This window comes from Chelonia mydas, chromosome 10 (assembly GCF_015237465.2).
Source record: "Chelonia mydas isolate rCheMyd1 chromosome 10, rCheMyd1.pri.v2, whole genome shotgun sequence".
Lineage (NCBI taxonomy): Eukaryota > Metazoa > Chordata > Testudines > Cheloniidae > Chelonia > Chelonia mydas.
The window spans coordinates 39563810-39701433 of NC_051250.2; the positions used below are offsets into that span (position 1 = coordinate 39563810).

General features: G+C 47.4%; 1 protein-coding gene across 1 annotated transcript; it reads right to left on the reverse strand.

Annotated features, from left to right (window-relative positions):
* Nucleotides 1-60328: 60328 nt before the first annotated feature.
* On the reverse strand, nt 60329-97616 carry TBC1D21 (TBC1 domain family member 21). The gene is made up of 11 exons (XM_043524057.1): nt 97529-97616; nt 89089-89196; nt 85910-86013; nt 83036-83130; nt 75121-75231; nt 73625-73725; nt 72395-72491; nt 71245-71342; nt 68009-68125; nt 60460-60549; nt 60329-60373 (listed from the first exon to the last, which is right to left on the reverse strand). Exons 2-11 carry the CDS (start codon nt 89191-89193, stop codon nt 60329-60331), a joined length of 963 nt encoding a protein of 320 aa, XP_043379992.1. The 5' UTR covers nt 89194-89196; nt 97529-97616.
* Between the last annotated feature and the right edge of the window lie 40008 nt (nt 97617-137624).

Sequence of the window (137624 nt, forward strand, 5' to 3'; positions counted from 1 at the left end):
GGCGGGGTAGCAAAGCTGAGGGGGGGAGCAGGGGGAGCAGCCACTCCCCGCACTGATCACATCAAAAGTGGCACCTTTGGAACCGACTCCGTGGATGCTCCAGGGCTGAAGCACCCACAGCAGCTCCCCACCCCGCGCCCGGCCCCAGCTCACCTCCACTCCGACTCTGCCTCTGCCCCTGCCCCTGAACGCGCCGCCACGCTCTGCCTCTACACTCCCCCCCGCCAACTTCCCGCAAATCAGCTGTTCACGCGGGAAGCCAGGGAGAGCTGAGAAGCAGGCGGCGGCTTCGTGCTCAGGCCCAGGGAGTTGGAGGTGAGCTGGGGCGGGGAGCGGTTCCCCTGCGCGCCCCCCCAGGTTACCTGCTACGGTGCAGGCGGCCCTCCTCGCGCCCCCCGCCCCGCCCCAGCTCACCTCCGCTCCGCCTCCTTGGGCCTGAGTGTGAAGCTGCCGCTTGCTTCTCAGCCTTCCCAGGCTTCCCGTGCAAACAGCTGATTTGCGGGAAGGGGGGGGGCAGAGAAGCAGAGCGGGGCAGAGAGTAACTCAGGGCGGAAGCAGAGCGGAGGTGAGCTGGGGCCAGGCGTGGCGTGGGGTGGGGAGCTGCCGGTGGATGCTCTGCACCCACCAAATTTTCCCCATGGGTGCTCCAGCCCCGGAGCACCCTCGTGGGACAACCGGTTCTAAAAAGGCTTCTAAATTTAACAACTGGTTCCAGAGAACCGGTGTGAACCGGCTCCAGCTCACCACTGGGTGTGGTGCCGTGGCCTTGGTTGACTCATCTGTGTTTATCCTTGGGTGTACAAATGCCTGTTCATGTTACTAGCCTCCTCCAGGGTTTGTTATTTCAGCGCTGTTCTTCCCATGCACCAGTAGATGGCACACTTGAGGCAAAGTGGAGCTCTCCTGCTATTATTAAGATGCAAGACAGTGCTGTCTTCTTGGATGTTAAGCAAAGAAGAGTTAGGCCCCACTAAGTTTAGTGGTTGCTTCAAAACCAACATCATCTACCTGGTGGAAGGCAGGCCACGCATCCTGTCCAGCCCGCAGGACTGGATTTGCAATCATCCCCCAGAGCAAACAAACTGAGGGGCCTCCAATGCTGGTTTTCACCCAGGATCCCACCCAGTAACATAGGCATGTAAAAAGCATGAAGGCCTCCCATCCGATTCCTCATCCTGCCTCCTTCCCAGACATTTTGCTGTGTATCCTGCAGGCTGCACTTACTGCAATGAGGGAGATGAATTAATGAGCAAGGCAAAGTGGATAATTACATGTTTTAAACTTGTTGTCTGTAACATACGTTTCTGGAGTGCCTTATTTATAGGGAATGGCTACAACCTTCTAAATAAAGCTTGGAATTCCATGGAGTTATTCTGAGGAGGAGACAGATTTGCTGTCTGTGAGAGGCTGGATCATTTCCAACTGGCACAGCACTGGGCAGAAGAGAAGCATTCTTCCAATGCATTAAAGTCACACACTGGGCTAAGGTTACTGTGTGCCGTTGCTGTCTGCTGGACAGAATCAGACCTGCTCATCTGTGTGTTATAGGCCCCATCCTTTTTACACTGACTGGGGAGTCACCTTTAGCTCAACTGTTTGCTTTGGGAGCAGGAGGATTTGAGTAGCCCTTAGAGACCCTAAACAAGCCCAAACACTTCTGGTCTGGGGTCAGAAACCAGGTGCTGCTACTGTCTCTCCTGACAGAGAGACAAAGTGGAGGGAGGTAAGGTGCACTAACCACTAGGCTGCCCTTCCCTGCAGGCCCCTCTAGAAACAGAGTATATATGTGCCTACCTTAACAAACCTATGGTCTAAATCAACAAAGGGGAGGAGGGAAAACAGAAATACAGAGGAGGTAAATGACTTTGCCCAAGATCAGACAGCAAGTCAGTGGCAGAGATGGGAACAGAGCCCAGCTCTCCTGATTCCCAGTTCCATCATTATTCCTATCTCTGCATGGCCACTGTGTACAGCATCGTGACAAATGCTCCATCTTCATAGATTCCAAGGCCAGAAGGGACCACTGTGATCGTCTAGTCTGACCTCCCACACAGCACAGGCCAGAGACCTGGCCAAAACAATCCCGAGAGCCAATCTGTTAGCAAAACAGCCCATCTTGATTTAAAAATTGCCAGTGATGGAGACTCCACCACAACCCTTGTTCCTATAGTTAATCACTCCCACTAGTAAAAATGTATACCTTATCTCCAGTCTGAATGTGTCTAGCTTCAACTTCCAGCCACCAGATCATGTTACACTTTTCTCTGACAGATTGAAGAGCCCATTATTAAATATTTGTACCCCTTAAGCTTCTCTTTGTTAGACTCAAGGAGCTGACTATTTAGCATATCACGATAAGGCAGATTTCCTAATCCTTGACTCACTCTCAGGGCTCTTCTCTGATCCCTCTCCAATTTATCACCATCCTTCTTGAGTTGTGGGCACCAGAACTGGACACAGGATTCCAGCAGCAGTTGCACCAGTGCCAAATAAGATAACCTCTCTGTTCCTACTCAAGATTCCCTTGTTTATGGATCCCAGGAGTGCTTTAACTCTTTTGGCCACAGCGTCACACTAGGAGCTCATGGTCATCTGATTACCCACAATGACCGCTACATTTTTTTTCAGAGTCACTTAGGTCTTTCTAGATTTGTTCCTTCTATGGTAGCAGTGCACATATGCCCATTCTGTATGATCTAAAGTACTCTAAGATTATTGAAGCAACATGATGCATTGGGGGGAGGAGAGAGTTTTAGTCATTTGCAGTGAATGTTGAGGGCGGAGTGCTGTCATTACAAATGAGGGCAAAGTGCAACATGTGCTCGCTAAGTCTGATCATGATTGTGAGCCCTAGCCACAAAGACACAGCCCCAGAGCAGGGGCTGACAACCAGTCCTGCAGATATCTCCTGTGACGTTAGGCCCAGAGTACAGGGAGCAGCAATTAATTAATTAATTACAGGATGACCAGTGCTTTATGCACCTATGTATAATGTGTAGGAAGAAAAGCTGCGTGATCACAGGGGACTTCAATTTGAGTGACATATACTGCAGATCTTATGCTGCCAGAACTAAAACTTCCTTGGAATTTCTAGATATTATAGACAACAATTTCCTAACTTAGTAAGTGTTGCAACCAACAAGGGTGAATCCTGAATTGGACCTTGTCTTGGCAGACAAAGAGGAGCTAATCACACAACTAAAAGTTGATGGTAGCTTAGGTACAAATGATCATGACTTAATCACATTTATAATGTGCAACCAGAATGAAGTCCAAACCAAGTGATATATATGTATTTGGTGCTTTGAGAAGACCAATTTCACAACACTGAAAACAATTAGGAGCCAAATCAGCTGGGAGGAAGTACTTAATCAGAAAAATGTGAATGATAATGGGGAATTGCTTAAGAACACTATACTAGATGCACCAAAAGCCACAATCCCATAACTAAGGAAGAAGGCTGTATTGGTTAAAAAGCAACCTGGTTTAAAGGAGAAATAAAGGCAGCTATACAAATCTATTATATATATGTAACAAATGAAAGAAAGGGGAAGTTGATAGTAATGAGTATAAATCAGAAGCTAGGAACTGTACAAAATTGATCAGGGAATCCAAGGGACACAAGGATAAATGTTTGGCCAGCAGAGTTAAGGACAATATCAGTTTTTTAAAGTACATTAGGAACAAAAATAATCCTAAAAGTGGTATTGGTCCATTACTAGATGGAATTAGTAGAATTATCAATAGTAATACACAAAAGGCAGAGATGTTCAATAAATATTTCTGTTCTGTACTTCTGAAAAAACAGATGATGTATCATAGAATCATAGAATATCAGGGTTGGAAGGGACCTCAGGAGGTCATCTAGTCCGGCCCCCTGCTCAAAGCAGGACCAATCCCCAACTAAATCATCCCAGCCGGGGCTTTGTCAAGCCTGACGTTAAAAACTTCTAAGGAAGGAGATTCCACCACCTCCCTAGGTAACGCATTCCAGTGTTTCACCACCCTCCTAGTGAAAAAGTTTTTCCTAATATCCAACCTAAACCTCCCCCACTGCAACTTGAAACCATTACTCCTCGTTCTGTCATCTGCTACCACTGAGAACAGTCTAGATCCATCCTCTTGGGAACCCCCTTTCAGCTAGTTGAAAGCAGCTATCAAATCCCCCCTCATTCTTCTCTTCCGCAGACTAAACAATCCCAGTTCCCTCAGCCTGAGATGAGATGTATATGATAACAACACTCTTTCTATTCCACTAGTATCTCAGGAGGATGTTAAAACAGCAGCTACTAGAGTTAGATACATTTTTAAATCCGGAGAATTGACACCCAACAGTTTTAAAAGAGCTGGCTGAGGAGCTTGCTGGATCATTAATGTTGATTTTTAATAATTCTTTGAGTAATGGAGAAGTTCTAGAAGACTGGAAGAAGGCTAATGTTGTGCCAATATTTAAAAAGGGTAAAGGGGATGACCCAGGTAATTATAAGCCTGTCAGTCTGACATTGGTCCCAGGAAAGATAATGGGGCAGCTGATGTGGGACCAAAGTAATAAAGCATTAAAGGAGGGTAATATAATTTATGTTAATCAACATTGAATTATGGAAAATAGATCTTGTCAAACTATTTGATATCTTTTTTGATGAGTTTACAAGTGTGGTTGATAAAGCTCATAGTGTTGACTTAGATTTATGTAAGGTATTTTACTTGGTACTGCAAAACATTTTGATTAAAAACTGGAAAGATATAAAATTAACGTGGCACATATTAAGTGGATTAAAAGCTGGCTAACTGATAAGTCTCAAAATGTAATTGTAAATGGGGATTCGTCATTGAGCAGGTGTGTTTCCAGTGGGATCCCCAGGGATTGGTTCTTAACTCTATGCTATTTAACATTTTTATTAGTGACCTTGAAGAAAACCTAAAGTCATCACTGATAAAGTTTGCAGATGACACAAAAATGGAGGGAGGGGTAAATAATGAACAGGACTGGTCACTGATGCAGAGCGATCTGAAATTCTTGGTAAGTTGGGCTCAGGAAAACAACATAAGAACATAAGAACAGCCACATTGGGTATGACACTCTGTACCTTGGGGGAACACCCTACGCCCCCATGTTCATCCTTTATAATATGATTGTGCGGTATCTAATGCAAAGTTTCTCATGTCGTGTGACTTCAGAAGGCTCATGATGCACTGAGCATTGTCGTTATGGTAATGTTATATTAATTGTTGTTATAGTAATGCTATAGTAATATTATAGGTTGTAATTTCATGTATATAGTTATGAGGCTGAAAATGTGTCCTCATTGCTTAAAACAAGCCCAGGCAAAAACCCTCCAAAAGCAGAGGGCAGTTCACACCTCAACAGGGCATGTATGGGACAAACCCAGCCCAGCCTCACAGGAACAAAGGACACGGGCCTAGGCAACAACAAAGGATCTGTTGGACTCTCCAGTAAGTCAACCCCCCCCCCCCTTTGGTCAGTTTGGGACGATAATGAGGTAATGCTCACCTGATTCTGAAGGATGGGGGCAAAGCCAAGAGGGAAGAAAGAACATGATAAAAGGGAGAGACATTTGCCATGCTCTTCCTCTCTCTCTTCCACCTCCATCTACAGACACCACTACCAAGTGACTGAAGCGCTGATCAAAGGGGAGAGTCTGGCTGAAGGGCAACCACGCAACCTGTGGTGAGCAGCATCTAAGTTTGTAAGGGCACTGAAAGTGTTAAGATCAGCTTAGAATGTATTTTACTTTTATTTCATTTGACCAAATCTGACTTGTTATGCTTTGACTTATAATCACTTAAAACCTATCCTTGTAGTTAATAAATTTGTTTGTTTATTCTACCTGAAACAGCGCATTTGGTTTGAGGCATGTCAGAGACTGCCCTTGTGATAACAAGCCTGGTACATATCAATTTCTTTGTTAAATTTACAAACTCATATAAGCTTGCAGCATCCACTGGGCATAACTGGACACTGGAAGACGGAGGTTCCTAGAGTTTTGTCTGGGGCTGGAGACATTGGCTAGTGTCATTTGGTTGCACAGTCTAAGGAGCAGCTTACATGCTAGAGGCTGTGTGTGAACAGCCCAGGAGTGGGGGTTCTCACAGCAGAGCAGGGTAAGACTGGCTCCCAGAGTCAAGGATTGGAATGACATAGCAGATTACCAGTCCAGATAACACCAGATTGGAATGTCACACTGAGTCAGACCAAAGATCCATCCAGCCCAGTATCCTGTCTTCTGACAGTGGCCAATGCCAGGTGCCCCAGAAGGAATGAACAGAACAGATAATCATCAAGTGATCCATCTCTTGTCACCCATTCCCAGCTTCTTTTAACTAGTTACTGCTCCATGAGATGACCTTCCCTCTTATCCCATGAGAGCTTATTTTACTTAAGAGCCTTTGGTGAGGGACCTTGTCAAAGGCTTTCTAAAAATCTAAGTACACTATATCCACTGGATCCCCCTTGTCTACATGCTTGTTAACCCCTCAAAGAATTCTAGTAGATTGGTGAAGCATGATTTCCCTTTACAAAAACCATGTTGACCCTTCCCCAACAAATCATGTTCATCTGTGTGTCTGATAATTCTGTACTTTACTATATGCATTTTATTATAATGTATGCAGTTAGGAACAAAGAATGTTGGCCATATTTACACGATGGGGGGGGGGGGGACACTGTGCTGGAAAGCAGTGACTCTGAAAAAGATCTGGGGGTTATGCTGGATAATCAACTGAACTTGAGCTTCCAGTGCAATGCTGTGGCCAGAGGGGCTAATGTGATCCTGTGATCCTGGGCAGCATAAACAGGGGAATCTGGAATAGGAGCAAAGAGGTTATTTTACCTCTGTATTTGACGCTGATGTTGATAAATTGGAGAGGGTTCAGAAAAGAACCATTAAAATGGTTAAAGGATTAAAAACGTGCTTTATAGTAATAGACTTAAGGAGCTCAGTATATTTAGTTTAACCAAGAGAAAGTTAAGGGGTGGCAATCACAGTCTAAGGCCTGGTCCACACTACAGAGTTAGGTCAATGTAAGGCAGCTTGCATTGACTTAACTCTGTAAGTGTCTACACTACAATGGTTGGAAGAGAAGGTTCAAGGTCTGCAGAAACAAGTATCGACCCTGCGTTGCATAAGAGAAACTGAAGATTTCCTGGACAGACGTCAGGATATGCTTCTACGGACACAAATGTTCTGAAGATTCAGAGCAGGCTGCACAGCGGGGACAGAAGGATGGTAAAGAAATTTGGCAGCATATGACCTCCAGAAGAAGAAAGGGGAGCGTCCATGTACCAGCAACGCAGATACAGGTAAGCAACCATTTTCATGTTCTCTCCACAGGTACTAATGCGGAGAGTGGACCAGATGATACATCTGAGGGAAGGGAACAGAAGGAGACTCCGCCAATTGGAAGGCATGAGATGCACTGTCCTAGGGATGGGAATTCCACGACCACCGCTCCCAAGAGAAGGAGGCGGGTGGTGGTGGTCGGGGACTCTCTCCTCAGGGGGACTGAGTCATCTATCTGCCACCCCGACCGGGAAAACCGAGAAGTCTGCTTCTTGCCAGGAGCTAGGATTCACAATGTGACAGAGAGACTGCTGAGACTCATCAAGCCCTCGGATCGCTACCCCTTCCGGCTTCTCCACGTGGGCACCAATGATACTGCCAAGATGACCTTGAATGGATCACTGCAGACTACGTGGCTCTGGGAAGAAGGATAAAGGAGTTTGAGGCGCAAGTGGTGTTCTCGTCCATCCTCCCCGTGGAAGGAAAAGGCCTGGATAGAGACCGTTGAACCGTGGAAGTCAACGAATGGCTACGCAGGTGGTGTCGGAGAGAAGGCTTTGGATTCTTTGACCATGGGATGGTGTTCTGAGAAGGAGGAGTGCTAGGCAGAGACGGGCTCCACCAAATGAAGGGAGGGAAGAGCATCTTCGCAAGCAAGCTGGCTAACCTAGTGAGGAGGGCTTTAAACTAGGTTCACTGGGGGAAGGAGACCAAAGCCTGGAGGTAAGTGGGGACGTGGGATACCGGGAGGAAGCATGAGCAGGAGAGCGCAAGAGGGAAGGGCTCGTGCCTCACACTGAGAAAGAGGGATGATCAGCGAGTTATCTCAAGTGCCCATACACAAATGCAAGAAGCCTGGGAAACAAGCAGGGAGAACTGGAAGTCCTGGCACAGTCAAGGAATTATGATGTGATTGCAACAGAGACTTGGTGGGATAACTCACATGACTGGAATACTGTCATGGATGGATATAAACTGTTCCGGAAGGACAGGCAGGGCAGAAAAGGTGGGGGAGTTGCATTGTATGTAAGAGAGCTGTATGACTGCTCAGAGCTCCGGTATGAAACTGCAGAAAAACCTGAGAGTCTCTGGATTAAGTTTAGAAGTGTGAGCAACAAGGGTGATGTCGTGGTGGGAGTCTACTATAGACCACCAGACCAGGGGGATCATAGAATCATAGAATATCAGGGTTGGAAGGGACCCCAGAAGGTCATCTAGTCCAACCCCCTGCTCGAAGCAGGACCAATTCCCAGTTAAATCATCCCAGCCAGGGCTTTGTCAAGCCTGACCTTAAAAACCTCTAAGGAAGGAGATTCTACCACCTCCCTAGGTAACGCATTCCAGTGTTTCACCACCCTCTTAGTGAAAAAGTTTTTCCTAATATCCAATCTAAACCTCCCCCATTGCAACTTGAGACCATTACTCCTCGTTCTGTCATCTGCTACCATTGAGAACAGTCTAGAGCCATCCTCTTTGGAACCCCCTTTCAGGTAGTTGAAAGCAGCTATCAAATCCCCCCTCATTCTTCTCTTCTGCAGACTAAACAATCCCAGCTCCCTCAGCCTCTCCTCATAAGTCATGTGCTCTAGACCCCTAATCATTTTTGTTGCCCTTCGCTGGACTCTCTCCAATTTATCCACATCCTTCTTGTAGTGTGGGGCCCAAAACTGGACACAGTACTCCAGATGAGGCCTCACCAGTGTCGAATAGAGGGGAACGATCACGTCCCTCGATCTGCTCGCTATGCCCCTACTTATACATCCCAAAATGCCATTGGCCTTCTTGGCAACAAGGGCACACTGCTGACTCATATCCAGCTTCTCGTCCACTGTCACCCCTAGGTCCTTTTCCACAGAACTGCTGCCTAGCCATTCGGTCCCTAGTCTGTAGCGGGATGAGGTGGACGAGGCTTTCTTCTGGCAACTAATGGAAGTTACTCTATCGCAAACCCTAGTTCTCATGGGAGACTTCAATTACCCTGATATCTGCTGGGAGAGCAATACAGTGGTGCATAGACAATCCAGGAAGTTTTTGGAAAGTGTAGGGGACAATTTCCTGGTGCAAGTGCTGGAGGAACCAACTAGGGGCAGAGCTCTTCTTCACCTGCTGCTCACAAACCGGGAAGAATAAGTAGGGGAAGCAAAAGTGGATGGGAACGTGAGAGGCAGTGACCATGAGATGGTTCAGCTCAGGATCCTGACACAAGGAAGAAAGGAGAGCAGCAGAATACAGACCCTGGACTTCAGAAAAGCAGACTTTGACAACCTCAGGGAACTGATGGGCAGGATCCCCTGGGAGAATAATATGAGGGGGAAAGGAGTCCAGGAGAGCTGGCTGTATTTTAAAGAATCCTTATTGAGGTTACAGGGCAAACCATCCCGATGTGTAGAAAAAATAGTAAATATGGCAGGCGACCAGCTTGGCTTAACAGTGAAATCCTTTCTGATATTAAACACAAAAAAGAAGCATACAAGAAGTGGAAGCCTGGACAAATGACCAGGGAAGAGTACAAAAATATCGCTTAGGCATGCAGGAGTGAAATCAGGAAGGCCAAATCATACCTGGAGTTGCAGCTAGCAAGAGATGTTAAGAGTAACAAGAAGGGTTTCTTCAGGTATGTTAGCAACAAGAAGAAAGTCAAGGAAAGTGTGGGCCCCTTACTGAATAATGGAGGCAACCTAATGACAGAGGATGTGGAAAAAACTAATGTACTCAATCGCTTTTTTGCCTCTGTCTTCACGAACAAGGTCAGCTCCCAGACTACTGCACTGGGCAGCACAGCATGGGGAAGAGGTGACCAGCCCTCTGTGGAAAAAGAAGTGGTTTGGGACTATTTAGAAAAGCTGGACGAGCACAAGCCCATGGGGCCGGATGCACTGCATCCAAGAGTGCTAAAGGAGTTGGCAGATGTGATTGCAGAGCCATTGGCCATTATCTTTGAAAACTCATGGCGATCAGGGGAGGTCTCGGATGACTGGAAAAAGGCTAATGTAGTGCCCATCATTAAAAAGGGGAAGGAGGAGGATCCGGGGAACTACAGGCCAGTCAGCCTCACCTCAGTCCCTGGAAAAATCATGGAGCAGGTCCTCAAGGAATCAATTCTAAAGCACTTCAAGGAGAGGAAAGTGATCAGGAACAGTCAGCATGGATTCACCAAGGGCAAGTCATGCCTGACTAATCTAATTGCCTTCTATGATGAGATAACTGGCTCTGTGGATGAAGGGAAAGCAGTGGACGTGTTGTTCCTTGACTTTAGCAAAGCTTCTGACACGGTCTCCCACAGTATTCTTGCCAGCAAGTTAAAGAAGTATGGGCTGGATGAATCAACTATAACGAGGATAGAAAGCTGGCTAGATTGTCGGGCTCAACGGGTAGTGATCAATGGCTCCATGTCTTGTTCTCAGCCAGTATCAAGCAGAGTGCCCCAAGGGTTGGTCCTGAGGCCGGTTCTGTTCAATATATTCATTAATGATTTGGAGGATGGCGTGGATTGCACCCTCAGCAAGTTTGCAGATGACACTAAACTGGGAGGAGAGGTAGATACGCTGGAGGGTAGGGATAGGATACAGAGGACCCTACACAAATTAGAGGATTGGGCCAAAAGAAATCTGATGAGGTTCAACAAGGACAAGTGAAGAGTCCTGCACTTAGGACGGAAGAATCCCTGCACCGCTACAGACTAGGGACCGAATGGCTAGGCAGCAGTTCTGCAGAAAAGGACCTGAGGGTTACAGTGGACGAGAACCTGGATATGAGTCAACAATGTGCCCTTTTTCAGAGTAGCAGCCGTGTTAGTCTGTATCCGCAAAAAGAAAAGGAGTACTTGTGGCACCTTAGAGACTAAGAAATTTATTAGAGCATAAGCTTTCGTGAGCTACAGCTCACTTCATCTTGCCAAGAGGGGAATGGCATTTTGGGCTGTACAAGTAGGGGCATTGCCAGCAGATCGAGGGACGTGATCATTCCCCTCTATTCGACATTGATGAGGACTCATCTGGAGTACTGTGTCCAGTTTTGGGCCCCACACTACAAGAAGGATGTGAAAAAATTGGAAAGCATCCAGAGGAGGGCAACAAAAGTGATCAGGGGACTGGAATACATGACTTATGAGGAGAGGCTGAGGGAACTGGGATTGTTTAGTCTGCGGAAGAGAAGAATGAGGGGGGATTTGATAGCTGCTTTCAACTACTTGAAGGGGGGTTCCAAAGAGGATGGATCTAGACTGTTCTCAATGGTAGCAGATGACGAACGAGGAGTAATGGTCTCAGGTTGCAGTGCGGGAGGTTTAGGTTGGATATTAGGAAAACCTTTTTCACTAGGAGGGTGGTGAAGCACTGGAATGCGTTACCTAGGGAGGTGGTGGAATCTCCTTCCTTAGAGGTTTTTAAGATCAGGCTTGACAAAGTCCTGGCTGGGATGATTTAGTTGGGAATTGGTCCTACTTTGAGCAGGGGGTTGGGCTAGATGACCTCCTGAGGTCCCTTTCAACCCTGATATTCTATGATTCCCAACCAGCAAAATTGTGGGGGACAGTAATAGCGATCTGCCTCACAGTATGGAGAATGAGACTAAGTGCATTAATGATTGTAAAGTTCATCTGTGGAAGATGCTATGGCAGGGCACAGAAATTATCATTGTGAGATCCCACTTTTAACAGGGTGGGCTGGCCATGCGAAAGCCTACAGGATTCTGTCAGCAGCTCCTGTGGCTGTGTTTCTATCTCATAGGTGAGAAAGGGAATTTTAAATGTTATGGATTTTCCATTTTCCGCACTTCTCTTCTCTCCAGGGAGGGAGTGATGTCCGGGGCAGGAGGAGAAGCAAAGACACTACGTTTCTTACATTGTAGTGAAGTTTTTGTGTCTGTGGAGAAGCACAGTGCTACAGGGGTGCTGTGCAGTTGGTATGCCATTCTGCAGATAAGACCTACAGTCTTTATTACGATGATTTGCTGGGGCTTCTAGTTGCTGAGATTAGAGCCCCATTGTGTTAGGCCCTGTACAAACTCCTCATGAGAGTCAGCCCTTGCACTGAACAGTTTACAAGCCAAATGGAAAAGACAAATAAAGGCTGGAAGTGGTAAACAGAGGTACGGAAAGGTAGCGGGTATGTCTACTTGAGAAAAGCTTTTGCTACAGTGGATTAGTTGCAAGTGCGCTGCTGTACTGTAGACACTTACTTCTGCCATGAAAGGGGTTCTTCCATCCCTGAGGTCAATCCACCTCTTTGAGAGGTGGTAGCTAGGTTGACAGTTGACCTCGTGCTGTCTGCACTCGGGATTAGGTTAGCTTAACTATGTCTCTCAAGGGTGTATATGTTTCACACCCCTGGGAGATGCAGGTGGGTTGATTTAACTTTCTAGTGCAGACCAGCCCTAAGAGATGTGACTTTCCCAAAGTCACACAGCACATCAGTGGAAGAGCCAACATTAGAACCCAGGTCTTCTAATGCCCACTCCAGTGCCCTATTGACTATGATGCTGCCTTATTTTCCTGACCCCATGCCACTTAAGAACATAAGAAGGGCCACACTGGGTCAGACCAAAGATCCATCTAACCCAGTATCCTGTCTTCCAACAGTGGCCAACGCCAGGTGTCCCAGAGGGAATGAACAGGAGAAGTAATCATCAGGTGATCCATCCCCTGTTGCCCATTCCCAGCTTCTGGCAAACAGAGGCTAGGGACACCATCCCTGCCCATCCTGGCTAATAGCCATTGATAGACCTATCCTCCAAGAACTTATCTAGTTCTTTTCTGAACCCTCTTATAGTCTTACCTTTCACAACATCCTCTGGCAAAGAGTTCCACAGATTGACTGTGCGTAGTGTGAAGAAATACTTCCTTTTGTTTGTTTTAAACCTGCTGCCTATTAATTTAATTTGGTGACCCCTAGTTCTTGTGTTATGAGAAGTAAATAAGACTTCCTTATTTACTTTCTTCACCCAAGTCATGATTTTATAGACCTCTATCATATTCCGCCTTTGTCGTCTTTTTTCCAAGCTGAAAAGTCCCAGTCTTATTAATCTCTCCTCATATGACTGCTGTTCCATACTGCTAATCATTTTTGTTGCCCTTTTCTGAACCGTTTCCAATTCCAATATATCTTTTTTGAGATGGGGTGACCACATCTGCACACACTATTCAAGATGTGGGCGTACCATGGATTTATAGAGAGGCAATATGATATTTTCTGTTTTATTATCTATCCTTTTCTTAATGATTCCGAACATTCTGCTCACTTTTTGACTGCCACTGGACACTGAGTGGATGTTTTCAGAGAACTATCCACAATGACTCCAAGATCTCTTTCTTGAGTGGTAATAGCTAATTTAGACCCCATCATTTGATATGGATAGTTGGGATTATGTTTTCTAATGTGCATTACTTTGCATTTATCAACATTGAATTTCATCTGCCATTTTGTTGCCCAGTCATCCAGTTTTATGAGATCCTTTTGTAACTCTTTGCAGTCTGCCTGGGACTTAACTATCTCGAGTAGTTTTATATCATCTGAAAAAATGGCTTCGTAGTGTGGACGGGTGCAGGGCTAAACCGATCTAACGCTGCTAAATCCAACCTAAACTCATAGTGTAGACCAAGGCTAACTCTCCCAGCTCCCCGGGGCTGCTGCTGAGACCCAGCCTTCCCAGAGCCTGCTCCCTAGCTGTCCTTCCTCAGGGAACACACAAGCAGTGTTTGAAATGCAGTGACCTGTGAAAGACCTCGAGGCTGCACTCAGAAACACTGTCCTCCAAGGACTAGCAGGGACAAGACATAGACCCTGTGCAAGATTCATACAGCTGCAGCTCAGCCAGTATCTCTCATGCCTAGCCCGTTGTTCCAGTACCAGCTCCCCTGCACACTGCTCTGCCAACGCGTGAACTACTACAATGCCCAATACACCAGCCCTGGGCTACACACAGCTCTGCTGCCGGTGCCTTACAACAGCTACTAGGGTTCTGCTCATCTGCTCCCCACACACCTCAGACCTGACCTGCAGCCCTGCCCCCACCCTCTCGTCCAGTGCCAGGCTCCCCAGACTGCTCTGCTAATGCACCACAATCTTAACCCACAGCACCCTCTGCTATCCCATTTTCAGATTCATCATTATTACAGCACACATCTTCATGATAACAATTCAGGCTGCTGCCAGAGGGCAATCATTAATTTAGATGGCAAGTTTAGATGAAACTTTCTAGGACACAGTAGAACCATCTCCACCCGGACTGATAACCTCTGTGCTGTTGAGGAGGATGAAAGTCTCAGGGAAGGAGAACATCAAACTGGAGCAGAGGGAAACCATCCCATAGTTGGGACCCTCCTCCCAGACGATGTTGTGGTATCCTCTCACACTGAGGATACCTCTCCAGGGGAAGGAACTCCAGTTTTTAGGAAGAGACAGGAATTAGCAATGGGGGATTCAATCATTAGAAACATAAATAATTGGGTTTGCAATGACCGGGAGAACCACATGATGACTTGCCTGCTGGGTGCGAAGGTTGAGGATCCCTTGAGACATCTGACAGACTTATGTGTAGGCCTGGGGAGGAGTCAGAGGTTGTGGTACATGTAGATAGTACCAATAACATATAGAGGGATAGAAGAGAGGTCCTAGAGGCCAAATTTAGACTGCTAGGTAAGAGATTGAAGTCCAGGACCTCCATGGAAGCATTCTCTGAAATGCTTCCAGTTCTACACACAGGGCCAGTTAGACAGGCAGAACTGCAGGGTCTCAATGTGTGGATGAGATGATGGTGTAGGGAGGAATAGTTTAGATTTATTAGGGACTGGGGAAACTTTTGGGAAAGAAGGAGCCTATGCAGGAAGGATGTCCCTCACCTAAACCAAAATGGAACAGGATTGCTGGCACATAAAATTAAAAAGGTTGTTGAGCAGTTTTTAAACTAAGGGCTGGGGGGAAGCCGACGGCTGTGGAGGAGCACGTGGTTTAGACAGAGACATCTCTTAGGGGAGGATCTATTAATGAAGATTCTCTATGTCCTAGTAAGGAGGAGACGATGGAAATAAAATACAGGTAGGATCTGATGAGAAACAGTCAAATGAAAAAGAGTCCCATTCAATTACATCATGAGATGGTTGAGTTCAGGATCCTGAAAAAAGGAAGAAAAGAGTAGCAAAATACAGACCCTGGACATCAAAAAAGCAGACTGAGACTCCCTTTGGGAACTGATGGGTGGGATCCCCTGGGAGGCTAATATGGGGGGAGGGGGAAGGAGTCCAGGAGAGCTGGCTGTATTTTAAAGAAGACTTATTGAAGGTGCAGGAAAAAAAACATCCCAAAGTGAAGAAAGAATAGTAAATATGGCAGGTGACCAGCTTGGCTTAACAGTAAAATCTTCGGTGAACTTAAACTCAAAAAAGGAAGCTTAAAAGAAGTGGAAATTTGGACAGGTGACTAGGGAGGAGTATAAAAATATTGCAAGAGCATGCAGGGGTGTAATCAGGAAGGCCAATGCATGATTGGAGTTGCAGCCAGCAAGGGATGTGAAGGGTAACAAGAAGGGTTTCTACAGGTATGTTAGCAACAAGAAAAAGGTCAGGGAAAGTGTGGGACCCTTACTGAATGGGGGAGGCAACATAGTGACAGATGATGTGGAAAAAGCTGAAGTACTCACTTTTTTTGCCTCGATCTTCACAGACAAGGGCAGCTCCCAGACTTCTGCACTGGGCAACACAGCATGGGGAGTAGGTGAGCAGCCCTCTGAGGGAAAAGAACAGCTTAAGGACTATTTAGAAAAGCTGGACATATACAAGTTCATGAGTCCAGATCTAATGCATCCAAAGATGCTGAGGGAGTTGGCTGATGTGATTGCAGAGCCTTTGGCCAGCATCTTTGAAAATTCATGGCGACTGGGGGAGGTCCCGGATGATTGGAAAAAGGCAAATATAGTGTCCATATTTTTAAAAGGGAAGAAAGAGAACCTGGGGAACTACAGACCAGTCAGCATCACTTCAGTCCCCAGTAAAAGCATGGAGCAGGTCCTCAAGGAAATTTGAAGCACTTGGAGGAGAGGAAGGTGATCAGGAACAGTCAACATGGATTCACCAAGGGCAAGTCATGCCTGACCAACATGATTGCCTTCTATGATGAGATAACTGGCTCTGTGGATATGGGGAAAGCAGTGGATGTGATATATCTTGACTTTAGCAAAGTTTTTGATACTGTCTCCCATAGTATTCTTGCCAGCAAGTTAAAAAAGTATGGCTTGGATGAATGGACTATAAGGTTGATAGAAAGCTGGCTACATTGTTGGGCTCAAAGGGTAGTGATCAACAGCTTGATGTCTAGTTGTCAGCCAGTATCAAGCGGAGTGCCCCAGTGGTCGTTCCTGGGGCCGGTTTTGTTCAACATCTTTATTAATGATCTGGATGATGGCATTAATTGCACCCTCAGCAAGTTCGCAGATGACATTAAACTGAGGGGAGAGGTAGATACGCTGGAGGGTAGGGCTAGGGTCCAGAGTGACCTAACGAAATTGGAGGATTGGGCCAAAAGAAATCTGATGAGGTTCAACAAGGACAAGAGCAGAGTCCTGCACTTAGGAAGGAAGAATCCCATGCACCACTACAGGTTGGAGACCAACTGGCTAAGCAGCAGTTCTGCAGAAAAGGACCAGGGGATTACAGTGGACGAGAAGCTGGATATGAGTCAGCAGTGTGCCCTTGTTGCCAAGAAGGCCAACGACATATTGGGCTGTATTAGTAGGAGCACTGCCAGCAGATCGAGGGAAGTGATTATTCCCCTCTCTTCGGCACTGGTGAGGTCACACCTGGAGCATTGCATCCAGTTTTGGTCTCCCCACTACAGAAGGGATGTGGACAAATTGGAGAGAGTCCAACGGAGGGCAACGAAAATGATTAGGGGGCTGGGACACATGACTTATGAGGAGAGGCTAAGGGAACTGGGCTTAGTCAGTCTGCGGAAGAGAAGAGTGCGGGGGGGCGGGGGATTTCATGGCAGCCTTCAATTACCTGAAGGGGGATTCCAAAGAGGATGGAGCTGGGCTGTTCTCAGTGGTGGCAGATGACAGAACAAGAAGCAATGGTCTCAAGTTGCAGTGTGGGAGGTCTAGGTTGGATATTAGGAAACGGTCGAGTTCAGGATCCTAACACAAGGAAGAAAGGAGAGCAGCAGAATACAGACCCTGGACTTCAGAAAAGCAGACTTTGACTACCTCAGGGAACTGATGGGCAAGATCCCCTGGGAGAATAGCATGAGGCAGAAAGGAGTCCAGGAGAGCTGGCTGTATTTTAAAGAATCCTTATTGAGGTTACAGGGACAAACCATCCCGATGTGTAGAAAGAATAGTAAATATGGCAGGCGACCAGCTTGGCTTTACAGTGAAATCCTTGCTGCTCTTAAATACAAAAAAGAAGCTTACAAGAAGTGGAAGACTGGACAAATGACCAGGGAAGAGTATAAAAATATTGCTCGGGCTTGCAGGAGTGAAATCAGGAAGGCCAAATCACACCTGGAGGTGCAGCTAGCAAGCGATGTTAAGAGTAACAAGAAGGGTTTCTTCAGGTATGTTAGCAACAAGAAGAAAGTCAAGGAAAATGTGGGCCCCTTACTGAATGAAGGAGGCAACCTCGTGACAGAGGATGTGGAAAAAGCGAATGTACTCAATGCTTTTTTTGCCCCTGTCTTCACGAACAAGGTCAGCTCCCAGACTACTGCACTGGGCAGCACAGCATGGGGAGGAGGTGACCAGCCCTCTGTGGAGAAAGAAGTGGTTCGGGACTATTTAGAAAAGCTGGACGAGCACAAGTCCATGGGGCCGGATGCGTTGCACCGAAAGTGCTAAAGGAGTTGGCGGATGTGATTGCAGAGCCATTGAACATTATCTTTGAAAACTCGTGGCGATCGGGGGAGGTCCCAGATGACTGGAAAAAGGCTAATGTAGTGCCCATCTTTTAAAAAGGGAAGAAGGAGGATCCAGGGAACTACAGGCCAGTCAGCCTCACCTCAGTCCCCGGAAAAATCATGGAGCAGAATTGATTCCTTGAGGACCTGAAGCACTTAGAGGAGAGGAAAGTGATCAGGAACAGTCAGCATGGATTCACCAAGGGCAAGTCATGCCTGACTAATCTAATTGCCTTCTATGATGAGATAACTGGCTCTGTGGATGAAGGGAAAGCAGTGGACGTGTTGTTCCTTGACTTTAGCAAAGCTTTTGACACGGTCTCCCACAGTATTCTTGCCAGCAAGTTAAAGAAGTATGGGCTGGATGAATGCACTATAAGGTGGATAGAAAGCTGGCTAGATTGTCGGGCTCAACGGGTAGTGATCAATGGCTCCATGTCTAGTTGGCAGCCAGTATCAAGTGGAGTGCCCCAGGGGTCGGTCCTGGGGCTGGTTTTGTTCAATATCTTCATAAATGATCTGGAGGATGGTGTAGGTTGCACCTTCAGCAAGTTTGCAGATGACACTAAACTGGGAGGAGTGGTAGATACGCTGGAGGGTAGGGATAGGATGCAGAGGGACCTAGACAAATTGGAGGATTGGGCCAAAAGAAATCTGATGAGGTTCAACAAGGACAAATGCACAGAGTCCTGCACTTAGGACGGAAGAATCCAATGCACTGCTACAGACTAGGGACTGGCTCGGCAGCAGTTCTGCAGAAAAGGACCTAGGGGTTACAGTGGACGAGAAGTTGGATATGAGTCAACAGCGTGCCCTTGTTCCCAAGAAGGCCAATGGCATTTTGGGATGTATAAGTAGGGGCATTGCCAGCAGATTGAGGAATGTGATCGTTCCCCTCTATTCGACATTGGTGAGGCCTCATCTGGAGTACTGTGTCCAGTTTTGGGCCCCACACTACAAGAAGGGTGTGGAAAAATTGGAAAGAGTCCAGCGGAGGGCAACAAAAAATGGTTAGGGGACTGGAACACATGACTTATGAGGAGAGGCTGAGGGAACTGAGGATGTTTATTCTGCGGAAGAGGAGGAGGGATTTGATAGCTGCTTTCAACTACCTGAAAGGGGGTTCCAAAGAGGATGGCTCTAGACTGTTCTCAGTGGTAGCAGATGACAGAACAAGGAGTAATGGTCTCAAGTTGCAGTGAGGGAGGTTTAGGTTGGATATTAGGAAAAACTTTTTCACTAGGAGGTTGGTGAAACACTGGAATGCGTTACCTAGGGAGGTGGTGGAATCTCCTTCCCTAGAAGTTTTTAAGGTCAGCTTGACAAAGCCCTGGCTGGGATTATTTAGTCGGGGATCAGTCCTGCTTTGAGCAGGGGGTTGGACTAGATGACCTCCTGAGGTCCCTTCCAACCCTGATATTCTATGATTCTATGAAACACTATTTCACTAGGAGGGTGGTGACACACTGGAATGAGTTACCTAGGGAGATGGTGGAATCTCCATCTTTAGAGGTTTTTAAGGCCTGGCTTGACAAAGCCTTGGCTGGGATGATTTTGTGGGTGTTGGTCCTGCTTTGAGCAGGGGATTGGACTAGATGACCTCCTGAGGTCTCTTCCAACCCTAATATTCTATGATTCCATGATTCTATGTAATGGCAGACAGCTAAAAAGTGACAATTTTTTCAAGTGCTTATTTACAATTGCTAGAAATCTAAGCATTAAGATTGGTGAACATGAATGCCTGGTATTATATGATAATATTGATATAATAGGCATCACAGAAACTTGGTGGAATGAGGATAATCAATGGGACTCAGCAATACCAGGATATAAAATCTATTGGAAGGACAGAATAGGTCATGCTGATGGGGGAATGGCACTATATGTGAAAAAAAGCATAGAATCAAATGAAGTAAAAATATTGAATGAACCAAACTGTGCCATAGAATCTCTATGGATAGTAATTCCATGCTCTAATAATAACAATGTAGCAGTAGGGATACATTACTGACCACCTGACCAGGATGGTAATAGTGACTGTGAAATGCTCAGGGAGATTAGAGAGGCTATTAAAATTAAAAGATCAATAATATTGGGAGATTTCAACTATCCCCATATTGACTGTGTACATGTCACCTCAGGATGGGATGAAGAGATATAGTTTCTTGAAACTTTAAATGATTGCTTCTTGGAGCATCTAGTCCTGGAACCCACAAGAGGTGAATATAGCTGAACCGCTTGGTAATAGTGACTATAACATCATAAAATGTAGCAGCCCACCACAGTAGCATTTAATTTCAGAAAGGGGAACTACACAAAAATGAGGAAGTTAGTTAAACAGAAATTAAAAGGTACAGTGCCAAAAGTGAAATCCCTGCAAGCTGCATGGAAGCTTTTTAAAGACACCGTAATAGAATCTCAACTTAAACGTATACCTCAAATTAAAAAAAACCACAGTAAGAGAACCAAAAATGTGCCAGCGTGGCTAAACAACAAAGTAAAAGAAGCAGTGAGAGGCAAAAAGGTAAGTAGAAATTAAATCCTAGTGAGGAAAATAGAAAGGAGCATAAACTCTGGAAAGTAAACTTTGAAAATATAATTAGGACGGACAAAAAAGAATTTGCAGAACAGCTAGCCAAAGACTCAAAAAGTAACAGCAAAACAAAGTTAAGTACATCAGAAGCAGGAAGCCTGCTAAAAAACCCAGTGAGGCCACTGGACAATTGAGATGCCAGCATAGTATTCAAGGACAATAAAGTCATTCCAGAGAAATTAAATGAATTCTTTGCATTGGTCTTCATAACTGAGCGTATGAGGGAGATTGTCACCTAAAACATGGCTCAGGTTTGGGAATCTGAGGAACTGTCCCAGACTGAGTTGTCATTAGAGGAGGTCTTGGAACAAATTGATAAAGTAAACAGTATTAAGTCACCAGGACCAGATGGTATTCACCCAAGAGTTCTGAATGAACTCAAATGTGAAATTGCAGAACCACTAACTGTGGTATGTAACATTTAAACCAGCTTCTGTACCAAATAACTGGATGATAGCAAATGTGACTCTGATTTTTTAGAAAAGGCTCCAGAGGCAATCCCGGCAATTACAGGCTGGTAAGCCTGACTTCAGTACTGGACAAATTGGTTAAAACTATAGTAAAGAACAGAATTGTCAGATTCATAGATGAACATAATTTGTTGGGGGACAGTCAACATGGTTTTTGTAAAGGGAAATCATGCCTCACCAATCTACTAGAATTCTTTGAAGGGTCAACAAGCGTGTGGACAAGGGGGATCCAATGGATATAGTGTACTTAGATTTTCAGAAAGCCTTTGACAAGGTCCCTCACCAAAGCCTCTTAAACAAAGTAAGCTGTCATGGGATAAGAGGGAAGGGCCTCTCATGGAATGGTAACTGGTTAAAAGATAGGAAACAAAGGTTAGGAATAAATGGTCAGTTTTCAAAATGGAGAGAGGTAAATAGTGGTGTCCCCTAGAGGTCTGTGCTGGGACCCGTCCTATTCAACATATTCATAAATGATCTGGGAAAAGGGGTAAACAGTGAGATGGCAAAATTTGTAGATGATACAAAACTAATCAAGATAGTTAAGTCCAAACAGACTGCAAAGAGCTGCAAAGGGATGACAGAATGGCATATGAAATTCAATGTTGATAAATGCAAAGTAATGCACATTAGAAAACATAATCCCAACTATCCATATCAAATGATGGGGTCTAAATTAGCTGTTTCCACTCAAGAAAGATCTTGGAGTCACTGTGGATAGTTCTCTGAAAACAGCCACTCAATGTGCAGCAGCAGTCAAAAAGTGAGCAGAATGTTGGGACTCATTAAGAAAGGGATAGATAATAAAACAGAAAATATCCTATTGCCTCTATATAAATCCATGGTATGCCCACATCTTGAATACTGTGTGAAGATGTGGTTACCCCATCTCAAAAAAGATACATTAGAATTGGAAAAGGTACAGAAAAGGGCAACAGAAATGATTAGGGGTACGGAACAGCTTCCATATGAGGAGAGATTAATAAGACTGGGACTTTTCAGCTTGGAAAAGAGACAACTAAGAGGGGATATGATAAAGTTCTATAAAATCATGACTGGTGTGGAGAAGGCAAATAAGAAAGTGTCATTTACTCCTTCTCATAACACAAGAACTAGGGGTCACCAAACGATATTAATAGGCAGCAGGTTTAAAACAAATACAAGGAAGTATTTCTTCACACCATGCACAGTCAACCTGTGGGGCTCTTTGTCAGCGGATGTTGTGAAGGCCAAGACTATGACAGGGTTAAAAAAAAAAAAAAAAAAGAACTAGGTAAGTTCTTGGAGGATAGGTCCATCAATGGCTATTAGCCAGAATGGGCAGGGATGGTGTCCCTAGCCTCTCTTTGCCAGAAGCTGGGAATGGGCAACATTTGATGAACATGTTCTGTTCATTCCCTCTGAAGCACCTGGCATTGACCACTGTCAGAAGGCAGGATGCTGGGCTAGATGGATCTTTGGTCTGACTCACTATGGGCATTCTTATGTTCTTAAGTTCTGGTCCAAAACTTGGAGAGGTAGAAAAACTAGTTTGTGCAGGGATGAAAATTCACTCCTAAGCCCTCTCCCCACACTACACAGTCTCTCCAGCCTCCACTCCCAGAATTAAGAAGCCTCCAGAACTGCCATGGGATTCTACCTTGAACTCTTCCATTGATGATGCTTCCTGTTGGCTTGGAGAGGCCCCCTAGGCTTGGAGCTCAAAGCTACAGCCATGGGGAGAAACCCACAGTTGGTGGTGGCTCTGTGTATCACATTCCTACCTGCCTGCCTGTTGACAGCCTAGGAAGGAGCTGGGCATTTCTCATTGTCACAATCAGGGTCCAGATGAACTACAGTCAGCAAAGTCACGCCAAAATCAGGCCAGGTGTTGAAGGAGATGCTCCGACACATGACGTTAGCAAAGGTACATCTAGCATGGCTAGAACACAGGCATGCCTGAGAAGCAACACACACTGGATTCATGTGTGAACACACCCAAGAGATTAGCCCAGGAACATCCTGGCCTAACACCATAGAAGAGGGTTTGACAGAAGTGATGAATAGGGATGCTTTGCCCAAGACACCTGGAGAAAGATACAAGGGGAGGTCACAAGCAGATGTCATGAAACATCTAAGGTGGTATGTAAGTTGTCTCAGTCTAAGTGTCGGGGTACCTCGCTTTACCCCTGTCTGGGGCTGGGCGACAGAAGAGACTTCTGCTGCTGACTGAGCAGCTCCTTGCCACAGGGTACTCATGTGTCAGTTTACCTGTAACTGCAGAGCCAGGTCACTAGGACTGCAATTTGAGGGCACTAAACCTGGCTGAGTACCTGTGTCTCTGAACCCGGCCTTTGGTCTTGCTTTCTGGATGGTGCTATCCAGGCCTTATGCACCACCTATCTGTGTAGGGCTGGGACAGCATACAAAAAGAGCGCACACGCCAGCTGACAACACTGTCCTCAGTCCAAACTCTCTTTGGTTCAAAGAGAGGTTTCCCTTTAGGCAAAAATCAAGTAAACATGGCTGAGCTGGCCTGGCAATGACACTTCCACTGAGATTAGGAGAGGGAGGATGATCTTCTACTTAAGGCATTGGGGTGGATTTAAATCCAGCTCTGCCACAGACTCACCATGTAGCCTTTGGTAAGTCATCTCTCGGTGCCTTAGTTCCTCCTCCTTACCTTCTGCTAGTGTTCTGTAACCCTTTCTCCTACCCCTTGTCCCTTCAGACTGTGCCCTCTGCAGGGCAGAGACTGTCTCCCAGGCTCTGTACAGAGCCTAGCACACTGGGGCCGTGATATCGGTTGGGGTGGTCACAGTTCTCAGCAACCACACCTATATTTCCCCTCAATTGTCCACAAGGGCACCTACTCTCAGACTCCCAGCTCTCTGGCTGTTGCCTCTCTTGGGTGGAGACCCACGTTTCTCTGCCTTCTGACCGGGGTGTGGCCAGGCTGAACAGTGCCCTGCCTTCCCTGTGTACTTCCCATCAAAGATAGGCTCTCTACACAGACCTGCTTGCTTCTCTTCCAAGACCATTAAAGAGGAACTGCTTCAGATAGAAGTTACCTACTTTCTTCTACATTGCAGAGAACACATAAACCTAGTGAAAGACCCTACACACCTGCTAGTAAGCTTTACCAAGTACATCCCAACTCTCACAAGAGCTCTGGCAGAAGCAGTTGTTCCCTAGGGGATTCTTTGCGGTTTCCAGTTCAACAACACTTCAGCCCTGAACAAGCACCCAGTCTTCTGGAGCTTTAGTAGGCCAAGTCCTTCCAACCCTTCACTAAGGACTGGGGCCCTCTGGGACCAGGAAACAGGCCGAGTCAGTCTAAACGCAGGCCTTTTTATCCAAAAGTCATTTCTTTGCCTGTAGATCTGTGGAGACCCCCGTTTGAACCAGTCTATGTATATCTTCCACGGTAGTTAAAGGCGGATAACTGAAGATGTTCATTAGCATCCCCCCACCCTACTAGAGAAGATGCAGACAATGCCATACCACCACAACCACAGTTGCCTTTTCAGTACAGTGGCCCCCAGAGGGGTTACCCTAATCCAATATGGACTAACTTAACTCAGTAAATCTTATCTGAATTCCCTAAGGTTGGTTCAGACTATTCCAAGATACTGTCAGTCTGCCACAGGGCTCTCTAAAAGCTGTGCAATAATATAGCACTTTTCATAGAATATCAGGGTTGGAAGGGACCTCAGGAGGTCATCTAGTCCAACCCCCTGCTCAAAGCAGGACTGATCCCCAATTAAATCATCCCAGCCAGGGCTTTGTCAAGCCTGACCTTAAAAACTTCTAAGGAAAGAGATTCCACCACCTATCTAGATAACGCATTCCAGTGTTTCACCACCCTCCAAGTGAAAGTTTTTCCTAATATCCAACCTAAATCTCCCCCACTGCAACTTGAGACCATTACTCCTTGTCCTGTCATCCGCTACCACTGAGAATAGTCTAGATCCATCCAAGGGTAGGTCATGCCTGACTAATCTAATCGCCTTCTATGATGAGATTACTGGTTCTGTGGATGAAGGGAAAGCAGTGGATGTATTGTTTCTTGACTTTAGCAAAGCTTTTGACACGGTCTCCCACAGTATTCTTGTCAGCAAGTTAAAGAAGTATGGGCTGGATGAATGCACTATAAGGTGGGTAGAAAGTTGGCTAGATTGTCGGGCTCAACGGGTAGTGATCAATGGCTCCATGTCTGGTTGGCAGCCGGTGTCAAGTGAAGTGCCCCAGAGGTCGGTCCTGGGGCCGGTTTTGTTCAATATCTTCATAAATGATCTGGAGGATGGTGTGGATTGCACCCTCAGCAAATTTGCGGATGATACTAAACGGGGATAGATACGCTGGAGGGCAGGGATAGGATACTGAGGGACCTAGACAAATTGGAGGATTGGGCCAAAAAAAATCTGATGAGGTTCAATAAGGATAAGTGCAGGGTCCTGCACTTAGAATGGAAGAACCCAATGCACAGCTACAGACTAGGGACCGAATGGCTAGGCAGCAGTTCTGCAGAAAAGGACCTAGGGGTGACAGTGGGCGAGAAGCTGGATATGAGTCAGCAGTGTGCCCTTGTTGCCAAGAAGGACAATGGCATTTTGGGATGTATAAGTAGGGGCATAGCGAGCAGATCGAGGGATGTGATCGTTCCCCTCTGTTCGACATTGGTGAGGCCTCATCTGGAGTACTGTGTCCAGTTTTGGGCCCCACACTACAAGAAGGATGTGGATAAATTGGAGAGAGTCCAGCGAAGGGCAACAAAAATGATTAGGGGTCTGGAACACATGACTTATGAGGAGAGGCTGAGGGAACTGGGATTGTTTAGTCTACAGAAGAGAAGAATGAGGAGGGATTTGATAGCTGCTTTCAACTACCTGAGAGGTGGTTCCAGAGAGGATGGTTCTAGACTATTCTCAGGTGGTAGAAGAGGACAGGACAAGGAGTAATGGTCTCAAGTTGCAGTGGGGGAGGTTTAGGTTGGATATTAGGAAAAACTTTTTCACTAGGAGGGTGGTGAAACACTGGAATGCGTTACCTAGGGAGATGGTAGAATCTCCTTCCTTAGAAGTTTTTAAGGTCAGGCTTGACAAAGCCCTGGCTGGGATGATTTAATTGAGGATTGGTCCTGCTTTGAGCAGGGGGTTGGACTAGATGACCTCCTGAGGTCCCTTCCAACCCTGATATTCTATGATTCTGTGATTCTTTGGAACCCCCTTTCAGCTATCAAATCTCCCCTCATTCTTCTCTTCTGTAGACTAAACAATCCCAGTTCCCTCAGCCTCTCCTCGTAAGTCATGTGTTCCAGTCCCCTAATCATTTTTGTTGCCCTCCGCTGGACTCTCTCCAATTTTTCCACATCCTTCTTGTAGTGTGGGGCCCAAAACTGGACACAGTACTCCAGATGAGGCCTCACCAATGTCGAATAGAGGGGAACGATCACATCCCTCGATCTGCTCGCTATGCCCCTACTTATACATCCCAAAATGCCATTGGCCTTCTTGGCAATAAGGGCACACTGTTGACTCATATCTAGCTTCTAGTCCACTGTAACCCCTAGGTCCTTTTCTGCAAACATGCAGCCTAGCCATTCGGTCCCTAGTCTGTAGCGGTGCATGGGATTCTTCTGTCCTAAGTGCAGGACTCTGCACTTGTCCTTGTTGAACCTCATCAGATTTCTTTTGGCCCAATCCTCCAATTTGTCTAGGTCCCTCTGTATCCTATCCCTACCCTCCAGTGTATCTACCACTCCTCCTAGTTTAGTGTCGTCTGCAAACTTGCTGAGGGTGCAATCCACACCATCCTCCAGATCATTAATGAAGATATTGAACAAAACGAGCCCCAGGACCGACCCTTGGGGCACTCCGCTTGATACCGGCTGCGAACTAGATATGGAGCCATTGATCACTACCCGTTGAGCCCGACAATCTAGCTAATTTTCTACCCACCTTATAGTGCATTCATCCAGCCCATACTTCTTAAACTTGCTGGCAAGAATACTGTGGGAGACCGTGTCAAAAGCTTTGCTAAAGTCAAGGAACACCACGTCCACTGCTTTCCCTTCATCCACAGAACCAGTTATCTTGTCATAGAAGGCAATTAGATTAGTCAGGCATGATTTGCCCTTGGTGAATCCATGCTGACTGTTCCTGATCACTTTCCTCTCCTCTAAGTGCTTCAGAATTGATTCCTTGAGGACCTGCTCCATGATTTTTCCGGGGACTGAGGTGAGGCTGACTGGCCTGTAGTTCCCCGGATCCTCCTTCCTCCCTTTTTTAAAGATGGGCACTACATTAGCCTTTTTCCAGTCGTCCGGGACTTCCCCGGATCACCATTTCATCCAAGATCTCCACCATCAGAGCCCCCCAGCAAGCCTGGCCAAAAATAAGCATTGTCCCCATTTTATGGGGCAGGAAATGGAGGCCGAGCAGTGACTGGTGCAAGATAAGCCAGTGACTCAGTAATGGGAACAGAACCCATCCGACTCTCAGCCCCATTCCTCAGCCAAAAGGTTGGTCTTCGAACACCTTATCCCCCAGCCATCATAAGGAAAGGCAAGGCTCCCAAAAAACTAAGAGCCACTGCAAGTGGCCTCAAGGCTGAGCTGACATAGTGGCACCTGGCTGATGGGGGCAGAGGAAGGCCAGCAGGGAATCAGAGTACATCTCCTGGCTGACAGCAGGGAAGGAAATGCCCTTTGCTAACAAATGATCAGCACTAAAACCTAAAGTCATAGTTTCATAAGATTCCAGTGGATTTTCATAGCAAATGACTTTTTATGGGAGACGCACACTGAAAAGAAAACACCTTGTGAAAGAAATATCAGCCAATTGGCGTGTTCTGCTGGCAACCAGCCAATAGCGAGAGGGCGCCTAGGTGGAGGGGAAGCACTTTGGGGGGAAGCACATGGGAAAGTGTCTCAAGGACAACTGAATAGGTGACACTGAGAAGTTGGCACCCAGAGAAGGGAAAGAGCCATGCTTCTGGATTCATGTTTGCAGGCATCCTGCAGTTCCTGGAGAATGGCCCCCAGGAGGCTCAAGCCTATCAAATAAGAGGCCAAAAATAATCTATTACTCTCTGATCGGCTGTTACATGGCTAGTTGGGAAGAGGAGGGGCACTAACTGATCCTCCTTCCTGGCTGTGCCAGAAGAGACCAAGGAGCTAGCTGATGCCATCCAGAAAAGGGGCAGGGCCATCCAGGGAGGGGAACAGGGCAAAGGCACTGGGAATCCTCTACAGCAAGGACCCTACACACTTGTTAGAAGGTAATGCAGCTTCCCAGTGCAGGACTCTGTAGAGGTGAATAAATGCCATTCTGGGATGTAATTTGCCATCTCCGCCTCACCATGATTGCCCAGCAGGGAAGAGATTGGAACACAGAAGCAGCTGTCCATTTGCAGCTCTGGAGCCCTATGAAGAGACCTTTCAGAAAGCAAAAACCCAGCCCTATAACATCAGGGTTAGCTCCCAGCTGGTACATGGCTGATTACCAATGTGCTTTAATTTATCTTGTGCAAGCTGCATCAGATTTTGTACCCCTCCACCCCCCAATCTAAATCCAACAGAGAACAACATCAGAACCAAGCAGGCTCACAATTTATGATGTTGCATTCCTGATGGAAGTGCAAATCCAACTTAATTTTGAAATGGTTTTTTATATCTTCAGCTCTCCCAGCTCCAGTTATTAAGAGACGAGATGGGAGGGAGAAGAGAAGACGAGTAACAGCCCAGTTGTCTCAGGTGGCAATGAGAGACCCAGGCAGAGCATAAGTGTTTGACTGCAACAAACACACAGCAGTGAAACTGTCAGGACTCACCTGTCCTTGCTTACAGGGAAGCGTTCCCCAGCTGTTGAGCAGGAACTGCAGGAGCCCTGGGTGTGCTGTTACTCTGAGGTCATTTGGAACAGATAATCCTTAAGCAGCTGATAGGTCCCCAACTGCTAGCAAAATTCAAGTCACAGGCTGATGCGATCAGTGAGTATTTTGGCTGCAGTGCTTTCCCCATCACTCTGGATTACTGGGATATTTGTGCACAGCAAGATCTCTTCCTTCCATAGCTTAGCCTGCTTCTCCTGGCACTAGACAGCATAGTGGGTAAATGTGGTGGGCAGAGAACACAGGGCAAGTGGGCCCTTCATGACCGGGGAGCTGTTATACAGCTGTCAAGTTACACCTGCCTGACAAAGGAGTCAGGCCTGAGAAGTGACTGCCTCGTTAGCACAATAAGCTGAAGGACAGCACTGGCATAAGAACAAATAGCATAACTGGCTGTTACACTTCCCAGGGTACCCAGCATTAAGAGGCACCTCACCATCATTGCTCTTAGCATGAGAAAGGCTTATCTGTGCCTGTGGTGGCCCAGCTCCCTGGCACCACAAGCCCTGCCTCCCAGGCCTTGTTCTTTGTACAGGTAATGGCAGGCGCACACCAACCACCAAGTCCTCTGCATGTTCTGTGCAGCATCCAGCCCCTTCTCCACTGAACATGCACTGAATGAACAGGCCTGCTGTTCCTAAAGGAACACTACATTGCAGCGGCCCAGCTGTACCTTAGACCACAGCTCCTCTGAACACACAGCACTTAGATATATTTATAGTGTAACAAGAGTAAGTTTACTATAAAAGAACATCAAGTAATAGTGAGTAAGAATATTGGAAACAAATGGTTACATCTGAAACAAAATCATAACATGCTTTCTAGAGACTAAACCTAATGTTCTCCTCTGGTCTGAAGCAGAATTTCACTCTAAGTTCTCCCCAGCATGAAGCAAACTCGATGCCGTTTAATTCCTATCTGAAGGCTGCCAGGTGCTGTCATTGCCCTCCAAATGTGTCAGAACAATCCTTTGATGTTCATTTCAAGGTAGGATACCCTTTCCCCCAACAGTTTACCTCTTCCTGTTATTTTTCTGACTTTGAAGATTTCACAATCCTTCATTAGCATGTGGTTCAGACTGGTCAGTGGAGGCCCACTGACACATACAATGCATGATTTAGATGTAAACAAACAGAGATAAATATGCCTTGCCTCAAAGAAAATGTGTTTTCCACCTTTGCTGGCAACTGTCCCTTGACACAGACCTTGAGAACACAGTGTTCGGTGTATACACAACACCTATACAGGCGTTCTGAAATGATATTGCTGGCCAGTGTGACAGGCTTTTATTAGAGACCTCTCATGACCCCTTTTGGTGAATGAGAAGGTAAAAGCCAGACCCTGTGGATTCCTGTAACCCTCATGCACCCCAATGCCTGCTGCTAGTTAGCATCAGGAGGTGCCTGGGTCACTGCCCACCAATAAATGTAGACTGGAGGTTAGAAGCAGGTTTCTAACCATCAGAGGAGTGAGCAGCCCCCCAACAGGAACAGGAGAGAGACAAACAACCTACCTGGTTTAAAGATGGAGCTTGCTAAGTTTATGAATAGGACTGAATGGCAGGGTTGCCTCCAATACGCAGGGACTGGACTAGATGACCCAGGAGGTCCCCTCCAGTTATACATAGGAGAGCGCTGATGCCAATGCATCAGACACATCTATTCTCTGGTCTACACCCTACCCAGGTTTACCCTGAGCATTTGTGAGGAATGAAGTGTGGTGGGGGGAGCCCGAGTGTCACCCTTGCTCTGTGCTGAGGGCTAGGCCTCGTGCTTAACCTCAGTTCACACTCACATGCCACCATTAGGGTTGCCAACTTTCTAATTGCACAAAACCCTAGCTCTGCCCCTTCCCAAGGCCGTGCCCCAGCCCTTCCCCTTCCCTGAGGCCCCTCCCCCCACTCACTACATTCCCCCTCCCTCGGTAGCTTGCTCTACCCCACCCTCACTCACTTTCACTGGGCTGGGACAGGGGGTTGGAGTGCGGGAGGGGGTAAGGGCTCTGACTGGGGGTGCGTGCTGTGGTGTGGGGCTAGAAATGAGGGGTTCAGGGTGCGGGATGGGGCTCCGGGCTGGGGCAGAGAGTTGGGGTGCAGGAGGGGGTGAGGGCTCTGGCTGGGGGTGTGGGCTCTGGGGTGGGGCTAAGGATGAGGGGTTTGGTGTGCAGGAGGGGGCTCCAGGCTGGGGCTGAGGGATTCTGAGTGCGGGAGGGGGCTGTGGGTTGAGGCAGGGGGTTGGGATGTGGGAGGAGGTGATGGATCTGGGGTGGGTCCGGGGACGAGGTGTTCATGGTGTGGGAGGAGCTCTGGATTTGGGGGGGGCTCAGAGCTGGGACAGGGGTTTACCTTGAGCGGCTCCCAGTCAGTGGGGCTAAGGCAGGCTCTTTGTCTGTTCTGGCTCCACGCTGCGCCCCGGAAGTGGCCAGCAGGCCTGGCTCCTAGGCGGAGGAGGCTCCGCGTGCTGCTCTCACCCACAGGCACCACCCCCCAGCTCCCATTGGCCTCAGTTCCCAGCCAATGGGAGTGTGGAGCCAGTGCTTGGGGTGGGGGCAGTGGGTGGAGCCCCGTGGTCTCCCCACACTGCCTAGGAGCTGGACCTGCAGGCCGCTTCCGGGGCGCAGCACAGAGCCAAGACAAGCAGGGAGCCTGCCTTAGACCCGCAGCACTGCCGATCAGACTTTTAACAGCCTGGTCGGCGGTGCTGGCTGGAGTCACCAGGGTCCCTTTTCAACCGGGCATTCCGGTTGAAAACTGGACACCTGGCAACCCTAGCCACCATGCACACACCTGTCAATTCTGAACACTTGCCCATTCAGGTGTCCCCACAGAGTTCCTCTGGGCCGCATTCACTGTCTCCTTGGACTCTTTCAGGGAGCATTAGGTGCTGTCTGGGGTTCTCTGCTTGGTGTCCCTCCCGTCTGGAAACCTGATTGTAAACCTCTGGCCTTCCCTCTCACTCCAGAGATTTCATTTGTTGTCCCCTGGAATCAGCTGATCCCTGTGTTTTTTCTTGTCCTTCCCCTCTCATGGGGGATCCCTTTGGGGATCCACCACATTCATGGGGACCAAATAGGCACACACCTGGCTCCAAAGCGTTTCTGGTGTTCACCTGCCATGGAAGTGCTCATGGCTTTGATGCAAGCATCGGACACCACAGGGCCTCCTGCAAAACACACACACACACACACACACACACAATCTCTCTGCCCCTCATATTCAGGGGGTGTTGCCAACTTAGCAAGTCAACATGTGGCAGTCCTCCCATCCCACTGCTCTCCCCTACAGGTCGGCCTGCCTCATCACTTAGTACAAATGAAAAAAGTGGGAGGTCTTTGTTAGGTATGCTGAGGGACCAGTGATTAATGCTGAGGCTCTGTAGTTTTAGAGATAGCAGCTTGGCCTCTGCGTACAATCCTGAGCCTCCTGGTGCCACAAAGAAGAAGGAGGTCCCACTTTGAAGGCTCATGTTTAGTCCATCCACCTGGAAACAGTCAGGGCACACCCTGACCGTTGTGTAGGAGCAACACATTGCTCCGTCCAAGGACGAGGACCAGATATGAACCCTGGGAAGTTAACTAAGGACAGTAATCGTGGGAAGCTTCCTTGGCCTGGCCTCAAGGCCTGAGAATTAGGATTGTAGTAGATAGAGGCTGAAAAATAAGAATATTAATCAAAGTCATGCATTCCTTTGTTGTGTCTCTTTGCGGTGGAAGTAGGTAATGCGCAGGGGGGAGAAATATAATAAAAGGGAAGGTGGAAAGCTGACAGGCAGCAGCCCATTTCAGCTGACCAGCTTGCTTGCTTGAATAAATCTGTGTTCTGTCTCATCATTGAACCGCCACACCACTTGACACCCGACCCTCTATGTCTGGTCCCACTCATACGACATACATCACACCTCTAGTCTCCCACTCAATTGCTTGTGTAACCTGTAGTGGCAGAGCTCCTGAGTGAGGTAGAAGTGGCTCAGCACCACTCATGACGTGTCACAGACTAGTGCAGACTGGATTGTCATGGTATCTGAGGACCTGTGTCCATCAGCAAAGATAAGCTTGTGCTCTCTCAGCTGTCTTTCTCTGCTTGTGGTCTCAGACTGTAACTGAAAGCTCCGTGGGTCAGGGGCTGCCTTGTGTTCTGTCTGTGTCAGACACTGCAATGGGGCCCTCACCCAGAACTGTGGCTCCTAGCTGCCACCACAAGACAAATAAATAAACTCCTTAACGTTAGTACCACTGTTACTCCCAGCCTTGCCCCTGCCCCCAGGCATGTCATTGTGTATCAAGAAATACAGGGCATGACTGCATCTGTAATTTTCACTCCATGCATCTGAAGAAGTGGGTTTTCTACCCATGAAAGCTTATGCCCAAATAAATATGTTAGTCTTTAAGGTGCCACCGGACTCCTTGTTTTTATGGAAAGTCTGTGGCACAACCAGGAATAGAATTCAGATCCCTGAGCTCCATTGTCAAACCTCAACTAGCATTTCACAGGGCTGCTCCAGATGCTGTTCCTTTGCTGTTAGAGCCAGATCCTTGCCTGTTGAGGTCCCTTTGTGCCTCTAGACTGACAAAAACTTTAAACTTCAAACAACCATGACAGGGCAGCTGAGGAGTTCTCCCATGTGCGTGTTAATTAGGAGGCATGTCTGCGGTGGGGAGGAGGTGACATCCTCCACCAGAGCAGTGCCCAGGGATCAATTCCAGCAGAAGTGAGAGCAGCCCTTAGACTGCTCTAATGTGCCATGGGGCCAGGATCAATGGAGGCAGAAGGCAGATGCAGAGCCCTCTTGGATTCGGACTTGGCCCTTTGTTTATTGCTGGGATTTCCCACTGGGAAGCCATATAGCATGGAACTGAACTTTGCTAGTAGCTCTGCACAGCCACTGGCAGCATCGTGCCATCCAACCCCCACTCCCATGTTCCTCTTAGCCCAGCCTGCATGCCCACACCTCTGGAGAACTCTTTCCAAGCATGTGCACCTAACTTAAACAATGCAGGCACAGAGGCAGAACGTGCACACTTTGTTAACTGCATTTTGTACATGTTCTGCTGCTTAATTGCCTGCAATGGTCTTGATTTATGCCAATGCCAGCCTGATGAAAGGTCCTGATGGAATGTGCTTTGTTACCCATTCTGCAGAGCACTTTACGTCCTATTGGCCTGGAATGAAGCCATCCAAGCAGCAGGCAGATTTGCGGCATTTTAAGAAGGGAAATTGATAGGATTTAGAGGGAAAAAAGGACTCACAGAGCTGTTTTTTCCTCTTAACCCATTAGCTGCTTGGTAAAAGCCAACTTGTCTTTCCTAGGACACCCAGGGCATGACTACACTGCAAAAAAAAACCCCAACCAAACCCTGCAGCAGCAAGTCTCTGAGCCCGGGCCACTGAGCTCATGGGGCTCAGGCTATGAGGGTAAAAATAGCAGTGTAGATGTTTGGGCTGGAGTCTGGGCTCTGAAACCCAATGAGTGTGTGTGTGGATGGGGCGGGGCCGGGGGGGGAGACTCAGATCCCAAGATTCTGGGTTCTGTCTAGATCAGTATTTCTCACCCTTTTCAGGTTGGTGACTCCTTGTTTGAAGGCAGCAATGGTTGCGGCCCCCTCATGTCTACCATAAAAATAAGAGGGGAAAAATCTGTCCATGCTAGCAATGTTAAGTATGTATCAGAGAGAGAGAGAGAGAATTTTGGGAGATTCGCAGCCCAACATGTCTATGATTCTGTGACTATGTGACCTTGAACGGGGAGGGCATTCCGGGAGTGTGATTTTCTTTGCTTTCGATTGCAATAACATTTTCAATGCCTCATGACCCCCATGGTCTTTCATGCCCCCTCCCCTCCTCTGGGGTCACAACCCACCAGTTTAGAAATAGTGTTCCAGATCTTCTAGTGTTTGACTCTGCCCGTCTGCGGCAGATGGGCAGTTACCAAACTCCCACTGACATCAACAAGCCAGGATTTCCTCCCCAATATGGCAGATCATCCAGGACTTGCTGTGTATCCCATGCCAAAGTAAGCATCTCCCCTTTAGAATCATAAAATATCAGGGTTGGAAGGGACCTCAGGAGGTCATCTAGTCCAACCCCCTGCTCAAAGCAGGACCAATCCCCAATTTTTGCCCCAGATCCCTAAATGGCCCCCTCAAGGATTGAACTCACAACCCTGGGTTTAGCAAGCCAATGCTCAAACCACTGAGCTATCCCTCCCCCCTAATGATACAAAGTAGCTCTAGCCCAGGGGATCATGTGATTTCACCATCCTGGACCTCCAGCCAATGGCTTTGTGGGGATCAGTTCCACCTATGGAGGGAAGAAGGAAACTTTTTGCTGGAGGGTTCTTTTAAATTAGAGCAATGGCCTGAAGCTGCTCTGACGTTGAAAATGGTAGAAGAAATCATGGTGGGGCACAGTGGAGTGCAGGTGGGGAGGTCAGAGTGGAATGATAAATTCAAGTGGTGCCCCCCTGCCAGTGGATAATTGACCATTTTTTCCACCAGGGCCAATTTTGAACAGTGGTAAAATTAACAAGGGAGGCCGAAAGCATCGGAAATCCCAGGATCCCCACAGAAACGTACCACCATACATACATTATGTTGCCTGGACGAATTTGGAGGCTTTAAGCAACAAGAGCGGTCCCACCACTCCTGCTCAGGGTGTCTCTGGGCTCTCGCTAATACTGCTTGGTCCTGTTAACAAAGAAAGAGGGATAGAAGAGAAGGAGCATAAAGGCACTTATTGGGGAAACTGAGGTATGGACAAAAATTGCTAGAACTGTTGGTTATGTCCAGAGGTGAAAGTAAGTTAGAGGACTTACTGGTACACCGAAGTCCTGAGCAGGGGGCATGGCCTCAACCAGAAGAGGCGTGGCCTTAACCGGAAGAGGCAGGGCCTTAAATCCCCAGGCCCTTTAAATCAAGATTTAAAGGGCCAGGGCTCCAGCTGCGGTAGTGGTGGCTGGGAGCCCCAGACCCTTTAAATCACCCCCGAGCTACGAGCTTCAGAGGCGGCTGGGAACCCTGGGGCTCGGGGGTGATTTAAAGGGCCCAGGGCTCCAGCTGCTGCTACCACAGCGGAGCCAGGGCCCTTTAAATCACTGAGGAGCCCTGTGGGCTCCTGGCTGCCAGCACTACCCCGGGGCTCTGAGCTCTGGCAGAGCTTTAAAGGGCCTGGGGCTCCACTGTGGTCACGGCTGCTGGAGCTCTGGGGACCTTTAAATCCCCACCAGAGCCCTGCCGCCGCTACCCCAGGGCTCGGGCAGCAGGGCTCAGGTGGGGATTTAAAGGGCCCTGGGGGGGGTAGTGGGGACTGGAGCTCCAGGGCCCTTTAAATCCTCGCAAGAGCCCTGCCGCCGCTACCCCAGGGCTCAGGCAGCAGGGCTCAGGTGGGGATTTAAAGGGCCCCGGGGGGGTAGCAGCAGCTGGAGCTCCGAGGCCCTTTAATCCCTGCCAGACCCCCGCTGCCGCTACCCCAGGGCTTCGGCAGCAGGGCTCAGGTGGAGATTTAAAGGGCTCGGGTGGTAGCAGCGACTGGAGCTCCAGGGCCCTTTAAATCCCCACCGCAGCGCCGCCGCTACCCCAGGGCTTTAAATTGCCCTCTGGGAAAGCCGGTCCCGGTAAGTGCACCGGCTCTTACCGGTATGCCGTACCAGGGCATGCCAGCTTACTTTCTCCTCTGGTTATGTCGCTACAGACCCTCTGGGCCTCCAGCTTGGATGCCATTTGCCTGATTCAGGAGGTCGCAACAACAATATTGTGCCCAGGGGTCAAGGACTGTCACCTCTTGCCAAAGGGCCTCCCAATCCGCTGCAGGCCAACACATAAGAAGCATGGTGGTCTGTTCCCCTGGGATCCAAGGGAGGTCTGGGGCTGCCCACCAGGTATTTCGTTGTGGCCGCATGGTGTCTATCCGGACTATGCACCGCGGCCAATGCACCCCCCCTTGCTTTTCGCCATACTGTGGCTTGAGCCTCAGGGGTGGGTTCACGCCATGGAGAGCCTCTTGAGGTATTTCCCTGCCTCATAACTGTAATCATCCAGATAATCCCACGGGTAGTTGGAGACCCGGACAGTCCAGGCCGGTGGCTGGTCCACAATGCCTTGATCAGAAATCTAGGAAGAAACATACGTTTTGAGCTGATTGGCATGTGCCCACTTTATCGGGTAGCTGCAGCTGGTAAACCACCAGGGAGATGCGGTTCACCACGGGGTATGGGCCCATCCACTTAACATCTAGGGTATGGGCCTCTCTCCCCAGTTTCTGTAACATTACCTTACCCCCAGCTTGCCACCCCCAGACATCTGTACTGATAGTCCCTTTGCATTTGGCCTTCTCCCTGTCTTAAGCGGTGGCCTTTGCGGCCTCACAGGTTTCACAAAGTTATTCCCTCAGCTGGGCAATGTACTGACCATCTTGTGATTTGGCGGGTGAGCTCCCCTCCCATTCCCACAGATTGCCCCACATTAATGAGCGGCCAAAAAGGATGTGGTATGGGGTGTATCCGGTACCAAGGCGGTTTGAATTGCGTAGAGCTGCCAAGATGGTTGGAAGCTTTTGGGGCCAGCCTATTCCTGAAGTGGAGCACATCTTACACAGGGCATTTTTTAAATCCTGGTTCCGCCTTTCCACAGCACCACTGCTTTGAGTCCGATAACTAATGTGTATTTGTTGTTTAATATTTAGGGCAGCCAGCAAAGATTTAAGGACCTCTCCCACAAAGGTCCCCCCACCGATCAGAACCCATAATCTGGGCTGTGCTGTACCGGCAGAAAATTTCCTCATAGAGTTTTTTGCCGGCTACTGCCGCTGTATTTACCCAGGTTGGGAAAGCCTCTGTCCAAGCAGAGAACAGATCAATTATTACTAGGAGGTATTTATACTCTTCCTTTGTTGTTGGTAGTAAGTCAATACAATCCATTTGCAGATGGTGCCATACCCCTCGGGTTCTTTGCCCCTGCAAGACTGGGAGCTGAGTCCCCGCTTCACTTGGGCACACTTTAGACATCCCTCTACAATTTGCTGTACCATCTGTTTTTGTCTTGGCCATTGTGCCACCTGTTTGACTTTGAACAGGGTTCCCTCCATTCCCTCATGTGCCCACTCACCCGGACCATGTCCTTCTGCTCGGTGGTAGCTAATCCTGTGACCAAGGCTGCTACCTTGCCGGAATGAACCCGAGTCAATTTATCCACTCGTCCATTCCATTCATGGAGTAACCCTTTGTCCTTGTGAGCATGTGATTTCACCCAAGTAATGTAGACTTCCCCCTTGTATGTTCTATGCAATGCCATTATCTCCTGCCACTTCTCCTGATGTCTAATGGGCTTCCAGTCCTCAGTGTTCCAATTGTCCTTTTCCCAATAGAACTTGCATGTTGATACCCCTCATACCACATACTCATTGTCTGCTACTAGATATACTGCAAAGTCCTCCCACAGCTGACTTCATCTTTCAGAACCTGGAGCACTGCCTCTATCTCAGCATCTTGTGCTGAACCATGCGCTAGGTTCCCGGTTAGGCTCACCTCCCCCCGACTCAAGGCTGCCCATTGGACATACCGATTTCCTTGGTGGAGAAAGCAGGATCCATCTGTAAACCACAAGTGGTTAATCTGGGTTTGGTCCTGGAGGATAGAGAGGGGGTCCCATTCTTGGGCCGCTGTTTCTTCCCGCTCTGCCACCTCAAAGGAATGCTCAGCGCCTTGGTCCACCAGGGCTGCACTGAGCAGGTCCGGGGACTGCAGAGTCTCTGATGCCATCCCCCTTTGGGTGAGGACCAGGGTCCACTGCACGAGGTGGGTGTTGGAGACTGAGCTCATTTTGGACCCTGTTAGAATGTATTTTAGGGATGTATGCAGGGTTTGCAGTGTTATTGGTGCTCCTTCAGTGTATGCCTGGAAGGTCTATATCACCCACACCGCCGCCAAGCATTCTTTCTCACAAGGGCTGTATTTGATTTCTGGCTGTTGCAGTGCTCTGGAACCATAAGCAACTGGGATCAGCCGGCCCTCAGTATTTTTTTGGAGGAGGATGGCACCTAGTGCCTCCGGACCACATGACAGTCAAAGGTAGAAAGGCTTGGCAGTGTCTGGGAGGCGCTTGCACAGCAGCTTGCTTCAAGGTGTCAAAGGTGGTTTCTTGTGGTTTCCGCCAGTGCCACCAGGCTCTCTTTTTGAGTAGTGCCCACAAGGGGCGAGTAAGAGTGGCAAAATTGGGAATATGGTTCCAAATAAAGTTAAAGCCCCTGAAAATAGTGTGCAGTTGTTTTAAGTTGGTGAGTTTTTTCATCTCACACAATGTGCAGACCTTTGCCACATCCACTAGTCTGCCCCTTTCTCCCATGGTGATGCCCAAATAAATGACTGACTGCTGGACCAATTGCACCTTTTTTAAGGACACCTTGAATCCAGTTTCCTAAATCTTCTTTAGAACCATGACAGTAAGGTGTCGTACCAGATGTTCCGTTTCCCCATGCACTAACAAAGCATCCAGGTACGAAATGACATGGCAACGGACCTCCGGGGGCAATTCTTCCAGCACAGCCACCACATGTTGGTGGGCAATGGAGGGGGCGTTGTGGAAGCCCATGGGGACCCGCATGAAAGTGAACGGTTTTCCCCTAAACTGAAAGGCAAAGCAGTCCTGAGAAGCAGGGGTAAGGGGCAGAGCAAAGAAGCAGTTAGCTAGATCAATAACTGAAAACCATTTGTCTTGTGGCTGCACATGGAGTAAGACCTCAGGCACTGAGGCAACCACTGGTGCCATTACAGTGGTGTTCTGGTTTATTTTTTGGTAATCTACGGTGAGCCTGCCCTCCTGCCTTTAATACCAGAAAGACCAGACTATTAAAGGGACTGTGGGTTGTTCGGAGTGCCCTTTGTCTTTCCAAATCGGCAATTACCCCCACTATACCCTCCTCCGCTGCTTTGGAATAAGGATATTGCCGTTGTGGGGGACCCGAGGACCCCACCATCTCCACCAGTGCCGTTTTATGCCTACCACACTCAGAGGGATACATTTGCCAAATCCCACGTACTGCCTGTCTCCAATATGCCTCCCCCTCTGCTGTTCACACCGCCATGGCAGCGGTGGCAAACCTACCCCCCTCGTCCCGAGGCAGAGGCTTGCGCTTCTCCTGCCATAGCGTGCCCCCTTGGTCATACGGATTGAACCACAGCCCCTTTTCTAACATCCATGGCATTCCCAGAATCACTGTCTCCATCGAGGAGGGGCCAATGGTAAAAGAGGCAAAAAAACAGCTCCTACAATAGTAACTGGGACCTGATCCCAGGTCGGTAGCTATTGCGGCCCCGAATTAAACCCTGAGACCTGGGTGGGGATCCCTGGGTCGCTCTCAACGATGAAATGAGCTGTAGCTCACGAAAGCTTATGCTCAAATAAATTTGTTAGTCTCTAAGGTGCCACAAGTACTCCTGTTCTTCTTGCGACTACAGACTAACACGGCTGCTACTCTGAAACCTGTCATTATGCAAGGCACTGAATTTAGTCATATGGAGTGGAAATCTATAAACTTCATGAAAAATCTCAACGGGGGTGAAATTTAACACATTTATACCCGCCCCAGTGTCCAACAGGGCCAAGCATGGGCACTGCGTGACTATAATAGCGATTCTGGGGTGGTGGTTAGAGTCCCAGGTTACTTTACCCCGATACTGCCAGCGGGACCCCTGGCCAACAATGGGGCCACCCTAGGCCGAGCCCTCCCCCTGGTCCCCAGTCCATGAAGATTCAGTGTGGTACTGGCAGTGATCTTCCACCGGAGGGGCAGATGGAGTGGCAGCTGCCATGGGTGCAGGTGGGGGCAGCCACTTGCCCATCTTGTGAGCCTGGGTTTCGCGAATGCTGGCAGTTCGTTCCCCCCTGCCAGGCGGAGAGAGCCAATAGCCATTCCACCAACAGGACTGTGGGTTTTCTATCCCACCGCTGCATATCTCCCACAAAGCCCAGAGGTTATGCCAAGTTTGCTTCCGAACCTCCATCTTGGTCCTTTCCAAATCCTCTTTAGTGTCCGGTAACAACTGGTCTTCCCAGGGGCGCCGGTTCGACCGGCCCACAACTGGCTTTTTCCCGCCTTCCACCGGTACCCGGTTGGTGTATGTGGGGGTGCCTCCCGGTTTTGGGCTGACCTGGAGGGCAGCCACTTTTACCTGTTTAATTGGTTCCCCAAAATGCTTAGCAATTTGCATGATTTTACCCCTTAGTTCTTCCCAATTAGTGGGTTCATCCTCAGCCCAGAGCCCTAATTTATCGCTCCACCAATTGTTCATCCCTTCCGTCAGCTCCCGTAACTGAGCAACTGTCCATGGAAGCAGGCCCAAAAGGCACTGCCTCTCATTCTCTGGCCGAACCTGCTCCAGGACCGCTGTAATCAAACTCTGTTGATAAAAATAGTCTAACGTGGTTTGCACCGGGGCCTGATCTAAATTGGATAAATGCTTTCGTTTCTCCCTGGCAGAGAGAAGGACGTCCGCTACCACTTGAACAATAAGCAACCCCTCTCCCTGCAAGTCAGCCACCGCGGTTTTCATGGTGGTGGCCAGCTCCGAGCTGGCAGCGGTGAGCACCCACTCAATTTCCTGCTGGGACAAATTATTTATATGTATGATGTTTCAGAGGGAAAGGAGCCAGGTAGTGGCCTTTTTCATTTTAAAGGGGCCCAGCTTGTGAGCCAGCATGGAGATGTCCGCAGTGCCCAGCGGACTCTGAATTCTGGCTGTAACACACTGAGTTTGGACCGAAGCCCCCTCCTGAAGTTGTTCAGTGAACCTCTCCTCGGTCTTGATGAGGGCTGCTACGGGGGCACAGCAAGGGTCTGCCCACCCTTGGGAATCCTCACAAAGGGAAAAATCAAAGCCCTCGCAAGGGTCACCCGAATCATCCCCCATGAAGCTTGCCACCTGGACTGAATGCACGACCAATTGGTGTTTTAATTGCTCAATCTTCTTTTCATGACTAGCACACTGTTGTTGTGGTGTATCATGGGAACGGACAGTCAAATCTTTGATGAGTCCCTGAAGGACTGGTACCTGCTTAGCCAGCGCTTCCAGGCGGGTGCATTCCGCCTTCTCTGCCTGGAAGTTCAGTCTCAAGGCTGCCAACTTGTCCTGGGCATAGGCCTGGGTTGCTGCCTGGTTAGTAATTTGCACTTTCAGTTGCTCAATTTCCACCTGTCGGGTACACACCTCTTCCCTTTTTCCCAACTCCTCTTTCTGTCCCAACAACATTTGATACCACATGGCTGCTGCAGTCCAAATTAATTCCACAGCTGCCCCTAGGTTTTTACTCTTCTGCTCTTCATACTCAGTATATAGGTCCAACAAATCCTGCCAAGAATGCACACTTCTCTGAAGCTCCGTCATGGAACCCCAGGGATTGTATCCCACCTTGCCGGGAGAGGTCTTTACCCCCCTTTGAAAGAGGCAGCAGGGTCCCATCCCTCTTTGCTGCCTCTCCCGTGGCTCGGGCATCAGGTTCACCTGCCTCCCATGACACCAGCTGACTGGGCAGCCGGACTATTGTCTCCGCGCTCCCTAATGCCTCTATGTCCAGGCTTGAATCCATCGCTGATGCCATCGCCCACGACTACAGGACTCCTGAGTCCACAGCTGTACCCTTCTGTTTCCTGAACATGCTGACATAATCCATTGGGACAACTCCTAAGATCTGCTGATCACTTGAGATTTCACGTTGCTCACCTCGGCACCAGGGCTTACAATGTTCACCCTCACACTTGGGCCGGAGGGAGAGATGCTAAGTCTCCCTCCGTATTACTCGGTCCAAAATTACCGAGGATCCATATGCCAAAACTCTTCCCGGGCACAGCGAGACACCTTACGTTCTCCTCTTATACTCAGGCACACTATGGCTGAGGGCTTATGAACCGAGGATTATTTCCTTGGAGCGAGAATCTCTATATTCTCCTCCCTTCTAACATCTGGGACTTCTACAGCTGGGGGTGTACCCACTTGCACCCTTCCCCCGGTGCCCGGTTCTCAGGCATACTACAGCTGAGGGTGGACACACCTTTAATCATAAAATCCTCAGCATGAAACACCAACAGTGCTGGGCCGAGCAAACATGAAATATCAAGGGCAGAACAGTTGGTGCACTCTGCAGGGCTCCCCCCGCCGCAATTCTCCACCAAAACTGTGACAGATTTCTGCTACGAATCTGCCTGAGGTGTCAGGTGATCAGGCTGAAGCCACAGGATCATTTGGGGAGGAGATGATGAAACACATTAAGTCTTTAAATTTTAAAGCTTTATTGATAAAATAATAAAATAACAGTGGAGCGTGATGGGTGCTCCCTACATCACTCAGAGGAAGGAAGAAAGCGTTAGTGCCCCAAGCCCTAACCCACTTTCATACTCACACAGTCAGTATCCGAGGCTGGCCAGGCCTGAGTGTAACGTAAGAAGAAGAAGGGGGGATGGAGGGATGGGAGTTCTGTCCTGTGCGCACAGGTCGTCCAGGGTCTGCTGTGATCTCCAAATTGCTGCAGGTCTCAGGAGGGTTTTAAGTCCTGGGCTCCTTTGGGGTGTTCCGTTCCGTGACCTCTGTTCCTGGTGCTCTTTGTGCCAGTCCAAACTGGCTTGATGTGGTCTTCTCCACTTTCCCAAAACACAACGGCTCCAGGGACGCGATGCTCTGCTCCCCCCGTCATCGTCTTGCCAGTGTTTTCCATCTCTGCAGTCTTGGACCTTGTTTTCTTCTTTGCTGGCCTTGCTGTCTTGCAGGTCTGTGCAGTTGGATTTTTCTTTCTCACGGCTGCTCGGGCACATTAAAGCCCCTGTCTTTCTCAGCTGTTAGCCAAGTTTTGGCTTTGAGCAGTGTCCCTGGGTTGGGGCCAGCGTTTTATCTTCACACTGAGCTAGCTCCAGGGTTGAGTTAACTCGTTCTCTGCTCTTTTCTTCTTCTTCCCCCCTTCTTGGCCTCTTGTAACCTACAAAGGAAACTTTCACTCCTCACTCATACCATTACCCCTTCCCAGCATGCTTTGTGATGCTTGCAACAGTGTTAGCCACATACAATGCTGATCTGCCCACCCCAGGAACTCGCTGAAGGAGGGGCACCTTGGGGTGTGACACATGGAAGGTCTGGGGCCACCCACCAGGTATTTTGCTGTGGCCCTACGGTGTCCATCTGGACCACACATTGCCCCCATGGCTCTTCCCCTCCAGCCTTGTGCCACATTTTTGCTTGGGCCCCATCATTAGCTCGAACCATGGAGAGCTTCTGGAGGTATTTTCCCTCCTCATAATTATAATCATTCAAATAATCCCATGGACAGATGGAGACCCAGATGGTCCAGGCAGGTGGCTGGTCCACAACTGAGGCCCACGACACCATGACCAGAAACCTAGGGTGAAACATATGTTTTGAGTTGATTGGCATGCGCCCATTTTAGTTTACTGGATAGCTGAAGCTGGTACACTACCGGGGAGATGCAATTCACAATGGAGTATGGACCCACCCACTTGGCATCCAGAGTGTGGGTCACCTTCACCAGCTTTTGCAACATTATCTTGTCTCCAATTTGCCATCCTCGGATGTCTTTAATGACGATCCCCTTACGCTTGGCCTTTTCCTTATCTAAAGCGGCCTCTACAGCTTCGCAGGTTTTTACATAGCTCCTCCCTCCACTGGGCAAAGCTGAGACTTTTCTGGTTGTGGCAAACAGTAAATGTGATTATTGGTAAACACAGTACTTACATTACATTTGTCTACTAGCGGGTTGCTAACACTTCCATTCTCCCAAAACACTTCTTTCCAGGAATTAACACATACACGTTGCCCATTATACAGGGCTCTGGAGCAACAGGCAAGGACAAGCACATCCACTTTTGAGGAGTCCACTCAGTACAACCTCTGGTGTCCAATAGCTTTCCTCTCTCTCCGGCCCACTGGCTTGAGGTCTGGGGTAGCCAGAAGGATTCTATGTGCCATATGAGGAGTGGGATAACCTTTCATATCTTTGCTTCCGGAGCTTGTTGGTGTGAGTTTTTAACAACAATTTCCCCAATTAAAAAGGCCTGGCCTTACTATGCTAGAAACCTACTGCATCCATTCGTATTGATAAGTATCAAACAGTGATCTTTTGCTTTGCTTTAGCAAGTGTATTAAAACCTTAGTGTTTCCTGATATTACCCAAAACATTTTGTGTTCCAAGGTGGACAAAGCAACTATCTGCATTTCAGTACATCCCATAGCTATAGCAGTATGGTTTTTCATTTCCATTTGTTTCTGTATTAGGCTGTCCTTTAGCTGGGACAGAGGAGCTTAATTTATTTTTAATTACCTCCAGGTTTACCGTATTTATAACCCCTGCTCCAAAACCAGTTCCCCCTAATATGGTGCCTACTACCTGAGGATGTTTCCCTGCAGTTTTTTTTTTAATCCACAACAGTGCTAGCAACAAGACAAACACCACAAGACAAAACATAGAACACAGAACACAATTTCTATTGTGACAGTAGATTCATGGAATTTTGGGTTGCTCTTCAGCTGGTATCAGCTTTTCCTGATTTTGTGAAAGACAAAAATAACATGTTTCTACCCCTTTGGGGGTGACAAATTATTTCTTAAAATATTCCTTTCTTTTACAAATACCCTGGCTGATTGCAGGCAAAACAGAGGAATTACCCCCATATTTTCCTGTGTTTGTTCTATAGGCAGGCCAGGTTTCAATGTCTTCTACCTTTATCAGTTAGGTAATTTGCATTAACACAGATGCTTTCTGGTTTGCCTTTGGATCCAAAGCCATTAGCAGCTCAGAGACTCTGTCTTAAAAGGAACACAATCAATTTTCACCAGAGTTTTGATTACTTTTCATTTTCAACTCCTGCTTTTAAAACATACAAAAATCTGAAAAAGAAAACACAACCTATTGTGGCTCCCTTTGGAGCCCTAATAGGATTTTAATTAAGTAGTATGGTATGTTTGCATTTCTTTTACCCCTTCTACAATATACACTGCACATTTCCTTTACACTGCTCTGTTTCTACATAGCTGTATATAGAGTACATTCCCTTTATACATTTGGGGGAGTTAAGTTCCAGTAGAACCCCCTTATATTCTTTTAGCAAATTTGACTAAATTGTCCGTAGTCAAATGATTTCAATTAGATAGTCTCTTTGCCTGGATTATTTACAGACATTCCTTTGGAAAAGGGCCCATTTTTCCTTCAGAATGGCTGCAAAGAAACCAAGAATTTTCTTTTTTATAACACTTTTCCTTTTTAACACTTTTACAACGTTTAACTGCTTAATTCCCTCCAGCCTCTGCAGAGTTAATTTCTCACTCTCTCCTTAAATCTCTTGCTTATCTTCCAAAATGACACCTTAATCAACTCAGATTTCACCATTCCAAATACTTTTTCAGGGATCTAAATTACCCATGTTTGCACTTACTCCTTTCCTTACTCCTGCCACTATGCCCTCAAGGCTTCCAACCTGTTTTCCAATTTCTTTATCTGTTGCCTGCCTGCTTGTCTGGGCCCAATCCTGTTTTCCTCACTGAACAGTCCCTTTTCATGGACGCAAGCTTTGTTCCACTACCCATTTAGCAAGAAGGGTGGGCTCCTTAATTAGCCACCACCCCTCCTGGTCCCTTTCCTTAAACATTTCTTTCAAAATTGTGAAATCACCACACTATCACTCACAAGAAATACTACACTGCCCAAACTCCTATTTCCTTCAGAGTTTGGTTTAACAGAGCAAGATCTGTTTCAAAGAAGTAATCTTTTGAACAAAGTATCATCTTTGGATTGCTTCCCTTTAAATATTTCCTACACAGGTGCTACCACTATTTGTCCACACTCCTATATCTTTCAGAGTTGGGTCTCACATAGAATATACCACCTGAACATATTTCTTTATGAATCTCTTTTACCTTTATAACTCTTCCATTACAATCCGTTAGTACAGCTCTTAAGGTCTTTCTAGTCACTTGAAATTTCACGTTGCCCACGCTGATACCGGGGCTTAAAATGTTCACCCCCCCGGGCTGGAGGGAGAGACACTAAGCCTCCCTCTGTATTACTCAGTCTAATACCACAGAGGGTCCATACACCAAATAAAACCCTTCCCAGGCAGAGCGAGACACTCTAAGTTCTCCTCTTCAACTCAGGCATGCTACGGCTGAGGGTGTATGCATTGAGGACTGTTTGCTTGGAACGAGAATCACTAAGTCCTCCTCCTAATACTTGGGACCTCTACTCACCTGCACCCTTCCCCCGCCAACTGGGGTGGAGAGAGAAATGCTAAACCTTTCTCCGATTCTCAGGCATACTACTGCTGAGGGTGGGCACACCTTTAATTATAAAATCCTCAACATGAAATACCAAGAGTGCCGGACAGAGCAAACATGAAATACCAAGGGCAGAACAGTTGGTGCGCTCCGTGCCTCCCACCCCCACTCCACAATTCTCCACCAAAACTGTGATAGATTTAAGTTACCAGTCTGCCTGAGGCGTCAGGTGATGAGGCTGAGGCCGCAGGATCATTAGGGGAGGAGATGACGGAGCACACCAAGTGATGTAGTTTAAAGCTTTATTAATAAAATAAAGTAAAATAACAGCAGAGAGTGCTGGGGGTTCCCCACATCACTCAGAGGAAGGAAGGAAGGAAGCATTAGTGGTCCAAGCCCTAACCCACTTTCATACTCACACACACACACTACCCAAGGCTGGCCAAGCCCGGGTGTAACGTATGAAGAAGGTGGGGGAGAGGTGGATGGGAGTTCTGTCCTGTGCACAGGTCATCCAGGGTCCACTGTTGATCTCTGACTTGCTTCAGCTCTCGGGAGGGTTTTAAATCCTGGGTTCTTCTGGGGGCGTTTTGTCCAGGGACCTTTGTCCCCCGTGCTCTCTGTACCAGTCCAAACTGGCCTTCCGTGGCTTCCTTGGGTTCCCCAAACCATATCAGCTTCAGGTTGTTATGTTCCCATTCGCTGACCTTCGCATTCTCACTAGTTTTTGCAGTCCCCTACAGTCTTGTTCAGCTTACTGCTCTGTTCTCACAGCTGGTCGGGGTTGGAATCCAGGCCCCTGTCTTTCTTGGCATCAGAAAGTCTGCTTGGGTGTGTTGGCCTTGGGCGGCCTTGGTCATCTTCGGACTTAGCTGGATCATCGAGTTAACCCATTCCTGTCTCTCTCTTCCTCCCCCTTCGGCCTCTCACAACCTGCAAAGGAATATTTCACTCCACACTCACACCTTTAACCCTTCCCAAAATGCCTTGCAATGCCTGAAACACCGTAGCAACATACAATGCCGATCTGCTTCACCAGGGGACCCCCTGAGGGAGGGGGTCATTGGGTTTTGACAGGTGGTCCCAGGCTGAAGGAGAGTTCCAGCCTGCGTGTGGAAGATCTGTAACCTGCTTGTACTATCTATCAGGGTGAGACATTCCTTGATTCAAATCCTGTCTAGTTTATAGAATTCAGATTGCGATTTTACTTTTATTTCTTAGGTAACCAACTTTGATCTGTATGCTTATTACTTATAATCACTTACAATCTATCTTTCTGTAGCTAATAAACAGTGTGTTTTGGTTGAAGTGCTTGGAAAATCTGCTCAGGTTGCAAGGGCTGGTGCATGTCCACTTTCTTTTGTGGAAGTGGTGGACTGGGTTATAAACTTACACTGGTCAGACTTCTGACCAGGGCAAGATGGTGCAGCTCTGGGGTGCAAGGCTGGGGAGCTGAAGGGAATTGGCTGGAGCCTCTCTATTGTTGGCACATGAGTGGCTGGCAAAAGCATTCATGTAACTCAGTTGGGTGTGTCCCTGCCTGTGGATGTTTGTGTAACTGCAATACCTGGAGAGGTTTGCAGCTTATCACAGCATCACAGTGTGAGAGGGTACCCTGGTTGGTAATCCAGAGGGCTCAGCGGTACCCCAGTTTCACGTTGCACCCCAGGGAAACCGTCACACCCATATGATACCAGGGCTCCGAAGCTATCTCCCGCATTTAGGTTAAGAAAGAATAAAAGTAAAGTCCCCAACAAGAGAGCGTACAGTGTGTGTGTGTGTATGTCCTCTCTCCATCACAGGCTACAAAAGCTCTGGGCGCAGGCCAGAGACAGGCCAAGAGAGCTGTTAGACATTTAAAGATGCACTACTCGGGAAACAAAACTCCAGCTTTGTAGATGTGTGAGCCACACATGCCTGCAGGGCGGAGGCAAGAACTGATGATTGGCACTCGCACATTAGCTGAGAATGCAGGTCTGTGATTTCCATGTGGGGATCACCTCCAGCACTACTGAAGCTGGAATCAGCACTGGACTGGGAGTTTTCTCGATGGTGCACAAGACAGAGCACAATCCACTTGAAGAAGAAAACGTATCTGAATGTTGCTGCACACAACAGCAATAGTGACATGATTGCCACAGTCAAGCCACAAGCAAGCAGCCATCATAAGTGACTGCATGTGTTGTGTGCCACTGCTGCCTAGTAGCTGTTCTTGCTTGTACCTATGTCACCCTCTGATGGATGTCTTGGAGAGATTGCTCCTCCATAACTGCTGACCAGATCTACATGGAACTCAAAGGAGCTAGCCTTACAGCTCGCTATCCCCTCTACCAATCTGTTGATTTGCTGGATCAGTACCATGCACAGGCAAACCTGGAAGCAGTTCCAGGCTGAGATACTTTGTAAAGTTTGGTGCGTGTCCCAGAATGGGAAGAGTATGGTTCTTGCAAAGCAGAACTGAGATGCATGGTCAGAGTTTGTGGGATGGAGGACTCAAGCCTGGAACAGCAGGGGAATGCAGGTCAGGACTGAAGTGCAAGACTGGAGTAGCAGTGTCTGCAATGGATCAGGATTGATATACATTAGCAGAGGGATATGAGGGCCACAAACTGGAGTGGCAGGCAGTGTTTCAGATTAGGCTTGAGCTATACTGGCAGAGTTAAGTGGGGGCCAAGCACGAAAGAGGGGATCAGGATTGGGGTGCCTTGGCAGAGTGGGCGGGGAGAGGGCAGAGCTGGGATAATAGGTGAGCTGCAAGTCTGCAGAAAGGGTATGTTTACACTGCAAAAAAGACCTGCGGCACTGAGTCTCAGAGCTACATTGATAGATACACCAGCTTTGTTGTACTCATAATTGGGTGATTAAAAACAGGAGACCCAATATGGGGAACACAGCCCATTGTCTTGCACTTGGTAGATCCACTGTGTGCTATGTAATGAAACAAGAAATGAGGTAGGATTTCCTGTTGTGTTAAGTCTTATACAGAAGCTAGCTGGCATTCTCATACTCAATAGATTAGTGGACCAAAGAGGGTGTTTGGTTTAGTTTGTACCCAGAGAACGAAGTATGAAATGTTCTGATATTTGGGCCACAATTTGAGCCTGATCCGAAACCAACTGAACTCTCTGGAAGGCTTTGACTGGGCACTGGATCAGGCCCTTGGATAGGCTGCGATAAAGTCGGTGGCCTACATCTCTGCCCTACATGGGAAGATATTGATAGGTTTAGACATGTCTGTAGTGGATTAGCAGTGGTCCCTCCTCCTCTGGGTCAGTACAGTTAGGGATTTAGCTGGGCAACCCACAGCCTGTGGCCCTGGCAAGCAGTCCAGGCAGAGGGGTAGTCGGTTAAGGTCTCTAGCCTGCAATCCGGGCAAAGGAGCAAACAGCTGCGAGTCCAAGTCCTTTGGCAGGGCAGGGCAGCCAAGAGTCTATGGCTCAGGCCTGTATTCAGGGCCAAGCAGCAAGAGGGTCAGGCATCCTAGCTCTGGTGGATGGCTGACATTCGCAGGCTCCTTGGCCTAGAGAGGGGGAACTGCCACTCCAGGGGTGAAGTGGCAGCAGTAGGGTGACGCAGGCCCACCCAACCCCACTGCCTCCCAGCCCAGGGACCTAACAGTGGCAGAGTTTTCCACCACTGGGTCAGTGGGGTATCCAGCTGCAATATGCTGACGGGGTCTCTGGCAGCAATGGAGCCAGACTAGAGTCGGCTGCCCCTGGGCCACTTCCTCTCCTCCCCTCAGGGGGTACCTGGATCCGTAGGGGGTCCTCTGATTCATCTGGGTAGAAGACCAGTGGCAGTCCCAGTGGCTCCTCGGTACCTGGGTCAGCAGATGGCTCCAGCAGCTCTGGCCAGTCCTCAGCTCGGTGGGGATCCGCTGCAGACTCCCAGCTCGGGAGTGGTCAGGAGGTGTCTGTCTCCTTCAGCAGCTGCAGCCCAACTGAGGGGAGGGATAGCTCAGTGTGGGAGGGATAGCTCAGTGGTTTGAGCATTGGCCTGCTAAACCCAGGGTTGTGAGTTCAATCCTTGAGGGGGCCATTTAGGAATCTGGGGCAAAAATTGGGGATTGGTCCTGCTTTGAGCAGGGGATTGGACTAGATGATCTCCTGAGGTCCCTTCCAACCCTGATATTCTATGAACACCAGGACCCACCCTTTATACTTCCTGTTCATCCCTCTGACTTCCAGTGGGAGGGGAAGCCTGACCTGGCTTCACTCACCAGGGTTCACAGAGTGGTCCCTTTGGCTCAGTGGGAGGCTGCTCTGCCTTACTACAATGTCCAGTAGAATTTAATAAGGAAGAAATCAACCTATAGAAACAACTCTCTACACCTAGAGAGGTTACTTGAGTACCTGATCCCTTCTGTAGCACTCTATAGCAGCACAGGCTTCTCTCCTGTATTCTGTAGGCTGGTTCCCAAAGTCTGGAGACAGGTGAGCCCTTCCATTCAGTTCTCTAGGACTTGCCCATGCAATCTCATTGGACGAGGGGCCAGATTCTGATCTTGTCAGCACCCAGGTCATTCTAGAGTAACTCTGCTGACATCAATGGACACATTCCTCTGGTCTGACTGAACGGCCTCAGCTACTCAGGGCAGTATGCCTTCCCACTCCTAGGGCCCCTCTGAGTCCAGTTCAGCCCCTGGTGCAAGCAGGAGCAGTCTTAGAGCTGCAGCTCAGCTCTACTTGGAGCAATCCCTTTTGTATGTTCAGTCTGAGTGTGGGAAATGGCTCCATGCCTGGTCATCACTACCACATACCTTGGGGTAGTCCCTGACCTAGTCTGGTTTCTGGGCAGCCCTTTTCTATCCTTCCTTCTCCTAAGGAGGTAATGTCTTCTTATACGGCCCTCCTCATGGCACTGAGAGGAAACCCTTCACTTCCATTTGGCTATGGGCCTCCCATGGTCTTTGCCTTGCTCAGCCCCTTTCCCGGGGCTAGCCTTAACTTTACAGCTCAGGTCAGGGCGCTCCCGCCACAGGTGCCCCTGTCACCCACAGGCCCAGCACGCCTGTTCCCTCCCTGTTCGCCTCACAGGTGGGACTCTCTTGGGTTCTTGCTCTTTCCCGCTCTTTGTGTAATGCTTCTGTCCCCCATCCCAGCAAGGGCATTCTCTCTTGAGAAGAATGAGGGGGGATTTGATAGCTGCTTCCAACTACCTGAAAGGGGGTTTCAAAGAGGATGGATCTAGACTGTTCTCAGTGGTAGCAGATGACAGAACAAGGAGTAATGGTTCAAGTTGAGTGGGGGAGGTTTAGGTTGAATATTAGGAGAAACTTTTTCACTGGGAGGGTGGTGAAACACTGGAACGCGTTACCTAGGGAGGTGGTGGAATCTCCTTCCTTTGAAGTTTTTAAGGTCAGGCTTGACAAAGCCCTGGCTGGGATGATTTAGTTGGGGATTGGTCCTACTTTGAGCGGGGGTTGGACTAGATGACCTCCTGAGGTCCCTTCCAACCCTGATATTCTATGACTGTGTACCTGCATTCTCCTCCACATGTGATGGGGTGGGACTCACCACACTAGTGCCTCCTGCTGGTCATCTTGTGGATCAGCTCCACAAGTTGTCACGCTGACTCTCAGTGGTGTCTCACCTGCCATCACTTCTGCTCCTGGACTCGTGTCACTCCAAGGACCAGGGCGTCCTCTTCAGGACACAGCCCTCCGGCTGTGTCACACTCTGTGCTCCCCACTTCTGGGGGACAGTCCCACAGTCCAGCCACTTCCTCAGTGGCAAGTGTGTGTGGGGGGACCCGGGCCCACCCACTACTCCAGGTCCCAGCCCAGGGACCCTGTAGATGGCAGCTGTGCTGCCCTCAAACCTCTCAGTCTATTTCCCTGGGTCACTTCCTCACAGCCCCAGCATCTTCTTTGCCTTTGCCTCAAGGTCTCAGCCTGCAACTTCCAGCCGCTCCCTAGCTCCCTCCAAGTAGCACTGCTCTGTCCAGAGTGCTGGCTTCCTTCCACCTCCAAGGCAGCCAGTCTTCCCTCCTTGAGCTCCAGGGAGCAACTGAACCTGCTCTGCCCTGCAGCTCTTCTTCTATGGGCCTGCTGGGCCCTGATTGGCTGCTCCTCACAGCCCCTCTCCTATTAGCTGCTTTCTGCACAGCCTTCCTAGGGATCCATTAATCCCTTACAGGCCACTGTGGGGCAGACACCCTATCACAGAAAGCTTCTCCTGTCTGAGGTCCTTCCAACTTTTTCTCTCTTCACTGGCTCTTCTTATCTCCCAAATGAAGTGTTTCAGGCTGAATTAGCTCAGCTTCCCAAATCCCCACCCAGGGATCATCTGTTGCAAAATAAATAGCCCAGTGTCAGCAAAAATGTCTGGAGTGATAAAATGCAACTCTGTGTTAATATTCACTGGACACCTCCAGAACATATTAGGGGCTCTGAATATGATATCGGCAGATTTTCTGCTCCACCTGCCAACCTGAGCATTTCCAACACGGACTGGCATCTCTTTCTTCATCTTAAACTCTCACTTTGTTTTACAGCTGGCCTGTCTTCATGGGGAATGACAAAAGCACCCAAACTTGGGGCACAATTAAAGTACGTCTCTCTGTTTTTAAACAAAGTGTCTCGCTTTCCTTCACAATAATAGAAGCCTGCACTCCTGCAACATTTGTCTTTAATAATCACAGCCTACTAATCATAGAATCATAGAATATCAGGGTTGGAAGGGACCTCAGGAGGTCATCTAGTCCAACCCGCTGCCCAAAGAAGGACCAATCCCCAACTAAATCATCCCAGCCAGGACTTTGTCAAGCCTGACCTTGTAAACCTCTAAGGAAGGAGATTCCACCACCTCCCTAGGTAACGCATTCCAGTGCTTCACCACCCTCCTAGTGAAAAAGTTTTTCCTAACATCCAACCTAAACCTTCCCCACTGCAACTTGAGACCATTACTCCTTGTTCTGTCATCTGCTACCACTGAGAACAGTATAGATCCATCGTCTTGGGAATCCCCCTTCAGGTAGTTGAAAGCAGCTATCAAATCCCCCCTCATTCTTCTCTTTTGCAGACTAAACAATCCCAGTTCCCTCAGCCTCTCCTCAGAAGTAATGTGTTCCAGTCCCCTAATCATTTTTGTTGCCCTCCGCTGGACTCTTTCCAATTTTTCCACATCCTTCTTGTAGTGTGGGGCCCAAAACTGGACACAGTACTCCAGATGAGGCCTCACCAATATCGAATAGAGGGGAATGGTCACGTCCCTGGATCTGCTAGCAATGCCCCTACTTATACATCCCAAAATGCCATTAACCTTCTTGACAAGAAGGGCACACTGTTGACTCTTATCCAGCTTCTTGTCCACTGTTACCCCTAGATCCTTTTCTGCAGAACTGCTGTCTAGCCACTTGGTCCCTAGTCTATAGCGGTGCATGGGATTCTTCAGTCCTAAGTGCAGGACTCTGCATTTGTCCTTGTTGAACCTCATCAGATTTCTTTTGGCCCAATCCTCTAATTTGTCTAGATCCCTCTGTATCCTATCCCTACCCTCCAGTTTATCGACCACTCCTCCCAATTTAGTGTCATCTGCAAACTTGCTGAGGGTGCTGTACACACCATCCTCCAGATCATAAATGAAGATATTGAACAGAACTGGCCCCAGGATCGACCCTTGGGGCACGCCAGTTGATACCAGCTGCCAACTAGACTTGGAGGACTAAGGACTGTTGTGGCAGCCACAGGTACCACGGTTGATGGTGTCGCACCAGGCATCATGTGGGGAAGTTCCCAGATTTTGTTCACTCCTATTAATCCACAAATCTTTGTGGTGGCCCTGTGGGTGGAACCAGGTAGGCCAAGACGTGCATCCCTTTGTGTGTCAGTGGAGAATTTGAGAGCACGGTGTGCTGGGCTGTTTTTGTCCATCATCACAACATGGCCAAAGAGCACACAACACTGCTTCTGAATACAGTGAGCAATGGTAGGAAGGCCAGATCTTTTTGAGATTGTGACATTGAGCACAAAGTCATACCACTTTATTCTCAGGATTTGGCACTGACCGCACACCTGGAATGACTCTAGTGGCTCCAAGTCTGCCTGTGAAAGTGTCTGGGCTTCTGATCCATCTAGCAATACAGGCAATACATACGTTTGATAGATCCTCAACTTGGTCTCAAAGAAAGACATTTTTATATCCATAGGTGAGACATGGATATCATGCAGGAGGTGGCGAGACCTACTCATCAAAGAATGTTCAGTTTGCTCTGAATGTTTGAATTCTCCTGGCAGCCTAGGCAGATGAATTCATCAACATTCTCCATGGTACTCGCCACCAACCTGCACTGGGGGTTCTGGTGCCCAACTCTAAGATTCTGGATCTTGGTGTTCTGCCAGGAAATGTTCAACCCCAGAGCCTGGGTGACATCTTGGAGACTTTGGAGGGCAGGGATGAAATTCTCTGACTTTTCCACAAGCAGGGCAGCATTGTCTATGGTTGGTGAACATTGCTTGACCAACCTTGATTCCAGTGTGTGGAGTGGCATGTGCTAATATCCAGTCGATAACTCAACAGAATAGTTCCAGGGTGAGAATGCATCCCTGCTGCACACCTAAGAAACATGGCAAAAGCCATGAACCAACATGCACTCTCACACCAGTACCGGTGTGATGATTGCACACCAGATTCAGCAGAACATTTGGAACACCTTCCAGTGCAAGCCAAAATGCTGACCTGTTGACTCAAAAGTTGCTCTGATGTTGATACATGCCCCTTGAAGCTGAGAAGCATGAAAAGATAGTTAGCAGCAACAATATGCCAGACGGGTGGCGTTCACTGGCACATGATGTCTGGCTGGAGATGGAGAGAGGAGTAGTATGAAGAGAAAGGCATGGAGGACAGCCAGGGGATGGTGGCTAGGGGATTACCCCTCCCATGCTAGTGGTTGGTGGTTTTATTTCCACCAGTGTTTTATTAAGAGGTGAAGGCTGGTCTTGTGGTAGCCACAAGTGATGATGTGGTTAAGCTGGGCTCAGGTCATCCTCTGAGATCCTGGAGAAGTCAGTATGCCTCAGTTCCATATGGGGTAATGACCTTCCCTTTGCCCATTTCACTCATCGGCACTTCAGGGCACGCATTTCCCATGCAATGCCCAATGCATAGCTGGGAACAACCCAGCCAGCCAGAGCTCAGAGGGATGGGAGAGTGTGGGAAGAGAAGAGGTGAAGCATAAAGGAAGCAGAGCCTAAGCCGGGGACAATCTGTTTAGTCAGGGAGTGAAAGAGGCGAGGCAGAGTATGTATCTCACATGAGGGTTGATGCAAATGTGCCCCAGGCGAATGCATGGTGGCAAGTTGTCCTACTCTAGTGGCCAGACAATGCATATAAGTTTATGAGTCTGCCCCTGCTCTACCATAGCTGGCTTTTTTGCTCAGCGGGTGGAGGCTCATACTCTTTCAATGAACAGCTTGTGGGTTCAATCCCTGTATGTGATGACCCAGCCTTACACAAGGTCTAAGCTGAGGTGAAGGGGAAGGAGAGGTGGTGGAAGGCTTCAAGGAGGTGTGAGCGCCTCCTAGGAGTGAGCCTGCTGCAAGTCTGGGGACACATAGGCCTATCAGAGTGCACGGCCTCCGTTCTGCAGAACCCCTACAGGTTTCATGCCTGCCTGGTTCCAGACCAGTTTTCCAGAAGGAGAGGGAATTGGATCCCAACCAACAGAGTTAGCCCTCTGGAAGGGGAAACCCCCTACTGACTTCAGCACCCCCAGGCCTCCCATTAAGCCACCAAGCACCTTGTGGGATGGATGCCAGGGGAAGGCGACCAAGCCCATTTCACAGGATCGATCTGCCGTGCCACCTGGCTGGGGCTCTAGTGGCTTTCCAACATCCTGAGTCACTCCAAAAGCATCTCCTGTCCATCCCTGTCCCTTCTAAGGAGAGTCTCCTGCAGGGCGCAGGTGCCTGGCATGTCACTTAAAACACACTGCAGATCAGTGGGCAGCCCTGCTCCATTGCAGTTACAGTGCTCCTTCCCAGGCTTTGTTTATTTTGTTGGTACAGGGGGACACCTGAGAACCTGCCATCTGCTCTCCCCACGGCATGCAAAGCAGCAAGGCAAAGAGAGCAGAGCAGTGGGGTTGGAATGGCTGCGGAAAGTGGAAGCTCTGCAGGGTGCTCTTGGCTTCCCGTCAACCCCTTAACTGGACATAGGTGACTCACAATAAAGTGTCTGCAGCAGGCTGGATATTAAAGTGACATGGGCAGATCAGAACCAACTTTGACATGCGTTAAGATTCCCAACCAAATGTGAGCGGGTGTTAGGCAGCACCGTGGCTTTATGTACCTAGGTTCCCCCCCTCCACCTGGCATACTAGGGCTGCCCCGGGGGACTAGGATTCACTGTAGTCAAAATGGGCCCCAACCAGTACGATCAGAACTGATGGAATGGTCTGAGAGTCCTGGCACTGGACTAAGAAATCTGATGAGGTTCAACAAGGATAAGTGCAGGGTCCTGCACTTAGGACGGAAGAACCCAATGCACAGCTACAGACTAGGGACCGAATGGCTAGGCAGCAGTTCTGCGGAAAAGGACCTAGGGGTTACAGTGGATGAGAAGCTGGATATCAGTCAGCAGTGTGCCCTTGTTGCCAAGAAGGCCAATGGCATTTTGGGATGTATAAGTAGGGGCATAGCGAGCAGATCGAGGAACGTGATCGTTCCCCTCTATTCGACATTGGTGAGGCCTCATCTGGAGTACTGTGTCCAGTTTTGGGCCCCACACTACAAGAAGGATGTGGAAAAATTGGAGAGAGTCCAGCGAAGGGCAACAAAAATGATTAGGGGTCTGGAACACATGACTTCTGAGGAGAGGCTGAGGGAACTGGGATTGTTTAGTCTGCAGAAGAGAAGAATGAGGGGGGATTTGATAGCTGCTTTCAGCTACCTGAGAGGTGGTTCCAGAGAGGATGGTTCTAGACTATTCTCAGTGGTAGAAGAGGACAGGACAAGGAGTAATGGTCTCAAGTTGCAGTGGGGGAGGTTTAGGTTGGATATTAGGAAAAACTTTTTCACTAGGAGGGTGGTGAAACACTGGAATGCGTTACCTAGGGAGGTGGTAGAATCTCCTTCCTTAGAAGTTTTTAAGGTCAGGCTTGACAAAGCCCTGGCTGGGATGATTTAACTGGGGATTGGTCCTGCTTTGAGCAGGGGGTTGGACTAGATGACCTCCTGAGGTCCCTTCCAACCCTGATATTCTATGATTCTATGATCCTAATGGCCTGATCTAGAGCCCACTGAAGTCAACCAGAGTCTTTCCATTGCCTACCATGGGCTCTGGGGACAGCCCTAGCAGCGGGTGTTGGAGGGCAGGCTGTGATTGAGAAATAGTAGCCGAGCTGGGGGAGGGAAAACTGAAGCAGGACAAAGCCTGCATGTGGACTAGTTTGGCAGGAGGCAGGATTGGTGCATCCAGTGCTTGGTCCCAGGGCCTACCAGGAGCACTGCTGTAGTTCAGCAGAGGCTCAGAACCACAGTACAAGGAGCAAGCCACTGGGCAGGACTCAGGTGCACTGGCAGAGCTGTGGGGGCCCAATCCTGGAAGAACAGGGGGCAGGGGTGGGTGCTGCTGCCCAAGACCAGACTATCTGAAAAATTGGAGTGAGTCCAGCGGAAGGCAACGAAAATGATTAGGGGGCTTACGAGGAGAGGCTGAGGGAACTGGGCTTATTTAGTCTGCAGAAGAGAAAAGTGAGGGGGGGATTTGATAGCACCCTTCAACTACCTGAAGGGGGGTTCCAAAGAGGATGGAGCTAAGCTGGCTGGGATGATTTAGTTGGGGTTGGTCCTGCTTTGAGCGGGAGGTTGGACTAGATGACCTCCTGAGGTTTCTTCTAAACCTAATCTTCTATGATTCTATGATCCAGGGGCACCAGTGGTCTGCATGAGATTGCATTGACAGATCTGTGTAGGGGGAGTTACCAGCCCCCTCCCTTCCCAGGCACTATAGCAGGGAGTTTGGCTAGGATTATGTGCCCAGTCGGGAGAAGGCTGCACACCCAGAAAAGCTGCTGTGTCCTGTTGGGAACCCAGTGCAAACAGCACAGGATCCCAGTGGGCCTAGGGGTGAAAGAAAGCTGCCCAAACAGGTGGAAGAAATGGGACTGGGGGGGCTGGAAGGCCCTGGTCTTTGAAGGGACCCTTGCAAGGTTACAAGTTGCCTGTTTACCCAGTAGAAGTTAGAGGGCTGCTTGGGCTTAATTTATAGGCCTGATCCAGACCCAAACTGGATCCAAGTCCACCCTACCTGACCCTGATCCTTCCCCCTGAACCTGAGTCAGCACTGCCTTCTGCCCTGGGACATCTCTGCTCCCCCTGACCGGAGCTGACTCATAGTCAGATCCCATCGGGTTCAGGGCAAGTGGCAGGGCTCTAATAGAGGTGCCCACCACCTGGTTTGCCTGGGTTACTAACAGCACCTGGGGATAGTAGAATCGGTCACCTTCTAGTGCCACGAGCTGTCTGCTCAGCTGGGGCATTCGCACAGCACAGAGCCACCCATAGCCTGCTGCAGCCTATGGAAGTCCTCTTCATGCCAGGGGGCTTTGGCTCATGGCCTGAGAGACAGGGTGAACTGCAGGCTCAGTTCTGCCTGATGCCACATGGGCGGACACACCAAGGAGTGGGCATGGCCCCAGGAGCCCCAGGGATTACTATGGTGGCTTTATGCCACTCTCGCACCTCCAGGATTCGGAGCTGGTCTAGGGCTGGTGGCCCTATGGGTGTACAGCAGAGCAGCTCCTGTTGGGGGCTTCCCTCCAGATGCCAGTGAACTCCAGCTGCAGCCCTTTCCTCTCCAGCGGCGGTTACCTATGTCAGTCCTGCCCCACCCCCGAACTGATAGATCTCTGGGGGCGAGGGTGGCGACCTATTGCCAGGGTGGCACAGCAGCCAGGGCCAAACTCTGATGCCCACTCCGGGTCACACACACATTTATTGCTAACTCTTCTGTCTCTATGAGTCTGCCTGAAGGAAGAACTCCTTCAGCTCATCTGGAACCTGTGGAGAAAAGGGTCTGTGTGAGACACTGACGAGATGATTCTCCCAGCGCTCCCATCCCGCCAGCACAAGCCTCTGCCCATTACCTTTTCCTCGTGTTCCATGAGCAGTTTGTACGTGGAGCAGGCTTTGGAAATCAGCTCATCTGCATCCAGGTCTATGATGTTTCCACAGACCTACGGGGGGAAAGGAGAGCAGAGACACCACCAACCAGGGTAGAGCAAATAGGGGGCAGGAGGCTGCTCCCCTGGTGGCCGATAGCTGTATGTGCAGTGCCTTTTCAAGCCAATAGGTATCACCGAAGCTGGCACCAGGGGTGAAAGTGAGTCGGTAGGGGCCGGTACTGTGTACCGGTAAGAACCGCACCGGCCCATACCCAGCCCACAGTAAAGCGTTGCCGCGGCAGTGCTTTAATGTCCCTGCCCCTTTTGTCCCCCCTGTCAGTGCCCCGCTGGTGGGGTCCGGACCGGCAGGGACACCGACCTTGGGGGGGGGGGAAGGGCAGCAACTTAAAGCGCTGCCGCGGCAAAGGACTGTCCTTAAAGCGCTGCCGCGGCAAAGGACTGTCCTTAAAGTGCTGCTGCGGCAGCGCTTTAACATCACTGCCCCTTCCCCCTGCCAGCGGCCCTGCCGGTAGGGTCCGTACCAGCAGGGCCACCGACAGGGGAGGCAAAAGGGGCAGGGACATTAAAGCGCTACCGCAGCAGCGCTTTAAGGATGCTCCTTTGCTGCTGCGGCGCTTTAATGTTGCTGTGCCCCCCCGTTGGTGGGGCGCGGCTAAGGACCCTGTAGCGCTTTAACGTTCCTGCCCCTTTTGGCCCCCCGGGGCCGCCAACGGACATGGGGTGCAAAGGAAGCAGCTGCCCTGAGGCCAGTGATTTAAAAGGGCTTGGGGCTCCGGACCCCACTGCCGCTAGGGCAGCAGCAGCATCCAGAGCCCCGGGCCCTTTAAATCAACACGGGAGCCCTGGGCGGCGCGGGCCAGCCGGACTTGAAAGGCTGGCTGGGGGATGCTAACCCCCAGTCCCGCCCCTTCCACCCTAGGCTCCACCCCTTCCAGGGGCCGGAGCCGGCCCGCCCCGAACTGGTAAGTGGCCTCAGTTACTTTCACCCCTGGCTGGCACCATCACCCCCCAACCCCACCACTGCTCAAAACCTGGCTCTGCTGCCATGGTGTGCCTGCTGAATGTTTTAATCTGGGCACGGGGTATCTAATGTGGCAGCTAGGACTGGGTGACCCAGCTACCAGGAGCTACCTGTATCTTCATCCAAGCCTGAACACTATGCATTTTTGACATTTGCTTCACTTTTTTATTCTCACGTTTCCTATTCATAATTTCATCGCCTCCTTCTACTTCCCACCAGGGATTACAATCATAGCAATGCAGGGCTGGAAAAGACCTTGAGGGGACATCTAGTCCAACTCCCTGCACTAAGACAGGACCAGGTAAACCTAGATCATCCCTGACAGGGGTTGGGAATCTCATGAGAGATTCTGCTCTGATACGATATACAGCCCAAAGGCAGCAGTCTCCTCTCCACTCTGCCCTGCAGATCTTTGGCACATTCTACAATGGGGAGAGGTCACCTGGTCCCGTGGAGGTTAAGGCCTGTCTAAGGCCTAAGGAGTAGAGCTGAGTAGGAAAAAGTTTTCCTGTTCTGTGAAAAATTTTGAAATAAAAAAAAAAAAATCTCATCCCGCATCAGGATGAACCAGAGAGACAGAGCCCCACCCCAGAATAGCTCAGGGGCTATTCCCCTGGGATGTGACAGACTGCGGTTTCAATCCCTGCTTTGCTGGATTCAGAGCAGGAATGTGACCCTAAGTGTCCCAAGTGAGTGCATTGATCACTAGGCTATTGACTGGAAGACATGAGATGAACTGTCCTAGGTATGGGGGTTCCACGACCACCGCTCCCAAGAGAAGGAGGCGAGTGGTGGTGGTTGGGGTCTCTCTCCTCAGGGGGACTGAGTCATCTATCTGCCGCCCTGACCGGAAAAATCGAGAAGTCTGCTGCTTGCCAGGAGCTAGGATTCACGATGTGAGGGAGAGACTGCTGAGACTCATCAAGCCCTCGGATCGCTACCACTTCCGGCTTCTCCACGTGGGCACCAATGATACTGCCAAGAATGACCTTGAGTGGATCACTGCAGACTACATGGCTCTGGGAAGAAGGATAAAGGAGTTTGAGGGGCAAGTGGTGTTCTCGTCCATCCTCCCCGTGGAAGGAAAAGGCCTGGGTAGAGACCGTCGAATCGTGGAAGTCAACGAATGGCTACGCAGGTGGTGTCGGAGAGAAGGCTTTGGATTCTTTGACCATGGGACGGTGTTCCAAGAAGGGGGAGTGCTAGGCAGAGACGGGCTCCACCTAACAAAGAGAGGGAAGAGCATCTTCGCAAGCAGGCTGGCTAACCTAGTGAGGAGGGCTTTAAACTAGGTTCACCGGGGGAAGGAGACCAAAGCCCTGAGGTAAGTGGGGACGTGGGATACCGGGAGGAAGCACAAGCAAGAGAGCGTGAGAGGGGAGGGCTCCTGCCTCATACTAAGAAAGCAGGACAAACAGCAAGTTATCTCAAGTGCCTATACACAAATGCAAGAAGCCTGGGAAACAAGCAGGGAGAACTGGAAGTCCTGGCACAGTCAAGAATTATGATGTGATTGGAATAAGAGAGACTTGGTGGGATAACTCGCATGACTGGAGTACTGTCATGGATGGATATAAACTGTTCAGGAAGGACAGGCAGGGCAGAAAAGGTGGGGGAGTTGCATTCTATGTAAGAGAGCAGTATGACTGCTCAGAGCTCTGGTATGAAACTGCAGAAAAACCTGAGAGTCTCTGGGGATTAAGTTCAGAAGCATGAGCAACAAGGGTGATGTCGTGGTGGGAGTCTGCTATCGACCACCGGACCAGGGGGCTGAGGTGGACAAGGCTTTCTTCTGGCAACTAACAGAAGTTATTAAATCACAGGCCCTGGTTCTCATGGAAGACTTCAATCACCCTGATATCTGCTGGGAGAGGAATACAGCGGTGCACAGACAATCTAGGAAGTTTTTGGAAAGTATAGGGAACAATTTCCTGGTGCTAGTGCTGGAGGAACCAACTAGGGGCAGAGCTCTTCTTGACCTGCTGCTCACAAACCGGGAAGAATTAGTAGGGGAAGCAAAAGTGGATGGGAACCTGTGAGGCAGTGACCATGAGATGGTTGAGTTCAGGATCCTGACACAGGGAAGAAAGGAGAGCAGCAGAATACGGACCCTGGACTTCAGAAAAGCAGACTTTGACAACCTCAGAGAATGGATGGGCAGGATCCCCTGGGAGAATAACATGAGGCGGAAAGGAGTCCAGGAGAGCTGGCTGTATTTTAAAGAATCCTTATTGAGGTTACAGGGACAAACCATCCTGAAGTGTAGAAAGAATAGTAAATATGGCAGGTGACCAGCTTGGCTTCACAGTGAAATCCTTGCTGCTCTTAAATACAAAAAAGAAGCTTACAAGAAGTGGAAGATTGGACAAATGACCAGGGAAGAGTATAAAAATATTGCTCGGGCATGCAGGAGTGAAATCAGGAAGGCCAAATCACACCTGGAGTTGCAGCTAGCAAGAGATGTTAAAAGTAACAAGAAGGGTTTCTTCAGGTATGTTAGCAACAAGAAGAAAGTCAAGGAAAGTGTGGGCCCCTTACTGAATGAGGGAGGCAACCTAGTGACAGAGGATGTGGAAAAAGCTAATGTACTCAATCGTTTTTTTTGCCTCTGTCTTCACAAACAAGGTCAGCTCCCAGACTGCTGCACTGGGCAGCACAGCATGGAGAGGAGGTGACCAGCCCTCTGTGGAGAAAGAAGTGGTTCGGGACTATTTAGAAAAGCTGGAGGAGCACAAGTCCATGAGGCCGGATGCGCTGCATCCGAGAGTGCTAAAGGAGTTGGCGGATGTGATTGCAGAGCCATTGGCCATTATCTTTGAAAACTCATGGCGATCGGGAAAGGTCCCGGACAACTGGAAAAAGGCTAATGTAGTGCCCATCTTTAAAAAAGGGAAGGAGGAGGATCCTGGGAACTACAGGCCAGTCAGCCTCACCTCAGTCCCTGGAAAAATCATGGAGCAGGTCCTCAGGGAATCAATTCTGAAGCACTTAGAGGAGAGGAAAGTGATCAGGAACAGTCAGCATGGATTCACCAAGGGCAAGTCCTGACTAATCTAATTGCCTTCTATGATGAAATAACTGGCTCTGTGGATGAGGGGAAAGCAGTGGACATGTTGCTCCTTGACTTTAGCAAAGCTTTTGACACGGTCTCCCACAGTATTCTTGCCAGCAGATTAAAGAAGTATGGGCTGGATGAATGGACTATAAGGTGGATAGAAAGCTGGCTAGATTGTCGGGCTCAACGGGTAGTGATCAATGGCTCCATGTCTAGTTGGCAGCCGGTATCAAGTGGAGTGCCCCAAGGGTCAGTCCTCGGGCCAGTTTTGTTCAATATCTTCATTAATGATCTGGAGGATGGTGTGGATTGCACCCTCAGCAAGTTTGCGGATGACACTAAACTGGGAGGAGAGGTAGATAAGCTGGAGGGTAGGGATAGGTTACAGAGGGACCTAGACAAATTAGGGGATTGGGCCAAAAGAAATCTGATGAGGTTCAACAAGGACAAGTGCAGAGTCCTGCACTTAGGACGGAAGAATCCCATGCACCGCTACAGACTAGGGACCGAATGGCTAGGCAGCAGTTCTGCAGAAAAGGACCTCGGGGTTACAGTGGATGAGAAGCTGGATATGAGTCAACAGTGTGCCATTGTTGCCAAGAAGGCCAATGGCATTTGGGGATGTATAAGTAGGGGCATTGCTTGCAGATCCAGGGACGTGATCATTCCCCTCTATTCGATATTGGTGAGGCCTCATCTGGAGTACTGTGTCCAGTTTTGGGCCCCACACCACAAGAAGGATGTGGAAAAATTGGAAAATGTCCAGCAGAGGGCAACAAAAATGATTAGGGGACTGGAACACATGACTTCTGAGGAGAGGCTGAGGGAACTGGGATTGTTTAGTCTGCGGAAGAGAAGAATGAGGGGGGATTTGATAGCTGCTTTCAACTACCTGAAAGGGGGTTCCAAAGAGGATGGATTTAGACTGTTCTCGGTGGTAGCAGATGACAGAATGAGGAGTAATGGTCTCAAGTTGCAGTGGGGGAGGTTTAGGTTGGATATTAGGAAAAACTTTTTCACTTGGAGGATGGTGAAACACTGGAATGCGTTACCTAGGGAGGTGGTGGAGTCTCCTTCCTTAGAAGTTTTTAAGGTCAGGCTTGACAAAGTCCTGGCTGGGATGATTTAGTTGGGGATTGGTCCTGCTTTGAGCAGGGGGTTGAACTAGATGACCTCCTGAGGTCCCTTCCAACCCTGATATTCTATGATTCTATGACTGGTCTGAGGTGGGTCACTTGCTCCCCGTGGTTTTGACCAGAAATCCCATCCTGAACCTTAGAAACCTTCCCACCAAGTGTCCAGTGGAAACTGGCCCTTTACTGCAAACGTTTCAGTTTAGAAAATGCAGCATTGTTGAACCTGGGCCTCTATACCAGGTTTGCCATTGACTGTGGGGTGACCTTGGGCAAGTCTCTGTCCCTCTGTTTCCCCTCCTAGCCCTTGCCTGTTTAGATTGTTGGGCAGGGAGTATCTCTTATTGTGCCTAGCACAACAGGACCGCAATCTCTAGTGATCCTACTGTAATATTAATAAAAAGAAATGCACATTCAACAGGACATGCTGGTCAGTGAAGATGCTTGGAGAGCCAGGGAGTTCAGGTCAGTCTGGAGGAGATTTAGACAACCATCCATGTTCATGGGTGCTGAACTGAACCACCTCATCTTTTAGACCAGCTGCAAATTTTAGGGGTGCCAACTGCAAAACTAGAGGGGGGGTCAAGAGAAGTGGCAATCATGAAAAGGTCATATCAGGGAATCTTAGACATGAGAGGCAGGAAAGAGCTGTTAGGTAACATCTTGTCCATGCCTTTGCTGGCACAAGATTATACCCTAGAGTAAAGTCCACCACCACTCTACTATGCATCCCAGTTTCAAATGGCTCTAGTGCTAAAAGACTTACCATTTCCCAAAGGAGGCTACTCCACAGCCTCACAGATCTGACATTTTCCTTTGCTGGCTTTCATCTGATTTTCATCTGATTTCATTTCACTCTTATTTATTTCTCTTTTGATCATCCAAACAATCCTTTTCCTTTATTGATATTTCAGATCTTTAAATACTGAACACAGACATCACTCCTGTCCCTCCCCCACATTTCCTTCATGGAATATATCCTATATTACACATGCAAACCTCCGTTAAAAGAATACTAAGACTGCAAAGTCAAGTACTCAAACATTAGGATGGGCCAGAATTAAGGTTTCTGAGCACCCTGAATTGGGCCTCCCTTGTGTGTATGCTTTATGATACAGTCTTCAATTACATGATCACCTACTATCTTTTCTACAGGACCCCTGCCTCTTTTAGTAAGATTTCAAGTTCTAGTCCCAAAGCACGAGGGGAGGGGTGGGGAGAGCTTCAACAAAATGGTTGTGAAAATTTTTAACATGGGCAAAACAATGTATCTTTCCTTAATCTTGTTCTCAGAAATGTCTGAATTGCTTTTGCGGAAACTTTCCAAAAATAATCAGCCTGAGGCTGACACCAAGCATGGGAAATTTCAGCCAGAATAGTTACAGTTTGGCAAAGGTATGAGCAAGTGTAAACATGGCCATATAAAAGAAAGTGTTGGATCACCTTAACTCCAGGCAGCACTACTAGCTCTGCCTATAATAAATCTTTCCTCATAAATCCTCTTGAAGAACTAATCTGCTGCATTAGGAAGGAACCAGGGATCTAGATTCTTAATTCCATTTTTTTATTTGAAAATTCCCCCTCTTTGTCCTTCCCCATTCATTCTCAGAGATTACACCTTGAAAAATTGAAATGGGACCTCTTCACAAAGGTCAGGCCAGGAATCAGATCTGATGCCAAGCTTCCTTCAAGTTCTGCATATCAGGATAGGACCAAGCTGCAGACTTTAGATCTGGCTCCTGGTCTGAACATCCCCAAAGTTCAGGGGGTTTAGGATCCTATTTCATATTTGGGCTCATGTCCATTAAAAACACTGAACTCACATTTGTTAAAGGCAACTGAGTGCCTGAGAAAAGTGCCACTTGACTACCTTGGAGAATGGCACCCAGGACAGGCAGAGCTCATGCTGTGGAAGTGCACGCTTCCCTCAGTGTTCCCTGCCAATATGTCCCATCCTTGAGTGAGGAGGCCCACCTCAGCAGGTGAGCGTGTCCTTTTAATCACATTCATTGCTTGGCCTCTCTGCCAACAAGGGGGCTGATCCATATCAAGCAGAAATGTGTGTCTGGTGATGTAGCTAGCTGTCCACTAGGACCTGACCTGAGACCCACCAACTCATCTCAGTCAGGGCACCAAACAGCAGCCTGATGGCAACAACCCTCTATTGCTATAGAGAAGGGCTTGAATTGAATCCCTCTCCTAGAGGGATGATGCAGTGCATCCCATTCCCCTCCTTATCTACTGATTTCCTGTGGGAGGGGGGACTGTGTTACACACCAGGCTCCCTGCTGGCTGGCTCACCATTAAAATGTCATCTCCACCCATATTTTCCCGGAGGATTTGGTCTCTGACACTCTGCAGCATAGTGTAGGCCACGATCACTTGGAAATTTCTGCAGGGTATCCCCATCAGGAATACCTTGGAAGAAACAGACCATGGGCCAGAATCAGTGAAAAACATCAGAGGTGATTCCCATGCTCCACCCATACCCAGCAGAATCTGAACCTTTTGGCTCAGGAACAAAATGTACTAGCAGTCTGTAGCACCTTTTATGCTGGAGGATCCCAAAGCTTTTCGTAGACTATATATTTGAGATCACTGAGTCATCTGCCATTGAAATGCAGCCACTTGTGTGGTGGAACAAGGCAGCTATTTCAGAGCATGCAGCAACACTACACAAATAAATAGGGGAAATGGAGAAACAGTTGCTGCACATGAAATTACAGGAGTAATTTTAGGGAGGGGGACTGTATCTATTTGGAAGGTTGGGCTTGTGGTTTAGGTACATGAATGGGACTGAGAAGAGCTGCCTTCAATTCCCACCTCTGCCACAGATTCCCTTATCCTCTTTGACCATCAGCTTCCCACTTGAGTGTAAAGCAGGGATCAATTTAGAGGATACACTCTTAGGGCGTAGGTCCTGACTCCTGCTATATGTACAGTGCCTAGCACAATAGGGCCCTGATCTTGGCTGACAACACTACAGCTAATGCTACTCCTCTTGCAAAATAAGTAGTAGGGGCTTTTTTTCAAAAACAAGTGCCGAGACCCTTGACTTGACTTCTCAGACAAAACATAGCACCTCCAACAGCACAGAGCCCCTTGACTTGCTGGGTCCATACAGACTCCAATATATTAAGCAAGTGCAAATTAACCATATACCAATACTGGTTGTTCATCTTGCAATGAACTCATCCACTTGGTCTGAGCTGCATTTGCTGCTGGGTGAACTGATTCTAGGTTTTGCTCAAGGGCAAAGTGGCTTTTGATTTTCTTTTGGAGACTCACTTGGCCAAATAATCTCACTTCCAGCATTGTCTGCGCAGGGTGTTCAGACATCCTCCTCTCCACTTCAGATAGAGTTTCTCCTGCCATGGCACAGCCCTGAGACCTCAGCAGGAAGGGCGAGCATGGAGAGGGAGCTCTGTGCAACTACCAATTGAGATATGAAAACCACCAGGGAGAGGGCTGGGAAATGAGAACACTAAGTGAGCGGTTTGGTTTGGTGGGGCAAGAATCCTGTTGCTGCAGCAATCCTCCCTTTACCTTGGAACTTGGACACACACACGGTGTGCACTGTCCGCACCTGCACGCGCCGACCCTGCAGCTCCCATTGGCCGCAGTTCCCTGGGGCAGCGCGCAGAGCTTCCCTGATCGCACCTGTGCCTGGGGGCCACAGGGACATGCCAGTTGTTTCCAGCAGCAGTGTGGAGCCGGGGAGGCAGGGAGCCTGCCTTAGGCCTGCTGTGCCGCCAATCTGACTTTTAGCGGCCTGGTTAGCAGTGCTGACCAGAGCCACCAGGGTCCCTTTTCGAACAGATGTTCCAGTTGAAAACCAGATGTCAGGCAACCCTACCCTTCTCCTCAACACCCCACCCCCACACTACCCCTTGTCTCCAGTCACCACCATCGTGCTGCCTCTTCCCTGCAAGACCCCGCCCCGCCCACTCTCTGCCCCTCCCCCTCATCACTAGCCCTTGTGAGACAGCTTGCTGCTGCAGGTGTGGGGCAGATACAGGTAAAAGTCAGCTAGCAGATTGCGGGTCTGATCGCGGGTTGATCCTGGTGGATGCAGATCCACATTTTGTATCCTTGCAGGGCTCTACCTCTCTGGCCTGCAAAATTGAGTCAGGGACCTCCCAAGATGCTATGCTGTCTAGTGAGGTTTCCATTATTCCCATCTCCCCGTCCGGCTGGAAATACCAGAAGAAACTGCCTCTTGCAGCTGTGGGAGCAAAAGCAGACTAGGATCATTCCACACTGATGCTGGACTCACTGGGCAAGGTTTTCTAGCCAGTGTGATTCAGGAGGTCAAACCAGATGACCACAATGGCGCCTCCTGGAGCTATGAAAATAAGTCAACTCAGGTCCCATCAAAGCCCAGCCTAAGCTCACCTGAAGGGTCACGCATTTCTCAGCCCATGTGTCAGGTTTATAACAAAACCTCTTCTTATGAGAATTTTGCATAGCTCAGCCCTCTAGCCTTCCACCACCTGGAGTTTTCAACACAACTGGGCAGGAAATGGGGTTTCATTTTACAGAAAATGTTCGTAAAACTGAAACTTTTCAGCCAAAACCCAAAATATTTCTATTTGGAAGTGCTGCTGCCGATGCCTTATGGAAGCCAGCTGCCTCATTCTCCCAGTCTCAAAAATCACCATAAACATTCCTAGATTTTATCTAAGTGCTTTTCATCAGCATGTCTCATAGTGCTTTACAAATGAGGGCAATATCCTACTCCCATTTTACAGATGGGGAAACTGAGGCACGGGAAGGGGCTGTGACTTGCCCAAGGTCACCCAGCAGGCTAGTGAAAAAGCCTAAAATAGAACCCAGGACTCCAAAGTCAAGTCCACAGTTTTCTATAGGCCAGGCTTCCTAGGCAGACTTCATATCCCATGATGCATCACAGTCTCCCCTCTTGAAGAGGAGAAGTAGTGCATAATGGAAATCCCTGGCTATGGTGCATTATGAGAGATGTAGACCCATAGAGGTTCCTAGAGAAGAATGGGTACAAGAGGCAATAGAACTACAACTCCCATGAGACACTAGGACAGTATTACCAAATCAAACTGCTCTAGGATTGTTTTGGGGAAGTTCTCTGGCTGGAGGTCAGACTGGATTGCAATGGTACATTCTGGCCTTGGAATCTATGAAATATTTCAGCTTTCAGGATATTGGTTTTTCAAAGATAACAAAAAAAAATTCCCAAGGAAAGCAGCCACTTCTCATGAAGATTTTTTTCTGTCAAAAAAAAAAAATCCATCAAAAAACAATTTAGAGGGAACATTTGTGACCAGCCTTAGTTTCCAGTCCCACTCTGGAGTGGGCCAAGTCATTGGTCCTCAATCACAGAAATGCTGCAAGAGATGATTAGTTCATTGCCCTGGAGTCACATCCACTCTGGCAAGTCACTTAGGCAGCCTCTCTGGCTGAAACTCTTTGCCCTCTGTAGGGGGAAAGGAAAGTTACAAATGTCGGGTACCCATCATGCCTTCAGGTGCCAGGAAAGCCACAGAATGTCAGAAAGCTCTCACCTCCCACAGTCTCCAGACGTCATCAAAGGATTTGAAGACTCGCTGGAAGAAGAGGCAAAACCAGGGGAACAGTGACTGCACAACTCTCCCCTTCCCTTCTAGAGGATGAGAAAAGCAAGCTCAGGTCAGGGACCGAGACACACCTTACCATCCAGCCTGTGCAGGTGTAAATCAGAGAGCCACACATTGGGGCTCTCTTCTCAGTTGCTTTATTTGCTGCAATACATGTTAGGTTGCCACCTTTAAAAGTTGGTTCTCCAGAGCACACATCCTGTTGCAACGCCTGGACATTGCATCACCATGTTGCCAGCTCTCATCATCAGGCAATGCAGCGTCAGCACATAGTGACATTGTCACAGAATGGGATGCTGTTACATGGCCATGCAACGTCAAGGCATTATCATGGCAACTCCATGCTATGTCATAACAAGAGGATGTTGCATAGGCCCCAAAAGATACCGAGACTCTGACGGCCCATCCCCGTGACTTGTAGAATGTGAGTCAATACTGGAACTCTCCCAGGGAAACTGGGCTGTGTTGGCAACCCTAGTCATTCTCAAGCCTCCTAGTTAAACCCATGTAATGTCCCAGGGAGTGCCATGGAGGTACAGTGTAGGACCTAGAGGGGAAGGAAGAGCTTGGATTTTCCACCATGGTGACATCAATAGATCCCTAAGGAAGCCAGGTCTGGCCTTTCTAGTCTAAGGAAAGTACAGCTCAGTGCAGGAAAGGAGCCTTAAAAGAGAAACTCCTGTCAGGGATGGTCTTGGTTTACTTGGTCCTGCCACAGCACAGGGGGCTCGACTTGATGACTTTGCATGGTCCCTTCCATCCCCACAGCTCGGTGATTCTATGGAATACCAGAGGACCACTCCCCCTATCCATCACAAGATAGTGATAGAGAAAGACAGGAAAAGTGGATGGGGAGGGTTGAGATTCACCGTCCTGCTCCAATGCCAGGAAACCCAGGATGTGGGACCCCTGCTCAGGACCTCAGCCTCCATGCACACAAGATGTGGCAGACCTAGGCAAAACCTGTCACTGTGCAAATGGTTCCTTTGTTTTGCTTCCAACGCCTGGAAATTACCTGAGCTCCAGTAGCATTTGCTTTGTTGTTCTCTGGGTGGGGAGGGAGAGTAGCAGGACTTACCCAAGTGCTTTGCAAAGACAGGATCCATAAATGCTATCACGGCTTTCAGCATTATCAGATTTTTCCCTACCCCAATGTTCACAACACAGCTGTGCTCCTGGAAGAGACAATTCAGGAAGGCTTGGAGGACAGGAAGAGACCAGATGGCCCAGCTTGGCTATAGCCTCCTGTTAAATCCATGAAGCCAAATTCATCCTTCCCATAACTCCATTGGCCTTACCCCCGGAATGAATCTGGCCAGGGTTTACACTACCAAAATCTATGTGAAACAAGCCCCTGCATGAGTCACCAACTGGGTTTCAACCTGGGACCTTCTGAATTGTATTATAGATCGCTATGCTTAAGCAAAAGGTTCACTCCCAGTAGCTGGTAGCAGCAGTAGGCTGTTACCCTCTGGTGGACCAGCCATTAGACACAAACTCAGTGCACACTGTTGCTTATGTTTCTCTGTTTCTGTAAGCATGTACTAATATGTCTAGAGTTAAACATACATTAGATATAACCTCTGCTTGCATGGTGCTCATAGACACCGGGCCTGTGTGGTGTCCAAGATGGTCTGTCTTTCTGAGACAGCTAGGGGGCACTGCCTCTGGTTTGCCAACTTGGAGGGGTGCAATGCCCTGGGAAGCATGGTGAGAAGTCAAGGTGAGGACGTCTTACTGCAGTTTGCAGTTTTCCTGGGGTGGCTTTATCCAACAATGTGCCAAACTACAAAACCCAGGAGCCTCTTGGCTTCAGTTCTAGTGAGTTTGATCTATTGGGTTATTAGGAGCTAGGAAACAGTTGACTCCCCTCCCATCCCTCATTCTGACTGATGGGGAGTGTTTTGCCAAATTGCTGTTCCAGGTCTTCTGGTGATGTAACCATCTCCCCAACTATCCAGCTTCCACCAGCAGCCTGGGCATGTCCTGCAAGGCTGGCTCCATCTCCCTCCTCACTGTGGCTTGACAGGCGGGACATGGGTCAAGTCACGCCATTTGTCATACAGGGGGTGGAGCAGGGTGGCTGGGAGGAAAAGTTGAGTTGGGTGACTTATCACTGGCGAAGTGTGGGCGGGCTTGCAAACCAGGAGGGGGTCAGGCTGGCCCTCTTCTCTCTGGGGTGTCTGCCACAGCTGGGTGTGGGTGGTCAGGTCAGGCAGATTGCCTCCAGGGAGCGTTGCTGCAGGCTGGTCAACTGAATGGCCCAGTGAGGGCACAAAGCCGGGGCCCTACAAACCCTCTGACCTACTGTTTTCTGGAGGAAGAATTGAAACAGCCAGTAGACCTCATGTTCCTTCTCCACCAGCAATTGGAATAGCAGGAGCATCTCGTGGAACCCCTGCTGGTACTCTGCCAGGAGAGAGAACACACAGACACACTCAGATGTACAAACAGACTACTGCAGCAGTCCAGAAACATGCTATGAAACAGCATGTCCCTGGGGATTAGGTTAACATGCTCATGGAAGCTCTCCTCCCACTTGATAATGGGGATTTGTGGACGGAGCTCACCAAGACAATGAAAGGCCCCACGCTCTTAAGTGAAGGAGGGGCAATAAATTCCGGAAATGAACAGATCAGAAGGGAATGAAACACAGGCATGGGGTACAGGTCACAGGGTCTAACCCAGGGGCTCACTGCCCTGTCACATGGGCAGTAGTGGAGATCAAAGTCCTTTATTTATCCATAGTTTGGGCAGTGCCATTGCTAGCCCCTCCCCTACTCCACCCCTGGGTCGCAGCTCTGGCTGGGAGTGGGGACAGGGGAGTTCAGTTCCAGTGACTCATGTGAGCCTTGGCCTCTTTGTGAGACAGCCTGCGTGAGTGCACAATGCACAGTTCCCTAACACCCTGAGAAATTTGCCCTTGCACAGAATAAGAAAAGGTGCTTTTGACACAGCTTGTGGGAGCTTAGTTGGTCACTGAGGGACAGGGACCGCACAAGTGGGGTGGCGGGAGGGTTAAACTGTGTTCTGTTTTACCAGGTCCTTGTAATGTGCCCATCACTGTCGTGTCTGGGCATGTTCCGGGAGTGCATTCTGTGGCATGGCTGGCATGTCACCAGTTGGTTTGGGAGAGTCTGGGAGGAGGGATTTTGGCTATGCTTGGACAGGAAACCTGAAAGTGATACAGACATCCCTTTCACTACCACCCAGCCCCCTAGTCACCCCACTTCCCATGATTTCCCTGGCCCAATTGCCACCTCCTATTCTGCTACACGTGGTTTCCCCCCGCCATTCTGCACACCCCTCACCTATCCTACCATCTCGCTCAGTGGAAAGCGCCAGCATGTCCCTCTTTCAGAAATGAGCCTCAGTAGGGTGACCACATTTCCCAAAGAGAAAATGGGACACCGGCAGCTGCTCACCAGAGGGCCCCGCCCCATGCTAGTGCCAGTAGCTGGAACCCTACAGAAGGGGCCTCGCATGCTGGAATTCTACACTGCTTCCTCCACAAGCCCTACTCCCCTCTGCGGGGGGCTGATATCTCTGCTCGCCCCCTCAGCACTGCACCCCACTTTTGTGACAAAAGAGGGCATTTGACCAATTTGCTTTTGCCAACTGATCAAGTCAGCAAGAGCAAACAGGACAAATGCCCACCTTTTGGATAAAAAGTTGGGACAGCCGGGACAGGGCTTAAAAAAGGGACTGTCCCAGCCCAGATGGGACGTATGGTCACTGTAAGCCTCAGTGACATCATAAGGATCCTTTGCTGATGCCCAGGTGTGCTGCTGACCCAGCACTCACCAGCCTCCGTGTTGCATACGTAACTTAGCAGAAGGATCTTCTCCAGCCGTTTCTTGTCCACTATGGCGTAGCCTTGTGCGTCTCGGAGGTACAGTCTCTGCAGGTCAGAATCTGTTGTGGAAGAAAGAGACTTGTTTCCCTTATGGGAGCAGGGAGCCTGGAGAAGACTACATCGCTGGCTCAGATCATGCAGCCCTCCTGAGGAGAAGGGAACTTACAGACTCCTAAAAGTGTGAATTGGGAGTGCTTTGTTCCAGGTGAGCCTTGAGTGGGCCTGACTGTTATAAAAAGTCAGTCAGCTGCGAACCAGCTGAGCGGTGAACAGCAGAGAGGCTAACAGAGGGAGTTTACCTGGGATCTGTCTGAGAGGAGGTACGCTAAGGGTTGCATTAGAGAGGCTGTATTGGTGAGTATCTGAGTGTCTGTTGTGGGGACAGTTTGACAGTTTGACCGTGTGCTTGATTGGTTGTTTGAAAGGTGTGAATTGGGAGTGCTTTGTTCCAGATGAGCCTTGAGTGGGCCTAACTGTTATAAAAAGCCAGTCAGCTGCGAACCAGCTGAGCGGCGAACAGCAGAGAGGCTAACAGAGGGAGTTTGCCTGGGGAGAGCCCACTGAGGCTTACACCTTGCCGGCTTCTCTGACTAGTTACTACAACTCCTGAGGAAGCTCGTAGAAGGAAGGTAATATGGATGGGGAGTGTTCAGCTGTTGTGACCTGCACTGAATGTGCCATGTTTGTCTTTCTTCGACAGGACAGAAGCGACTTTGTCGGAACAAAGTGCAAGCTGGTCTCCATATTGGAAGAGAAGGTTCAAGGTCTGGAGAAACAAGTATTGACCCTGCGTTGCATAAGTGAAACTGAAGATTTCCTGGACAGACATCAGGATATGCTTCTATGGGCACAATGTTCTGAAGATTCAGAGCAGGCTGCGCAGCAGGGACAGGAGGACGGTGAAGAAATTTGGCAGCATGTGACCTCCAGAAGAAGAAAGGGGAATGTCCATGTACCAGCAACGCAGATACAGGTAAGCAACCGTTTTCATATTCTCTCCACAGGTACTAATGCAGAGAGAGGACAAGATGATACATCTGAGGAAAGGGAACAGAAGGACACTCCGTCGATTGGAAGGCATGAGATGCACTGTCCTAGGGATGGGGGTTCCACGACCACAGCTCCCAAGAGAAGGAGGCGGGTGGTGGTGGTCGGGGACTCTCTCCTCAGGAGGACTGAGTCATCTATCTGCCACCCCAACCGGGAAAACCAAGAAGTCTGCTGCTTGCCAGGAGCTAGGATTCACGATGTGAGGGAGAGACTGCCGAGACTCATCAAGCCCTCAGATCACTACCCCTTCCTGGATGGTGTTCCAAGAAGGAGGAGTGCTAGGCAGAGACAGGCTCCACCTAACGAAGAGAAGGAAGAGCATCTTCACAAGCAAGTTGGCTAACCTAGTGAGGAGGGCTTTAAACTAGGTTCACTGGGGGAAGGAGACCAAAGCCCTGAGGTAAGTGGGGACGTGGGATACTGGGAGGAAGCACGAGCAGGAGAGCGTGAGAGGGGAGGGCTCCTGCCTCATACTAAGAAAGCAGGACAAACAGCAAGTTATCTCAAGTGCCTATACACAAATGCAAGAAGCCTGGGAAACAAGCAGGGAGAACTGGAAGTCCTGGCACAGTCAAGGAATTATGATGTGATTGGAATAATAGAGACTTGGTGGGATAACTCACATGACTGGAGTACTGTCATGGACTGTTCCGGAAGGACAGGCAGGGCAGAAAAAGTGGGGGAGTTGCATTGTATGTAAGAGAGCAGTATGACTGCTCAGAGCTCCGGTATGAAACTGCAGAAAAACCTGAGAGTCTCTGGATTAAGTTTAGAAGTGTGAGCAACAAAGGTGATGTCGTGGTGGGAGTCTGCTATAGACCACCGGACGAGGCGGATGAGGTGGACGAGGCTTTGTTCTGGCAACTCACGGAAGTTACTAGATCGCAGTCCCTGGGTCTCATGGGGGACTTCAATCACCCTGATATCTGCTGGGAGAGCAATAAAGCGATGCATAGACAATCCAGGAAGTTTTTGGAAAGTGTAGGGGACAATTTCCTAGTGCAAGTGCTGGAGGAACCAACTAGGGGCAGAGCTCTTCTTCACCTGCTGCTCACAAACCGGGAAGAATTAGTAGGGGAAGCAAAAGTGGATGGGAACCTGGGAGGCAGTGACCATGAGATGGTCGAGTTCAGGATCCTGACACAAGGAAGAAAGGAGAGCAGCAGAATACGGACCCTGGACTTCAGAAAAGCAGACTTTGGCAACCTCAGGGAACGGATGGGCAGGATCCCCTGGGAGAATAACATGAGGGGGAAAGGAGTCCAGGAGAGCTGGCTGTATTTTAAAGAATCCTTATTGAGGTTAGAGGGATAAACCATCCCGAAGTGTAGAAAGAATAGTAAATATGGCAGGTGACCAGCTTGGCTTAACAGTGAAATCCTTGCTGATCTTAAACACAAAAAAGAAGCTTACAAGAAGTGGAAGATTGGACAAATGACCAGGGAAGAGTATAAAAATATTGCTCGGGCTTGCAGGAGTGAAATCAGGAAGGCCAAATCACACCTTGCAGCTAGCAAGAGATGTTAAAAGTAACAAGAAGGGTTTCTTCAGGTATGTTAGCAACAAGAAGAAAGTCAAGGAAAGTGTGGGCCCCTTACTGAATGATGGAGGCAACCTAGTGACAGAGGATGTGGAAAAAGCTAATGTACTCAATGCTTTTTTTGCCTCTGTCTTCATGAAGAAGATCAGCTCCCAGAATACTGCACTGGGCAGCACAGCATGGGGAGGAGGTGACCAGCCCTCGGTGGAGAAAGAAGTGGTTCGGGACTATTTAGAAAAGCTGGACGAGCACAAGTCCATGGGGCCGGATCCGCTGCATCTGAGAGTGCTAAAGGAGTTGGCGGATGTGATTGCAGAGCCATTGGCCATTATCTTTGAAAACTCATGGCGATCGGGGGAGGTCCCAGACAACTGGAAAAAGGCTAATGTAGTGCCCATCTTTTAAAAAGGGAAGAATGAGGATCCTGGGAACTACAGGATTGCACCCTCAGGAAGTTTGCAGATGACACTAAACTGGGAGGAGAGGTAGATACGCTGGAGGGTAGGGATAGGTTACAGAGGGACCTAGACAAATTAGAGGATTTGGCCAAAAGAAATCTGATGAGATTCAACAAGGACAAGTGCAGAGTCCTGCACTTAGGACGGAAGAATCCCATGTACCGCTACGGACTAGGGACCGAATGGCTAGGCAGCAGTTCTGCAGAAAAGGACCTCGGGGTTACAGTGGACGAGAAGCTGGATATGAGTCAACAGTGTGCCATTGTTGCCAAGAAGGCCAATGGCATTTGGGGATGTATAAGTAGGGGCATTGCTTGCAGATCCAGGGACGTGATCATTCCCCTCTATTCGATATTGGTGAGGCCTCATCTGGAGTACCGTGTCCAGTTTTGGGCCCCACACTACAAGAAGGATGTGGAAAAATTGGAAAGAGTCCAGCGAAGGGCAACAAAAATGATTAGGGGACTGGAACACATGACTTCTGAGGAGAGACTGAGGGAACTGGGATTGTTTAGTCTGTGGAAGAGAAGAATGAGGAGGGATTTGATAGCTGCTTTCAACTACCTGAAAGGGGGTTCGCAAGTGGATGGATCTAGACTGTTCTCAGTGGTAGCAGATGACAGAATAAGCAGTAATGGTCTCAAGTTGCAGTGGGGGAGGTTTAGGTTGGATATTAGGAGAAACTTTTTCACTAGGAGGGTGGTGAAACACTGGAATGAGTTACCTAGGGAGTTGGTGGAATCTCCTTCCTTAGATATTTTTAAGGTCAGGCTTGACAAAGCCCTGGCTGGGATGATTTAGTTGGGGATTGGTCCCACTTTGAGCAGGGGGTTGGACTAGATGACCTCCTGAGGTCCCTTCCAACCCTGATATTCTATGATTCTATTCTATGATACTGTGATTCTATAATTCTATTTCCTACTTGCTTGCTAGCTGCAGAACTATCCAAGGAAATGCATGTGATAGTATGACTGTACATAGTGGGACAGGTCTCTGTTCCCTTTCCACTGCTCTGTGTGTGGGATCTGGCCCAATCTCCACTGCCGAGGATTTCCCTGGCTGAAGGGAGTCTTCAGTGGGCATACAGCTGGCACAGCTGGCTTCTGCTCCACCCTCTCCTTCTGGCTCTGATTCAGGGGGCATAGCAAAGGCAGACAGGGGCATGCTCAGGGAGGGGAGGAAAGAGGAGGGAAGGGGATGTATCCAGATCACATTATACTCTGGCTATCCTCAGCTGGCAGACAGTCCTTGGAAGACTGATGGTAGCTTGGAGTGCTTTATCCTGTGCCAGGACTGGGCAGAGAATAAGGGAGCCATAACTAGCTCCCCCTCCATACTGCACTGAGTGGAAAATTAATACAGTGCAGTATCTGGCCCCTGCAATGCTCTTACTGTATGTGACTGGCCTGTGCAGAGACCCCAGGGATGGGTGTATTAGAAATGTTTACGGAATGGGTGCTGCGGTAAAACAGCTGTGGTGATGTGAGCAGTATGAAAGGGCTCTGAGCTCAGAAGCTCAAAGCTGCTGATTGGCAGCAGGGTATTCTAGGTCCACAATCAGTCCCAACGTGCTGGCAGTGCTACATCTTGAAAGTGAATGTTGGATTTCAGTAGGCTGCGGTACTGCGTGTACCTCTGTGGGCTTATAACCCCAAGAAGCAAGTAGCAAGAACAGTCACCAAGAAATAAAGAGAAGAGAAATTCTGCTCAAACATGCAAACTCTTTGCTAGATGAAATCCAAATGTCAAAATGTACTTCTGAGGGAAGAGTACTCTGGTCAAGTGCCTGGATGTGACAGCACCAGCTGCTGCTAATCTATACTTCTACAGCTGCTAATAACTCACCAAATAGCAGGTAATGTGTGTTATTTTAAATCAGTGTTTTGCATCCAGAATTACTGGCTGTGGGTCTTTCTGATTGGGTGCAAGTGGCCCAGGGGGAGTGGCAAAGTAGGACCTTGGAATGTTGGGAAACACAACATTCTCTAAGCCAAGCTGAACAAGGGAGCTGCGCTGGAACCACGACTGAACTTGGAGGTAACAATTGTTGGTATCTACTATTTAAGTGCATATCTGTTTACGTAGAGGCAAAATGTGATTTCTTTTATACTTGGTTGGAGTCAAGGTGATAAAAACATATTCTGCTGGCTGCATGACAGTTATCAATGGTTTGCTGTTGAATTGGGAGGGCATATCTAGTGGAGTCCCACAGCCCTGGGTTTGGTACTATTCAATATGTTCATTAATGACTTGGATAATGGAGTGGAAAATATGCTTACAAAATCTGCAGATGGTGCAAAGCTGGGAGAGTTTGCAAGCACCATGGAGGAAGGATTAGAATTCAAAACTACCTTGACAAATTAGATTATTGGTCTGAAATCAACAAGGTGAAATTCAATAAAGACAAGTGCAAACTACTTCACTTAGGAAGGAAAAATCAAATGCATAACTATACAATGGGGAATAATTGTCTAGGTGGTAGTACTGCTGAAAAGGGTCTGGGGGCTATAGTGGATCACAAATTGAATGTGATTCAATAGTGTGATGCACTTGCGAAAAAGGCTCATATCATTCTGGGGTGTAATAACAGGAGTGTTGTATATAAGACACGGGAGGTAACTGTCCCGATCTGCTCAGCACTGGTGAAGCCTCAGCTCACCACACTTTAGGAAAGATGGGAATAAACTGGCCAGAGTCCATAGGAGAGCAACAAAAATGATAAAAGGTTTTGAAAACCTGATCTCTGAGGAAAGGTAAAAAAAAACCTTGGTCATGTTTAGTCTTGAGAAAAGAAGGCTGAGGAGGACCTAATAACAGTGTGCAAAGATGTTAAGGGCTGTTGTAAAAAGGATGGGGATCAATTGTTCTCCATGTCCACTGAAGGTAGGACAAGAAGCAATGGGCTTAATCTGCAGCAAGGAAGATTTAGGTTAGATATTAGGAAAACCTTTCTAACTGTAAGGGGAGTTAAGCTCTGGAACAGGCTTCCAAGGGAGGTTGTGGAATCCCTGTCATTGGAGATTTTTAAGAATGAGTTGGACAAAAACCTGGGGATGGTCTAGGTTTACTTGGTCCTGTCTCAGTGCAGGGGGCTGCACTAGATGACCTCTTGTGGTTTCTTCCAACGCATTTCTATGGCTATGGTTTTTCTAAGACTCTCCACCAGGATGGAGAATCAATTGCTTCTAAAGTATCTACCCAGTCCTATCTCTGTGCTCAGGCTCCTTCCTGTCTCAGCTGGGTTGATTTATGCAGGTTACAATCCAGTGTAACATTAAGTTTGCAATATTGTTTAATATTCTTTTGTTGTACAACTGGGAAAAGACTAAATGGGAATCTGAATATAATAATGCTAATCACTTTTGTAGTTCCTTTCATCCACAAGCAATTGACCCTGAGGGGATTTCCAGACTCCTAGTCTCTCTCTTACTACATCTCTATCTAGTATCTTTCTTTACATAACTTTCTCTCCTTGGGTCACTTGACCCATCTCTGAAATGCTGATGGCTCCAGGCAAAGATGTGGAATTCACTAGCTCAAGCAATCAAATACTGCAGTTCAGGACTAGAAGAATGTTACAAAGTGGAACTGCAGGGGTGGAGTTTAGGTAAGCAGCGATGTAATTACTTGAGTTGGAATTTGCCCAGGACACCGGGGTTAATACTCCTGCTCTTCCCAATAGCATCATGGGACTGTTAATGACTAGCAGTGATCAGGACGTTGGTCTTACATTTCATTTGAAAGGCAGTGCTTATGGCAGTACAGTGCCCCCTCACACAGTGTCAGGGCAGTGGTTCAAATCATTCATGACACAGAAAGAACAGTGATACCAGCAATGCCCCTCTGCCATGTACATTGGTCAAACTGGACAGTCTCTACATAAAAGAATAAATGGACACAAATCAGACGTCAAGAATTATAACATTCAAAAACCAGTTGGAGAACACTTCAATCTCTCTGGTCACTCCATTACAGACCTAAAAGTGGCAGTACTTCAACAAAAACACTTCAAAACCAGACTCCAACGAGAGACTGCTGAATTGGAATTAATTTGCAAACTGGATACAATTAACTTAGGCTTGAATAGAGACTGGGAGTGGATGGGTCATTACATAAAGTAAAACTATTTCCCCCTGTTTATCCCCTCCCCCCCTGCCCCCCCCCCCCCCCCCCCCCCGTTCCTCAGACGTTCTTGTCACCTGCTGGAAATGGCCCACCTTGATTATCACTACAAAAGGTTCCCCCCGCTCTCCTGCTGGTAATAGCTCACCTTAAGTGATCACTCTGGTTACAATGTGTATGGTAACACCCATTGTCTCATGTTCTCTATGTATATAAATCTCCCCACTATATTTTCCACTGAATGCATCCGGTGAAGTGAGCTGTAGCTCACGAAAGCTTATGCTCAGATACATTTGTTAGTCTCTAAGGTGCCACAAATACTCCTTTTCTTTGCATCATAACAATAATATTCCTGGCTGCACCTGGAGGTCTGCCTCCAGATAAAGTTATGTCCAATACTGCTTAACTGACAAGATGGAAAATGATCACGCTCCAAGCTAAGCTGACCTCTCCTGAGTAAGGCTTGTGCTCAGGTAGAAGAATGAAATCAAACTACAGGTGTCCTTAGGCTTCTGAAAGGCAAACACATCACAGTACATTTGAGTCAGAATCTCCAGTGAAGATCACTGGAGCTTAGGGAGATCCATGTGACAAGGGGCTAGCGAACTGGCAAATCACATTGACTCATCTATCTGCTGCCTCCCGTGCTTCTTTACCCCTAGAAACACCCAGCTCAACCCTGTGACAACTTACTGATGAAGCTGCGGACCTGCATGAAGTCCCTGTGCTCTGTCTCTAGTAACGGTTGGATCTTGTCATACATGTTGCACAAGGCCTCGTAACTTTTCCTGAAAGAATGAGGGAGGTAGCTATTGAGAACACGCTGCAAGAATGGAGCATAACTCATAAGGGCTTTGTTAAGAGTTTTGCACCATCAGAACCTGGTAAATGAAGATTCACAGTAAATGAAGGAAATCAGAGGGGTAGGAAAGAGCAGTTGATCTGTTTTATTTAGAATTTGTCACCAGTTTTGCAACTAGGTTGCCAAAAATGAGCAATTTTACCAAGATTTTAATTTTGGTTGTCTAGCTTATATTGCAACAAACTGGCATGTGCGTGTGCACCTCTACCCTCTGCAAACCTCATATTGGTAATGTCCGACTTCATATTGGTAATGCTGACAGCATTGTGTAGGTCATTGGCAGTGGAGATTCATAGAATATCATAGAATCATAGAATATCAGGGTTGGAAGGGACCTCAGGAGGTCATCTAGTCCAACCCCCTGCTCAAAGCAGGACCAATCCCCAATTAAATCATCCCAGCCAGGGCTTTGTCAAGCCTGACCTTAAAAATATCTAAGGAAGGAGATTCCACCACCTCCCTAGGTAACGCATTCCAGTGTTTCACCACCCTCCTAGTGAAAAAGTTTTTCTAATATCCAACCTAAACCTCCCCCACTGCAACTTGAGACCATTACTCCTTGTTCTGTCATCAGCTACCACTGAGAACAGTCTAGATCCATCCTCTTTGGAACCCCATTTCAGGTAGTTGAAAGGAGCTATCAAATCCCCCCTCATTCTTCTCTTCCGCAGACTAAACAATCCCAGTTCCCTCAGCCTCTCCTCAGAAGTCATGTGTTCCAGTCCCCTACTCATTTTTGTTGTCCTCCGCTGGACATTTTCCAATTTTTCCACATCCTTCTTGTAGTGTGGGGCCCAAAACTGGACACAGTACTCCAGATGAGGCCTCACCAATGTCAAATAGAGGGGAACGATCACATCCCTCGATCTGCTGGCAATGCCCTATGTATACATCCCAAAATGTATTGATTGAACGTGGGACCTGTGGATCTTAATATATGAGCCCTACATCCTGAGCTAAAAGAGCTGTCTCTTCTAGACACTACTGTGGCAGACTCATCAATCACCAGCTGACCTAGCCACCACAAGAGGGGGACAGAGTGCATAGTTTACACATCCTAAGCCCTATACTGCTAACAACTGATAGAGATTCTCCATTAGCTCAAGAGATAAAAGGCTGTGCTTTAGGAGCAAGAAGATCTGGGGCCTTATGCTCAGCTGGTATCTAGCAGCATAGTGCGCTGAAAATCAGTCTTTTAGATTGTAGACTGCAGGTCAGGAATAGTCTCTTATCTACATTCGTATAGCACCCAGCAGAAAGGGGTGATAGCACTATATAAATATTTACTATTACACTGATGGTAAAGTGGCTGCTGGACTCTCTGTCAACCGTCACTGTGAAGTTCCTAGGTGCTCTGGCGTGCACCCTAGCAACCTGGGTGGAAGGCCAGGGTTCTCCATGTAGCAGTTACAGTTTGGCAGGGAAAAGGGAAGGCTCAAGAAAATGTTGCAAAATAGAAATTCTGAAGGTAACTGCAGCATTCAGGGGTGTTAGACCTGAAGCTGGGTTACCATAGGAAGCCAAGCCACTAGCCCCTCCCCACCTTCTTAGAATATAGAATATCAGGATTGGAAGGCATCTCAGGAGGTCATCGAGTCCAACCCCCTGCTCAAAGCGGGACCAATCCCCAACTAAATCATCCCAGCCAGGGCTTTGTCAAGCCTGACCTTAAAAACCTCTAAGGAAGGAGATTCCACCATCACCCTAGGTAACTCATTCCAGTGCTTCACCACCCTCCTAGTGGAAAAGTTTTTCCTAATATCCAACCTAACTTCCCCCACTGCAACTTGAGACCATTACTCCTTGTTCTATCTGCTACCACTGAGAACAGTCTAGATCCATCCTCTTTGGAACCCTCTTTCAGGTAGTTGAAAGCAGCTATCAAATCCCTCCTCATTCTTCTCTTCTGCAGACTAAATAATCCCAGTTCCCTCAGCTTCTCCTCATAAGTCATGTGCTCCAGACCCCTAATCATTTTTGTTGTCCTCCGCTAGACTCGTTCCAGTTTTTCCACATCCTTCTTGTAGTGTGGGGCCCAAAACTGGACACAGTACTCCAGATGAGGCCTCACCAGTGCCGAATAGAGGGCAGACCTGAGGCTGGAAGGGAAGAAACCAAAAGAGAAGCTCAGCACAGTTGCTGTGGGATCACACCCTTGGGGCTGGTACCTGTGGACAATAAGGGTCCTGAGTTTCATCTCGAGGGGGCCCATACTCAGAGAGAATGCAGTCACCAGATTAAGAACCTGTTTTAATTAAATCTGTTCTACCGCATTCAACGCTGACATAAGTGTGGCCCATCAATATCTGCAAAGCCACCACCTTACCCTGTGAAATCCCTCCATGGAACCCACCGTGATGCTTAGTCTTCATCGGGATACACTGGGTTGGCATGTGGCAAGCTGGGACAAATGGGTTTCTGCTCAACTATATGATATCCTTCTCCTAACCCATTCACCCTGGAGTGTCTGTCTTCTCTCCCTGTGGTGCCCTGTCTGACATGTGGACTGTGAGCTCTCTTCATTGCTTCCTGTCTGCAGAGCTCCCAGCATAGTGGGGCCTTGATCTTTGTTTGGGGTTCACAGATTCTACCATAATCTGCATCATCATCATCAAATCTTCAGGGATGCCTGTGAAACCACCAGCTGCATCTGCGTCCTTGTGGAGCCCGATATAGAAGGACACTGCAAACAGATAGATCCATACCTCCTCATACTGTCAACGGTCAGCCTCTCGTCATGTGAACTCCTCCAGGAGTAGTAGCCAGTGAGAAACTTCCATGCCTCTGATCTCACTGCTGGATCCAGACCCTGAAATGGATGGCAAGGTGAATACAGGGGGCTTTTATTGGCACAAAGGGCAGTTAAGCGGGGGGAGGGGTAAACAGCTTTGGTATACAAGCAATCTTGGGTAAGTTGTCACTGATCATTCTTACTGAAAATGGTGGTGTAAAACTCAAAAGTTTCTTGGTTTTTACTCTCAGTTCTTTCATCAACAAAACTGAAACATTTTCACAGGAAATTTCAAAACAAATCCTTTTTAAAATTTCCCATGACAAATAATTGGCATTTTCCAATTGGCTCTAGCCATAACTAGGGCTGTCAAGCAATTAAAAAAAGTTAATCGTGATTAATTGCACAATTAATTGCACTGTTAAACAATAATAGAATACCATTTATTTAAATACTTTTGGATGTTTTTCTACATTTTCAAATATATTGATTTCAATTACAACACATAATGCAAAGTGTACAGTGCTCACTTTATATTTATTTTTGTTACAAATATTTACACTGTAAAAATAAAAAATACAATTCACTTAATACAAGTACTGTAGTGCAATCTCTTTATCTTGAAAGTTGAACTTAAAAATGTAGAATTATGTACAAAAAATAACTGCATTCAAAAATAAAACAATGTAAAACTTTAGAGCCTCCGCGTACACTCAGTCCTACTTTAGCCAATCACTCAGACAAACAAGTTTTGTTACAATTTGCAGGAGATAATGCTGCCCGCTTTTTGTTTACAATGTCACCTGAAAGTGAGAACAGACATTCACAATGCACTGTTGTAGCTGGCATCGCAAGATATTTGCCAGATGCACTAAAGATTCATATATCCCTTCATGCTTTAATCACCATTCCAGAGGACATGCGTCCATGCTGATGACAGGTTCTGCTTGATAATGATCCAAAGCAGAGTGGATTGATGCATGTTAATTTTCATCATCTGAGTCAGATGCCACCAGCTGAAGGTTGATTTTCATTTCTGGTGATTCGGGTTCTGTAGTTTCTGCATCGGAGTGTTGCTCTTTTAACTCTTCTGAAAGCATGCTCCACCCCTCATCCCTCTCAGATTTTGGATGGCACTTCAGATTCTTAAACCTTGGGTTGAGTGTTGTAGTTATTTTTAGAAATCTCACATTGGTACCTTCTTTGCATTTTGGCAAATCTGCTGTGAAAGTGTTCTTAAAACAAATGTATGCTGGGTCATGATCCGAGACTACTTTTACATGAAATATATGGCAGAATGCAGATAAAACAGAATAGGAGACACACAATTATTCCCCAAGGAGTTAAGTCACAAATTTAATTAATGCATTATTTTTTTAATGAGCATCATTAGCATGGAATCATGTCCTCTGGAATGGTGGCATGAAGGGGCATACGAATATTTAGCATATCTGGCATGTAAATACCTTGCAACACTGGCTTCAAAAATGCCAGGTGAACACCTGTTTTCACTTTCAGGTGACACTGTAAATAAGAAGCAGGCAGCAGTATCTCGCGTAAATGTAAGCAAACTTGTTTGTCTGAGTGACTGGCTGAAAAAGAAGTAGGACTGAGTAGGACTAGGCTCTGAAGTTTTATATTGTTTTGTTTTTGAGTGCAGTTATGTAACAAAAAAAATCTACATTTGTAAGTTACACTTTCATGATAAAGAGATCGCACTACAGTACTTGTGTGAGGTGAATTTAAAAATACTATTTCTTTTGTTTATCATTTTTACAGTGCAAATATTTGTAATAAAAATAATAATATAAAGTGAGGAGTGTACACTTTGTATTCTGTGTTGTAATAGAAATCAATATATTTGAAAATGTAGAAAAACATCCAAAATATTTAATAAATTTCAATTGGTATTCTATTTTTTTAACAGTGGAATTAATTGTGATTAATTTTTTTTAATCACAATTAAGTTTTTTGAGTTAATTGCATGAGTTAACTGTGATTAATTGACAGACTTTAGCCATAACCTTCTCTGGGCACAGCATAGCCAGAAGCTCAGAGCACTGCAATGGTGATTTTTGAGTCCCAAAGTGAGATCTTGCAGCACAGGCACAAGGAGAACAAAATACAAAATATGCAGACATCAGATTTTGTGCAAGTTAACTGAGGTCAGTGGAGTCGTGCAAGGGAGGATAGTGTCTGCAGGAGCCAGCACAAGAGCTAACTACCTGCATTTAAGGCTGAGCACTAAGATTTCTCACTACTGGCAAAGCCAAAAGGGAACTAGGACATTGTCACAGTTCTCTGAAAAGGTGCCAGGTTGTCTGGAGTCAGCTCAGATTTCCATGACTGCTTTCATGAAAATTAAAAGCTATTTTTAGTGGTTTAAAAAGAAAACCAGGTTATTTTGTAATAAAATATGCTCTCTCTCACTGGGCAAAAGTGAGTCATTTGTAAACAAACTCCAAAATGCAAAAGCCAAGTAAGCATAATGGCTGTATTGGAGTGGGCCAGGAATTCCTGTGCTTTACTGGGAAATTAATATTTTTCACAGTGATTTTTTTGTCCAGTGATGCACAAACTTGAAAGGATCAATGCATTTCTTTTAAAAAAATGCTTGGCTTCCAAATCGTCATAGCAACCTCAGCATGTGGTACCTCTAAGGTCTGATGGCCAGTGGAGGTCACCAACCCTTCAGGTGGATTAGCTGTCCTGAAATGAGCCTTAGTCCCTTTATGGAGTTTGGCATTGCTGAAATAACACCAGATCCTTCCTTGTGAAGGAGAAGGTTCATGCCTCCCCCTGGAGGATGCTCCTTGCCTAGGGAGAAGCATGGCTGGCAAAGAGCCAGTGTAGCTGCTCCTACATGATCCTTCCTGCACCAGCTGCAGAGGCTGTGGCCTGGGGAAAAGGTAAGTGGAAGGGGCATTGCATTGGCAGCCGACTTATCTCTCTTACACTGGTGGAAGGGTCCAGCCTGGCACCAGTATGGCCTCCGGACTGTGGGAGGATACAGGAATTTTGCCCCACCTTTGTGCCCAGCCTGAGTGTTTCTTTGCTGCAGCCGGAGACCCTGCCTCAGGTCTGGGGCACACAAGGCCCACCGTGCATAGTCCTCCCTGCTGACTGTCGCATTTCAGAGCAGACCCTGCTCACCCTGTCCAGGATGTTGGATGAAATAAAATCCCAAGATTTCACCAGGTGGCCACTCTCATCAAAATACCCTTCCCACTCGACCTTATCGATAGGCACCTTCTTCATCCCCTGGAGACAGAAAGAGAGCTCAGAATTAACTCAAATCAAGCACACGGGTCTCATTTGGCCTTAAAAGTCTCTGAAAGCCAGGGAGATATCGACTCCAGGTCCCTCCTGCTGTGGATGTTAAAAACTCAGGGAAAATTTCAGAATTGGTGCCCAGCATCCTGGTCAAATTTCCCCTTAGGCGATTTCACTGTGCTTACCTCATTCCCTGTGTACTTCAGCTAGAAAGTTATTATCCTTCATGTCCTGGCCTAAATTGTTACTTACTGTTGCTCTGTGCTGTTAAACAGTTGCTATGTTTCACCCCAGATGTGGCTGCACTTTAGTAGCAGGTAAAGTGACTGTAAAGCTCGTCTCATCAAGAATTTATAAAGTCTTCTGACTGCCTTCAGGATGAGAGTCTGTTACAGCCCCCAGCTACATAGCCTTAGCTCCAGCTGTAGCCATTTATGCTTTTAGTTCTGGAGGTCCCTGGTTCAATCCCCAGTGTGTTAGCCTTAAACTCATGTTTTGAGATCAAGAGGTAAGGGGTTCCATATAGAATGTATTTTCATCACTAATATTCTCTATCTCAATTCTTCCATGGTCCCCCTTATAATAGCTTTGTGATCTCTATTTTCAAGACAGGAAACTGACGCATAGAGAGTCCAAATGTCTTGATGATACAGGAAGTCGAGAGCAAAGCAAGCAGTTGTTTGTCTTAGGGTGAGACAAACATTGCTCTGGAGGAAGCCCCTTGCCTTTATATGTCTTTATTAAACTACCTTTATTAGAGGCACTGTAATGATGCTGGTTCTGGAGGGAGCTAACTGAGAGTGCCAGTTCAGGACAAATTGCTTCAAGCAGGGCAGTTACAGCCCAAGGCTGGGGTTTTTCCACCTCTAAGGCAAACCAAACCAGCCAAACAGAGCAGACTTTGGTCTCACCCCACTGGCTAACCACAAGTCACACAAGCAATTCCCTTAGACGCTCCAGTTTCCCAGTATCTCCACCAGTGCCACTCATTATGGGGATGAATGGTTATGAAAACCAATACCCCAGTAAAAGAAAAAAGGTTCTCTCTATCCCAAAGGACCAAGCCCCAGACCCAGGTCAATACACAAATCAGATCTTACCTACAAATCACGCTGTTGCCAATCCTTTAGAATAGAAAATCTCAAGGTTTATTCATAAAAAGGAAGAAGATATAGATGAGAGCTAGAATTGGTTAAATGGAATCAATTACATACAATAATGGCAAAGTTCTTGGTTCAGGCTTCTAGCAGTGATGGAATAAACTGCAGGTTCAAATCAAGTCTCTGGAGTACATCCACAACTGGGATGGATCTTTCAGTCCTTGGTTCAAAGCTTCAGTGTAGCAAAGTTAGTCCAGAGGTATGAAGCAGGATTGAAGACAAGATGGAGATCAGGCATCAGCCTTTTACAGTCTTTTCCAAGTGTAAGAACCCTCTTTTTTCTTACTATACAAAATTACAGCAAAATGGAGTTTGGAGTCACATGGGCAAGTCCCTGCATACTTTGCTGAGTCACAAGGTGTATCTGCCTTCTCTCAATGGGTCATTTGTATAGCTGATGGTCCTTAATGGGCCATCAAGCAGGCTAGGCAGAGCTGACACCCACTTGTCTGGGGTGTCCCCCAGAAGCATAGCACAAGTTTGAAATACAGACGGTATAGAGCCAATACTTATATCTTTAAATACAAAAATGATACATGCATACAGATAGCATAATCATAACCAGCAAACCACAACCTTGTCTTGAACACCTTATTTGACCCCTTTATACAAGATTTGGTGCCACCACAGGGCCTTGGTTGCAACAATGTTCTATACGGTCCCAGTTCAGGTCAATAACGCCACACCCCCAACACAAAATTGATGCAGGAAGGATGATACAAACATCACTGACTGCATCCCAAGAGCTCCCCATCCTTGGTTCTATCTTACTACAGCTAGTATTGGGTTAGAAGCCATACCAGTGTACAACAGAAATGGTTTATCAGAGTAATGTTCAGTAACATGATTGAATCTCTTTACGAACTCAAGGCAAAACTTGGTTAGAACACTAGTGGATTGGATCTGCTCTTGCAGCATGGTTCCTGTATGTCTCATGTGATCTTGCCAAGAGCTAAAGAACATAGTTACTTAATCCATACAAACTCTGGCAAATGTTTGGAACCCAATTAACATCAGGTCAATGTAGCTATTAATGTTGTCCATAGTACAGGAATCTTGGCATTTAGCCGTGAAAGCAATATGGTAGTGTGCCTCAGTTTCCCTTTTCATACAGCACATCAGGTCTGGAATGTCTTTTCCCCTGTGAAAAGTTCCAATACTGTTTACAGGCATTAACTGTGAAACATCAGTATAACAAGGCCTTTTAACATAAAGTGTGTTCTCATGTAGTCCTTCTTTAAGGGATTTTCGAAAAGATTAGGCACATTGTACATTTTTACAGTTTTTGGTAATAGCAACACATTAGTTACAAAAATTACCATGAGCAATAACAGCAAATTCATTGTTAGTGTCCATCTGCAGTCATGTTTGTCATGCCACACCTTTGGCTCAATACCATTTGGCATTTTAGGGTTAACCTGTGGCTTCCCTTTGCAAAATTAAGTTCTCTTTTTCCTCCTTGTCCTGAAGGATCAAACCCTGATCTCTCTTGCTTAATGGAATTCACTGGCTGATTGGGTGTGCTCTCTTTGCTAACAACAATTAGCAAGTCTTTCCTCACCCAGTCAGTCAGGTAATTTACATTACCACAGGCAGGAGCCAGTTCATCAGTTTTCAGATTCTTAACTGCTACCAATTCCAAGGCTGGCCTCTGTCTTAAAGAGATATCATTTATTTTCACTAACAAGCTGGACTTAAAGTTCTGTTGTCCTTACCTTACCAACCTCTGCTTCCAATGGAATTAGATGTTAAGATCACTGAGAGACTACAAATCATATCCAAAGTGTCTAGAGATGAGAGTATACCTGCCATCCCCTGCAGTCTCGAGAGATTAACTACACAGCTGCTCTGCTCTGCAGACTCAGCTACCCAGTCTTCCCTCTGAACCTGAGACAGACTGTTCACTCACAGAATCTACATGGAAACATTCCTCTCTCAACAACCTTGTCTTCCCAACAAGCTGGCCAAACACAGCCACTTGGTCATAGGGCTGTTTACATTCCTTAACAGCTTTTACTCCATCTGAGACCTCAAAGCTATCCACACAGGATCTTTCAAAAGGAAAGTCAGTGGATCCATTCACAATAGAAAATTTCTGGCTGTTAGGAACTGAAACTTCCTTGATTAAATCATTTTCACCCTCCAGCTACAGCAAACTGCTTGCAAAGACTACCATGGGGATTCCTTTCCCAGGAACTTCTTTAAGCAACAGTTCACTCCTCACAGAAATTTTGCCTTTACCGTCTTCACACTTCATCACAATTGTCTGATGTAGCCATATCACTGCATTTTTTGGCATAATTATCACTAACATTCATAGTTCCTTCATAATTTTCTTTTGTATGTTCAAACTTCCTGTTTTCAGCCAGCGATCCATTGTAAATGGGTTTAACAAAAACAAAAAGAAAGATAGGTTGTATATTAATACACACCAAGTATGTACTTGCTATGATCTTTAGAGTACTTATTCACGTTTATCCATCAGTATGACTTCTGTGCATGCCACAAAGGCAAGTGTATTGCCCCAGCTGCGGTAACACGCGTGCGTGGTTTGCGTCAGCTCCGCTGTGCTTCTGACCCTCTTCTTTCTTCAGCGCAGCTCTTGGGCGGTATGACTTCTGCTTTTCTTTTCTTCGCTGCTTGGGGTGGCAAAAAAGCTGGAGCCAGCCCTGGCTGCCAGCCAATGTGAACGGGACCCCCGGCTGGCAGCAGGCTGAGCGGGGCCGGTGGCCGGGACCCCAGCTGGCAGGAGCCAGCTGACGGAACCCCAGACGGACAGTGGGCTGAGTCACTCAGCCTGCCGCAGGTCTGGGGTTCTGTCCGCCGGCCCCGCTCAGCCCGCTGCTGGCCGGGGGTCCCATTATGAGAAAGTAAAATAAAAAAATTCTGCCTCGTACCCCTTGAAACCCTTTCACGTACCACCAGGAGTATGCGTACCACATTTTGGGAAACACTGCTCTAAAGGAACACTTTCCTGAGCAACCACAGACTCTTTCTGGGTCTCACTCACATTCATGATCACCTTTGGCCCATCAGGCAGATTCCAACAGAATCCCCTTTCAGGCAAACCCATAGATTCACTAGATAAAAGGTTAGAAACATTCTCCTTCCCTTTGCCACATACAAGTTCAGGAATCTTTTCCTTCTTGCTACAAGTTTCCACACCATCAGTAGGTACACAATTAAATCACCTTTCTGCTCTCCTTGTGCCCTGGCTAGGGTATCATCCTGATTAGACAGAGTTGCTACACCCTTTCCCAGCTACATATTAGCAACAGGCAAAATACAAGCACCAGAATTGGTCTCTGGGATTTTGCTACAACACTAACTGGATGCAACCTAGTTACAGCGCCATTCTCCCTAGCAGACACAGACTTAGGACCATTCCCTTCCTGGGCTTTAGTTGAAATCAGAACCAACTCTGAGACAACTACACTATTTTCAGCTACCATAGGCTGAAAGGCACCTTCTGTCTGCTCCACAGACAAAGAAGAGCTGGAGACACATTCTCCTTTACCAGACGCACAGCTTGGGATCTCATTTCCCTTGTCCCAGCACAGAGTGCTGTTCACAGACAACTGCTTGGAGACCAGAGTAGCTCCCTCCATAGGCAACTCAATACCCCTGACAGACACAGGCACATTTCCTTCACTGTCACAATTCTCCACACAGGTAACAGGTAAGGTATAGGGACACTCATCTTCCACTATCCTTGCCTTCCCAAACTGCTGACTAGACAAAGCCATCAGCTCACAAGGCTGCCTAGGCTCATCCAAACTTTCCTTACCAGGCACATTGCCACTCCCCACAGATAAATGGCTGCTCTTCTCATTAAACTGAGCTTAGGGTGACCAGATGTCCTGATTTTAGAGGGACAGTCCTGATTTTTGGGTCTTTTTCTTATATAGGCTCCTATTACCCCCCACCCCCTGTCCCGATTTCTCACACTTGCTGTCTGGTCACCCTAACTAAGCTACTTCCAGCAAATCACAGTTACCTTTTCCAGGTTCACTTTTATAAGCTGTACTAGCCAACAATCCATCACCCATCAAAAATCTACCCTTTCCTTTCTCAGTTAGGGCTTTAACCTGACCATCCACTTTAATCTGCTCCTGAGCAACATTATCCTGACCAATGAGTTCTTTCGGTGCTTGATCTAATTCCAGATTCACTTCTGAGTCATTAGACAGACATTCAGAAACTTCATTCATAGACAGACAGCTTTTTTGCACAGACAAACAGCTATTTCCCACCAGGTTAGAATCCCCCTCTCCCTGGCCATAGTAAAACTGCTTAAACACAGAAAACTGCTCAGAGTAATACAACATATCAACATAGTTATAAACTGGACTTTCAAGAGGATACAGTTTCTGCTGGTCTTCCATTGCTTTTTTGACTTGGAGCTGGAGTCTAGCCGTTTCCTGTTGCATCTGGTGAGCTTTCTTCTTTCTTTCATCAGCTTCTTTTTCTAATTCAGCATTCCTTGCTTTGGCTTCTTTCTCTTTCTCAGCAGCTTCTCTTTCTAACTGGGTCAAGGCTTGCTTGTCTTTCATTTGAATTTCTGCCAGTTTTTGTTCATATTCAAATTGCAGGCTGTCTCTCAGGGCTTGCAGTTTCATTGCTTCTGCCATTGCTTTCTGGCTCTTGGTCACTGATCTTTAACCAACAAAACTCTCAATTCCAAAATGCAAATTTGGATAGCATGGGGTTCAGACTCAAAGGCTAATTGACCTGGTTCTGTGGATCCTAGCATGACTACACCACTGTAACGATGCTGGTTCTGGCAGAAGCCAGCTGAGAGTGCCAATTCAGGACAAATTGCTTCAAGCAGGGCAGTTACAGCCCAAGGCTGGGGTTTTTCCACCTCTAAGGCAAACCAAACCAGCCAAACAGAGCAGACTTTGGTCTCACCCCACTGGCTAACCACAAGTCACACAAGCAATTCCCTTAGACGCTCCAGTTTCCCCAGTATCTCCACCAGTGCCACTCATTATGGGGATGAATGGTTATGAAAACCAATACCCCAGTAAAAGAAAAAAGGTTCTCTCGATCCCAAAGGACCAAGCCCCAGACCCAGGTCAATATACAAATCAGATCTTACCCACAAATCACACTATTGCCAATCCTTTAGAATCGAAAATCTCAAGGTTCGTTCATAAAAGGAAGAAGATATAGATGAGAGCTAGAATTGGTTAAATGGAATCAATTACATACAATAATGGCAAAGTTCTTGGTTCAGGCTTCTAGCAGTGATGGAATAAACTGCAGGTTCAAATCAAGTCTCTGGAGTACATCCACAACTGGGATGGATCTTTCAGTCCTTGGTTCAAAGCTTCAGTGTAGCAAAGTTAGTCCAGAGGTATGAAGCAGGATTGAAGACAAGATGGAGATCAGGCATCAGCCTTTTATAGTCTTTTCCAGGTGTAAGAATACCTCTTTGTGCTTACTATGCAAAATTACAGCAAAATGGAGTTTGGAGTCACATGGGCAAGTCCCTGCATACTTTGCTGAGTCACAAGGTGTATCTGCCTTCTCTCAATGGGTCAGTTGTATAGCTGATGGTCCTTAATGGGCCATCAAGCAGGCTAGGTAGAGCTGACACCCACTTGTCTGGGGTGTCCCCCAGAAGCATAGCAAAAGTTTGAAATACAGACAGTATAGAGCCAATACTTATATCTTTAAATACAAAAATGATACATGCATACAGATAGCATAATCATAACCAGCAAACCATAACCTTGTCTTGGACACCTTATTTGACCCCCTTTATACAATATTTGGTGCCACCACGGGGCCTTGGTTGCAACAATGTTCTATACGGTCCCAGTTCAGGTCAATAGCATCACAGGCACCGTGCCTGGTTTTCTGGGGCTTGCTCCAACTGCCACTGAGGTCAAAGGGAATCTTTCCATTGATCTTCCTGGGCTGTGGATTTATGGACTGGGATGGAAGTCCACTTGAATAGGGAAGAATTCACTTACCAGCAGGGATGAGAGAGATTTGATTAGTGAGACGCTCACATGTGGGGAGATGGTTTCCATAGCCTTTTCCACCTGCCCTTGGTAATTCCCACCAGAGCCCGCAAGACAGATGGGCATATGAAACCAAACCAAACAAGTTGGGGGTTTCGTAGCACGTTTTTTTTTAAGTGTGTGGTTTTTTAAAAAAGGTTGTCCTGTCTCTGCCCACTCCAAGAGTCCTGTAGAGGTGGTGCTTCCTGTCTCAGGAACAGAAACAGACTGAGCTGGTTGCTGATAGTTACCATGATGTCATAGGAATATTAGGTCACTCATCACAAAGGGTTTGTGAGTATGGATCCCTACAATGGACATTCTATAACAGCTTGTCAAGGCTGATTCCCCACTCTGGCACTTCAAATGCAGAAGGTGGGGGCCCACAAGGATTTTAAAAATTAATACTGGCCACTCCAGGCTTGTATTAAACTCCCAAGGTTACAGCTTCTCTCTGACCTTGGATGGGTAGATGCTGCCACCACCCAAGTGCAGAAAACCCCTTTGAAACTAGAAAGGTGCACTTGGGAATTCCTTCCTGTGGGGTACCCTCAAGCCCTTTCACCCCATCTCTGGGGAAGAGCTGAGAAAGAAAAACAAAGGAAATCAGCTGTTGCCACCAGCTAATTAAACAACATATGCACAAACCTCTTAGGACAACAAAAATCCAATACTGTTCTTAGGTTCTTAGGTCCATCAACGGCTACTAGCCAGGATGGGCAGGAATGGTGTTCCTAGTCTCTGTTTGCCAGAAGCTGGGAATCAGCGACAGGGGATGGATCACTTGATGATTACCTGTTCTGTTCATTCCCTCTGGGGCACCTGGCACTGGCCACTGTCGGAAGACAGAATACTGGGCTAGATGGACCTTTGATTTGACCTAGTAGGGCCATTCTTATATTCTTAAAAAGGTAAATTTTATTAAAAACAAACAGAAAGGAAATACATCTGGAACTTAGGCTTTTGCTAGATTTAAAAAACCCACTTACAAAATTAAAACATCGAGAATAACCTTCTTGAGGTCCAGCTTAAAGGATACAAGCAAAACAAAAAGCATTTGGGGTTAGCACAGACGAGTCCACAAGCCAATAAGAAATAAACAGAAAGAACCATAATCACATCTTCCTAGACATTTCCTAATTTACTTACATTTCTGGGGTTTCAGATAAGCAATCTTTAGGTATGATCTAATGGTTTTTCATACCTGGCTCACAGCATAACTGTTCCCTGTTTCCCCTCTTTCCTCAAGAACTACAACACACAGATAAAGGGAAGTTTTTTCCCAATTTTAAAAAGTTCTAGCCCTCCCATTGGCTCTTTTGGTCAGGTGCCCACTCCCTTCCTTTTACCTGTGGGCTTGTTAACTCTTTACAGGTAAAGCAAGTAGAGAACAGCTACTAACAGGGATTTTATAGCTAACTGGCTGGGTGGGTGTCCATAAAACGGAGCTACCCCCTCCCTTCATGTATCACAGAGCTCATCTCTAGACACTGGCTCAAATCTTACCCCAGCCAAGGATTTAGTGGTGACTAACTTTATCACCCTCTATTGGGTTGCTGATGACCTGTTTACAATGGATCGGGTCAGTCTTAGGCCATATTCCATCTATAATGTGATTATGAGGCTGTGTGAACTGCAGCAGAATTGTTCTTCTTGAGTTTACTGCACAGTTGGGTTCCAGGCTCTCAGTTAAAAAAATAAACCTGAATCAACCTTAAATTTAGAAAGAAAAAAATTGAGTCTCTCCACACTTACGGTTACAAAACTAACTTACCAAAGGTGAAAGGAACAGAAACCAGCAGTGATGTTTTCCTGAGCCTGCAGAAAGACTGAACCTGAACCTGAACCTGATCTCAAAGGTGCAAACTGCCCTATCATTGGGTATTAACAGACTTGCTGGGGATATTTTAGAGGGCAAAGCTCGACTGCGGATCATCTGGGCAGGATCACAGTTGTTACAGGAGGTAGGCCTTTTCCCGTGAATATTTTATGAGGGTGGTAAGTATCATTACCCTCCTTTGACAGATGGGAAAATGGAGGCACAGAAAGATGAGGTGAGGCAGGAGTCACTGGCTGAAGCTCTCTGGCCTGTGTCACCTGTGGGTCAGATTAGAGGAGCATAATAGTTCCTTCTGGCCTTTGAATCTAAGGTATGGCTACACTGCACGCTTCTTTCGGTGGCATGTAGAGTACCGACCCAGCTAGTAATACCTAGCATGGGTATCAATAGCCATGTAGATGGTGAGTCATGACTTAAGCAAGCAGAGTAAAGACACTCCTGAAGCCTGGGGATATGTATCCTGCATGGATCTCTACTTTCCCAAGCCATGTCTCCCTGTCTACATACTATTTTTAGTGACCAGGGAGCTTTGCGAATAGGGGCCGCTAACAGGGAGTTTCAAGAGGGAGTTTGGAAGGGGGCAAGGTACACTTGCCATTCTTTAAAACCTTTACACTAAACTATAATCAAAACTTCTTGATTTAAACAAAAACCCTGTCATTAACCTAGGTAACTGTAGGAGAAAATGCAGGCAGAAGCCCAGCAGCAGAGTGGGGGCTGTCCTGTTTATTGCACTCAGTGTAGCATGTATGATTACCTGCCCTGTGGGAGGGTGGCATATGTGTGCATTCGGTGCAAGGAGCTCCTGGTCCTCAGAGACCATGTACAGGCTTTGGAGGCCAGGGTGGCAGAACTGGAGGAGCTAAGGGAGGCAAAGAGGTATGTTGATGAGGCTTTCCGGGGCACTGTAGATTTGTCCCACCACTGCACTGTTAAGGAGGATTAAAGGCCCAGAGAAGGAGAGCAGTCAATGGAAGAGAGGGAAACCTTGTGATAGTTGGGATCCTTCTTCCAGATGATGTTGGGGTATCCTCTCGCACTGAGGTTACCTCTCCGGGGGAGGGAACTCCAGTCATTAGGAAAAGGCAGGTGTTAGTAATGAGAGATTCAATCATTAGAAACATAGATAGCTGGGTTTGTGATGACTGGGAGAACCGTATGGTGACTTGGCTGCCTGGTGCGAAGGTTGTGGATCTCTCGAGGCATCTAGATAGACTTATGTGTAGTGCTGGGGAGGAGCCGGTGGTCATGGTACATGTAGGTACCAATGACGTAGGGAAGGGTAGGAGAGACGTCCTGGAGGCCCATTTTAGGCTGCTAGGAAAGAGACTGAAATCTAGGACCTCTGTGGTGGCATTCTCAGAAATGCTACCAGTTCCATGCGCAGGGCCAGGTCGGCAGGCAGAGTTCAGAGTCTCACTGCATGGATGAGACGATGGTGTAGAGAAATGGTGTTTAGATTTATTAGGAACTGGGGAAACTTTTGGGATGGGGGGAAGTTCGGCTAGCTGTTCTGCTAAACAACCAGTGGGGCCCCTGGACAATTCAGATACAAAAGGAGCACTTAAAGACGATAGTCATTGCAGAGTAACTAAATGAATTCTTCGCTTCAGTCTTCACGGCTGAGGATGTTAGGGAGATTCCCAAACCTGAGCTGTCTTTTGTAGGTGACAAATCTGAGGAATTGTCACAGATTGAAGTGACACTAAAGTAGGTTCTGGAATAAACTGAGAAAATTAACAGTAACAAGTCACCGGGACCAGATGGCATTCACCCAAGAGTTCTGAAAGAACTCAAATGTGAAATTGCAGAACTATTAACTATGGTTTGTAACCTGTCCTTTAAATCAGCTACTGTACCCAGTGACTGGAAGATAGCTAATGTAACGCCAATATTTAAGAAGGGCTCCAGAGGTGATCCTGGCAATTACAGTAAGTCTAACGTCAGTACCGGGCAAATTAGTTGAAACAATAATAAAGAATAAAATTGTCAGACACATAGAAGAACATAAATTGTTGTGCAAAAGTCAACGTGGTTTCTGTAAAGGGAGATCATGTCTTACTAATCTATTAGAGTTCTTTGAGGGAGTCAACAAACATGTGGACAAGGGGGATCCAGTGGACATAGAGTACTTAGATTTCCAGAAAGCCTTTGACAAGGTTCCTCACCAAAGGCTCTTATGTAAATTAAGTTGTCATGGGATAAGAGGGAAGATCCTTTCATGGATTGAGAACTGGTTAAAAGACAGAGAACAAAGGGTAGGAATAAATGATAAATTTTCAGAATGGAGAGGGGTAACTAGTGATTTTCCCCTAGGGTCAGTCCTAGGACCAATCCTATTCAACCTATTCATAAATGATCTGGAGAAAGGGGTAAACAGAGAGGTGACAAAGTTTGCAGATGATACTAAACTGCTCAAGATAGTTAAGACCAAAGCAGACTGTGAAGAACTTCAAAAAGATCTCACAAAACTAAGTGATTGGGCAACAAAATGGCAAATGAAATTTAATGTGGATAAATGTAAAGTAATGCACATTGGAAAAAATAACCCCAACTATACATACAATACGATGGGGGCTAATTTAGCTACAACTAATCATAGAATATCAGGGTTGGAAGGGACCTCAGGAGGTCATCTAGTCCAACCCCCTGCTCAAAGCAGGACCAATCCCCAATTAAATCATCCCAGCCAGGGCTTTGTCAAGCCTGACCTTAAAAACTTCTAAGGAAGGAGATTCCACCACCTCCCTAGGTAACCCATTCCAGTGTTTCACCACCCTCCTAGTGAAAAAGTTTTTCCTAATATCCAACCTAAACCTCCCCCACTGCAACTTGAGACCATTACTCCTTGTTCTGTCATCAGCTACCACTGAGAACAGTCTAGATCCACCCTCTTGGGAACCCCCTTTCAGGTAGTTGAAAGCAGCTATCAAATCCCCCCTCATTCTTCTCTTTTGCAGACTAAACAATCCTAGTTCCCTCAGCCTCTCCTCAGAAGTCATGTGTTCCAGTCCCCTAATCATTTTTGTTGCCCTCTGCTGAACTCTTTCCAATTTTTCCACATCCTTCTTGTAGTGTGGGGCCCAAAACTGGACACAGTACTCCAGATGAGGCCTCACCAATATCGAATAGAGGGGAATGATCACGTCCCTGGATCTGCAAGCAATGCCCCTACTTATACATCCCCAAATGCCATTGGCCTTCTTGGCAACAACGGCACACTGTTGACTCATATCCAGCTTCTCATCCACTGTAACCCCTAGGTCCTCTTCTGCAGAACTGCTGCCAAGCCATTCGGTCCCTAGTCTGTAGCGGTGCATGGGATTCTTCCATCCTAAGTGCAGGACTGTGCACTTGTCCTTGTTGAATCTCGTCAGATTTCTTTTGGCCAAATCCTCTGATTTGTATAGGTCCCTCTGTAACCTATCCCTACCCTCCAGCATATCTGCCTCTCCTCCCAGTTTAGTGTCATCTGCAAACTTGCTGAGGGTGCAATCCACACAATCCTCCAGATCATTTATGAAGATATTGAACAAAACCGGCCCGAACACCGACTCTTGGGGCACTCCACTTGATACCGGCTGCCAACTAGACATGGAGCCATTGATCACTACCCATTGAGCCCGACAATCTAGCCAACTTTCTATCCACTTTATAGTCCATTCATCCAGCCCATACTTCTTTAACTTGCTGGCAAGAATACTGTGGGAGACCGTGTCAAAACCTTTGCTAAAGTCAAGGAACAACACATCCACTGCTTTTCCCTCATCCACAGAGCCAGTTGTCTCATCATAGAAGGCAATTAGATTAGACAGGCATGACTTGCCCTTGGTGAATCCATGCTGACTGTTCCTGATCACTTTCCTCTCCTCTAAGTGCTTCAGAACTGATTCCTTGAGGACCTGCTCCATGATTTTTCCAGGGACTGAGGTGAGGCTGACTGGCCTGTAGTTCCCAGGATCCTCCTTCTTCCCTTTTTTAAAGATGGGCACTACATTAGCCTTTTTCTAGTCGTCCAGGACTTCCCTGAATCACCATGAGTTTTCAAAGATAATAGCCAATGGCTCTGCAATCACATCCGCCAACTCCTGTAGCACTCTCGGATGCAGCGCATCCGGCCCCATGGACTTGTGCTCGTCCAGCTTTTCTAAATAGTCCCGAACCACTTCTTTCTCCACAGAGGGCTGGTCACCTCCTCCCCATATTGTGCTGCCCAGTGCAGTAGTCAGGAGAAAGATCTTGGAGTCATCGTGGATAGTTCTCTGAAGATGTCCACTGCAGTGTGCAACAGCAGTCAAAAAAGCAAACGGGATGTTAGGAATCATTAAAAAAGGGATAGAGAATAAGACAGAGAATATCTTATTGCTCTTATGTAAATCCATGGTACGCCCACATCTTGAATACTGCATACAGATGTGGTCCCCTCATCTCAAAAAAGATATACTGGCATTAGAAAAGGTTCAGAAAAGGGCAACTAAAATGATTAGGGGTTTGGAACGGGTCCCATATGAGGAGAGATTAAAGAGGCTAGGACTTTTTGGCTTGGAAAAGAGAGACTAAGTGGGGATATGATAGAGGTATATAAAATCATGAGTGGTATGGAGAAAGTGAATAAGGAAAAGTTATTTTCTTGTTCCCATAATATAAGAACTAGGGGCCACCAAATGAAATTAATGGGTAGCAGGTTTAAAACAAATAAAAGGAAGTTCTTCTTCACTGAACACACAGTCAACCTGTGGAATTCCTTGCCTGAGGAGGTTGTGAAGGCTAGGACTATAACAGGGTTTAACAGAGAACTGGATAAATTTATGGAGGTTAAGTCCATTAATGGCTATTAGCCAGGATGGGTAAGGAATGGTGTCCCTAGCCTCTGTTTGTCAGAGGGTGGAGATGGATGGCAGGAGAGAGATCACTAGATCATTACCTGTTAGGTTCACTCCCTCTGGGGCACCTGGCATTGGCCACTGTCGGTAAACAGGACACTGGGCTGGATGGACCTTTAGTCTGACCCAGTATGGCCATTCTTATGTTCTTATGTTCTTAGCAGTGTAGTGTCTCACTACTGCCCCACTGCTAGAGTTTGACACAGGGAAAGACTCCGGTAGCAGAGAAAGGCTCTGCCAGCTCCCCACTGCCAGAGCCTGTCCCCACTACCTCCCCCTGGCCAGAGCCTTTCACTGACATGTGTTGCTACACACCACAGCATGGACACAGCCTGCTTTTCACTGTGGCGTGTAGCTACCCTAGGGATACCACTCGTCTGGTTTGACCCAGACAATCCTCTTTTGGGGTGGTTTGTCCCCTGTCTGGCTCTGGGACAAAACTGGACTTGGTTTTGTCTGATATTGGATGCAGGACACCATTTTTAATAGCGTGCCACTCCTCATCCTTCTAGCATGACCTCAAAAGTACTGTTCATGTGAGGTCACGCCTACGGGGGTGGAACAGTGCACTCTTACAGATGGCTCTCCACTCCCCCCCCCCCGCCCCCGTGCAGGCACAGTGCATGTGAGGTCATGCAGCAGAGTCTCAACAGCAGAGGTGGGCCCATAGCATTCCCTGAAGTACTGGAATGTCTGGTATTGTGGGAACATGTGAGTGTCCACCGTAAGCTACCCCTTGCCTACATGCCACCAGCACTAGTGAGGAGAGTAGACATAGCCTATGGATGGATCAATTATTGTCTCCCTTGTGGCTAGTCTAAGCAGAGGAGCAGAGGACTGTATGGGGCATGTGTCCAGCTGACCCTTCTCACCCCTAGAGGCCATCCCTCCAGGGGAGAACTGAGAAATGTGCATCTTGGGGGCCGGAAAATAGTAGGAGAGAAAGGGAAGTCAGATGTCAGATGAAATATCTGAGCCAGATCCTCAGCTGGTGTAAATCAGCACAGCTCTACTGACTTATGCAGAGTGGAGCTGAGTTGCACCAGCTGCTGCTCTGGCCCCCTGCATCTCCAGAGATGCCAGAGTGAATTACAAAAGGGTTGAGAGAGAGTGAAATGAAGAGGAAAAGAGATGAGCAAGATCCCTGCAAACTCTGGGGATGACTAATGGAGAAGGAGAAATCAGTTAATTATGTGTTGTGAAACAGAGCTGCTCCAAAATGAATTTTTAATGAAAAAAATGATGCACTTTCCCAGCTATTTCACAAAGAAAAGTGAAGCTGGGGCGATGGCTCCCAAAACTGTGACTTCTGGGCATTGCTGGACTGCACACACACCACAAAGTGACGGGCCAAACTTTCTGCTAATATAACTCTCTTGACTTGAGTGGAGCTAGTTCTAGCAGACAACTGAGCTTCATATTGACTACAATGGAGCTAGGCCAATCTACTCGCTGATGATCTGACCCTTAAAGTAAAGCGTGGGAGATGTGAACTTATGTCTCCACAATGGAAGAAATTGTCTGAGACAGTCCCTGAGAACTGAAACAAGGGCCTTTTGTCATAGAAGGGTCAGTTGCAGGTTGAGTTGAGTTTTGCATTTAAAGCAGGGATACAACTCAGTTAAATCATCATCCTGGCAAATCCCAAAAGATGTAGCCTCCTTGCAGATCTAGCACCACCAGGATCCATCTATAGCTAGGTCCTTAAGGAAGTCTGGATGTTCAGTCAACCTCCACCACTGGCGATCTTATCATGCCACTGAAGCTTTTGGTGCCCATATGATTTCCAGCTATGTAGTGACATTCCCTGATCTTTCATCCTAATAAAATATACATATCAAGAAAGCTGTCTAAAACAAGTAATGCTGATGGAAGTGGTTGCTGGGTTTGGCTATGAATATCTTCATTGCTCATCTCATCCTGCCACTTAATATGGAACAGTTGACAAAGGCCCCGAGCATTGAAAACATCAATCCAGTGCTCATCATCCTTCCTCAGTGCCCACGTTTCACTGCCGAGCCACAGAGTTGGTAAAACCGGAGTCCTCTTGATCCACAGGTTCATAGCATGCTTGATACCCTCATGTCTTCGCAGAGAGCACTGAACATAGAATCATAGAACTGGAAAGGCCTTCGAGAGATCATCTAGTCCAGTCCCCTGCACTCGAGGCAGGACTCAAGACAAGACACTGCTTATAGCAGCAAAACTGCACTGGGATAAATGATTCCAGCAAAAGCGCCATTTTGCCAAAATCAGCTGCAGTCACACTAGGAGTGTTTCACGGGATAGTACACTTGTGTAGCTATACTGGGAAGTGCTCCTAATGTAGGCCTAGCCTAGGACTTTCCAGCTACCTTATCATCAAGTTGCATCCCCCCGCCTTGAAAAAATAAGCTCCAGTCACATTAGATTTAAATAAGGTTCAGTCACATTAGTCACATAGGGTGATCTACTATGTCAACAGTCCAGCAAGTCAAGGAGGAGGAATGGAGGAGAGATGAGAACAGTGCTATGTCTGGGCTGGATTCTGATAACCTTACACATATTGATTACCTCTTTATTTCACAGGAAGTCAACAGGATTTCTTATGAAGCATGCTGCTATGTGTTGTGCATGAGGGTATGAGAATCTGGCCCTCCATGCAATTATTTACTGGCATTGTGGTAACACCTAGGAGCCATAGTCATAGACCGGGAGCCCACTGTGCTGGGCACCACACAGCCACAGAACAAAAAGTCAGACCATGTCCCAAAGATCTGAAAAATAAAGGATACACCAGATGCTTCTCACCTGAAAAAACAGAGGATACGAAAAGACTGCAGGTCAGTGAGGGTGAAATATGCCACGAGGCATTACCCCATCTGTCTCATCCCACTGACCTCTAATTAATCAGTGTGACGCTGGTGGATGGAAATCAATGGTGCCAAAACTAGCAGAGGGGCTACATAATGGATTCTATCCAGCCAAACTCAGAGACTTCTCCTACAAGGTGCCAGTGTCTCTGAAGAAAGTCTAATATGGAGACAGACCAGTTAGAAGCTAAGAGTCCATAGTTGCCATCTCTTGTGATTTTATCACAGCTCTTGCAATATTTGGTGTTTTTCTTTAAGGCCCTGATTTTGGAATCATGTGCTTAAGTGGGACAAATTGAAGCAACGCTCCCCCAATATATAGAACTGAACTGTGGAAAATCCCAGGGCTTTGTTTGCACTAGGAAACATAACCATTTTCAAAACTGGTTTCTAACCATCAAGCTAGGTGACCTGACACAGATCATGGCTGACCGACCATAGTATACAACCATACCTGACCGAGATGATGGCTGCCTGACCATGGTATACAAGCACGTCTCAGGTGCAGAAAGGCACCAACTAGCTGTGGTTAAACTCTAGGCCTGGAAGGCATAACCCATCACTAGCTAACATACAGAGCATGACCTTTTCTTACTCAGCATAATGTCATTAAGTGGTTCACTAGACATTGACTTGGCAGGGTCATCTAGTGAACAAGGGACTGGACGACAAATTAGGAGATCTGGGGTCTGTTCCAGGCTTTGACGGTGACCCTGGCCATGCATTCCACCTCTCTGAGCCTCTATTTTCTTTGTCTCTCATGTCTATTACAGTTAGCATTTCTGGGTCAGGGCTGTCTCTCATTAGATATCTGCATCACCAGGAACAATAGGGCCCTGATCTCAAATGAATTTCCTGGTGAAGATACGGGTCTTGTGGAAAAGAAAGAGTGTCAGAGAAAAAAAAAGCGAGAAAGCACTTTGCAACCCTTTGTCCTCCTCTTTCTAATAAAGCTGTCATTGTTATAAAGGCTGATCTATGACAAGTGCAATCTCTCAGGCAGCTCGTCGAAATACTCCCTGGGAGATTTCCCCATCCACTCCCTGTGCCTGACATCTACACAGACCTAACAGGACCCATTTGCCTCCTATCAAACAGCACGGCTCTTCAACAATCGTGATGCAAATCCGAACTAGCCCCTCAATCATCGCTGGTCTTTTGCTTCCCTGCATGAACTGCCAGAGCAGTCATGGAGGGAGGGTGCCTGGCTTCAGAGCTGATGTGTCTATTTTGCAGATATCATTTTTGGCCAAGTTAAAACAAAATAAAAATCAACAGATGGTGAATATAGGTAATCGTATACTTGAAAGGGGCTATATTTTATTTACAGAGCATAAAGGAAAGTAGCGTCACCTTGCCTACTTGAAATCAAAGATTTATTGGCAAGTGTTTGCATGGCTCATCAGCAGTGGAGTGGAACAGTGCTGTGATGAATTTATGGTAATACAGTCACTGTTCTCTCCCCCTTCCACAAAGACATATAAATAAATCTAGCGTTTCCAGCAAGATTATGATACATTCAATGTATATGATGCTAGCCTTTTCAGAAGCATTTTTTTGTTTGAGATCTCGAAGCACTTTACACATACGGAGTAAGGCCTTCAGCTGGTGTAAATCCGTTGTAGTTTCATCCACTTCAGTGGAGCAGTGCTGGTGTACACCAGCTGAAGGTCTGGCCTACCATGTCACATCACATCCGTGGAAGGTAAGAAAGTACCATTGGCTCCCTTTAACCCAGTGGTCCCCAAACCGTGGGTCCCTCCGCATCTAGGCTAATGCTTACTGGTTAATGTTTAATATTTTACATCCCTAATCATAAGGGCTTGGATTTTCATAACTTCATTATCATTAATAGAATTTAGCCTCACAGCCCTGCTGGGATGTAGGGAAGTGTTAATCCCCGTTTTACAAAGTGGGAGCTAAGGCACAGGGTAGATGAAGGGCCAGATTTTTAATGATATTTTGGTACTTAACTCCCATTGAAATCAATGGGCATTAGGTGCCTAAAGATCTTTAAAATTCTTCTGCTAATGTAACCCACACACCTCCTGGGTGTGGTGTTCTGTCTCATCTGGATGGGGGGAGGGGGGAGAGAGAGAGAGAGAGGCTCATGCACTAAGTTCCAGAAGTCCCAGGTTTGAGCCCGCCCGCCCGCCAACTGGGGTCTGTCAGCATTACACTAAGAGTATGTCTACACTCAAGTGAGGGTGAGCCGCTCAGTCCTGGCAGACAGGTTTGCGCTAGCATGGCTGGAGCTCGTGCACTAAAACTAGCAGTGTGGTCACTGCAGCTCAGTCTGAGGCTCATGATTTTGAGCCCAGGAGGGCAGGATAGCTTGAGAGCCTGAGCCACACGTCTACACCGCTAGTGTTAAGTGCATTAGCTTGCACCACGCTAGCACGAGTCTGTGTATCTGGTCTGGGAGGCTCGCTCTTAGCTGCAGCATTGACATACTGTCTACAACTTGTCCAGGACTGTGTAAAATGTCTGTGGCTTAGCTGGGACTTGAACCAATGTCTCCTGAGTCCCAGTCTGGAACTAGATCATTCTTTATCCCTCTGGAATTTCAGCTCCAAATAAGTGGCCAGATTTTCAAATGAGCAGAGCAAATTGGGTGCAGAGATCTTTGAAAATCTGACCATGAGCATCACTAAGGGAGCTACTGGGTGCTCAGCAATATTGAAACTCTGGCCCTTATTTAAGTGCTTAAACAACAGCTGAGCCCTTGAAAATCTAACCTGACACTCATTTGAAAATCTGATCTCTAATGTCACCCCACTTCTAGAATGGAGAATTATCTTTTATAATAGCAAAAACAGTGAATATTCTTGGTCATAAACAAGTGGGCAGGGGACTAGACTCAGTGACCCAAGAGGTCCCTTCTAGTCCTATGTTCCCATAGGTACCCTTGTGATTTGTGTGTTTGCATGAGAAATGACTATTCCCTGAGTGTCCAGATGAACAAAAATGTGTTAGTGTAAATGCTCCCACACAGCAACTAATGTAGATGCACAAATGTGGACAAATCAATCAGTGGTAGAACAAGGCAAAACATTTTGACAAATTGTTTTTCATCTAAAAATGCATTTTGGGAACCCTGAAACTACTGTCAATTTTGAGTTGAATTTGATGAATGCTTTAGGTTAAAAAAATTTCAAACAAGTCAAAGCAGTTCATTTAGCCTTTTTTTGTTTCAAAATGGTGTTTTTATTTCAAATTTGGCCAATTAAAAACAAAAAGGTGAAAACACCTGAAATGGCTGAATTGAAATAAAAAACTCAAAAACCCCATCATTTTGAATCAACTAGAAACATGTCAGTCTTTTCAAAATGCAATTTTTCAGTTTTCTGATTCAATGAAAATTTTCAGAAAAGGTGTTTCAACTCAAATTGAACTGCAAATATTAGCAGATGCTGTTTTCCAAGTTCCAATAAGAACACAAAGTGTGTCATTTTTGAGGACTCTCCACTTGACCACAATATTATTTTCTTTTATATGTCCAATAAATTTTAAAAAGCATTTTTATTGAGTCATTTCCCCATCAACAACCAAGTCAATTTGCTTTTGTCCTTAAAAGAAACCAAAGTAAAATCCATATTTTATGTCAGCGCAGTAAAAATCAAATTAACACTCATCCCTCAAAGTTCTCTAGCCCATGCAACAGTGGGAATAATTGGGACACAAAGGATATAGAAATATGGTGCTAAATTCAGCCCTTTTACCAGTAGGTCACATTATTATTGACCTCAACATCTTCTAGTGCCCCCACGGCTGAATTTGATGGTAGAATATATCTAAATCCAATGTCCATTGAAGCCAATGGAAAGACTCCCATTCATTTCAATGGGCTTTGGGTCTGGCTTAGTGAGTTGTTTGCATGTGTTAGTCGAGTGATTCTCAAGATGGAGGTTGCAAACAAGTGTCAGAGTATGGCCACCACACTGCCCTTCCCATACTGCTGACTGGGAGGGGACTCTGTCTAGATCCCAGATAGATGTAGAGTTAGGGTGACCACCTTTTCAAAAGGTAGAAGCAGAATACGTGCAGGAGCCTGTCCCCTCTGTGGCTCTGCTCCTGCTCCTCCTCTTCCCGCAAGTCTCCACTCCCTGTACTGCCTCTTCCCCTGGGGAGCCCCGGACCCTCCGACTGCCCTGGACAGGGCAGCGGGGAGTCCAAGAGTAGCCCCTGACCCAAGTCCCCAACCCCCAGGGTGTGCTGTCCAGGGCAGGTGGAGAGTCTGGGGCTCCCCAGAGCAGCCTGGGCTTCCTATGCAGCAATTACCATGGTCCAGCTCTGGCTTCTGGCCTGTCCAGGGGCAGGGTCTCAGGGGGAAGAGGAGGCATGGGGGTGGGGCCTTGTGGTGAAGTGGGACTAAGGCCCACCTCAGCCCCGGCACCAGGAAGAGGCTGGCGCTACCCCTGAGCCTTGGCCAGGTGCAGAGCAACGCAGCCGGGAATCCGGGACAAATGCTGTCCCAAAGTCATTCAGCCCAGGACCGGTACTTGAACTCTGCATTTCAGGACTGTCCTGCCCAATTCAGGACAGGTGGTCACCCTATGTAGAGTACGAGGAGTGGAACCGGAGAGTTTCAGGAGGGACCTACTTTGGTGTGACACCGTGAGATTGGAGTCAGGAATGCAAATACAGGCCAAGCTGCTATCTCTGAAAGTATAGAATATCAGTACGTATTATTGGCCAGTCAGCATATTTAATAAAGATCTCTCTCCTACAACTCTGCCTGCCTTATACATCACTTATACTAATGAAAGAAATGGAGGAGGAGCCCGGGGGGGCTTAGTATGGAAAAGGGGTCAAGGTGTGAAAATGGCTGAGAACTAGAGTTGTGTGAAATTTTTTGGACATAATTGCTTTCCACCTAAAAATGAAGGTTTTGGCTGACCAAAATATTTTGTACATGTCTGTCAAATTATCCACATTATTTTGACTGGAAACCTCCCCCTCCCGGCAATTTTTTTTTTTAAGTTTAATTTTGATGTTTTCAAAGCAAAACACTGTAATTTTCCAGTTTGAAACGACTTCTCATTTCTAATTTGATTTCATTTTTAAATTTTTAAGGTTAAAAAAAACCCTTGAAAACAAAATGTTTCATTTGACCCCAAGTCAATTTTTTCCAACCCTTTTGGTTTGCCAAAATTTCTCAAAATTGTTGTTTCAGTCAACCCCAAACTCCCCTGCCTCTAGTTTGGCCAGCAAACCAAAACACTGCTTATTCAAACAACTCTACTGCGAATCAGTGGTTTAGGCCTTGTCCACATAAAAAAACCTACACTGGTTGAACGTAAATTGGTTTTTAAACTGATATAGTTAAACCTGTCCAAACTCATGTGTAAATACTATGATTTTGGATTAAGAGACCCTTATCTGAGGTGAATTTAATACTGCTTCCAACTGACTTAAGCAAAATGAAGGAAACCAAACTCAAACCGAAATCAAAGCATCCACACAGGAATTAGCACTAGTGTCAGGGTTCCTTCCCCACTCTGAACTCTAGGGTACAGATGTGGGGACCCGCATAAAAGCTCCCTAAGCTTATTTTTACCAGGTTAGGTTAAAAACTTCCCCAAGGTACAAACTTTGCTTTGTCCTTGAACAGTATGCTGCTGCCACCAAGCGTTTTAAACAAAGAACAGGGAAAGAGACCACTTGGAGACGTCTTTCCCCAAAATATCCCCCCAAGCCCTACACACCCCCTTTCCTGGGGAGGCTTGAGAATAATATCCTAACCAATTGGTTACAAAATCATCAAAGACCCAAACCCCTGGATCTTGGAACAATGGAAAAATCAGTCAGGTTCTTAAAAGAAGGATTTTATTAAAAAAAAGAAAAGTAAAAATCATCTCTGTAAAATCAGGATGGAAAATACTTTACAGGGTATTCAAATTCAAAACACAGAGGATCCCCCTCTGGGCAAAACCTTAAAGTTACAGAAAACAGGAATAAACCTCCCTCTTAACACAGGGAAAATTAATATAAAACAAAAGATAAACTAATCCGCCTTGCCTGGTTTGCCTACACTGGTTGCAATATGGGAGACTTGGATTAGGATGGGTTCGAGAAGATGGATTTCTGTCTGGCCTCTCTCAGTCCCAAGAGAGAACAACCTCGTTAACAAAAAGAAAAGGAGTGCTTGTGGCACCTTAGAGACTAACAAATTTATTTGAGTATAAGCTTTTGTGAGCAACAGCTCACTTCATCGGATGCATTCAGTGGAAAATACAGTGGGGAGATTTATATACATAGAGAACATGAGACAATGGGTGTTACCATACACACTGTAACCAGAGTGATCACTTAAGGTGAGCTATTACCAGCAGGAGAGCGGGGGGGAACCTTTTGTAGTGATAATCAAGGTGGGCCATTTCCAGCAGGTGACAAGAACGTCTGAGGAATGGGGGGGGGGGGGCAGGGGCAGGGGGGAGGGGATAAACATGGGGAAATAGTTTTACTTTGTGTAATGACCCATCCACTCCCAGTCTCTATTCAAGCCTAAGTTAATTGTATCCAGTTTGCAAATTAATTCCAATTCAGCAGTCTCTCGCTGGAGTCTGTTTTTGAAGTGTTTTTCTTGAAGTACTGCAACTTTTAGGTCTTTAATGGAGTGACCAGAGAGATTGAAGTGTTCTCCAACTGGTTTTTGAATGTTATAATTCTTGACGTCTGATTTGTGTCCATTTATTCTTTTACGTAGAGACTGTCCAGTTTGACCAATATACATGGCAGAGGGGCATTGCTGGCACATGATGACATATATCACATTGGTGGATGTGCAGGTGAACGAGCCTCTGATAGTGTGGCTGATGTTATTAGGCCCTATGATCGTGTCCCCTGAATAGATATGTGGGCACAGTTGGCAACGGGCTTTTTTGCAAGGATAGGTTCCTGGATTAGTGGTTCTGTTGTGTGGTATGTGGTTGCTGGTGAGTATTTGCTTCAGGCTGGGGGGCTGTCTGTAGGCAAGGACTGGCCTGTCTCCCAAGATTTGTGAGAGTGTTGGGTCATCCTTCAGGATAGGTTGTAGATCCTTAATAATGCGTTGGAGGGGTTTTAGTTGGGGGCTGAAGGTGATGGCTAGTGGCGTTCTGTTATTTTCTTTGTTAGGCCTGTCCTGTAGTAGGTGACTTCTGGGAACCCTTCTGGCTCTATCAATCTGTTTCTTCACTTCCGCAGGTGGGTATTGTAGTTGTAAGAATGCTTGATAGAGATCTTGTAGGTGTTTGTCTCTGTCTGAGGGGTTGGAGCAAATGTGGTTGTATCGCAGAGCTTGGCTGTAGACAATGGATCATGTCGTGTGCTCAGGGTGAAAGCTGGAGGCATGTAGGTAGGAATAGCGGTCAGTAGGTTTCCGGTATAGGGTGGTGTTTATGTGACCATCGTTTATTAGCACTGTAGTGTCCGGGAAGTGGATCTCTTGTATGGACTGGACCAGGCTGAGGTTGATGGTGGGATGGAAATTGTTGAAATCATGGTGGAATTCCTCAAGGGCTTCTTTTCCATGGGTCCAGATGATGAAGATGTCATCAATATAGCGCAAGTAGAGTAGGGGCATTAGGGGACGAGAGCTGAAGAAGCGTTGTTCTAAGTCAGCCATAAAAATGTTGGCATACTGTGGGGCCGTGCGGGTACCCATACCAGTGCCGCTGATTTGAAGGTATACATTGTCCCCAAATGTAAAATAGTTATGGGTAAGGACAAAGTCACAAAGTTGAGCCACCAGGTTAGCCGTGACATTATCGGGGATAGTGTTCTTGACGGCTTGTAGTCCATCTTTGTGTGGAATGTTGGTGTAGAGGGCTTCTACATCCATAGTGGCCAGGATGGTGTTATCAGGAAGATCACCGATGGATTGTAGTTTCCTCAGGAAGTCAGTGGTGTCTCGAAGGTAGCTGGGAGTGCTGGTAGGGTAGGGCCTGAGGAGGGAGTCTACATATCCAGACAATCCTGCTGTCAGGGTGCCAATGCCTGAGATGATGGGGCACCCAGGATTTTCAGGTTTATAGATCTTGGGTAGTAGATAGAATATCCCCGGTCGGGGTTCCAGGGGTGTGTTTGTGTGGATTTGATCTTGTGCTTTTTCAGGGAGTTTCTTGAGCAAATGCTGTAGTTTCAAAACCAGACTCCAGCGAGACACTGTTGAATTGGAATTCCCTTTTGCAAATTGGATACAATTAACTTAAGCTTGAACAGAGACTGGGAGTGGCTAAGTCATTATGCAAGGTAACCTATTTCCCCTTGTTTTTTTCCTACCCCCCTCCCCAGACGTTCTTGTTAAACCCTGGATTTGTGCTGGAAATGGCCCACCTTGATTATCATACATATTGTAAGGAGAGTGATCACTTTAGATAAGCTATTACCAGCAGGAGAGTGGGGTGGGGGGAGAGAAAACCTTTTGTAGTGGTAAACACCCATTTTTTCATGCTTTGTGTGTATAAAAAGATCTTCTACACTTTCCACAGTATGAATCCGATGAAGTGAGCTGTAGCTCACGAAAGGTTATGCTCAAATAAATTGGTTAGTCTCTAAGGTGCCACAAGTACTACTTTTCCTTTTCTTTTTGCGGATACAGACTAACACGGCTGCTACTCTGAAACCTGTCACGTAAACAAAGAGCACAAAACAAAAGCCTTCCCCCCACAAGATTTGAAAGTATCTTGTCCCCTTATTTGTCCTTTGGGTCAGGTGCCAGCCAGGTTAGCTGATCTTATTAACCCTTTACAGGTAACAGGATGTTGCCTCTGGCCAGGAGGGATTTTATAACACTGTATACAGAAAGGTGGTTACCCTTCCCTTTATATTTATGACAACAAGTTTAACTATATTGGTCTAAATTCACACCTTAGCTTATATTGGGGCATCTTTGCCATGCAAACAAGCCCCCAGTCCTTTGTATTTGTAACCTGACAACGTGTGCATGCATGCATGCATGTGTGTTGGAGTACTAATGAAGTGGTCATGTTGGTGTTAAAACTTTATTGTAGGGCTGATTCTTCCCTGTCTCTAACACTAAAGAAGGAAGGAAGGATTATGTTAAGGATATCTGGATTTGGGGGTATGGTCCTGTAGCGGGGCAGTCACCCCACTCCGGCTCAGAAAGGGTTAAAAGCCAGTCCTTGGAGAGGGTTGGGGCTGAGAGCCAATAAGAAAAGGCTGGGAGGCAGCCAATCAGGGCCAGGCTAGGCCCTATAAAAAGGCTGTGAGCCAGGAGCTGAGTCAGTCTCTCTCTTGCTTTGGGAGAGATGGACCTAGCTGCCTGAAGGAGCAAAGAGTACCATGGACAGAGCAGTGCTGAGGAGCTCAGGCCTGGTGACCTCCCAGGCTGCAGCCTGACAGGAAGGCCTATAGAGGTACTGGGTTACAGAGAAAGGCAGCAGGTCCAAACCCCCCTTACCAATGATGAGTGGCCATTACACTGCAGTGTACCCCAGTGAACAGGAGTTAGATGATCACTGGCAATAGCCACTGAGGCAAGGTGGGCTTAGAGGTTTGGGGGTTCCCCTGGGAGGGGAGACCCAGACTGTTGGTTACTGCTGGGGGAGAACCCTGAGGTAAAGGAGTACTGGGATCCAGGAAGGACACAGGGGCCCTAAGGCAGGTGAGACACCATCCTGCAGAGGGTGCTCTGGGCTGGACCAGAGCTAATTCTCTAGACGACCAGCAGGAGGCACTGCACTGGTGAGTCTCACTTCACTACAGACCCCATATATAGCTGAACCCTGAAAGCTTAAACTATGTCAAGATTTTTTCAGACTCAATCCCCTGCTGCAGTTTTCCTTGCTGTGGAATATGCATGGGAAGCAAGTTCTCTAAACATTTAATGTGCCACATCAGCAGCAGCAGGGATGGTGGAAAAGTTAAAATTCTGGAACAGCCTAATTTTCAGTCTTTTGAGACAAAGCTTCATTAATCTTTCATATTTTCTCACAGCCTTGTCACCAATTTGTTCTGATGTGATCAGAAAACATGCTAACATAAAAGGTGGGGAGGGGAAAATTTAGTGAAGTTGAAAAATAATGCACTGAGGCTTGGTCATAAGATCATCCAAGACACACATCCATCTCAAAAGTCCCAATCCTGCAATCCACTAGCACCCTGTGCCCATGTTGAGTTCCAGTCTGTGCTAGCTGACCCAACTGCAGCACAGAACAAATATGCTCCCAAGTTTGTTTGGGAACAGCAATTGCACGATCAATCTTATTAACACCTATTTCCCATTGTTCTAGCCTCTTCTCACTGTACATACTGAAAGATGATACTGTACAATCTTTTTTCACAGGCATTGAACTTCTTAAATACTGGCAACATAGATGCTTCAGTCTTCTACTGTGTTACTGACTTTCACTGCATGCACTTTGCAGTCATAAATTAATAGATTCCAAGGCCTGAAGGTACCATTCTGGTTACCTAGTCTGACCTCCTGTATAACACAGGCCATAAGACTGCCCAAAATAATGCCTAGAACATCTCACCTATGAAAACATCCCATCTTGATTACAAAGTTACCAGTGATGAAGAATCCACCACATCCCTAGGTAAATTGTTCCAATAGATAATTATACTCACTCTTAAATTGTGCCTCATTTCTAGTCTGAATTTGTCTAGCTTCAGCTTCCAGACCCTGCATCGTTATACCTTTCTCTGCTAGACTGAAGAGCCTTTACTAAATATTTTTTCCAAAGTAGTTATGTATAAACTGTGCTCAAGTCACCCCTTCATCTTCTCTTTCAGCTAAATGAATTGAGCTCTTTAAGTCTATCACTCTAAGACAGGTTTTCAATCCTTTGATCATTCTCATGGCTCTTCTCTGGACCCTCTCCAATTTATCAACATCCTTCTTGAATTGTGGACACCAGAACCAGACAGTATTCCAGCAGTGGTTGCACCAGTGCAAAATAAAAAAGGTAAACTCTGCTCTTACTCCAGATTCCCCTGTTTATGCATCCCAGGATCGCATTAGGCAATTTGGCCACAGCGTCGCATTGGGAGCTCATGTTCAGCTGCTTATCCACCATGACCCCAAATCTTTTTCTGAGTCACTGCTTCCCAGGATAGAGTCCTCCATGCTGTGAGCAAGACCTATATTCTTTTTTCCTCTCTCTCTCTCCACACACACACATTTATATTTAGCTGTATTAAAACACATATTGTTTGCTTTCACCCAGTTTACTAAGCGATCCAGATCATTTGTATCAGTGACCTGTCATCTTCATTATTTACCACTTCCCTAATCATTGTGTTGTCAGTGATGAGTTTGTTTTCTTCAGGTAATTCATAAAAATGTTAAATAGCGTTGGGCCAACAACCAACCTCTGCAGGACCCCACTAAAAACACACCTGCTCGATGTCACGTACAACTACATTTTGACACCTCTCAGTTAGCCAGCTTTTAATACAGTTTATGTGTGACATGTTAATTTTGTATCATTCTAGTTTTTTAATCAAAATGTCATGCAGTATCAGGTCAAATGCCTTACAAAAGTATAAGTATATGACACTAACACTATTATCTTTATTAACCAAATATAGTTTCATTTAACAACGATATCATGTTAGTTTGACAGGGTCTCTTTCTTTTCTCCACAAGCCCATGTTGATTTGCATTCATTACGTTACCTTCCTTTAATTCTTTATTAATAAAGTCCCATATCAGCCACTCCATTAATTTTCCTGGGATCGATGTCAGTGAAGGCTTGGCTACACTTAGGGTGACCAGACAGCAAGTGTGAAAAATCAGGACAGGAGCTGGGGTGTAGTAGGAGCCTACATAAGAAAAAGCCCAAAATATCAGGACTGTCCCTATAAAATTGGGACATCTGGTCACCCTAGCTACACTTGAATTGCAACAGTATAGACACTACCTATGTTGAGGGGTGGGGTTCTCCTTTCAGCCAAGGTAATCCTTGGAAGGAATTTTGAAGCACTTAGAGGCGAGGAGAGGAAAGTGATCAAGAACAGTCAGCATGGATTCACCAAGGGCAAGTCATGCCTGACTAACCTAATTGCCTTCTATGTTGAGATAACTGGCTCTGTGGATGAGGGGAAAGCAGTGGACATTAAAAGCCAGTCAGCTGCGAACCAGCTGAGTGGTGAACAGCAGAGAGGCTAACAGAGGGAGCCTGGGAGTTTGCCTGGGGAGAGCCCACTGAGGCTTACATCTTGCCGGCTTCTCTGACTAGTTCCTACAACTCCTGAGGAAGCTCATAGAAGGAAGGTAATATGGATGGGGAGTGTTCAGCTGTTGTGACCTGCACTGAATGTGTCATGTTTGCCTTTCTTTGACAGGACAGAAGCGACTTTGTCGGAACAAAGTGCAAGCTGGTCTCCATATTGGAAGAGCAGGTTCAAGGTCTGGAGAAACAAGTATCGATCCTGCATTGCATAAGTGAAACTGAAGATTTCCTGGACAGACATCAGGATATGCTTCTACGGGCACAATGTTCTGAAGATTCAGAGCAGGCTGCGCAGCAGGGACAGGAGGACGGTGAAGAAATTTGGCAGCATGTGACCTCCAGAAGAAGAAAGGGCAGCGTCCATGTACCAGCAACACAGATACAGGTAAGCAACCGTTTTCATGTTTTCTCCACAGGTACTAATGCGAAGAGTGGACTAGATGACACATCTGAGGGAAGGGAACAGAAGGAGACTCTGCCGATTGGAAGGCATGAGATGCACTGTCCTGGGGATGGGGGTTCCACGACCACAGCTCCCAAGAGAACGAGGCAGGTGGTGGTAGTCGGGGACTCTCTCCTCAGATGACTCAGTCCCCCTATCTGCCACCGCAACTGGGAAAACTGAGAAGTCTGCTGCTTGCCAGGAGCTAGGACTCACGATGTGAGGGAGAGACTGCCGAAACTCATCAAGCCCTCGGATCGCTACCCCTTCCTGGATGGTCCTCCAAGAAGGAGGAGTGCTAGGCAGAGACGGGCTCCACCTAACAAAGAGAGGAAAGAGCATCTTCGCAAGCAGGCTGGCTAACCTAGTGAGGAGGGCTTTAAACTAGGTTCACTGGGGGAAGGAGACCAAAGCCCTGAGGTAAGTGGGGACATGGGATACCGGGAGGAAGCACGAGCAGGAGAACGTGAGAAGGGAGGGCTCCTGCCTCATACTAAGAAAGCAGGACAAACAGCAAGTTCTTTCAAGTGCCTATACACAAATGCAAGAAGCCTGGGAAACAAGCAGGGAGAACTGGAAGTCCTGGCACGGTCAAGGAATTATGATGTGATTGGAATAACAGAGACTTGGTGGGATAACTCACATGACTGGAGTACTATCATGGACGGATATAAACTGTTCCGGAAGGACAGGCAGGGCAGAAAAGGTGGGGGAGTTACACTGTATGTAAGAGAGCAGTATGACTGCTCAGAGCTCAAGTATGAAGCTGCAGAAAAACCTGAGAGTCTCTGGATTAAGTTTAGAAGTGTGAGCAACAAGGGTGATGTCGTGCTGGGAGTCTGCTATAGACCACCAGAGCAGGGGGATGAGGTGGACGAGGCTTTGTTCCGGCAACTCACGGAAGTTACTAGATCGCAGTCCCTGGGTCTCATGGGGGACTTCAATCTCCCAGATATCCGCTGGGAGAGCAATAAAGCGATGCACAGACAATCCAGGAAGTTTTTGGAAAGGGTAGGGGACAATTTCCTGGCGCAAGTGCTGGAGGAACCAACTAGGGGCAGAGCTCTTCTTGACCTGCTGCTCACAAACTGGGAAGACTTAGTAGGGGAAGCAAAAGTGGACAGGAACCTGTGAGGCAGTGACCATGAGATGGTTGAGTTCAGGATCCTGATACAGGGAAGAAAGGAGAGCAGCAGAATACAGACCCTGGACTTCAGAAAAGCAGATTTTGACTCCCTCAGGGAACTGATGGGCAGGACCCTTTGGAAGAATAGCATGAAAGGGAAAGGTTTCAGAGTTGTAGCCATGTTTGTGTGTATCAGAAAAAGGAGGAGTACTTGTGGCACCTTAGAGACTAACAAATTTATTTGAGCATAATTTGTTAGTCTCTAAGATGTCACAAGTAATTCTCTTTTTTTGAGGGGGAAAGGCATCCAGGAGATCTGGTTGTATTTTAAAGAATCCTTATTGACGTTGCAGGAACAAAGCATCCCGAAGAGTAGAAAGAATAGTAAATATGGCAGGCAACCAGCTTGGCTTCACAGTGAAATCCTTGCTGATCTTAAACACAAAAAAGAAACTTACAAGAAGTGGAAGATTGGACAAATGACCAGGGAAGAGTATAAAAATATTGCTTGGGCATGCAGGAGTGAAATCAGGAAGGCCAAATCACACTTGGAGTTTCAGTTTGAAAGGGATGTTAAGAGTAACAAGAAGGGTTTCTTCAGGTATGTTAGCAACAAGAAGAAAGTCAAGGAAAATGTGCGCCCCTTACTGAATGAGGGGGGCAACCTAGTGACAGAGGAAGTGGAAAAAGCTAATGTACTCAGTGCTTTTTTTGCCTCTGCCTTCACGAACAAGGTCAGCTCCCAGACTGCTGCACTGGGCAGCACAGCATGGGGAGGAGGTGACCAGCCCTCGGTGGAGAAAGAAGTGGTTCGGGACTATTAGAAAAGCTGGATGATCATAGGTCCATGGGGCCAGATGCACTGCATCTGAGGGTGCTAAAGGAGTTGGCGGATGTGATTGCAGAGCCACTGGCCATTGTCTTTGAAAAGTCATGGCGATCGGGGGAGGTCCCAGATGACTGGAAAAAGGCTAACGTAGTGCCCATCTTTAAAAAAGGGAAGAAGAAGGATCCTGGGAACTAATGGCCAGTCAGCCTCATCTCAGTCCCTGGAAATATCATGGAGCAGGTCTTCAAGGAATCAATTTTGAGGCAGTTAGAGGAGAGGAAGTGATCACTATTATGAGATAACTGGCTCTGTGGATGAGGGGAAAGCAGTGGCTTTTGATACGGTCTCCCACAGTAGTCTTGCCAGCAAGTTAAAGTAGTACGGGCTGGATGAATGGACTATAAGGTGGATAGAAAGCTGGCTAGATCGTCAGGCTCAACGGTAATAATCAAGGACTCCATATCTAGTTGGCAGCCGGTATCAAGCAGAGTGCCCCAAGAGTCGGTCCTGGGGCCGTTTATTTCAATATCTTCATTAATGGTCTGGAGGATGGCGTGGACTGCACCCTCAGCATGTTTGCAGATGACACTAAACTGGGAGGAGTGGTAGATATGGGGTTGGACTAGATGACCTTCTGAGGTCCCTTCCAACCCTGATATTCTATTATTCTACGATTCTATATTTTCTGATTAAAATGATATAGATCATCGTTGCAACCACTGTTATATATTTGCAGCAAATATTCTATAAAGATTGTCGAGTAAGCAGTCTATGAAAAGGTTATAATTTGCTGGTTATGATTATGCTATCTGTATGCATGTATCATTTTTGTATTTAAAGTTATAAGTATTGGCTCTATACCTGGATTTCAAATGTTTGCTCCTGGGGTAACGCCCACAAAGTAATCAACCAGATATGCCATGTAAAATATCTGCAAAAATGTCACAATTTGTCTGATATGATAGTCTTGTTTATATGGTTGTATCACCTTTTGTATTATGAGTTATAGGTATATATGTTTGTCTGTATTTCAAACTTGTGCTATGCTTCTGGGTGACTGCCCCGGACAGTTTTGGCATCAGCACTGCCTAGTCTGCTTGATGGCCTATTAACTACCGTCAGCTATACAACTGACCCGTTGAGAGAAGGCCTTATAACTCACCTTATAACTCAGCCAGGCATGCAGGGAACTCTAAGGAGAGAGAGAAGAGAGAACTCTAAGGCTTCCAAACCATGTGCTGGGCAGCTTGTGTTTGAAACAAAGGAAGCACAGGCCTCATGGCAAGAGACTATGAAAGGAAGCTGCATCTTCTCCATTTTGTCTTCAATCCTGCTTCTTATATCTGGAGGAATTTTTCTACAAACTAAAGCTGTGAATAATGGATTGAATAACACATCCAAGCTGTGGATGTATCCCAGAGACTTGATTTAAGCCAGCAGTTTATTCCATCTCTCCTACAAGCTTGAACCAAGAAGTTTTGCCATTACTGTATGTAATTGATTCCATTTAACCAATTTTAACTCTCAACCTTCTTTCTATAAATTAACCTTTAGATTTTAGTTAATAAGAATTGGCTGTAGTGTGTATTTGGGTAAGATCTGAAACATTCATTAACCTGGGAGGTAATGTGTCTGATCCTTTGGGATTGGTAGACCCTTTTCTTTTATATGATATAAGAGTTACAGAAATTTTCATTATATCTGATGTAGGTATCTGGATGGTGGCCTGAGGCTGGATCACTTTAAGGGAACTGTGTTTGGACTTCCAAGTAACCAGTAAGGTAATAAAGAAGTTGTTTTATGCTGGCTTGGTGAATCTAAGCATTAGAATATCCACCAGTTTTATCGGGATTGTCTGCCCCATTCTTTGCAGTTCACCCTAATTGAGTGACGACAGCTGGCTCCCCAAGAGGACCCTGGTCACAAGGGGGGCATGGAAAAGAGCTATGAATATGCTGCAGGGGACAGTGGGCACATATCTGCTCAGTCTGCAGCATTATTAAGGACTTCAGCATCTGCATTTGCTCCTCCATGACTTTAATCACCTGCGCAGTAGCACCCTTAACAAACTCCTGATTTTCTTTTCTGTCCTGTCTTTCAGCTTCCCTCCACTCCTTGTGTTTCCTTTTCTCTGCATTGGAGAAGTGTAGTACCTCCAGGAACATGTCGTCTTTGTTTCATCTTGGGCGATGTCTTATCTGGTGGAGACCCTCGGCTGGTGTGTGGATGTTCCTGAAGGCCACATCTGCCGAAGCAGAAGGAACAATACACAGAAGCATAATTAAGTTCATGCATAGCATTGAAACAATTCAGTGAAATATACCTTTTGTAACATAACTATTACTTTCTTACTGACCCTTGGCACATCTCTGAGAATACCCAAAGCATGGTTAGTATTGGCTGTGTGGAGGGGTGGGAGGCGCTCTACATGGTGGGGGAAAAAAACACTCTGCAAGGGTTGCAATGCAGCCGACTAGGGAAAAAATTCTAAAATTCTCCCACACTTTTCCACCGGCAGGGGCCATTCTAGCAGATAGTTCACTGCTGAGGGTAAGTAGGGAAGCGAGGGCACGTATTATACACGCTTGTGGCTTTCACCCTGGTCCCTATGCTGCGTGCCTGTGTGCCACTTTGGTCCCTGCACAGGTGATTGCCAAATGGCACAGGAAAGTTTCCTACAATGGGGGAAGGAACAAAGCTGCTCTGCCAAGGAACCTTTGGCAGCGGATTACTACCTCCAGGAAACTTTCCTAGAGATCTCTCTGGAGGATTCCTGTGAGATCTCAGCATGCATCAACACCCTGTTCCACCGTACTGATTAGCTACACAGGGAAATGTCCGGTGCACAGAAACACGGCCAGCCTGCCACATTTTTGTACCCTGAACCCACCTCTGCACTACACAAACCACAACCAGTTACCAGGAGTCTCCTCTCCTGCTTCTTGATTGCTGGAGAGCAACTGTTGAGACTAGAGGCCTCCAGAGTGATGAACAGTTCCTGGCTGCCTGCCCCACCAGCCGACCCTACCGGGAGCTCCATATCGTCATCTAACTCTAAGTCTTCATCGATGACTTTGTCCTCCAGGTTAGGTCCCCTTTCCGTCACCTCCAGGCCTGCCAAAGTACCCATGGGGCTCTTGGCGATGGAGGTGGGGTCGCCACTGAGAATAACGTCCAGCTTCTTGTAGAACTGGTAGGTCTTAAGTGCAGCACCGGAGCATTGGTTTGCCTCCCTTGCCTTATGATACTCCTGCCTCAGCTCTTTTATCTTCGCTCTGCGTTCCAGGATGAACGGATCATATCCCTTTTCGCACAAGCCTCAAGAAATCTGCCCATAGGTATCAAAATTCTTATGGCACAAGTGCAGCTGAGATTGCACGACCTCCTCTCCCCATATACGGAGCAGATTTAACTGTTCTGCAGTTGTACAAAATGCTCTCCTGCTTGAACAATAACCTGCCATGGTCACCTGGGAAGATGTGAACAGACCTCTCCACTCTGAGCAAACAGGAAATGGAATTTCAAAAATTCCTGGGACTTTTAAGGGGGAGGGGCAGATGGCTGTTTCATAGAATATTAGGGTTGGAAGAGACCTCAGGAGGTCATCTAGTCCAACCCCTGCCCAAAGCAGGACCAACACCAACTAAATCATCCCAGCCAAGACTTTGTCAAACCGAGCCTTAAAAACCTCTCTGGATGGAAAAAGAAAAGGAGTACTTGTGGCACCTTAGAGAATAACCAATTTATTTGAGCATAAGCTTTCGTGAGCTACAGCTCACGTCATCGGATGCATACTGTGGAAAGTATAGAAGATCTTTTTATACATACAAAGCATGAAAAAATGGGTGTTTACCACTACAAAAGGTTTTCTTTCCCCCCACCCCACTCTCCTGCTGGTAATAGTTTATCTAAAGTTGTCAAGGTTCCTCCCCCACTCTGAACTCTAGGGTACAGATGTGGGGACCTGCATGAAAACCTCCTAAGCTTACTTTTGCCAGCTTAGGTTAAAACTTCCCCAAGGTACAAATTAATTTTCTCCTTTGGCCGTGGAATATCCACTGCCACCACCAAACTCTAACTGGATTTACTGAGAAACGTAGTTTGGACACGTCTTTCCCCCCAAAATCCTCCCAACCCTTGCACCCCACTTCCTGGGAAAGGTTTGGTAAAAATCCTGACCAATTTGCATAGGTGACCACAGACCCAAACCCTTCGATCTGAGAACAATAAAAAAGCATTCAGTTTTCTTACAAGAAGACTTTTAATAGAAATAGAAGTAAATAGAGGTAAAGGAATCACCTCGGTAAAGTCAGGATGGTAGATACCTTACAGGGTAATTAGAGTCTAAACATAGAGAATCCCTCTAGGCAAAATCTTAAGTTATAAAAAAGACACACAGACAGAAATAGTCATTCTATTCAGCACAATTCTTTTCTCAGCCATTTAAAGAAATCATAATCTAACACATAGTTAGCTAGATTACTTACTAAAGGTCTAAGACTCCATTCCTGGTCTATCCCTGGCAAAAGCAGCATATAGACACAGACCCTTTGGTTCTCTTCCTCCTCCCAGCTTTTGAAAGTATCTTGTCTCCTCATTGGTCATTTTGGTCAGGTGCCAGCGAGGTTACCTTTAGCTTCTTAACCCTTTACAGGTGAGAGGCTTTTTCCTCTGGCCAGGAGGGATTTTAAAGGGGTTTACCCTTCCCTTTAAATTTATGACAAAAGTGATCACTCTCCTTACAATGTGTATGCTAATCAAGATGGGCCATTTCCAGCACAAGTCCAGGGTTTAACAAGAACGTCTGGGGGGGGGGGGTAGGAAAAAACAAGGGGAAATGGATGGAGTCTGGTTTTGAAGTTTTTTCTTGTAATATCGCAATTTTCATGTCTGTAATCGCGTGACAAAAAGAGATTGAAGTGTTCTCTGACTGCTTTATGAATGTTATAATTCTTGACATCTGATTTGTGTCCATTTATTCTTTTACGTAGAGACTGTCCAGTTTGACCAATGTACATGGCAGAGGGGCATTGCTGGCACATGATGACATATATCACATTGGTGGATGTGCAGGTGAACGAGCCTCTTATAGTGTGACTGATGTTATTAGGACCCTGTGATGGTGTCCACTGAATAGCTATGTGGGCACAGTTGGCAACGGGCTTTGTTGCAAGGATAGGTTCCTGGATTAGTGGTTCTGTTGTGTGGTATGTGGTTGCTGGTGAGTATTCGCTTCAGGTTGGGGGGCTGTCTGTAGGCAAGGACTGGCCTGTCTCCCAAGATTTGTGAGTGATGGCTCGTCCTTCAGGATAGGTTGTAGATCCTTGATAATGCGTTGGAGGGGTTTTAGTTGGGGGCTGAAGGTGATGGCTAGTGGCGTTCTGTTGTTTTCTTTGTTAGGCCTGTCCTGTAGTAGGTGACTTCTGGGAACTCTTCTGGCTCTATCAATCTGTTTCTTCACTTCCGCAGGTGGGTATTGTAAGAATGCTAGATAGAGATCTTGTAGGTGTTTGTCTCTGTCTGAGGGGTTGGAGCAAATGCGGTTGTATCGCAGAGCTTGGCTGTAGACAATGGATCATGTGGTGTGCTCAGGGTGAAAGCTGGAGGCATGTAGGTAGGAATAGCGGTCAGTAGGTTTCCGGTATAGGGTGGTGTTTATGTGACCATCGTTTATTAGCACTGTAGTGTCCAGGAAGTGGATCTCTTGTGTGGACTGGACCAGGCTGAGTTTGATGGTGGGATGGAAATTGTTGAAATCATGGTGGAATTCCTCAAGGGCTTCTTTTCCATGGGTCCAGATGATGAAGATGTCATCAATATAGCGCAAGTAGAGTAGGGGCATTAGGGGACGAGAGCTGAAGAAGCGTTGTTCTAAGTCAGCCATAAAAATGTTGGCATACTGTGGGGCCGTGCAGGTACCCATACCAGTGCCGCTGATTTGAAGGTATACATTGTCCCCAAATGTAAAATAGTTATGGGTAAGGACAAAGTCACAAAGTTGAGCCACCAGGTTAGCCGTGACATTATCGGGGATAGTGTTCTTGACGGCTTGTAGTCCATCTTTGTGTGGAATGTTGGTGTAGAGGGCTTCTACATCCATAGTGGCCAGGATGGTGTTATCAGGAAGATCACCGATGGATTGTAGTTTCCTCAGGAAGTCAGTGGTGTCTCGAAGGTAGCTCGGATGGAGATTCCACCACCTCCCTAGGTAACCCATTCCAGTGCTTCACCACCTTCCTTGTGAAATAGTGTTTCCTAATATCCAACCTACACGTCCCCCACTGCAACTTGAGACAGTTAGTCCTTGTTCTGTCATCTGTCACCACTGAGAACAGCCTAGCTCTGTTACGAATTACACCTGTAGGAGACGCACACAAATGCTACAGATTACACCTGGTGAGACACGCACAGTTCGAATCTAGGCTGAGGCACATAAACAAAGTCCACAACTGCAGAGTTCCCAAAAAACCCACTAAGTTTATTACGCTCGAGCGTGGTGCCCCCCTGCTAGCCAGGAGGGGACCCCGAATACAGATTATACAAAGGTTATATACTTTTTAGCAAAGCATGTTGCCCTCATGCATCGGAAACCTTAGCCAATAAACAAACCCTTTTCTTATCTACCACCTATCCCTGCGTGGTGCATTCCTCGTGCTAAACTAGTATGTTAATTACAGAGTATGGTCCTAAAGCCATGCATCAATAAATTTTATTATCAGGATGGGAAACCTCACATCAAAGGCCAGGAGATAGGGAGTTAGGGACTGACAAAAAACAGATACCGGGAGTCAAGGCAGGCTGGAGACAAGGAGGAGGATTTTCACAGGAATGCAGTATCTAAGGAACACTCCTCTTGATGCATGATGTGCTTGTGTTTAGACAATGGTGGGCCCCAAACCAAAATGGAGTCACATGTGCTAACTTTTCCTTAACAGCTCCATCCTCTTTGGAAGCCCCCCTTCATGTAATTGAAGGTTGCTCTCAAATCCCCCCTCACTCTTCTCTTCTGCAGACTAAATAAGCCCAGTTCCCTTAGCCTTCCTTCAGCCTTGTAAGTCATGTGCCCCAGCCCCCTAATTAATAATTTTCATTGCCCTCTGCTGGACTCTCTCCAATTTGTCCAATATGTAGTGGGGGGGCCCAAAACTGGATGCTGTACTCCAGGTGTGGCCTCACCACTGCCGAATAGAGGGGAATAATCACTGTACTCAATCTGCTGGCAATGCTCCTACTCATACAACACAATATGCCATTGGATTTCTTGGCAAGAAGGGCACACTGCTGACTCATATCTGGCTTCTCGTCCACTGTAATCCCTAGGTCTTTTTCTGCAGAACTGCTGCTCAGCCAGTCAGTCCTCAGGCTGTAGCCGTTCATGGGATTCTTCCTTCCTAAGTGCAGGACTCTGCACTTGTCCTTGTTAAACCGCATCAGATTTCTTTGGGCCCAATTCTCCAATTTGTCTAGGTCCCTCTGGACTCTATCCCTATCCTCCATCATATCTACCTCTCCCTCAGCTTAGTGTCATCTGTGAACTTGCGGAGGGTGCAATCCATCCCATCATCCAGATCATTAATAAAGATATAGAACAAAAACGGCACCAGGACGAACCCTTGGAACACTCCGCTTGATACCGGCTGCCAACTAGATATGGAGCCGTTGATCACTACCCATTGAGCCTGACAATCTAGCCAGCTTTCTATCCATTCTATCTATCAGTCCATTCATCCAATCCATTCTTTTTTAACTTGCTGGCAAGAATACTGTAGCAGACCGTGTCAGAAGCTCTGCTAAAGTCAAGTTTACGTGGTTGCTGACCAGAACGGTCAGGATGGGCATTGTGAGATACCTCTTGGAGGCCAATTAAAGCGATAAAATCACTGGCACTTTGTCGACAAAAATTTTGTGCAAAAAGCTTTTTGTCTCTCTTGGCGTGGTTTTATTTTATCGCCGAAACAGGGCATTTTTGCCACCAAAAGTCACAGCTCAGTGTGTATGCATCCACTGTTTTGTTGACAAAAGTTGCCTTTTATTGACAGAACTTTGTGGTATAAACAAGGGCTTACAGAACTAGTTTTACACATGCCCAAGGGAATAGAGGCAGCATGACAAGAGAAAAAGCAGCTTCCAAAGCATTCTTCACTGCGAGAGCAATTAGTGAATTGGCTAGTTTTTCATTTCCTTTCATACCTACACATACGTGAAAGCTACGGTGCTGGTTTTGTCTTTTGTCTGTCTTTTTAAAATTCACCAGAGCAAGGAAATAAATGCTTAGCTCTGTCATCTCTTCCCTTGGAGCTTTGCAGGAATATGGATGGGCATGTTCTGAACTTCACCTTCATCTTTTCCTCCAATCCATCTTTCAGTCAGATCAGAGCAGTGTACCCAGCCTTGGTGAGAGCCACAGTGTCCCCTCCCACTGTTGGGCCCTGTGGATTGTCAAATTGATATGATGCAGGTCTAGGAACAAGCTCCCCTTCTGCTGCAAATAAAGGTTGTGGCTGAGATTTCTTAAACAGCCCATGTGATGCGGACACTCTCCTCATTCATTTTAATGTGAAGTGGGCATCTTTGAATACCTCAGCCTGTGTCTTTTTCACCCCCTGTCCTGCTTGACAGGATATGAGGTAACTCACCATGTTTGTATTTCTTCCCTTTTTTGCTGTGATAAATGAAAATGGTTCAGGGGGGGTAGCTCCCTTTTATGGACACCCAGCCAGCCAGTAGCTATAAAATCCCTCTTAGTAGCTGTTCTCTAATTGCTCTACCTGTAAAGGGTTAAAAAGTGTCACTGCTATGCATAGGTAAAAGGAAGTGAGTGGGCACCTGGCCAAAAGAGCCAGTCAGAAGGCTAGAACATTTTAAAAGTGAAACAAAGCCTCCACTTTTGTCTGTCTGTGGTTGTTCTCCCAGAGAGAAGGGACAGAGCAGACATGCTGTAAGAGCTTGGGCCAGGTATGAAAAAAATCATCAATATTGTGGTGGAAAATTGACCACGCGTTAAGTTTGAATCAGAACCCGCCTGAGGCGACCTTTATTCAAGCATATGTATACAGGGAGAGTCAGCTATAGCTGCTCTGCCCTTCTTAAACTAAAACAGCTTATAAAGGTTAAAACCACAGATAAATTACACATACTTCCGTATTAATTACCTTATTTGGAATACATTGCAAAATCAATACTGGTCCAAAGCAAAAACAAGCGTCTCCCCATCTAGGCCCCTCCTGTTACTCACTCTCTGTTCTTTTGCGGTCAGCGACCTTTCTAACACAACTATTGCAGTTATATATTTCATAAGCTTGACTATTGCAAATTTGTTCTGTCTGGGGACTTTTCTATTCTGCCTCTTCATGCCCCTTATGCACGGAAAACCACTGTTCCATTTTGGGGACTTCCCACTGTGACTTCTCCTACCGCTTGACACACATAAGCAAGCAGGATCTCAGTTTACGGCCTGCAGGCAAGCTTGACCAAAGTCAGAGCCTTGACCTGAGTTTTATATCCTGTTAATTTTCCCTCACAGTATCATACCTAGAAACCACTCATTTAAAACCCCAGATATGTAAGTAGCTCAGGAAATGTCTAGGAAGATGCGATTAGGTTTATTACTTTTGTTTCATTATGGCTTGTGAATTCCTCTGTGCTAACCCAAGGGCTTTTATTTTGCTTGTAACCTTTAAGATGGATTTCAAGAAAGCTAGTCTTGATGCTTAATCCTTGTAGGTTTTTTTGATTGTTTTAATCTAGCAAAAGCCTAAGTTCCCAGATGTATTTTCTTTCTTTCTTTCTTTTTTTTTAATAAAATTTACCTTTTTTAGTAAGGGAATTGGATTTTTGTGTCTTAAGAGGTTTGTGCACATATATAATTAGCTGGTGGCAACAGCTGATTTCCTTTCCCCCCACTCTTTCTCAGCTCTTCTCTGGACGGGGTGGGTGAAAGGTCTTAAGGGTACCCCACAGGAAGGAATTCCCAAGTGCACCTTCCTGCTCTCTCAAAGGGACCTGCACATGGGTGGTGGCAGCATCTACCAATCCAAGGTCAGAGAAAAGCTGTAACCTTGGAAGTTTAATACAAGCCTGGAGTGGCCAGAATTAATTTTAAAAGTCCTTTGCAGGCCCCCATCTTCTGCACTCAAAGTGCCAGCCTTCACATTTGCCCTCACCCCTACCCTTCATCTCATGGGGACACCTCACAGAAACAGGTTTGGGAATGGGAATGGCAATCCCAGTGGTCAGGCTGGTTGAAAGCAGACCAGGGAAAACACTGGGTCTATATTGCAAGGGGCAGTCTTGTGCTGGTTGGGGATAGGTTGCAATCTGTAGAAATGGCAGGCGTAATCCATGGACCACATTTTAAACTGACCTACACGCTGTGTATATTCACCCAGGTAACAAATAGGCTTGGAAGAATTAGATTTTTATCAGTAAACATCCACTTCACTACACACGAACAAAGCAACAAAAACTATTTCCATCAGTAATAATTGAAACGTACATCTCGACATAGTAAGAAAACCGCTGCCTGAGAACTTACTAGAGCTTGATTTAAGGGTATTTCCTTTGTATAGTTGGACACGTGACCATGACAATTTGTGTTGGAATGGTTAATAAAAGAAATAACGTTTTGAGTCTCAATGCCTACTGTCAAGTAATTACAGCCTGACCCCAGCCAGGTAACTCCTCCGAAGTGGGGGTGCTTCTTCTGCCCTGCTCCACTGCCATCTGCAGCTGCCACAGCTCCTGCCCCTACCCTACTCCCCGCCCATGGAGTCACCCCTGACCAACCTTGGAGCCTGTGGGGGTCAGGGGCAATGTGGGAGGGGAACCTGGGTTGAAGGTGTCATGAACAATGGGGCGGGGGGCGAGCCCACAGGGATATGGGGCTCCAAAACAGAAATTCACCCAGCGTGCTATTTTCCCTAAGACCAGCCATGTCCACTACCCTTAAGGGCAGACTACCCCATCACACCAATTTTCAGTGAGCGTGACATGTCCCCTTCTCGCTGCCCAACCCACAGAGGATGAGAGCCTGTTGCAGCTCCTTGCTGGAGGGTGGGGGGCTATCCTATAGCACGAGGTGTTTTAAGTTCAGTCACTGGTCATGACCAAGATGGTGGTCACTACATAAACAAAGGCAGGTTTTGGTCTAAGGACTCCATCTCAGCATTAGCTCAGTTTTCAAGATGCCATCATTGGAAAGCCAGTCTGAGAGCTGAAGTTCAACCTAGGGTCTTTTCTCCTCCTGTGATCCTGACCCAAAATCAGACGCACAAAGACACTCCTTACCTATCTCTCATTTGGCGTAGGTTTCCAAAGATGATGCATGAGAAGGAATACACACACCACCTACCTTTCAGGGCCCAGGTTGAGTTTATAAGGTTGGTAATTAGTAAAAAGAATACTGTGTGTAAACTTGGGCCAAAATCTGCTTGAGTTTGGTCAGGAACAGTCAGCATGGATTCACCAAGGGCAAGTCATGCCTGACTAATCTAATTGCCTTCTAAGACGAGGTAACTGGCTCTGTGGATGAGGGGAATGCGGTGGACGTGTTGATCCTTGACTTTAGCAAAGCTTTTGACATGGTCTCCCACAGTATTCTTGCCTATGGACAGAACTCTGAGGTTTTTCCAGGCCATGTGATGGACACCTTGCCCTTGGGACAAAGAAAGAAAGACCACATAGCAAGAGAATATAAAAAGCTGCTGCAGCTCCTCCATCTTGTCTTCAGTCCTGCTTCTTACCTCTGGAGGAACTTTGCTACACTGAAGCTTTGAACAAAGGACTGAAAGATCCATCCCAGCTGTGGACATACTCTAGAGACGTGATTTGAACCTACAGTTTATTCCATCACTGCTGCAAGCCTGAACCAAGAACTTTGCCATTACTGTGTGTAATTGATTCCATTTAACCAATTGTAGCTCGCATCTATATCTTTTTCCTTTTATGAATAAACCTTGAGTTTTTTGATTCTAAAGGATTGGCAACAGCATGATTTGTAGGTAAGATCTGATTTGTGTATTGACCTGGGTCTGGGGCTTGGTCCTTTGGGATCGACAGAACCTTTTTTCTTTTACTGGGGTATTGGTTTTCATAATCATTCATCCCCGTAAGGAGTGGCCCTGGTGGTGATACTGGGAAACTGGAGTATCTACAGGAATTGCTTGTGTGACTTGTCGTTAACCAGTGGGGTGAGACCAAAGTCTGCTCTGTTTGGCTGGTTTGGTTTGCCTTGGTGTGCATAGAAACCCCAGCCTTGGGCTGTAACTACCCTGCTTTAAGCAATTTGTTCTGAACTGGCACTCTCAGTTGGGTCCCGCCAGAACCAGCCTAATTATAGCTCGCTTTTCTTTTGCGCCTCCACTCTGTCCCTTCTCCAGCTCTTTGCCCCACGGTAGGACTAAGCACCTTCAGAAAGGATAATTTTGAATACAGGTAAAGTACGTGCGGATCTCAGGCCTGGAGAGGTGATGGTTTGCGTGTTGGGGGCAGCACTGCCAATTGCAAAGCCCAGCGAAGCATGATGCTGCAGAGAAGAACAGGCATGTTTGGTGTAGAACACGGGAGCAGCAGGAATATGGTTGGAGGGAGTTTGGGAGGAATGTAATGAGAGTGCACCAGATCCTCCACGGTCTGGCACATAAGTACTGCAGTGATGGCCACAGTGGGGAGTCAGGAGAGTCTCCGGGGGTAGGGCACTCAGTGGGATTTAGAAGATCTGGGTCCAGGGCCTGACTGCCACAGATTTTGGGCAAGTCACTTCATTATTTTTGCAGGACAGTAGCAACCAGAAGCCCAGGATTTAGAGTGGGTATCTATCTATCTATCTACCGTCATTATATGGACACTAACCCATATAGCTACTGTGATAGACCCAGGCCAGTTGGGTACAGTAGAGTAGTCCTTTTGGGATCCAGGAAGTGGGCAGAAAGAAGACTATTGCTAAAAGGACCTGCCCCCAGCCTAAGGGGAGGATCCACAGGTCCAGGATAGCAAATAATTGCATGGGACAACTCAGGAGATAACAGGAACGGGAGTGAGGTCACAGGGCTAAACAAAGGTAACCGGACGGGAACACCAAGCAGAGAACCTCAGACAGTGCCCACTGCTCCTCGAAGGTGTCAAGGGAGCCAGCGGATGCCGCCCAGAGGAACTCTGCCCGGAAGCGTGAACGGATTGAGGAGTGGAAATAGGCCCTGCAGTTGCAGGAAACCCCGTTGGCCAACCCTGGTTTTGCTAGGGGGAGGTTGACAAGGAGGTCCCGCGACTTTGTGGGGTCATGGATGGGGAGTGCGTAGATGAACAGGTGAGGGGAAAAGTGCAACCAAACACATAACATGATGGCCAAGAGGAGCTGGAATAGGGGCTGCAGCCTGGTGCCCTCCAGATAAACGTGCGCCAGGGCCTCCCTCGTGCTGCAAAACGGGCAGGTGTCCGGGAAGGGAGTGAACCGTGTCAAGTACATTCCTGTGCTCACAGCTCTGTGAAGGAACCTCCAGCTGAAGTCCCTGGCGGGCCGCAGGACGAGGGTAGTTTATAGGCTGGCCCATCGGGATTCCTCACCCTCCAGAGGTGGCAAGAGGTCCCGCCACTTCGTGCTGGGGCAGAACACGAAGGTGAGGACATGAAGAGCGTGGAGCACGAGCATGTACAGATGATTTCTTAGCACGGTCTGGAACCGAACTGGCTGCAAGTCGTGGGATGGCCTGGCAGATCCATGGGGCAGGGGTCCAATGAAAGGTCCAGGGGGCCTGAGGTGCAGGGTGGGTGGGGTGTGCCCTTTCGCAGGACCCGGTTGAGGAATATCTGAGCAGTGGGTGGTAAAGCAGCCCTCGCCTCCTGAAGTACGTGCAAGGTCTGGAGTGCTCCGTGCACTGAGCGAGTGTCAGGGGATCCAGCCAGTCTTCCCGGTCATGGTCCAGGTCTCAGACTCTGGTGACTTCTGCCAGGACCAACCTATGGTGCACAGAGGGGGACTCCGCCACCTGCACACGGAGCTGGGGGTTGTGTGGCAGAGGCTCCGCAAGGAGATCTGCCCCCTCGGCGGTCGCCACGGACCTGGTGGCCAAAACCAGTTTCTAGGTCTAGAGGAGGTCCTGGTAGAAGACCGACAGCCCAGAGAGGTCTCGGAGAAGACCTCTTGGATGGAGATAAAGGAACTGCTCGTCATACAGTATGCCATTGTTGCCATGACTAGGGACCGAATGGCTAGGCAGCAGTTCTGCAGAAAAGGACCTCGGGGTACCAGTGGACGAGAAGCTGGATATGAGTCAACAGTGTGCCGTTGTTGCCAAGAAAGCCAATGGCATTTTGGGATGTATAAGTAGGGGCATTGCCAGCAGATCGAGGGACGTGATCATTCCCCTCTATTCGACATTGGTGAGGCCTCATCTGGAGTACCGTGTCCAGTTTTGGGCCCCACACTACAAGAAGGATGTGGAAAAATTGGAAAGAGTCCAGCGAAGGGCAACAAAAATGATTAGGGGACTGGAACACATGACTTCTGAGGAGAGGCTGAGGGAACTGGGATTGTTTAGTCTGCAGAAGAGAAGAATGAGGGGGGATTTGATAGCTGCTTTCAACTACCTGAGAGGTGGTTCCAGAGAGGATGGTTCTAGACTATTCTCAGTGGTAGAAGAGGACAGAACAAGGAGTAATGATCTCAAGTTGCAGTGGGGGAGGTTTAGGTTGGATATTAGGAAACACTTTTTCACTAGGAGGGTGGTGAAACACTGGAATGCGTTACCTAGGGAGATGGTGGAATCTCCTTCCCTAGAAGTTTTTAAGGTCAGGCTTGACAAAGCCCTGGCTAGGATGATTTAGTCGGGGATCGGTCCTGCTTTGATCAGGGGGTTGGACTAGACGACCTCCTGAGGTCCCTTCCAACCCTGATATTCTATGATTCTATGATACGGAGCCCTCGGAAGAGGTGCAGGAAGGTGTGCACCAATACGCTCCATGCCGGACTACCTCCACCATAAAGGAGCCTCTGCAGGGCCTGGAGGCAGAAGACATGGACTTGACTGCGCAAGCATGTCAGGTCCTGTCCTCCCTCCTCCAGGGACAGGTGGAGGACCCCTGCAGAGACCCAGTGCAGTCCTGGCCAGAAGAACTCTAGAACCGACTTCCGCAGTTTGGCCAGGAAATTCGGGGCTGGAACCAGAGTGTTGAACCGGTGCCAGAACAAGGACAGGACTAGTTGATTGAGCACCAGTGCCCTGCATCAGAGGAAAAGGCACCAGAGTATTCTTGCCCATCTCTGGAGCTGCGCTATCACCCTGCCCTCTAAACCTTGCCAGTTTTCCAGAGGAGATGGCTATGTGGCAGAAAGGTAAACGCAAACAGAGCGGCAGATCTGCGCTCCACTGGATGGCCTGAAGCGTGGGTGGGAGGGAGATTGCCTGCCACCCATCCTCGACCACCAGGCCAGAGCTCTTGACCCAGTTGACCCAGGCAGAGGAGTCCGCTGAGTAGACGGCTTGGCAAGCCTCCACCGGCACCAAGTCACCTGGGTCCTGGACCACGAGAAGCATATTGTCGCCGTACGCTGACAGGGCCAGCTGCAGCTCCGGTTCCCGCAGCACCAACCCCGTCAGCCTCCGGTGGAGGAGACAGAGGAAGGGGTCATCAGACAGTACAGCTCACCCAAGAGGGGGCACCCCTGCCAAAGTCCCCGCCTGAAGCTGACCGGCTCTGTCAGCGTCCAGTTGAGCCTGACCAGACACTCTGCGGAGATATACAGCACCTGGAGAAAACCCATAAATTGGGGTCCAAAGCCGAAAGCCCGCAGAGTGCCCAGGAGATACCCGTGGTCCACACTGTTGAATGCCTTCGCCTGATCCAGGGACAGAAGGGTGAACAACAGACCATCCCTACACCCAAGCTCCAAGAGGTCGCAGACCAAATACAGATTATCTAAGATGGTACGGCCCGGGACGGTGTAGGTCTGGTCGGGGTAGACCAAGTCTGCCAGCACAGACCCCAGCCGCAGCGAGATGGCCTTCACTACTCCTCCATAGTAGCAAGAGGCGGCCCTAATATGGAGATGGAGTGATGGGCAACCACTCCTCTCTGCTAAGAAACACGCAAGGGAGGAGGGTCCACTGGGAGGGGCAGGGAGATGGGGGAGAGATAAGGGGGCTAACCACTCCTCCCTGCTAGGCTATATGCAGAGACAGAGGGTACCAGTTTGCGGGGGAGACTACTGCAGGGATGCTGGGAGGAAGGGAAGAAACACCCCCTACTCCCCTCTAGGCTGCAGGCAGGGGAGGAGGGCCCCAGTGGTGGGAGGACACTATAGTAAAATGGGGGCACAATCAGAGGTGCAGGGTCAGGTACCGGCTCCTCCAGCTGCACTCGGATGGGGAAGGGCTACAATGGCATCAGGGCGGTGCGGTGATCAGTGTATACAACTTAAAAGGGTGGGGACACAAGCGTTCAGGGAAAGGACATGGGCACACAGTGCAGTCGGGTGGGGGGGCTAACGGGAGGCAGGGGAGTAGAAACAGGTGGTGAAATAGCTGCAGGTGGGGCAGGTAGAACAGAGGGGAAAACTAACTGCTAAAAAGGCAGGTCAGACAAAGCAACAAACGCAGGAACCTAGGGTGGGGCAGGGAGACAACAGGGAAAAAACTTCTGGAGGCTACGGTAAGGAGGGAGGGAAAAACTGGGCTGAAAGGGGAGTAGCGGGGAGGCCCCCCAGCCCAATGCAACTGGGGGAAGGGGGCCAAGTCCAAGGGCTGGGGAGTGCACCCACGAGCGCTTGTGAGGCTCACTCTAGTCTTTGCTTGCTGCTAGAAACAGTCCCAGACGGTGGTCCGGGGAGGAGCAAACGGCCCAGTCGAGGGGTGAGCAGCAGATGTCAGTGGTTAGCTGGGTTGGTGGAGGGGGCAGCGGTGGTGGTGATGGAAAGTATGAGGGGGCAGCTGGGTTAGGGGGAGGGCTCCATGCAGCTCCCTCAGCCCCAGACAGCAGCAAAGGCTACAACCACCCCAGGAGCACAGGGGCTGGAGTCTGTCAGTTCAGTATCAGCAACTAGCCCCCTTCACAATTTCTCACAGTGGTCTTCTTCCTCCTCAACTAGGCAGCAGG

Coding starts and splice junctions, on each gene's coding strand:
- TBC1D21 (XM_043524057.1), bottom strand. CDS start 89,193: ATGAAGAAGGTGCCTATCGATAAGGTCGAGTGGGAAGGGTATTTTGAT. Junction 71,343..72,394: donor TGTCTTTGCAAAGCACTTGG/GTAAGTCCTGCT, acceptor CTCATCCTCTAG/AAGGGAAGGGGAGAGTTGTG. Junction 60,374..60,459: donor TCATGGAACACGAGGAAAAG/GTAATGGGCAGA, acceptor TTTTCTCCACAG/GTTCCAGATGAGCTGAAGGA.